At 41.2% G+C, this 130,609-nt stretch overlaps 2 long non-coding RNA genes across 5 annotated transcripts; both read left to right on the top strand.

Annotated features, from left to right (window-relative positions):
* The first annotated feature begins 39,008 nt into the window (after nucleotides 1-39,008).
* On the top strand, nucleotides 39,009-81,167 carry LOC139073450 (uncharacterized). 4 transcript variants are annotated; one of them, XR_011522198.1, is made up of 5 exons: nucleotides 39,052-39,193; nucleotides 46,944-47,102; nucleotides 55,130-55,299; nucleotides 64,989-65,188; nucleotides 77,434-81,167. It is a non-coding gene; the product is annotated as an uncharacterized lncRNA (long non-coding RNA). The 4 variants fall into 4 exon arrangements; XR_011522200.1 differs by having other exon boundaries at nucleotides 39,054-39,193; nucleotides 46,944-47,055; XR_011522199.1 differs by lacking the exon at nucleotides 55,130-55,299 and having other exon boundaries at nucleotides 39,009-39,193; nucleotides 46,944-47,055.
* A 19,000-nt stretch (nucleotides 81,168-100,167) lies between these two features.
* On the top strand, nucleotides 100,168-106,419 carry LOC139073451 (uncharacterized). The gene is made up of 2 exons (XR_011522202.1): nucleotides 100,168-102,009; nucleotides 103,987-106,419. It is a non-coding gene; the product is annotated as an uncharacterized lncRNA (long non-coding RNA).
* Nucleotides 106,420-130,609: the final 24,190 nt, after the last annotated feature.

Here is a 130,609-nt window from a genome sequence, read left to right on the forward strand (position 1 = left end):
GACTTAAGGAAACTGAGGACCCAAACAATGTTACAAAACTAATCAGTACATTAGAAATGGCAAGAAACAGACTAGACCTCAGGTAATATTAAAATAAATGACAGACCGGAACAAAGGCTTACAGGAATGACAGTGAATAAAGATTCAAAAGTCAAGCCAATTAAAGCAATTAAAGGGACGTTTACAGCCATGCAGGTCAGGTGAAGATGATCCCATATAAGGATGACTGGTGTCCCCACAGTGAAAAACCCAACAAATGGAACAAAAGTTTTCAAAGATAAAACACAAGATAATTTTCCTGAATGGTGTTGAGGGGGGAAGTCTGCATATTGAAAGGGCCTACCACAGAACAGAAAATTTGATATAAAAATCTCAGTGTGCTACTAAAGTCCCTGAACTTCAATCACGAAGACTTCTTCAGCCTCTCTCTGTCTCTCTCTGTCTTTCTGTCTCTCTCTCTTGTTCTCTCTCACTCTCTCTCGGACCCTTCGATCTGGTGGAAGCCGGCTTCCATGTTCTAAGTACACCCTGGCAGCCCATGGGGAGACTTACATGGCAAGAAACCGAAATGTCTGGCCAAGGCCAGTTGACCCAAGGTCTGCTCGCAACCATGAGAGCTTAGAAGGAGATCCTCCAGCCCCATTGTGGACCTGAGATGACCAGGACCTCAGCTGACATCTTAACTTCAGCTTTGTCAGAGATCCTGAGCCAGAGCCACTGGTTAAGCTGCTGCTGGGAACACGACCCTCAGGAACTATGCCAGATAACAAACGTTGTTTTAAGCAGATAAGACCCAGGGGTAATTTGTTACACAGCAATAAGTAACTAACACACTGGCCCAATATTATTGGGAACAGAAAAGAAAGAAAATAAAATCATATCCAGATATAACTATCACACTGAACAGTTCTTTTGTTTTCTTTCTTTAGAATTGTCTATTTTTACGATTAGGAAATAGTTAAATCAAGAAACAACACATTGATGTAGAAATAATTATATCCATGCCATAGACGTAATTTTCTTCATTATTCTAAAACTCATCTGTAGGCTTTTAATGTCTATTTCAGTCTGGCTCTCTCTTCCTTGGTTGACCTGACTTCCTTCCTTCTCAGCAGAGTCTAGGCTAGTCAGACTTCTTTCTATACCAGGAAGACAACGTGTCTTCAGCGATATCACGTTCTCACTTCATCCCACCACACAAAATCCTAACTCTCCTCCAAAACACGGTGCGGATGCCACTCTGCTCACTCTCCTGAGAGCTCCCGTCTTTGGACTGGATTACTCAGGTTTGCGTGTGTCAAACCTGGCTAGTTGATACGCCTTTTATTTAATATGTATTCATTTTTATTTCTCTTTAAGATAATGAATTCCTAAAATACAAGGATTCCAAGAGCAGCCAGCTCAGCACTGAATATATCTGATTCACATAAATTCTGGTGGATTAACAGATGCACTATGACCAACAGTAAACATGTACTGCATAGTGCTTTATGGTTTGCCAGTAACTTTTGCAAAATTATTCAATTTGCAAAATTATCTCATTTAACCCTCACAACTTACTCAGCCAGGACATGGTTATGGGCTGAATTGTGTCCGTTCCCCTAGATTTTTTTTTTTATTGAGTTAATGATAGGTTACAATCTTGTAAAATTTCAGTTGTACATTAATGTTTGTCAGTCATGTTGCAGGTGCACCACTTCACCCTTTGTGCCCACCCCCGACCCCACCTTTCCCCTGGTATCCACTAAACTGTTCTTAGTCCATAATTTTAAATTCCTCATATGAGTGGAGTCATACACAGATTATCCTTCTCTCGCTGGCTTATTTCACTTAACATAATTCCCTCAAGGTCCATCCATGTTATTGCAAATGGAATGATTTTGTTCTGTTTTACAGCTGAGTAGTATTCCATTGTATATATGTACCACATCTTCTTTATCCGTTCGTCTGTTGCTGGGCACTTAGGTTGCTTCCATGTCTTGGCTATTGTAAATAATGCTGCAATGAACATTGGGGACATAGGACTTTTGGGATTGCTGACTTCAAGCTCTTTGGATAAATACCCAGTAGTGGGATGGCTGGATCGTATGGTAGTTCTATTTCTAATTTTTTTGAGGAATCTCCATACTGTTTTCCATAGTGGCTGCACCAGTTTGCATTCCCACCAGCAGTGTATGAGGGTTCCTTTTTCTTCATAACCTCTCCAACATTTGTTACTATTAGTTTTAGATATTTTTGTCATTCTAATGGGTGTAAGGTGATATCTTAGTGTAGTTTTGATTTGCATTTCCCTGATGATCAGCGATGATGAGCATCTTTTCATGTGCCTATTGGCCATCAGTATATCTTCTTTGGAGAAATGTCTGTTCATGTCTCCTGCCCATTTTTTGATCGGGTTGTTTGATGTTTTGTGGTTGAGTTGCGAGAGTTCTTTATATATTATGGATATTAAGCCTTTGTCAGATATATGACTTGCAAATATTTTTTCCCAGTTACTGGGTTGTTTTTTTGTTTCAATCCTGTTTTCATTTGCCTTGAAGAAGCTCTTTAGTCTGATGAAGTCCCATTTGTTTATTCTTTCTATTGTTTCCCTTCTCTGAGAAGGCATGGTGTCCGAAAAGATCCTTTTAATACTGATGTCAAAGAGTGTACTGCCTACGTTTTCTTCCAGAAGCCTTATGGTTTCAGGTCTCACCTTTAGGTCTTTGATCCATTTTGAGTTTATTTTGGTGAATGGTGAAAAAGAATGGCCAATTTTCATTCTTTTACATATGGCTTTCCAGTTTTCCCAGCACCATTTGTTGAAAAGACTTTCTTTTCTCCATTGTAGGCCCTCAGCTCCTTTGTCAAAGATAAGCTGTCCATAGATGTGTGGTTTTATTTCTGGGCTTTCAATTCTGTTCCATTGATCTGTGCACCTGTTTTTGTACCAGTACCATGCTGTTTTGATTACTGTAGCTTTGTAGTATGTTTTGAAGTCAGGGATTGTGATGCCTCCCGTTTTGTTCTTTTTTCTCAGGATTGCTTTAGCAATTCGGGGTCTTTTGTTGCCCCATATGAATTTTAGGATTCTTTGTTCTAATTCTGTAAAGGATGTCATTGGGATTCTGATTGGGATGGCGTTGAATCTGTAGATTGCTTTAGGTAGAACGGACATTTTAACTATGTTTATTCTTCCAATCCATGTGCATGGAATGTCTTTCCATCTCCTTATGTCGTCATCCAATTCTCTCAGAAAGGCCTTGTAATTTTCATTATATAGGTCCTTCACTTCCTTAGTTAAATTTACCCCCAAGGTATTTTATTCTTTTTGTTGCGATTGTGAATGGTATTGTGTTCTTGAGTTCTTTTTCTGTTGGTTCATTACTGGAGTATAGAAATGCTACTGATTTATGCAAATTGATTTTATACCCTGCAACTTTGCTGTAGTTGTTGATTACTTCTAACAGTTTTCCACTGGATTCTTTGGGGTTTTCTATATATAAGATCATGGCGTCCGCAAACAGCAAGAGTTTCACTTCTTCCCTCCCTATTTGGATTCCCTTTATTCCTTTTTCTTGCCTGATTGCTCTGGCCAGGACCTCCATTACTATGTTAAATAAGAGTGGTGATAGAGGGCATCCTTGACTCGTTCCTGTTTTCAGGGGGATGGTGTTCAGCTTTTGCCCATTGAGTATGATGTTGGCTATGGGTTTGTCATATATGGCCTTTATTATGTTGAGGTAGTTTCCTTCTACGCCCATTTTGTTCAGAGTTTTTATCATAAATGGATGTTGGATCTTCTCAAATGCCTTCTCTGCATCTATTGAGATGATCATGTGGTTTTTATTCCTCAGTTTGTTGATGTGGTGTATCATGTTGATTGATTTGCGGATGTTGAACCATCCCTGTGTCCCTGGTATGAATCCCACCTGATCATGATGTATGACCCTTTTGATGAATTGCTGAATTCCGGTTGCAAAAATTTTGTTTAGAATTTTTGCATCTATGTTCATCAGTGATATTGGCCTGTAGTTGCCTTTTTTCATGGTGTCCTTGTCAGGTTTTGGTATCAGCATGATGTTGGCCTCATAGAATGTGTTAGGAAGTGTTCCATCCTCCCTAATTTTTTGGAATAGCTTGAAAAGGATAGGTATTAAATCCTCTGTGAAAGTTTGGTAGAATTCCCCAGGAAAGCCATCTGGTCCTGGGGTTTCATTCTTTGGGATGTTTTTGATTGCTGTTTCAATCTCTTTCCTTGTGATTGGTCTGTTCAAATTGTCTGCCTCTTCTTGAGTGAGCTTTGGGAGAGTGTAGGAGTCAAGATTTTATCCATTTCCTCTAGGTTATCCATTCTGTTGGCATATAGTTTTTTGTAGTATTCTCTTATAATCCATTGTATTTCTGCAGCGTCTGTTGTTATTTCTCCTCTTGCATTTCCAATTTTGTTTATTTGAGCTTTCTCCCTTTTTTTCTTTGTAAGTCTGGCTAGGGATTTGTCAATTTTATTTATCTTCTCAAAGAACCAGTTCTTTGTTTCATTGATCCTTTCTACTGCCTTTTTCGTTTCAATAGTATTTATTTCTGCTCTGATTTTTATTATTTCTCTCCTTCTGCTGACTTTGGGCTTTATTCCTTTTTCTCTAGTTCAGTTAGGCGTAGTTTAAGATTGCTTATTAAAGTTCAAGAGCTTTTAACAGCAACACTTGTTTAGATATGAGAGAAAGAAAAGATCCACAAGGTCAAAGGGATTTTTATTAAAACCATCATGGATCCTGTAAAGACCCAGGGCAGAAGGCAGACACCAGGTGAAGAATTGGTGGCTACTCTGCTCCCACCTTGGAAGGCCCTCTAGCCTCCACTCTGTTTTCCAGCAGCCAGGCAGGCAGCCACCTTCCTAGGAACAGGCACCCAGCGCTCCCCTGAGGATGCCAGTGGTTCGGAAGCTCATATGGCCCGGGGCTCTGCTTTGAGGTCCCACCACCAAAGGCGTCTGGTCCACGATCATCATTACTGCATGAAATCCAACCAGTCACTTGAGAAATAGAGTAACATCACCTCTCTATCGATGTTACCAAACATTTCTTTTCACAGATATCATTTCATTTAATGTTCACGGCACTAAGGCATTTATCAATACCTTCATTTTACAAACAAGATACTAAAGTTCAGAGACACTGAGCGTCTTACACGAGGTCACAGTGGCTCAGCTGGATAAAGTCCAGGTCTTCTTTGCCCTAAATTCAGGGGGCTCTTCACCTCTCAATATTTGACAAAAGCAGTTGACCACCTTGTCCCTAAAGTCACCACTGGCCACTATCCCTACTCCACTCCAGCCAGTTACCCTCTCATCACCCTATTATTTCCTCGCAAAATTATTTTATATGTTGTCTGTCTCCTTCTTCCTCCCTCAATACCTAACGAAATGAACACATGAACACTTCGAACATATCTTCTAGAACATCTGTTCCACCAGGATAGGGACTTTGTCTGTCTTGTTCACCACTGATCCCCAACACCTTTAGCAGTATGTGGAACACAGCAAGTATGCATTAAAAAGGAAATGAATGAATGAAAGATTTATGGGGCACAAGACATGTTCAAAGGTCTCAAAACCCATATGTGGCATTAGAAAGCAGTACATTTTTGAGACTCCTGGTTGGATCCAGAAATCAACCCAATGCTACCATCTTCCAGTAAGACTGGTGTCCCAGAAGACACGGCATCCTCAATTCTGTGCAACATCACGTCATGTCGGGCTCCGAGAAAATTCAGTTCTGTTTTTCTTATGAAAATCTTTTGTTTTGTAAGATATCCTTGATGTTTTCCGGCATATAGTTTTATTTATCTTCATTTTAACTGTCAAATTAAAAGACACACACACACGCCCTCAGTAAGACCCTGTTACTTGTAAATCCTTAGGTTTATATAGTGAGACATAAAAAGTAACCTGATTCTTTTAAAAAAGTAACTTGATAGCAGGGACTGCGGCTGAAGGAGTTCGTAAATTGGCTGGATAAAAAAAATAACGAACATCTAAGCAAGGAGAAAAAGATATAAACAGTCCAACATAAGATACCATCACAAGATAGCACAAGATTAGTTGCCAAATTAAATATGAACAAATTATTTGCTACAGAAATTCAGAAGAAGGAAAACACTTGAAGCTGGACTGGAAAGAAAAAACTTCAGGGAAGATAGAAAATAAACTGGAATTGGCCCCTGAAGAATGAGTAGGATTTATAAAAGCAGAAAGAATGAAAAAGTCATAAAAGCTCAAGTAAACTAGTTTTGCTAAAGAAGAAAGTATGGTTTAGTGAGTCATGAGAAAGACAGCTCACAACAGAATGAGGTCAGCCCAGCGAGGACCATTAATGCCAGGAGGAGAAGTCTGAAATGTATTTTATAGGCAATGAGAGCCACTTAAAAGTTTAATGTAGGGCTTCCCATGATCGATGTGGTATTTCAGGAAGATTATTGTGGCATGGTGTGAGACTGAAGGATGAGAGGAAGCTGTCATTAATCCACTCAGCCTCCTGGTAGAGAGCTGGCTTTTTTTTTTTTTTTTTTAAGCTTTGCGAACACAGTTATCCTCCAACAATAGCTTCTGGATGAACATCTCCAGGATGCTCACTGCTACACATCCTTTGTTTAACTGGAAGAGACCACAGATAACCAAACCACAGGCTGACACATTCAAGCTCTGCTTTACTCTGAGGCTGCAGAAGACAAGTCTTTACTCAGCCTATAGCCACTGGACAAGCAGGAGTTGCCCTGCACTCTGCTCCCTCCTTCCCTACATCCAGACGAAACACTAGCATCTCACTTTGTTCCAGGCAGGTCCCTTTGTGAATTTTTTATGAGATCAGTGAGTATAATGTAAAGATCCTGATGCTGTTCCTTACCCTCTTCTTGTACCTCACGCCACTGCTCATGCTGTTTAGGTCCTAAGACTTTGGGGCTTCAGCTCCTTTGGCCTTGCCTTTCTTTGGCTGTGACAGCAATGGTCATCTTTCTACAGCTGAGACAAAGACCAATTATTTCGATCTTGATCTCTACTCTTTACCTTTTAGGGCTTCATCCTCTGGGGCAGATGCTACAGAAAGAAGAATCCTGGAATGCCGTCGCTATGTGATGACAATAAGTTGTTCCTACTCTTCAAAGCATGGTAAACATGGGGGCAAGTCTACGCATTCTGCAAAACAGTACTTTGAGAAAGAAGCTTAAAACGTACCCACTCCCATTCTGTGCTCAGCATAAAACATACCCACCAGCAGAAAACTAAGGAATTGCAACTCTGAGACTTCAGTCTCAGACTTGCCTTTATTCTATTCAACAGTTTAAGAGATATGACAGTTAATGATGTATCTTCCTGCTCAAATATTATCAATATCTCCTAATATCTCCAAATAAAATCCTTTGGGAAGAAATAAACTAATATTTTGGGGAGTATCTTAGATATCAGTCCCTCTTCCACGCAGCTTTCATACATTGTCCATTTAATCTTCAAACCAAGCCTTTTAGGTGGGTCCTATCCCCATTTTACAGATGAGAAAATTAAGGTTGAAGAAGGTTACGTAACGTGGCCAAGGCAACAGAGAATGTAAGGAGTGGGCCCAGGATTCAACCTAGCGCCATCTCTATTGTACCACCGTGCCCCCCCTGCCTTCACATGGCATTCAGGCTCTGAACAGTGCTGCCCCAAACTGCCTCTCCAACCTAATACACATGTTCCCATCTTTTATTTTGTTATATATACATCAAAGTTATTTCTCCAATATAATTTCATGATTTCAAGAAAATAACATCGTAGAAAACCAACTAGCAGTAGTTGCTAATGTTGAATACACACATACTTTACAACCTAGCAATTCTACTCCTAGTTAAACACCAACAGACACACGCATACATGTTCATCAAAGACAGGTACAATACTCACAGCCACGCTACTCCTATGAGTCAAAAGCAAAAAATGGACATAAGCCAAATGCGTATCTACGACAGAAGGGATAAATATTTATGCAAGGAAAACGTAAATAGCAACGAGAACAAACTGCAGCCACACACACACATGAATCTCACAAATGTCATGCCACGTGAAAGAAGCTGGGCACGAGAAAGCATATGCTCTATGATTCCATTTACGTGAAGTTCAGAAACAGACAAAACTTATCCATCCTCCTGGAAGCCGGGACAGGGGTCATGCGCCCCCAAGTGGAGGGAACAGATATGACTGGGAGGGAGCCGAAGTCTTAGCACCAAACCATGTTCGGGTCATTGTACTCTTCACAGTCACGACCTCACGTGGGAAAAAAAGCCAGTCTTACTAAAGAATATTCTTTTTTTTTTTCACATGTAATGCAAATAACTTTATTTATTCCATCTCTTCTTCTTTTGTCTTCTTCTTATTTAGGATACATTTTTCATTTGTCTTTTGGTTGATCTCATCCACCTTGTCAATAGTGTTTTTCAATTGCTATAAAGTTCCTTTGTACCACTTTGGGATGAGAATTGTTATCTTTTTATTTTTACTTTTATGTTGTTTTATCTTAGGTAAAGTGGATTTAATTCCATTTTCCATACTGATATCCAGCTAGTGTTTCCACCAGGAGTTATTAAATATTTATTTCTTTCTAGTCAATGTATTAATTTTTTTTTTAATTTTTATTTTTTTCAGATGTACATCATATTTCAAATTCTGGATACATTACATCATGTTCACCACCCAAACACTAATTATAGTGCATCCCCTCACATGTGACCCTAATCACCCCTTTTGCCCTCCCCCCTTCCCCAATGGTAACCACCAGTCCAATCTCCAATGCTATGTGGTTTTTTTTTTTGTCGTTTTTATCTTCTACTTATGAGTGAGATCATATGGTATTTGACTTTCTCCCTCTGACTTATTTCACTCAGCATAATACCCTCAAGGTCCATCCGTGTTGTCACAAATGGCCGGATTTCGTCATTTCTCATGGCTGAGTAGTAGTGCATCGTGTATAAATACCACATCTTCTTTATCCATTCGTCCCTTGATGGGCACCTAGGTTGCTTCCAAGTCTTGGCTATTGTGTATAATGCCGCAATGAACATAGGGGTGCAAGTATCTTTATGCCTTTGTGTTTTCAAGTTCTTTGGATAAATACCCAGCAGTGGAATAGCTGGATCATATGGTAGATCTATCCTTAATTTTCTAAGGATACTCCAAACTGCTTTCCATAGTGGCTGCACCAGTTTGCACTGCCACCAGCAGTGAACAAGGGTTCCCTTCTCTCCACACCCTCTCCAACATCTTTTGTTTCCTGTCTTGTTAATTATAGCCATTCTGACCGGAGTGAGGTGATACCTCATTGCAGTTTTTTTTTTTTTAAAGATTTTATTATTTTATTTTTTTTCCTTTTTCTCCCCAAAGCCCCCCAGTACATAGCTGTATATTCTTCGTTGTGGGTCCTTCTAGTTGTGGCATGTGGGACGCTGCCTCAGCGTGGTCTGACGAGCAGTGCCATGTCCGCGCCCAGGATTCGAACCAATGAAACACTGGGCCGCCTGCAGCGGAGCGCGCAAACTTAACCACTCTGCCACGGGGCCAGCCCCTGTACCTCACTGTAGTTTTGGTTTGCATTTCCCTGATAGCTAATGATGTTGAGCATCTTTTCATATGCCTGTTGGCCAACTGTATATCCTCTTTAGAGAAATCTCTGTTCAGATCTTTTGCCCATTTTCTAATTGGATTGTTGGTTTTTTTGTTGTTGAGCTATATGAGTTCTTTGTATATTTTGGATATTAACCCCTTATCTGATATATGGTTTGCAAATATCTTCTCGCAATTGTTAGGTTGTCTTTTTGTTTTGTTGATGGTTTCCTTTGCTGTGCAGAAGCTTTTTAGTTTGATGTAGTCCCATTTGTTCATTTTTTCTTTTGTTTCCCTTGCCTGGTCAGACATGGGACTTGAAAATATGCTGCTCAGACCACTGTCATAGAGCGTACTGCCTATGTTTTCTTCTAGAAGTCTCATGGTTTTGGGTCTTACATTCAAGTCTTTAATCCATTTTGAGTTGATTTTTGTGCATGGTGTAAGGGAATGGTCTACTTTCATTCTTTTGCAAGTGGCTGTCCAGTTTTCCCAACAGCATTTATCAAAGAGACTCTCCTTTCTCCGTCGTATGCTCTTGGCTTCCTTGTCAAATATTAGCTGTCTATAAACATGTGGGTTTACTTCTGGGTTCTCAATTTTGTTCCATTGATCTGTGTGTCTGTTTTTGTGCCAGTACCAAGCTGTTTTGGTTACTATGGCTTTGTAGTATAATTTGAAATCGGGGAGTGTGATACCTCCAGCTTTGTTCTTTTTTCTCAGGAATCCTTTGGCTATTTGGGGTCTTTTGTTGTTCCATATAAATTTTAGGATTCTTTGTTCTATTTCTGTAAAAAATGTTGTTGGAACTTTGATAGGGACTGCGTTGAATCTATAGATTGCTTCAGGAAGGATGGACATTTCAACAATGTTAATTCTTCCAATCCAAGAGCACAGAATATCTTTCCATTTCTTTGTGTCTTCTTCGATTTCTTTCAACAATGTTTTATAGTTTTCGGTGTACAGATCTTTCACCTCTTTCGTTAAGTTTATTCCTAGGTATTTTATTCTTTTTGTTGCAATTGTAAATGGGATTGTACTCTTAATTTCTCTTTCTGCTACTTCATTGTTAGTGTATAGAAACACAACGGATTTTTGTACATTGATTTTGTATCCCGCAACTTGACTGTATTCCTTTATTATTTCTAAAAGTTTTTTAGTGGACTCTTTAGGGTTTTCTAGATATAAAATCATGTCATCTGCAAAGAGTGACAGTTTCACTTCTTCTTTTCCAATGTGGATCCCTTTTATTTCTTTGTCTTGCCTGATTGCTCTGGCCAGGACTTCCAATACTATGTTAAATAAGAGTGGTGACAGTGGGCATCCTTGTCTGGTTCCTGTTCTTAGAGGGATAGCTTTCAGTTTTTCTCCATTGAGAATGACATTTGCTGTGGGTTTGTCATATATGGCCTGTATTATGTTGAGGTATTTTCCTTCTATACCCAATTTATTTAGAGTTTTTATCATAAATGGATGCTGTATCTTGTCAAATGCTTTCTCTGCATCTATTGAGATGATCATGTGATTTTTATTCTTCATTTTGTTAATGTGGTGTATCACGTTGATAGATTTGCGGATGTTGAACCATCCCTGCATCCCCGGAATGAAACCCACTTGATCATGATGTATGATCTTTTTAATGTATTGTTGTATTCCATTTGCTAGTATCTTGTTGAGGATTTTTGCATCGATGTTCATCAGTGATATTGGCCTGTAATTTTCTTTTTTTGTGTTGTCCTTTTCTGGTTTTGGTATCAGGATAATGTTGGCTTCGTAGAATGAGTTAGGAAGCCTCCCCTCCTCTTCAATTTTTTGGAAGAGTTTGAGAAAGATAGGTATTAAGTCTTCTTTGAATGTTTGGTAGAATTCACCAGGGAAGCCATCTGGTCCTGGACTTTTATTTTTATTTTTATTTTTTTTAAGATTTTTTATTTTTTCCTTTTTCTCCCCAAAGCCCCCCCGGTACATAGTTGTGTATTCTTCGTTGTGGGTCCTTCTAGTTGTGGCATGTGGGACGCTGCCTCAGCGTGGTCTGACGAGCAGTGCCATGTCCGCGCCCAGGATTCGAACCAATGAAACACTGGGCCACCTGCAGCGGAGCGCGCAAACTTAACCACTCGGCCACGGGGCCAGCCCCTGGACTTTTATTTTTTGGGAGGTTTTTAATTGCTGTTTCGATCTCCTTACTGGTGATCGGTCTATTCAAATTTTCTACACCTTCTTCGTCCAGTTTTGGAAGGTTGTATGTTTCTAAGAATTTATCCATTTCTTCTAGATTATCCAATTTGTTGGCGTATAGCTTTTCATAGTATTCTCTTATTATCTTTTGTATTTCTGAGGTGTCCGTTGTAATCTCTCCTCTTTCGTTTCTGATTTTATTTATTTGAGCCTTCTCTCTTTTTTTCTTGGTGAGTCTAGCTAAGGGTTTGTCAATTTCGTTTATCTTTTCGAAGAACCAGCTCTTGGTTTCATTAATTTTTTCTATTTTTTTTTAGTCTCTATTTCGTTTATTTCTGCTCTTATTTTTATTATTTCCTTCCTTCTGCTGATTTTGGGCTTTGTTTGTTGTTCTTTTTCCAGTACCTTTAGGTGCACTTTTAGATTGCCTATTTGGGATTTTTCTTCTTTGTTGAGGTAGGCCTGAATTGCTATAAACTTCCCTCGTAGAATCACTGTTGCTGTATCCCACAGATTTTGGCATGTCGTGTTTTCATTTTCATTTGTCTCCAGGAATTTTTTTATTTCTTCTTTGATTTCTTCATTGACCCAATCATTTTTCAGTAGCATTTTGTTCAATCTCCATATTTTTGTGGCTTTTCTGGTTTTCCTTCTGTAGTTGATTTCCAGTTTCATACCTTTGTGGTCAGAAAAGATGCATGGTATTATTTCGATCTTCTTAAATTTATTGAGACTTGTTTTGTGGCCTAATATGTGATCAATCCTGGAGAATGTTCCATGGGCATTTGAAAAGAATGTGTATTCTGTGGTGTTTGGATGGAATGTTCTGTATATATCTACTAAGTCCATCTGGTCTAATGTGTCCTTTAAGGCGAGTGTTTCCTTATTGATCTTCTGTTTGGATGATCTATCCATTGGTGTAGGTGGACTGTTAAAGTCCCCTACTATTATTGTGTTACTGTCTATTTCTCTTCTTATGTCTGTTAATAATTGCTTTATATATTTAGGTGTTCCTATGTTGGGTGCGTAGATATTTACAAGTGTTATATTTTCTTGTTGGATTGTTCCCTTTATCATTACATAGTGCCCGTCTTTGTCTCTTATTAGCTTTTGATTTAAAGTCTATTTTGTCTGATATAAGTATTGCTACCCCCGCTTTCTTTTCTTTGCCATTTGCGTGGAATATCTTTTTTCATCCTTTCACTTTCAGTTTGTGAGTGTCTGTAGGTCTGAAGTGTGTCTCTTGTATGCAGCATATATGTGGATCTTGTTTTTCTATCCAGTTGGCCACCCTATGGCATTTGATTGGAGCATTTAATCCCTTGACATTTAAAGCAGCTATTGATAAATATGTATTTATTGCCATTTTGTCACTTTTTCTTTTTTTGGGTGTTTTAGTAGTTCTTCTCAGTTCCTTTCTTTTACTCTTGCTCTCTTCACTTGTGGTTTGATGGCTGTCTTTAGTAATATGTTTGATTTCTTTTGTCTTACTTTTTTTCCTGCTTGTTATAGGTTTCTGGTTTGTGGTTACCATGAGGATCCTATTTAATATACTATGCGTATAACAGTGTATATTGAGTAGATAGACTCTTTAGCTTGACCTCTTTCTAAAAGCTCTACTTTTTCACTCCTCTCCTCCCACATTATATGTTTTTCACATCATATATAGTTTTTTGTTTAGTGTGTGTATATCCATTACCCTCTTATCATTGAAGTAGGTAATTTTAGTACGTTTGTCTTTTAACCTTCATATTACCTTCACAGGTAGTTGATCTGCTGCCTTTACTATACTTTTACCTTACAAGTGATTTTATTGCCTGTTTTTTCTTGTTGTTGTTTTGGGTTTTTTTGATAATTTTTTTTCTTTTATTTCTATTTGTGGTCATTACTTTCCCACTTAAATAAGTCCCTTCAGCATTTCTTGTAGAACTGGTTTCTTAGAGATAAACTCCTTTAATTTTTGCTTGTCTGGGAAGCTCTTTATCTCTCCTTCCATTCTGAATGACAGCCTTGATGGATAGGGTATTCTTGGTTGTAGGTTTTTCCCTTTTAGCACTTCAAATATGTCGTGCCATTCTCTTCTCACCTGTAGGGTCTCGGCTGAGAAGTCTGCTGACAGTCTGATGGGCTTCCCTTTATATGTCACTTGTGGCCTTTCTCTTGCTGCTTTTAGGATTCTCTCTTTGTCTTTAATTTTAGACATTTTGATTATAATATGTCTTGGTGTGGGCCTCTTTGGGCTTCTCTTGTTTGGAGCTCTCTGTGCTTCCTGAACTTGGATGTCTGTTTCCTTCCTCAGGTGAGGAAAATTTTCCTCTATTATTTCGACAAATAAATTTTCTGCCCCTTTGACTCTCTCTTCTCCTTCTGGGACCCCTATAATCCGAATGTTAGCACGCTTGATATTGCCCCAGAGTTCCCTTACACTGTTCTCATTCTGTCTAATTCTTTTTTCTCTTTTCTGTTCTGCTTGAGTGATTTCCTCTAATCTTTCATCTAGCTCGCTGATCCTTTCTTCTGCTTCCTCTACTCTGCTATTGAGTCCCTCTAGTGAATTTCTCATTTCAAGTATTGTATTCTTCATTTCTGATTGGTTCTTTTTTATATCTTCCAATTCTTTGCTGATGTGCTCACTGTGTTCATCCATTCTTCTCCGCATATCTGTGAGCATCCTCATTATATTTTGTTTGAATTCTTTGATGAGGAAGTCGCTAGTTTCTGTTTCACTTAGTTCTTTTTGTGGTGTTTTGTAGTGTTCCCTTGCTTGGAAAGTATTCCTTTGCCTCCTCATTACGCCTCTTTCTCCGTGCTATTTTCTTTGTGCTAGGTGAGTTGGCTATGTCTCCTGATCTTGGAGAAGTGGCCTTATGTATGAGATGCCTTATGAGGCCCAGCAGTGTGCTTCCCTCTCATCACCAGACCATAGGAACCAGGAGTGACCCCTTTGTGGGCTACTTGTGTTCTTCTGCTGTGGAAGGGTTGCTCCCACTGCAGGTACCCAGTGCCTCGCCTTCCCTGGCCAGCTGTTTGTAAATCTGGTTTGGAGGGGCCTCAGTACTGTTGGCTACAAAGTCTATTAGCACACTCTTATTGCAATTGTCCTCTTAATTGGATTGGTACCCAGTGTAGCTGGTTGCTAGGCTCAGGGGAGTACAGTTGTGATAGGCCTGAGGCCAACAAGACTGTTGTCAGTTCTCTTAGGAGTGTAGCTGAGTGGGGCTAGCCCTTGGCATGGAGGCACTCAGTTGTTTCAGGCTTTGGCAGGTGGGGCTGATCCTTTTTATGGCTATTTGTGAAACACAAGTCTTCTGCCACTGATAAGCCTCACCCCGCACTGGACCACATACAGTGTCAACACAGTCCTGGTCCGTGCACACTTCTCAACCCCCTGGAGCATACCCCACCGCCACACTGCAGAAGCCCCCACCTCTGCCCCAATGCCCCCCACAGTTCACCTGGTCCTTACACAAGCCCTGCCCCACAGAGGCAGACACCCTTGCCTGCCTGTAGAGGATCAAGGCACTCAGTCAATGCAGGTTGAAAAGTAGCCTGAGGGCTTGCTGTTAGGTGGGGCCAGTCCCTAGGGTGGGTTGCCTGCCCTGGCTGAACTGGATTAAATCTGTGCTCTAGTGGGTGTGGCAGACCCCTGGGCTAACAGCCCAAGGGATGCACCTCAATGGCCCCCACCGGTGTCTGTATCAGCACTCCTGGACCAGCTCAGAACAAGGGCCCCCACCAATGTCTCAGTCTCAGGAGAGGATCCTCCTCTCACCAAGATGCCCCCAGAGCCCACCAGGCGAGTCTTATTTCACCAAAGGACAGTCAGCCTTCTCTCTGGTGATTTTAGGTTGCTGCAATGAGTGAGTTTGTGCGTGGGCCCTTTAAGACCCGGATCTTTTCTGCTTTCGCCTGATAGCTTTTCTGGGGTGTCCTCGCTGCAGTTAATAGTCAGCAAAGCCAGATAGTAAGACCCCCATCTCAGTTGGGCTGAGTCCGAAGGATGGTTATAGCAGTATTGCCCCTGCTCCGGACCTCACTCCTCCAGGGAGGGCTGCGCACCTTAGGTTGGCTCCCGCCTGGCCAGCTGAGACGCTCCGCTGCTCCCAAAGGTGGCTTTTTTCCTCTCCGGCCGGAGTTACTGCCTCTTCTGCTTTCATCAGGACTGTCCCTTGTCGTGGGGGTTATTTTCATCCAGTTTTCAGTTTTCAATCCAGGGTGATTCTTCCCAAAATTGTTGTAACCTGGTTGTGCTCGTGGGAGGAGGGGAGTTCAACGTCTGCTCATAGCGCCATCTTGACGAGAACTCCCCTAAAGAATATTCTTGATGAAGCACAGTAAATATTATTAACTTTATTAAATAGTACCCTTGAATATACTTTTTTTTTTTTTTTGAGTAAGATTAGCCCTGAGCTAACTGCTGGCAATCCTCCTCCTTTTGCTGAGGAAGACTGGTCATGAGCTAACATCCCTGCCCATCTTCCTCTACTTTATAAGTGGGATGCCTACCACAGCACGGCTTGCCGAGCAGTGCCATGTCCGCACCCGGGATCCAAGTTGGCGAACCCTGGGCTGCCGAAGCAGAACATGTGCACTTAACCGCTGTGCCACTGGGCCGGCCCCTGAATAGACATCTTTTTAATATTTTGATATAATATGTGATTTGTGATGAAACGGGAAGTATGCAGGAAGCACTTCTGTTCCTACTGAATGACAACGGCTGTGTTGAGGAACAGCACTTGTGTGACAATTTGAGCTGTAAGCTGACCTAGACACTCTTTTGATAGAATGTCATTTTTACTTAAAAGAATGATTGACGAACTGAGGTTATTCAGTCTTGGGTATTTGGCACACATTTTCTCAAAAATTACCTAAGTGAGCCTGTCACTTCAAGGAAAACAACTGACAGTGTTTGTTGGCAATGATAAAATTCAAGCTTTGGCAAAAATTATTCTGGAAAACTTACACTCGACACAAAGAGCTTAACAGGTTCCCACCACTTACAACTTTTCTGATAGGTCAGTGGTAGTATTCATCACTGTGGGATTTTTGGTTTTGTTTTGTTCTTGTATAACGAAATGTGTCAACACGTGGAAGATCTTCAGAACGCAATGAGCAGAGGCCTGGAATAGGCAAACCCTGAGAGATCGAACGGTGGTTGCTTGGCACCGGTTCAAGTGATGGAGCAAGAATGGGGGGTGACTGCTAACATGGTTGGGGTTTCATCTTGGGATGTCAAAAATGTTCTAAAATTAGATTTTAGTGATGGTTGTACAACTCTGTAAATATACTAAAATCCACTGCACCGTATACTTTAAATAGGTGAATTGTATGGTATGTGAAATATATCTCAAAAAAGCTGTAAAATAAAAATTCTACCGTTGTAATAATACTGTAACATCTGGAGTTTAGTTTAAAAAAAAAAAAACAGTTGTCAACCCACAGGCCATGGTTTGCTGACCCCTGTTTTACTCTAATAATGTACCATTATCTTTGAGTTTCTCATTCTAGAACATCTTTGGTATCCAGTATTTTAAAGCCCATCTTTAATCTACTACTTTTTTAATTCTCCCCACATGTCCCCCTTTATCTGAGCATCCAAACAATGTTCTTTAAAGTTAGAATTGCCTCTGAGCCAGCATGGATGGCCTAGTGGTTAAACCAGCATGCTCTGCTTCAGAGGCCCAGGTTTGGTTCCTGGGCGTGGAACAACATCACTTGTCTGTCAGCAGCCATGATGTGAGAGCGACTAACATAACTTACAGCTATACACAACTATGTACTGGGGTTTTGGGGGCAAAAAGGGAAGAAAATAGGAGGAAGATTGGCAACAGATTTTAGCTTAGGGTGAATCTTCCCCTGCAAAAAAAAGAGAAAAGATTGCCTCTATTAGTAAAATGAGCTTCCTTCCAGCCAACACTCAACAATCAACACACCCAACAACAATAAACAATATCAGATGGGGCTACAGTCATCTGAAGACTTGATTGGGGCTGAAGGAACTGCTTCCAAGATCAATCACGTGGCTGTTGGCATGAGGCCTCAGTTCTTCACCTGAAGGATTTCTCCATCTGTGGCCTAAGTTTCCTCGTGACATGTCAGCCAACTTCGTCCAGAGCAAGAAATCTGAGAGAGAGCAAGGAAAAGGACTCAGTGCCTTTTCTGATCCAGTTTCTGAAATGTGCAATGTCACTTCCACTTTATTCCATCTGTTAGAAGTAAGTAGCCAAGTCTTGCCCATATTCAAGGAGATTGGAATTAGGCTCCACTTTCTGAAGGGAAGAATATCAAAGACTTTGTAACATACCCTGAAACCGCCACAGCCTCCCTGCTTGTATACAAACAGGCTATCATCTCCCCTGTGGGAAGGCAGAGAACTAGGGACCAGGCCCAAGACTTACTGGTCAGAATAGCCAGCCTCCAAAGAAGGATAAATTCCCAACGAAGGCAGGTCTGCTGCAGCAAGGTCAGGCCAGTTGGGAAGTGGATGGGGTGGAGTTATCCAGGCTGATGTCCCTGAACCCTCTGATCCCACAGAAGCAGCCTACTCCTTTCATTACGAACTAACCTCCCAGCTCCAGCTTGCTTGGAGCTGATGCAGAGGCTCTCCCCCATAAGACGATATTCACCCGCCCACCCCCACCTCAGCGGCCCTGTGAATCTTCAGGATCTGCCCTTCCTGGCCACCAGGATTTTAATTCTAAAACTGTGATTTAGTGTTCAAATTAGGATTAAGTCCCAACAGAACCCAGCTGCTGACAAGTAGAGCCTGATAAGGGAAGGAGGGACCATGCCTCAAAGGAGCTGCACTACCTACCCAGCGTGGACCAGCGTGAGCGGGGAGAGTATGTGCAAGACTGGATTCTAGGGTGCTTGATCAAGAGGACTGGAACATAAGCTGAATAAGGGAGAGTTTAGCCATTTGTAAGCACTTTTCTAGGATTCAGGATTTAATATTTACTCATTAGGAAAACAAATAGGCACTACAGATTGGGGAAAATATTCTCGACACATGCATCTGACAAAAGACTTGTATCAAGAATATATAAAGAACTTCAACAACTCAATAATAAACAGGCAATCTAATTTTTTTAAAAGGACAAAAGACTTGAGCAGACACTTAACAAAGAAGAAAAGGCCAGTGAATACATGAAAAAGGTCTCAACATCGTAAGTTATCAGCTAAATGCAAATTAACCGCGAGATACCTCTCCACACCCATTAGAATGGTTAATGAAAAAGTGTTGGTGAAGATGAGAAACAATGGAACTCTCAGATTTTGCTGCTTAAAATGGTATAACCATTTTGAAAAATCGTTAGGCAGTTTCTTAACTTAAACCCAGCAATTCCACTCCTAGGTATTTATCCAAGAGAAATAAAAATGTACATCCACAAAAAGCGTTGTACAAGAATGTTTGTAGGAGTTTCATTCATAATAGTGCCAAAATTAAAACCAGCTCAGGCGTCCATTAATAGAAGAGATAAACCATGGTATGGTCATATAACAGAAAACTACTTTGTAATAAAATGGAATGGATTATTAATACACACAACAACACAGATTAATCTCAACAGTATTACACTGAGTGAGAAAAGCCAGACATGGATTAGTACATACTGCCATTAGTACATACTTTCATTCAGAAATTCTAACACAGGCAAAACTAATCTATGGTGATAGAAATCACAGTAATGGTTGCTTCTGGAGAGGGGATTGACTGGGAAGGGGCACAAAGGAACTTTCTGGGGCTGATGGAAGTGCTCTATATCTTGATAGGGCTATGGGTTATATGGGTATATGCATTTGTCAAAATTGATTGAACTGTACACTTAAGGTCTATGTGTTTCACTGTATGTAAATTATATTCTGATTAGGCTAAAGAATCAAACTCATCATTCTTCCTTCCAAACCTTTTCCCCCTATTTTTCATCTTAGTTAACACGTCACCATCTAGTTAGTATTCTTCAAGCCCACCTCATCCTGGACTTCTCTCTCCCTCTTCCTGCCACCTTCATCTACTCCATTGCCAAACCCTTTGGAATCCATCTCCTAGATAACTCTCCAATCTGTCACCTCATTTCTGTTACTGATGACCCAGGCTTAGTTCATAGCCCTGGACTAACGAAATAGGCTTATAACTGGACTTAGCCTTTCCTAACTGATTTTTAACAATGCCAATAAAGTGATCTTCCTAAAATTCCTAATTTATTATATCATTCCCTCACTAAAAAATTCTTCAATAGATTTGTACTACCTGTGAAAGACTATCTAAACTCCTGGCAGAACAACATGCCAAGAGCTTCCTGGTCTAGTCGATGAGCATGCCCAAGGGATTCCATGTCCAAAGGAATCTGGTCCCCAAGTAGAAACCTGGCAGGTTTCATTTTCTATCTGATGAACTACGTATTTATGTTTGTGGTTCAAGAGTGATAACCTGGATTTTGCAATCATCTCAGTTCAGTAACAAATTCTCATCCTCCTCCTTCACTGCCTCGGTGAAAGGAGCCTCCATCTCCAGCCACCAGGACTCAAAGCCTGGAGGCACCAGCTCTTGGTTCCCCTCCTCGGCCACACCAGGTGAGACACGAAAGTCCTACCCGTGTAGCTTCAACAGCATCCATCGTGCTCACAGTCTGCCTTTTTCTAATGTCAGGACTGTAGCTCTCCTCTTTAACATTATGGCTGTTGCCACTTAACAGGTTTTCTCCACTTTAAATGCAGCTTATGGGATTTACATCTAACAAATTAACATCCCGCATGGTTCAGATTTCAGCATCTCAGAGATTCCCGCTTTCCCTGGGTATCACCATAACGGTTGCTTTACTTGGAGTTTTGTGTTACTTCAAAAAGATGAGCTTAAAAATGAGGACTCCTAGGGGTTGGCCCCGTGGCCGAGTGGTTAACTTCGCGCGCTCCGCTGCAGGCGGCCCAGTGTTTCGTTGGTTCGAATCCTGGGCGCGGACATGGCACTGCTCATCAGACCACGCTGAGGCAGCGTCCCACATACCACAACTAGAAGAACCCACAACGAAGAATATACAACTATGTACCGGGGGGCTTTGGGGAGAAAAAGGAAATAATAATAAAAAAAAAATCTTTAAAAAAAAAAAAATGAGGACTCCTAGTGACCAAATCAATTCTCTGTTTCTGTGATTCACTTTATCTCAAAGTTAACATCAGAAGCTGGTCTAACACCGCGACAAACGCTTACTTTCACCTCACTGAAAATGTCTGAGCAAAAATTGAACTGCTTTTCTTGGGGACGCTATTTATAAAAGAAATGTCCAGAGCATGGCAGGTTAGAAGATATTACCTCTGAGATGCCTTCTAACTAAGATATTTTTCTAATATTCAATGTGACGGATTAAAGATGGTTGTCAATTGACAGTGCTCCCATTAGAGGTGGGGTCTCTGTCACCTCCTTTTACATTTGGGCAGGTTCTGTAACAGCTTTGGCCATTAGAATACTGCAAGAGTGACACCAGGCCAGCTTCCAGGTCCAGCCCTTAAGAGACAACCGGCTTCCGTTTCTTGTGTCTTGAAACAGTTGCTCTTGGAGCCTTCAGCCACCATGTAAGAATTCCAACCATCCTAAGGACCCCACTGCCCCGCTGGAGACACACTAGGGAGGTCCTGAGACAACACGAATAGAGAGAGATGCCCAGCCAGCCCCCAGCGGAGGTCTCAGACATCATGGAGCATAAAAGAATCTCCCTCACTGTACTCTGCCTGAATTCTTGTCCCACAAAACTGCAAGGAAATAAGAAAATGGTTGTTGTGTTACCTCACTAAATTGTGGGGTAGTCTGTTACCCAGAAATTGATAACTGGTACAATAAAAACGTGATAAAATTAGAAGTTTTAAACAGAATTCTCCATTCTACAGAATTATGTTGCTAATGAAAAGAATCTGATTACACTTTTCAGATATCTTTATGAAATTATAAAGCAAATCTATTAGATATGAAACAAAGATAAGAGTGGAAAGTTTGCGTGTGGTTTTAAAAAAGAGAATTAGAGGGGCTGGCCCCGTGGTCGAGTGGTTAAGTTCGCGCGCTCTGCTGCAGGCGGCCCAGTGTTTCGTTGGTTCGAATCCTGGGCGCGGACATGGCACTGCTCATCAAACCACGCTGAGGCAGCGTCCCACATGCCACAACTAGACGGACCCACAACGAAGAATATACAACTGTGTACTGGGGGCTTTGGGGAGAAAAAGGAAAAAAATAAAATCTTTAAAAAAAAAAAATAATAAAAAGAGAATTAGAGGTTAATATTGGAATACTAACCTATTTTGCTCTTCAGAACGCACATCTTGGAGAATATGTCAAATTCTGCTTCTGGATGACTCCTAAGTTCACACTTTGACACACTCTTTTTCAAAACACAGCATTTCATTCATTTATTCATCCAGTGAATATTTATTGGTTATCCACTAGGTGCCGTGTTCCATGCTGAATGCTAGAGATACAGTGATGAACAAAACTAACGGTTCCTGTCCTCTGGGAGCTTACAATGAGTGACAAAACATAAAAGGAGAAAAACCAATAAGCCACAGTTGGGCTCAAGAATAAGAAAATCGTCTCAGTGGACAAAGTAGAGATATACACAGCGGTGGCAGCAGGGCAGCCCCAGGCCTACTGGGGCCCAGGGATGGAGCCCAGCACTGGCAGCCAGGAACTCGATTCCTATGGGGGAAAGGAGTCTTACTCTCTGCAAGACTATAGTCCCAAGCCAAACTCGAAGCTGGAGGCCCTTCGTCTTCAAGAGAAGCTGCAAAAGACAGCTGCCAACTGGGGCTAGGTGCCCTGACTTCACGGGAAGCCGTGGGCCTGGGGAGGTGAAGAACAGAGGATCCAAGCTAAGCTGGATCCAAGATTCCAAAAATGATCACAGAACAGAGCAGCAAAATATCATCAGATCTGGCTCTGGGCTGGAGGCGGAGGACAACATGTGATGGCAACTATAAAACCATAAAACCACTAGACAGGTGGGAAAGAGAAAAGTCATCCATAAAGCTGCATACCTATTGCTGGCAACACACAAAACACATCCCACTGAAATTAAACATAACCAGAACCTCTCAAGTCTACCTAAAAGGCTTTGCCTACACAGAAGAAAAGCTGTAGTACTATTTTGTAAGGGAGGTTTGGGTTTTGGTTTGTCATCTAATGCGAGTTTTTATTCTCGTTCCTATAGTGTTCAACAATTGCTATAGTGGGGAAGCAAAACTCACCGGCCTGCCAAGCATCGAGAGAAGTCTGATGGTCACAGCCACTTAGGAGTCCACTCAGCCGGCTGGCAGCCTCTGTGCAGCCCTGCAGAGGGCTGTGGGGCCAGCCGGAAGTAAAGATGGGTCTCCTGTTTAAGGCGAGCTGCTATAACTCTAAGGGATGTACAAAAATTACCAGAAAACTGCAAGTATTCTCACATACAGATTTGACTACTTTAAGACAAAAATGAAATGAGCAATGTTTTGAATCATAAATAAGTTTTTCATAACTTGATCACAAGTAAAATAACAATTTTCTAATATACGTCTTTCAAGTTCAGGTATGGATGGGACACATCAGGTGACTCTGGGTAACTTTTGCCTCATCTGTTAGTGAGGCAAATTAGTTTTCCAGCATCCAGCCATTTTATTCTTTAAAAACAAAGCAATTGAGATAAACAAATGTCTAACCAGAGTTTGACAAGAAACTAGCCTGGAGGCAACACTGAACAGGCAATAAGAGCAGAGCTCTGCAGCCCGAATGCTGTTTCGTCTTGACTCTGCCACGCAATAGGTGCCAAATCTTTGGGAGACAACTTGCTTCTCTGTGCCTCAGTTTACTCATGCACTCACATACTATACTGGCATTCACATACTACATTTTAAGGGGGTCTTCACAAATGGAACTGAGTAGAGCAATACTTTGATAAGAATACATTTTATTTTGTTTTGCATCAAGAAAAGATGTGAAAACATACTTTTGTGGCAACCTAATAGATGGGACTGGGGACTTTTATTTATTTATGTATTTATTTACTTTTGGTGAGGAAGATTGTCCCTGAGCTAACATCTGTGGCCATCTTCCTCCACCTTATACGCGGGACGCCACAACATGGCTTGATGAGCGGTGTGTAGGTCCACACCTGGCATCCCAACGGTGACCCCGGGCCGCCTCAGCGGAGCGCGCAAACTTAATCACTACGCCACCGGGCGGCCCCTGTTTTGACTTTTAAATAGGTTTTCTTTCACAAACTAGGGAAGGAACAAGCGTATTTAAACGGAAAACTTCCCACCCAAGGGGTAAGCAAACCACTCAGGTGCTCCATTTGTTTTGCAGCCGTGCCCCTGAAGCCGGCGCAAGCACGCAGAGAGCGCCTCCTGGGTACCTGTCCCACTCCGGACGGGACTGGGGGCTCGGGCCTACGTGAGCAGAGGCACCCGGGGAGGATCATCCTGCTAAGCACCAGCAACGCCCCGCTCTCCCTTCCCGCAACCGAGCCGGTGCAAGCAACCCCGGGCGCCAGCGCGCGCACGGGCCACTGGACACCCTCGGAGGCCCAGACCCGGAGGCGGCAGAGGGGCGTGGGTGAGGGGGCGTGGCTTGGGGCCGGGCCCACCCCATCGAACCCCGGGGCGGGTTCCTCCCCCGCCCGCCTCACTGCGCCTGCGCCCGACGGCGAGGGGCAGGCCGGCAGGTGTGTCGCCGTGGGGGTCGGTGGTTGGATGTCCCCAGGTGCCCTGCTGGGTTGTTTCCCGCGCTGCTCCTCTGAGCCCTGCAGCCTTCACGGCGCGCCTCCGCCCGCCTGCGTCGGGTCCCAGCGGTCAGACTGGCTCTACCTGCTGGTTCGGAGAACGCCCTGACGCCTACTCTCCTGTGTACCTGGCGCCGCACTGGTTACACGCATTGTGTCATTTACTCGCCTCTGCAACTGAGGCAGCGGGACGAAGAAGTTAAGGAACTTGCTTAAAGTCACAGATCCAAAATGCGCTAGAGCTGGAAGTTGACTGCAGGCCGCCTGCCGCCCTTCCGCCTCGCGTGGCCCTCCAAAATGGAACTGCTAGCCAAGTGCCATGGGCCTTACCTGAATTCTCACTGTCTTTTAAGCTCTGCGAGGGCGGTATTCTCTCTACAGAGAATTCGAAGTGACTTGCCCAAAAACACTAGCCCGGCTTTGTCTGATGGTAAAACCTGGGCCATTTACAGCACTACATGTGGCCTCTGTGTTTCTCCACACCTTCTTTTTTAAATGGCTTTATTGAGGTGACGTACAAAAACCCGTACATAAGGTGTACAATTTTATTTTTACATAAGTATGTATACGCCCCTGAAACCATCACCACAATCAAGAGAGTGAACGTATCCATCACCCCCAAAATTTTCTGCCCATTCGCAATCCCTCCTCCCAAAGTCTACCATGACTACTCCTCAGATAACCATAGATCTGCATTTGGTCACTATAGATCAGTTTGCATTTTATAGAATTGTATTATGAATATATACTATGTGCTTTTTTGGCAGGGGAAGCGTCAAGCTTAATTATTTTGAGATTCGTCCATATTGCCCAGTGTATCAATAGTTCATTCCTTTTTATCACTGAGTAGTGGTCCTTTACGTGGATGTACCACAAGTTGTTTATCCGTTCACACATTGTTGGACTTTTAGGTTGTTTCCAGTTTCTGGTTTTTAGGAACAAAGCAATTAACATCGATGTACAAGTCTTTGCATGGACTTATGCTTTTATTTGGATCAATACCTAAGAGTGAAATGGCTGTCATACAGTAGGTGTATATTTAATTTTTAAGAAACTGCCAAATTATTTTTCAAAGTGGTTGTTGCATTCTACATTCCCTCCAGCAGTGAATGAGAGTCCTAGATCCTCCATATTCTCACCAACTCATTAGACTTTCTGAAAGATGTGCAGTGGTGTCTCATTGTAGGTTTAATTTGCATTTATCTAATGCTAACGATTTTGAGCATCATTTCTTGAGCTTATTTGTCATTCATATATCTTTTTTGGTACAGTGGTAATTCAAATCTTTCACTCATTTTTTTAAGACTAGGTTCTTCATTCTCTTACTATTCAGTTTTGAAAGTTCTTTACATTATCTGGATATATCTTTTCAGACATCTGACTCAATATTTTCTTCCAGTCTGTGGTTTGTCCTTTCATTCTCTTAAAAGCATGCTTCAAAAGTAGACTTTTTAAATTTTGATAAAGTTTATCCGTTTTTATTTATAGATTGTGCTTTTGGTGTCATATCTAAGAGATCTTTTCCTAAACGAAGGCCCCAAAGATTTTGTGTGCTTTTTCTCAAGAAGTTTTATAGCTCTAAATTTTAAACTTGTGTCTGTAAACTATGCTACATTAACTTTTATATATTGTGTGAGATATGGGTAGAAGTAACTTTTTTGCATGTAGATATCCAGTTGTTTCAACTGTTTGTTGAAAAGATTATTCTTTCTCTACTGAATTGCCTTCGCCACTTTGTTGAATATCAACTGATCATATAAATGTGTGTTTATTTATGGGATCTCTATTCTGTTCATTGACTTATTTGTCCATCTTGGCATTGATACCACATGTGCTTGATTACCATAGCTTTACACTAAGTCTTGAAATCTGGTCATTTAAATCTTCCAATTTTGTTCTTTTTTCTCAAAGTTGTCTTGGCTATCCTTATGCCCTTTGCATTTCCAAATGAATTTTGGAATCAGTTTGTCAGTTTTAACAAAAAAATTGCAGGGATTTTGATTGGGATTGCAATGAATCCATAGATCAATCTAGGGCAAATTGACCCCTTAAAACTATTGTCTTCTGACCTATGAATAAGATATATATCTGCATTTACTTAAGTACTATGTAGTTTCTCTCAGAAATTTTTTGTAGTTTTCAGCGTACAGGCCTTGCACATTTATCCCTAAGTTTTTCATACTTTTTATGCTATTGCAAATAGCATTATTTCTAAATTTTTAATAGTTTATTGCTAATATAAATACAATTGATTTTTGTATATTGATCTTATATCCTGAAAACTCACTAAACTCACTTATTAGTTTGAGTAGCTTTTTATACATTCTATAGGATTTTCTTCATAAACAATCATGTTGTCAGTGAATAAAGACCATTTTCATCTTCCTATCCAATCTGGATGCCTTTTATTTCTTTTTCTCACCTTAATTGTACTGACTGGAACCTCCAGTACAATTCAGTGGGGAATTGATGGCCTTTCCAGTAAATGAGACTGGGTCAATTGCATATTCATATGAGAAAACACAAACCTTGACCCCCTACTTCACACCGTGCACAAAAATTAATTTGAGGGGCTGGCCCCGTGGCCAAGTGGTTAAGTTCTTGCGCTCCGCTGCAGGCGGCCCAGTGTTTCCTTGGTTCGAATCCTGGGTGCCGAGATGGTGATGAGGATTTTTAGGCTGCTTAATTTTAAAACGGTTTATGACAAGGATTTTTAGGCTGGTTACTTTTAAAACTACAGATAAGAAGCAGACTCCGAGGAGTGGAATTTGCTTGTCCTTTGATCAGAGACAGTTGCATTTGTGAAGGAAATCTCCATGCCTCCCTCTCTGCGCCAGGAGGAAGGGGGAATGGCCTTATCTCTGGAAACTCTTAATGGGGAAGGCAAGAACTTAAGTTGTTTACTGTCTGGCAACCTCATGTAACTGACCCCCCACCCCAAAATCCTCCTTTGTCTTTAGTTGAAGATAATATTTGAGTGGTGACTTCTGCCATTTACTCAATCCGGTTTGATTCTTATCTAAAAGTTGTGGGACCGCCCAATGGCCAGACCCTACCGGCACTGGTACCATTTTAACGTTTTTTTCTTTGTCTTGTAAAGAGATAACTCACATACCTACGCCTTAAATTTAGCCTTACTCTCCACCCAACTTTGCAGCAGAAGCAGCAGCGGCAGCAGAAGCAGCAGCAGGAGCTCTGACTGCCCGTGGGTCCTGTCCCCACGCACCAGCTCTGCCTGCCCATGGGTCCTGTCCCCATGGCAGTGGAGGCAGCAGAAGCGGCGGCAGCAGAAGCTCTGACTGCCCATGGGTCCTGTCCCCATGCTATTCTATACTCTTCTCTAAATAAAAGAGCACTACTGCCAGATCTTAAGAGTCTAAGAAAGCTTTCTTTCGACTCCTCGGCTCACCAACCCCGCATCAATGGCACTGCTCATCAAACCACACTGGGGCGGCGTCCCACATGCCACAGCTAGAAGGACCCACAACGAAGAATATACAACTATGTACTGGGGGATTTTGGGGAGAAAAAGGAAAAAAATAAAATCTTAAAAAAAAATTAATTTGAGAAGTTTCATAGACCTAAATGTGAATGGTAAGACAATAATACTATTAAAGAAAACATAAGACAATGTTAATGGGTCAGGGCAGGCAAAGAGTTCTCAAATGGGGCACAAATAACAGTAACTATAAAAGGTTAATAAATTAATTCAATTTAATTTATAAATTAAGATTAACATATATTAATTAAATTAATAAAATTTCTATTCATCAAGATACCATTAAGAAAGTTAAAAGATAAGTGACAGGCCAGGAGAAGATACTTCAAAACATATATCTGACAAAAGATTCTATTGATAAGAAAACGTGAATCAATTTTGCAGAGGAGGAGAGGGGCAGAAGACTTGCACTGACCTTTACGGAAGAGGATACCCAGATGGCCAAGGAGTGACGGAAGGCATTCAGCATCATTAGTCATCGATTAAAACCACAACTGAGATACCACTACAAAGCAACACTCTCTGCCCCACCGTGGTATAACCACTTTGGAAAACTGGCAGTGTCTACTACAGCAATATTATATATCCTCTGACCAAGCAGTGCCATTTCTCACTCATTTCAATATAAATCAGTGCTTATGTCCACCAAAAGACACACCTGTATGACAATATCCATAGCAGTTTTATTCGTAATGACCCCAAAATGAAAACAACCCCAATGTCCGTCAGCAATAGAATGGATAACTATGTTGGGTTATACTCACAGAATACTATTGTATGGAATGGAATACTACAACAGTGAAAAAGAACTACTGCTCCATGCAGGCGCTTAGATCAATGTCACAAACGTAATATTGACCAAAATAAGCCAACCACGAAAGATTACATCTGCATGATTCTATTTATATAAAGTTTGTAAACATGCAGAACTAACCCACGGAGGGCGTGATAATGACTGAGAAAGAGCACAAGCAAACCTATTGGGTTACCAGAAACAATCTATATCTTGATCTGTGTGGTGGCTAAGGAGATGTATACATGTGAAAAACTTCACTGCTGTCCACCTAAGGTTTATGTGTTCTATGTATGGACATTGTGTCAACATAAAAGAAAACTAAAATGTTTGTTTCTGAACATGATTATTCGATTTACTGATATATATACATATTTCTGAATCAAAGTTGCACACTTGATCACTATAACTTTCTAGTAGATTTGATATCTACAAAATAAGTTTACTTCTTTTCTTCCAAAATTTTCTTGTACATATATGCTTCCAAGGTAAACTGTAGGATCAGTTTTTCATATTCATTATAAAAATGCTATTGGGTTCTTTATTGGGATTATGCCGTATCTGTAGTTTATTTGGAGAGCACTTACATCTCTAAATACTGACTGTTTCCATCCAATTGACTTGGTTCATTTATTCAGAAATTTTCAATCAAGTTTTAAAGTATTCTTTATGAAAGTCTCGAACGTGTTCTGATATATCATGTATATTAAGTCATTATAGTTTATGTTCCTATTATAGAATAAATGGCTGTCCCGTTACTTCTCTAATCAGTGCTCATGTATAAAAAGGATTTTTTTTTTTTCTGTCTGGCCACCTTGCTGATCTCCTTCATTCATTTTAGGAGTTTTTCATTTGATTCTTTTCATTTCTAGGTTGTGGGTAAAGTATTAAAATCTTTTCTCCTCTATATGAGAATCTGACTTTTGATTAGTTTTCTAACTATATTTTCCTGGAAACCGATAAAGGTGGTATGTGTCAACTATGTTACTAGGCAACTTTGTTTATAATAAAAATGACTCCTGGTTTGCAACTTTTATATGCACTGGGAGTCACCATAGCATTGGGTTCCTTTCCTAACCTGCAAGATCCTTGCGGGGACCCTGGAAACCATGTCTATGGAGTTGTTACCAAAGATTTGCTGCTGGGCAGGGCGGGGGCAGGGCATGAAGTCTAAAACTCAGGACAACTTGTGCGCCTGCCCAACGTAGATCTTGCCTTCCTGCATCTGAGCCGTCTGCCGAGCAAACTGCAACAAAGATTGCCACTGCTCAGAACATCTGAGGCTGTCTTGCTAGCAGGTGCAGTTCCTGTCCTTTGGCTTTCCAAACAGGCCAGTATCGCACGTGGCCTGCAGTAGTCTTGTGAATCTGAATTAGTTGAATGAAAGAAGACCTGCCCTACTGTGGGCCTTGCAGAGTGGCGGAGCAGTAGGCTAGACTTTCAGACCTTGATGCAATTTGACCAATGGACTATGAGATAAAGGAATGGGGAAGGAAAGCTGACAAGACACTGAATGCCTGGGTGGGAGAGTCCATCCGCCCATTCTCTGAAGTCAAAAACTCTACGGCATATGACAAGGGAGTGGGGCAGATGTGGGTCGGAGTAAAACCAAATTCATACTGAGTGGAGAAACTGCTCACCATTGATGAAAGGAACCTGGTCCAAAACTCACTGCAGCTGGGCTACTGGGGTAGAGTAAGGTCTGGCTGGGAGGGTGAGGGAGGGGGTCCTCAAAGACGAGAGAATGAACTTGAAGACCCCATGATTGTGATGGGCCTGCCGCCTGATAAAGCAGGTGGAACTACCAAGTTAACTCCAATTCCATTCACACTTTAATCTACACAGAGAAATGTTTGAGAGCACCCAACCAGACAAATGGCTGTGTGGTGGCCAGCAGGTCCAAGCAGAGCTACAATGACAACAGTTTAATATGGTTTGCAGGCATAGGGGAGGAAGACATATCCTCTACCCTCTGGGTCCTTCTGGCTGGGCTATGAATTAAATTCACATGAGACAGAATAACAGGAGAAAATCAAACAAAGCTTTATAACATGTGTACATGGGAGAGACCCAGGAAAACTGAGCAACTCACCAAAATGGCAGAGGCTCTCATCTTAAATGCCATCTTCAGCTAAAGACGAAGGAGGATGTTGGGGGCAGCAGTTTGGGACTTCAAAGGGGAGGAAGGCAATTCACATGGAAACGGAAAAGCAAATGTTTGGTAGATAGAACTTTGAGAAGAGTGGGCTTAGCAAGGACCCTCCCAGTCTACTGGCACCCAGAGTTATCTATGGTGACGGCCTGTCCTGAGGACAGGGATTTATCGTAAATTTCTTTTAGGCAGTTAGGGGGAAGGTCAAAGTTTCTTTCAGAGTCTTTTGTTCTTAAAGATAATCAAGGCAAGGCAAAGAGACACATTTTGGGGTGGCCACTTCTGACCCCCACAGAGTCACCAATAAAAAGTTAAAGAAAGCTCTCCGAGTGTGGGAGAGGGTAGCCCCAGGCCACCTAAACAGCATCCTGGAGTTTGAGAAAAGCTCAGGACTGAGCGTGCTTGAGTCAATTTAAGGCTACACTGGAGCCTGACCGGTGTCCTCTGCCGCCATCTAGTGAAAATTGATGGGAATGCAAACATTTTCTAAAGTGACAGACTAGATTTTTAAAGCAATTAATTGGTTCTTATAAAGGCTTAAGCTGTACTTTCAGACTGGATAAAACTCTTGATTTGCACTAAGTATACAGGAAAAAAAGATACTTTTTATAAAATGGTTAAATAAATTTCACTATAGTATGTTTGTTTTCTAGAAACCTTTGTGTGATATCATTTGACCTAAAATGGCTAGAATTCCCAGAATAAAAGGGGTATTGTAGGCACTATAAAGACAGATGGCCAAAGACTATTCCAGTTGCACAGGACACGGAAGGGACATCCTTACCCCACTGAATAATACAAATCCTGATCACAAAATGTGCTAACTTGTCCTTTTCTGTGTTAAAAATGTTACCCAAAGTCGTGGAGGTGGACTGTGGGCAAAGGGTTAACAAACACTTCTGCAAGAGAATCTAACCTTAGGTGGTTTGTCTCCATGAAATTATGTGTCAGCTATGTTGCTAGGTAACATTGCTTATAGTAAAAATGATTACTAGTAAATTGCATCTGGACTGACAGAGCTGTAACTACTGATGGGGAAACCACTGTTTTGGGCTTCCTGAGTGGAACTCTTGTAACTGGGCACGTCCCTTGCTGAGACCCTGGAAACTATGCCTATGGAATTGTCGTGAGATTCTCTTGTGAGGCATGGGGCTTTTAGATCAAAGCAGCTCTCACAAAGGCCCAATGTGGATCTCGCCTCCTTGCATCTACGGAATGAGCTGAAGCAAGGACACTCACTGCAAAGAACACGCGAAGCTGCCCTGCTCATGGTTCCTGCCCCGTAATCTCCTCACTACACTGAGGGTGGCCTGGGTCATCCTGTGAACCTGAAAAGCCTAAGGAGATCACGGGTGCACCTTGCATAGGTAATTACATTAGCTGCCAAAAATGACTTTCTTTCCTTTTCCTTTCCATAGTTGTACTCATGTCCTTTTCATCTGCTACTTGTTATAATTTGTTGAATTATAATGAGCACATTGGTGGCAGGAGGGGTGCAGGGAGTGAAGAGGGGAGACAGAATGCCTTGTCCCTACATTTTATTTTCCACTTTTTATTATGAAATAATTTCAAACTTACAGAAAAGTTGCAAAACGAATATAAAGAACTAGAAAAACTTCACAGAGATTCACTAATTGTTAACATTTTGCCACACTTGCTTTATTTTCATTTTCTCTCTACATATATGTATTTTTATTACTATTATTTGAGAGTAAGTCTCAGCCATCATATCCCTTTATCCTTAATATTTTATTGTGTATTTCCTAAAAACCATCTACTTACATTATCACAGTAGAATTCTCAAATTGGGAATTAACATGAATCCAGTGCTCTTACCTAATTAACAAACCTGTGCGAATTTTACCGGTTGTCCCGATATTGTTTCTTAGAGCATATTTTTTTCCTGGTCCAGGTCCAATCTTTCAGTCGTCTGATTGCTTTTACTTGTCATGTCCCTTTAGTCTTCCTTCCTCAGGAATAGCTCCTTAGCTCTTTCTCGTCTGTGCTGACGTGGGCATTTTGAAGAGTCCAGGCCTATTGTTTTAGAAGAATGTCCTTCGATTTGGATTTGCCTGGTGTTTCCTCCTGGTCGGGTTCAGGTTTGGCCCTCCACACCTTGCGGACTCCACTCTGGCCCCTCCTCTAGCTGCACCTCTCAAGTCTGGAGCCAAGGAGACAAGCCCACTGGAGCCGGCCCACTCCCCCTTCCAGACCAGAGGTTGGCAAACTTTTTCTTTAAAGGGCCAGAGAGTAAATATTTCAGGCTTTGCAGGCCATAGGATCTCAGTGCTGCCACTGTAGCAAGAAGGCTGCCATACATCATATGTAAATGAATGAGCACGGCTATATTCAAATAAAACTTTATTTATAAAAACAGGAGGAGGGCCCATATTTGGCCCGTGAGGCAGTTTGCTGACCCCTGTTCTAATCCGTGCCCCAGCTACCAGGAACTCCAGAATTCCATGCCTGCACAGCCTGAAGCCCATCCCCAGGGTAGGCCTGTGTGGGCCTCTCTTCCCCACATCCACCATCCTGAGGCATTGCATACCACCACCAGGGTGTGCATTTCTCTAGGCTTGAGTGTGATCCGAAGGTGGCTATTTTGAGGAATGCAGACAGATTTGAACGCAGAGGTGGGGCCTTCACAGTGTGGGAAAGAGCTGAGAGTGAGAAGAAAAGGGGCCGATTCTCCTCATCTCGCCACATCTGGTGTGGAACTCCAAGGAATCTGAGAATTCTACATTTGAACCTGACCTTCCTGGTCAGTTTGAAGGTATAGTTTGTCCAGAAAAAAAAATAAATAACATATTTTATTTAACCGTTTATTGCTTGAATTATAATTTTTAAGCTTTTAGTGTGTGGTCTCTCTTTGTACTTTGCCCCAGCCCCATGATGCAAAGGTCTGCCTGTGTGAAAGCACAAACACTTCTCAGAACAGTCTCAGCCAGGCTGAACTGGTCCCCACAGTTGTTCATCTGCAAGCTGGCTCCTAGCTCCACCTGGCCCCTGGGAGGATCAGGAGCAATCTGTGGCACTGCCTCCCAGCCTCCCTTGCCTACAGCCACTTAACTTGGCAAAAGGCCCCAGGCTCAGTGCTCAGCTTCTAAACGGCAGAACAGGAAAGATCCCAAATGGGCCAATTCTTCATTCTTCCCACCTTCTACCTCTAGAATGTCTTGTCTTCCAAGTTTATCTAACTAATTTCTTTGAACCTCTTAATATTTGAACAACCAGTTCCCCTGTGACAGACTTAAGACTCTTGAGGTTTTTTGTCTCCCTCTCTCATTCAACACACTACCACCACTCCACCACCATCCCCACCCTCCAGGACTACCGCCACCTCTGCCATCGCCACACTGCCATCACTGCCTCCGGTCAGCAAGGGGCTTAAGGCACATTTCCTTTACCCAGAACACTCCAAACCGGGAATATGTTGTAGGGGGTTGCCACCTTACCGACACTAATGTATACTCATGTTCAGACACTTTGGAATTCCAGCTAAGTAAATAACACACCAACGTGGTGCCCAGATCCTGTAAGTAGTAAGGTGTACCTGGAACGATCAGAAATTCTTTAAAATGTTACCCCATGAAATACCTCTAACTTTTAATATTTTTTAGAGGTAAGTGATGGGTATTAGTCTAAATTTCACTTCCAATAATGTAATACTTTTGGTAAGGCATCCAATAACATCCAAATTTAAGAATTACTGCTATGTAATTTATATAATTCCTATAATATAGTAACAAATATTTTACTATTATATGATTTATTATTCTTTTCATTATTTTGCTCAACTTTCATCCTAAAATTGTTTTCTATAAACTCTAAAAGTTCTTCCATTGTAACTTGTTTTTTATAATGCTTTGAATCTCTAGAAAAAGGCATTTTTATGAGACTGTTTTGCAATAATATATTGATTAGTTACTCTATCATTCTTATTTGCCAATAGTTAAGCCTATTACTTATTATAATTTACTTATTTATATCTTCAATAACTCAGGTCACCATCAGAACATATAATTAATCAAGATATGAAGCAGAGCAAAAACAGGAATTTTGCACCCTAAGAAGTGGAGCTGAATCAGTGATTGGGTAGATTGTTTTATCCTCCAGCTGGGGACTGTAGTAGAAAGAGCTGAGGTTTGCACTGAAAAGACTTGAATGCAAGTCTTGGCTCAGGCACAGACCACCTGCAGTCAAACCCATCACCTTCCCTGGCCCTTAGCGTTCACGCTGTAAAGAGAGGAGCGTGATAACACTGGTTCTCTGCTCTACAACGCAGGGCGTGTGAAGCTCAAATGATAAAATGCTGTGTTAACGGTACATTCATGTGCTGGTTATCACCTCACAGCATACAAAGTCTGTTCAATGATCATGATCCCTAATGCTGTAGCGACATTGCTCTCCTTTGACAGATATTATCTGGACTTCCTTGCACAGGTGGCAATGTGCTGGAGCCGTCCTCTCTCTCTTTATTGGAATTATACCTTGAGAATGAGTGCCTCCTTCAGTACTGCACCCTACGCGCCTCCCTTGCCTCACCCTAGCTCCGGCCCTGGTACCTTGGAAAGATGCTTCCAAAGCTTGCAGATGCAGGAATAAGCCGTTGTAATTTTTTCCTGGCCTATTGTGCTCCGGTTACTGAAGTTCCATCGCGGAGGGGCGGCCCTCTACCTTCCTCCGCACTGGCTGACAGCGGTCCTCGAAGTCATTGGATTTTAACTTCGGGCGCCATCTTGTGGCCTCCCACAGAGACGAAGTCTCCCCCGTCTGCAAACTTTCCATCTGCACTTACACTTCAGGAACAAAAGCACAAGAGCAGCTAGGAAGCTCTGTTAGATTCTCTTTTGACTCTTGGATCTGGGGGTTGATGAATCTCACTGAATTGGGGGACTTTTGAAACACTGGTCTTTGAAATATTTTTTCTACACCATTCTTTTTCTCCTCTTCTTTTGGGCCACCAAATACACATATATTAGACCAGTTGATATTGTCCCACAGGTCACGGAGACTGTGTTCATCTTTTTCAATCACTTTCTCCCTATACTTCATTTGAATAATTCCTACTGTTGTCTTCAAGCTGACGCTCCTGTATTTGGCGGTTCCACTCTGCGATTAAGTGTGACTCATGGATATTTCTGATTTCTGATAACCCTTAACCCTAGGCTTACTGGTAAGACATGGTCCTTTTGGGTTTCAACAGAAAGCTTCAACAACTACCTAGAGTAGTTAAATTCATAGAGACAGAAAGTAGAATCGCGGTTGCCAGGGGCTTGGGGGAGGGGACAATGGGGAGCTAGTGTTTAATGGGTACAGAGTTTCAGTTTGAATAGAAGGAAAGTTTTGGAGATGGATAGTGGTGACGGTTGCACAAAAATGTGACTGCAGTTCATGCCACTGAACTGTACACTTAAAAATGGTGAAAATGGAGCCAGCCCTGATGGCCTAGTGGTCAAAGTTCGGTGCTCACTGCTTCAGTGGCCCTGGTTCGCTTCCCGGTTACGGAACCACACCACCCATCTGTCAGTTGCCATACCGTGGTGGTGGCTCACACAGAAGAAGTAGAACGACTTACAACTAGGATATACAACCATGCACTGGGACTTTGGGGAGGAAAACAAAAAAAGAGGTGTTTTGGCAACAGAAGTTAGCTTAGGGCAAGTCTTTCCCTGCAAAAAAAAAAACAATGGTGGAAATGGTAAATTTGGGGTTATGTAGATTTCAACACACACACACAAAAGTAGAGAGTGGAGGTAACTGATGAAGCGACGCAGAACAGGCCAGTGACTGGAATGCACATGGTAGGGTGTGGGGAGGGGAATAGCAGCCAAACTGGGAGCAAACCATCCCTTGGATCCCCAAGTGGCTTGCGTCTTGTAACTGACTAGTACTGCGAAGGGGAGGAGTAAGACACGGGGCTGAAGCTTACTGCCTTCACCACCACTCTCACATAGCAGCCATGTGGTGGCCTGACTTGCAACCCCCAGAAAAATTGCAGGAGTTCTTCAAAGGAACTGAATGCCTCAAAACGTCCACAGTCTGTCCTGTAGAGGCCAGTTAAACGTCTAGAGAGCAGCTTCCCACCCGATCACCCTAAATGAAGCCCTTCAGGCAGCGAGTCCGCTACGAAGACAGAGGCCCCATCACAGAGGGTTCACATTCTCCTACTTTCATACTCCAGTGGTCACCAGACTTTGGCGAAAGGCTCCAACACAGACAGCGCACTCTAAGAGAAGCAAACAGAAACATAACCGAGAGGCAAGAAGCGTCTTCACATTACGGAGCTGTCAGCACAGCAAACACCCGTCAGAAGGGCACTCCTGAGACATAACAGGCCCACCTTACACTGTATACAGCCTGGACCTCAATGCCGCATGGAGGAAATAACTCAGGAACGGGAAAGAACTTTAAAATATCTCTACGTACTTGCCCTGTGAGATGAACCTTTATTTAGCATAGCTGGAAATTGATAAGGTCTAAAATAGATGAATCAAGAACTGCTGACGTAAGCATTCTATGGAGAACAAAGATAACGACTAGGAGAAACAGCTGAAAGAGTTAACAGTGGTTGCTTCCTTAAAACCGCAGCTGGGGAAGTGGCTGGGGAGATGGCCGTGCTTCCTGAGCCCTCCTGCGTGATTTGATGGTTAACCATGTGCATGCATTAGTGCTACTAAGACTTCTTTTTTTTTTTTTTAATTTTCAAAGAAAATGACTGGAAGGTTTTTTTCTCCTGTAGCATTTTTTCATTCCGGAATTTTCCAATTAAGCTTTTGGCTAAACACATACATATGATAATGATAATTATTCAGGAATCCGGAGGCTTCTAAAAACATTGTGTGCCATTAGAGTAATCAAGCTCAGCTCTAACACATCTTGGCTTTTCAGGATAATTACACGACACTGGAGGCCCAGATGGGGTGAATGAGAAAGCCATGGGTGTCTGCCATATAGTAACAAGAAAACATCACACAGAACTACTCAACTGGCAATTGAAATTTGGGTGTTAACTTAGCACACAACAAGAAATATATCAAAATGCTTGGATTTGGCGCAAAAGGTTTCACTTTAAAAACGAAAAATAAAACACAGGGGTAGCTGTGAAGTCCTCCAAAACTCATTTTAGGCCTTCATGTACTAAAATAGAAACCCTAACGCAGAGTAGTTCCCGCTATAACTTCACTTATTTTAAATGATCACCTCAGATTGAGAGCACGTTTGTTTAAAATTCACGAAATATTAAAAAAAACACTTCCCCATCAGTTTACCTGACACAGAAGTGCTGCATGTCTACTCTGTGCGAGGACCTGACGGTGCCGAGAAGGCAATACTGGAAAGGCACGCAGTCCCTGATCTCAGCAGACCTGAGACTAGCACAGAATAGGACCTGAGAGGAAAAGGCGGTTCGGGGTGGGGCGACTGGCAGGGACAGACGGTGCCTTTCAACACACTCCTCCAAGGCCCTGGGAGAGGCAGGGACCCCTGGGCTGTGGCACCGGGGCATGGGCCTCCTCTGCCCACGTCTTCGGGAAGGCACCGGTCCCGGGGTCGGTAGATTTGCAGTTGACCTGACCGTCCTTGGAGCGGGACTCGGAGGAGCTTCATCGCCACCCCCCACACACACACCGCATTTCCTGAGATCCCTTCCGCCCCCCAATCTGACCCGGTTCCCACCCACCGCGGTCCAGACACACATCCACAGACGCGTCCACCGACGCGGTCCAGACACGCGTCTCACCACCCGGGAAGGCTGCCACCGGGCTGGCTGTGATGGTGGCAGTTGGGGTGGAGGCTGGGGCGGCGGCGGAGGCAGCCACCCAGAGATCTGGGATCTCCAGGACCATTGGAGGGGAAGGTGGGGACGCCCTGCACGCCTGGTCCCCTCGCCCTTCCTTCCTTCCTCCTCTCCCCAGGCCCCGACCCCCACGGACCACCTCTCCCGGAGCCCAGCTTCCCAGCCTTGAAGCCGGCCAATCAACTGCGCACGCGCAGGCCGTCGGCCCCTTCTGCTCACAATGCCCACCGCGTTGCTAAGTGACGTGAGCACGAGGCTCTGAGGGAGCGGGCGCGCCCTCTGGTGGTGCCTAGGCACAGGCACAGGCTGTGGCCAGTGCTTCCTCAAGGCGGCTCTGGCCCCTGTTTTCTTGTGGGTCCTTCAGACCGTTGGACGGATGGAAGGAGCAAGGCAGGAAGGGAACAAAGACAGAAGGAAGATAGGAAGGTAAGAAGGATGGAATGTAGGAAGTTAGCTAAAAAAGAAGAAGGGAAAGATGGATAGAGAGATGAATGGGTGTTGGGGCTCGCAAGAGTAGGGGAAAGCCGGGCAGGGGCCTGGCTGACGAAGCAGCATCCCGAGCCAGGCGGTGGGATCCCTTCCTCAACTCGGCTTGGAGGCTGTGCCTGGGACTGACTGCCACACCCTCCAAGGGGTCTGCCTTGTGAACCCAAGAGGGGACTGCCTGTGTGCCTCTGGGTGGCTTTGCTGGCTCAGGGGCTTTGGTGCCTGGAGCCACAGGCCGAGCCCAGGGAGCTGCCCGTCCCCGTGGAGGGATGAAACTTGCCCGCTGGGCCTGGGCGCCCTGCCATCCCCATTCCTCCCAGTGACTTTGTGCCTGAATTGCTGTGTTTGTGTCGTTGAGAGTAATTTTTTTTTCTTTTTTCTTTTTTTTGGTCCAGGTGATATATTTTAGTACGGTTTTCCAGCGTGTTACTTAAATCTAGAACGAAGTTTAGGAAAACACAGGAATGGACATGTGACACTTTACTGGTAAAATCTGTCGCGTTTGGATTCCTATTCATCTCCTATATTTTCATTGTTCTTTAGGGAATCAAATAGAGACCTCTATGTTTCACTGCGAACTCCCGAGTTGAATATCCTTTGTCATAGTTAGAAAGCGCAATATTTAAATGTTTTGTGTACACCTTGTACCAGTTACCAGTTTGTTTCCTCACTGCCCTAACTCCATCTTTCCTTGTTCTGCTTTGCGATATGGAAGGTAACCCTGTAGGTGTTTCTTTGTTGACAGCTGGGTCAACGGGCGCTTTTCAGTAGATGGGATTGGAGAGCGAGTGCGTGGAGAAGGGGTCTTCCTCCAGTTTCTGAAATGCTTTTCCATTCTTACTCTGATGGTGGTCTGCAGCCAGTGGCCTGCTGGCTACACAGGGTCATATGGTCTCCTGTGAGTTTGACAGCACTTACAGACAGCTGGGTCTGTCAACGGACTAACCTTCCAGAGATTTCACTAGCACACTCCCAACGCTCCTTCCCCCTTTCAAGAGGCTTCCTTGCACGTTCTGTAGATCTTTTGTCTTCTTGAACATAGGAAGTTTTATTTGTAACAGCTTATTTAACAACCTTTTCTATGAATTCTATCAACTGTATAATTTCTTGGAATTCTAGCCACTTTGGCTTTCCTAAGTTCTCAACTCTTCAATTCAGGGCAGCTAGCTTACCCTTTTCTCTCCTGTGCTGTGGCCAGAAAAGTGTCTGCAGGCAGGACACCAGGGCAATCCCAGGACTCACTTCTTTTCTCCTCCTCTCATGAATCCTCCTTCTGATTGGCCTGTTTTCAACTGTTGTTTTATTTGTTTTTTCCAGTTTTTTCTTTGTTGAAGGCAGCAAAGGTAAATCTGGTCCTTGTTACTCCATCGTGGTTGGAGTGGCAGTCCACTTCTTCTTTTTTAATACTACCAATTAGATAGTATTATGATAATTAATATTTTTAAGAAGTGCTCGTTTGCCCTCACAGACATGTTTCCCATTGTTGGTCACCATTCTTTGTTGCTCATTGGGTTGTCCTTCTAGGATAATTTTCATTCTTCCTGAAGAGCATCCGTTTGAGGTTCGTTTAGTGAAGTCTTGGTGGTGAACTCTTGTTTTTATTGGTAAATATTTTATCATCATTCTGAAAGATACATTTCCTAGATGCCAAGTTCTGGGTTTTCACCTCAACCCTGTAAAGACATTACCTTGCTGCCTTCTGGCTTCCATTTGTTGCCGTTGAGCCGTCTGCTTCCCAAAGTCTAGGCTATTTTGGAGCCGAAAGGGACTCTGGGTATTGATAGGCCAGGTTCCTCATGTTAACGCCCATGCTGAAGATTAGAACCTCTAGGCTCAGAACTGCCCCCAGGTCACACAATCTGACAGTTGGGGACTGGGATCCGCGCCCCAGTGCTCTGAGTTTCAGGCCTCCGCTAGCCCAGTTTCTTAACCAAATTTGCGTGTCTTTGGCCCGGAGAGGTAGGGAGGGGTCCTGGAGCTTCTGTCTCCTCATCTGTGAAACAGGGTCAAACACAGACCCTCCCTGTATAGCTGGAGGTTACATAGATATGGCCCAAGCCACGGGATGCCACCCACTGGTAGGGATGTGAGCATGGGAGGTGGAGGGAGGGCTAGACCATTGAGAGTCCCCAGAGGCAGGGGTGAGAGGCGAAGGGCGCAGAGGCGGAGCTTCAGACGCCAGAGGAGGGAATTCAAGAATTTGGGGCGGGGCTTGAAGTTTGAAGCGTTTAGATGTGCAGCTGGCAGTTGCCTGGGCCCGGAGAAGCCGCGAACGGGATTGTGCGAGAAGCTGGCCCCACCTTGGCAGCCCTGGTTGGATGCAGCGAGTCACGGAGGCGGGGCCGGGGCTCGGGGGCGGGGCCTGGGAGGGGCGGGGCCCGAGAGGGGCGGGGCTGGGCTCTGGGCGGGGTCTGAGAGGGGCGGGGCTAGCGGCTGCCGGCGCCCCTCCCGCACTGGTGCTGAGTGCGGGGCAGGAGGTAGTGGCGGTTGGCGGTGTCCTGGGGCGGAGGGGGCTTGGAGGAGGTGGCCTCGACTCAAGTGCTGCAGCCCTGGTAGGTTTCTTAGTCGCTCTAAAATATTGCATCCCACTGTTCTCATCTGGCAGAACTTTCTCCTGATACCTGAGCCTGCTGGAATAGACAGAGACATGACTGAACATAAGCGGTTGCTTTGTACCGTCCGTTCAACTCTGAAGGCTAGTAGACACCTGTTCAATATTAATTCACTTTCTGCATCCCCTGCAAAACTAAAGAAATGAGAAAAATCTGTTTTGGACTTGATTTTGCATGTTTAAGAAGACATTTAAAGAAACCGGCGTTCACCAGCATCTCTTGTGTGCCACACGCTGCTCTGGGCTCCCAGGGACGCTGGTGAACGAGACGCATCTCTGTAAGAAAAAAAAAAAAAAGAAACTGGGATTTGTTTGTTTGGCTGGTCGTAGTTATATCATTTGGACATGAAGCCTAATAGTGACGTTGGATCTGAGAAATTGCATAAATAAGTAGAAAAAACGTGAAATAAAATGGAGAGTTGTGTTGTCTGTTAGGCCTCAAAGTGCAGTATTTTGTGGCAGGTTATGGTCATTTATACTGAGGATTGAGCAGTTTGGTATAAAAAGATTTTTTTTAGAAAGATTTTATTTTTCCTTTTCCGCCCCAAAGCCCCCGGGGTACATAGTTGTGTATTTTTAGATTTTTTAATTTTTTTCCTTTTTTTCCCCAAAGCCCCCCAGTACATAGTTGTATATTCTTAGTTGTGGGTCCTTCTAGTTGTGGCATGTGGGATGCCGCCTCAGCGAGGCTCAATGAGCGGTGCCATGTCCGCGCCCAGGATTATGAACCTACGAAACACTGGGCCGCCTGCAGCAGAGCGCACGACCTTAACCACTTGGCCACCGGGCTGGCCCCCATGGTTGTGTATTTTTAGTTGTGAGTCCTTCTAGTTGTGGTATGTGGGATGCCGCCTCAGCCTCGCCTGATGTGTGGTGCCATGCAGGCGCCCAGGATTCGAACCGGGGAAACCCTGGGCTGCCTAAACAGAGTGTGCGAACTTAACCACTCGGCTACGGGGCCGGCCCCCTAAAAAGATTTTTTTTTGACAAATCCAGAATGTACTTTGTATTTATTTTTAATTATTTGCGGAAGGAACATTGCTGCCTGATGAATTTGAGTATTAGAACATTTTCTTCACTGGGACATGCCAGTGAACTATCACTGCAGACCCAATGTTGATCTTCTGTTACTTTGCCTGCAGATTGCTGTAATCAGCGTTTATGTCTTTATATGTCTCCGTAGTTTATATGGAGTTTATGAAGAGATTCAGGGTAGGCAAATAGCCTTTTTCAAAACACTGTTGGCTTTTTGGAATTTAAATGTTTTGCTTCGTGCATCTCTGATCCACTCTAACCATCAGAGGAGTTACTTTAATGCCTATGAAATAGAGTGTTCAGATAAACGATCAGTTCTCAGTTATATACCTGGGAATGTGCAAACTTCAATTCTTAATCATTGCAAAATAGTTATTTCTTAATATCTTGATTTGTCACAACTGGTGCTTTAGAAATAGGTATTGTTAAGTGGGCCATTGAACCTTTGACTCTATTCAATATTCCTTTCTGAGAGCTTAGTTTGTATTTCCATCATGCATAATAGACGTGTTTTTAAATTATAACAGCTTTATTAGCATGTAATTCACATACCATAAAATTCACCCATTAAGTGTACAGTTCAATGATTTTTAGTATATTCACAGACTTGTGTACCATTACCACAATCAGTTTTAGAACATTTTAATCATCTCCCCCAAAGAAATCCCAAACCTATTAGTGCTCCCTATCTCCTCCCAAATCCTTCTTCCTTAGGCAACCACCAACTTACTTTCTGCCTCTAAGGATTTACTTATTTTGGCATTTTATATAAACTGAATCATACAACACGTGGTCTTTTGTGACTGGCTTTTTCATTTAGCATAATGTTCTCAGGATTCATCCGTCTTGTAGCATGTATCAGTATTTCGTTCCTGTTTATTGCCAAATACTCCGTTGTATGGCTATACCACATTTTATCCATTCCAGTTGATGAGCATTTGAGCTGTTTCTACTTTTGGCTATCACAAATAGTGCCGCTGTGAACATGCATGTACAAGTTTTTGCATGGACCTGTGTTTTTGTTTCTTTTGGGTATCTACCTAGAGTTGAATTGTTGGGTCATACAGTAACTCTGTGGTTGAGCTTTTGAAGAACTACTAAACTGTTTTCCACAGCACCCACACTTCTCTTACATTTCCACCTGTAGTGTATGGGGGTCCAATTTCTCCACCTCCTCGTCAGTACTGGTTATCGTCTGTCCTTTTGTTTGTAGCTGTCCTATTGTGTGTGAAGTGGTATCTCATTGTGGTTTTGGTTTGCCTCTTCCTGATGGCTAATGACATTCATGAGCTGGTGGACTGGTTATATATCTTTTTTTTTTTTTTTAAAGATTTTATTTTTTTTCCTTTTTCTCCCCAAAGCCCCCCCGTACATGGTTGTGTATTCTTCGTTGTGGGTCCTTCTAGTTGTGGCATGTGGGACGCTGCCTCAGCGTGGTCTGATGAGCAGTGCCATGTCCGCGCCCAGGATTCGAACCAACGAAACACTGGGCCGCCTGCAGCGGAGCGCACGAACTTAACCACTCGGCCACGGGGCCAGCCCCTGGTTATATATCTTTTTGAGGCGATATCTAGCAAGCTTCTTTGCCCATTTTTAATTGGGTTATTTGTCTTTTTGTTATTGAATAGTAATAGTTCTATGTGTATTATAGGTAAAAGTTTCTTATTGGATATATGCTTGGCAAAAATCCTTTCCCATTCAGTAGGTTGTCTTTTCCACTTTCTTCAAGGTGTCCTTTGAAGCACAAAGGTTTTTAATTTTGATGGTGTTCAGCATATGCATGATGGAGTTGTCTTGGGGCTGCTGTAACAAAATCCCATAGATCAAACATGTGTGGCTTACAAACAGCGTAAATTTATTTCTTACAGTTCTGGAGGCTGGAAGTCCAAGGTCAGGGTGCCAGCAGGGTCAGGTTCTGGGGAAGGCCCTCTTTCAGGTTGCAGACTGCCAACTTCTCGCTGTGCCCTCACATGGCAGGAGGGGTGAGGGAGCTCTCTGGGGCCTTCTTTATGACAACACTAATCCTATTCACGAGGGCTCCCAATACCACCACATTGGGGATTAGGATTTCAAAATATGGGTTATGGGGACTCACAAACATTCAGACCATAGCAAAAGTCTTACTAGTTAGAAATCAGTGAGGTCTTAAATCACATCCTCATCAATATTTTTGTTATATAAATTAAAAGCCAAACATAAAAGAGAAAGTTAGGGAAATATTTGAATTAGTTCCTTTTAAGATGTGCTATAGATCCAAAATGGGCTCATTGGGGAACATATTATTCCCCTGTTCAGATCGTTTGATGATTCCCCACCTCACTGCCCACAGAAGAAGGTTCAGACTTCTTAATACAGATCAAGACAGTCTCTGATTTTGGCCTACCTTACCTCTTACTACTCTCCTTTCTGTGTCTTCATTTCCAGTGTGTTTCGCTGAAAACCTCCCAGTCCTCAAAGCCTTCAGATCTCCCTGTGATGCTGCTGTTCCTCCAACCTCTTTCTATTTGCTGAATCCCACTTGTCGTTTGGGATCTAGGTCATGAGGCATTTCCTGCATGAACCTTCCTTTCCACACAGGCAGACATTGTCCCTGCTCTCACACAGCATACATCCATCGCTACTGTCTCCTACAAGGAACTGGACCTGGACCTGACCTCACAGTCCGATAGGCAGAAGGCAGACACCTACAAGGCAGAATATCAGAGAGAGAAACTCACATAGTAGGCAGACCATGCCGACAGTTCCCTCCCTAGTTCTTAGTGGACATTTGTTTAATGAATAATTATTTAATAAATTAACTAGAAAGATGCTGAGGTCAGTGTGTTTCTCTGATTACCGTTCACATCTTGGTTGCCTATGTTAAAATTACATGAAGTACGGGAGTAATCCCCCTCTGCCTTTCTGGCATCCAAGGCCAGGTCTTGCCAAAAAATTACTCAAGTGTGAAACTGAGTGTTTTTCCTAAAGGAGAACATCCTTGTCCAGGTTCTTTTCTGCTGATGAACAATAACAACTGACACACACACTTGTCAGTAGGGCATATGGCCAGAAAACACACAACTAGCACATTTTACCCACACAAAATGCACCCAGGGTACTCTAAAAGTAATGTGTCTGTCAGTACTGAAACTACCCGTGCGCTCCTGATAACGAGTGTGGCTTGGATTTTAGCAGCATGTGCTTTCTCACTTTTCATTCTTGGTTCATGCTCTCTTGTTTCTCTCAGAGAATCTGAGTATTCTTTAGTTATATTTTGTGTTCATGTGTTCATTTTTAATAATTTAATTAAAATATTTCATTTAGCATCTTCCTGAGAGTTAGGAGAAACCAGTCCGCCATTTGGGGGTACGTTTTCTTCTTTTGTATTCATTGAAGTGTTGGATTGTGGCAAGTTAGTACAGAAGGGAAGAAGGGAAATAAACTTCGTATTTCTTGTCATATTAGGCTGAACAAGTTTTTGATAACGCACCTTATATCGTTTCCTGCTCTAAGGTAGTTTCATATTTATAGAAGCCGGGGCCGTGGGCAGCTCAGGTCTTAGAGCTGGACTGAGCTATGTTTCATTCCACTTCTCCACTTCTTACTAGCTGTGGCTGTGGTAAGTTCCCTCTCATCCCTGAGCCTCAGTTTCCTCTTCTGTAGTATGGTGATACTAAGGGCTGCCTTGTGGGGTTATGTCAAGATAGAATGAGGGAAAGTATGCACAGTGCCTAATACAGAGTAGACACTGAAAAAATGTGTTCCTCCCTGTTCGTTCTTAAATGTCTGTTAATGAAGGGAACTGTATGGAATCAAGTGGACTAAGTTAAATATATTTTATTTCTGATGCTAAGCTATTAAGGTATGAAGTTCCATTCCAACCTCAGCATTTTAGACTTTGAATCAAAGTTGAATCACTGAAGGGGAAAAAAAGGTCTCTCTAATTCTAAGATAGTGTTAAAAATTAGGCCGATTTTTCATTTATCCAGATTTAAAAAGTAGGTTCAGACAAGCTTTCCTTACTCTTCTGTCTGTCTGTATTCTGTCTGTCTGTCTATTTTACAGAAAAGGGTTACATTCCTGACAAAGGATCTCTTCAAGGTTTGGAAGGAAACTACACTGCAGTGCCCAAGATACTCATCTGGAGATGCTGTGAATGGAAGCATCGTGATAACGTGTAATGTTCTGTGTGGGAAAAACCTCAGTAGTTTATGGGAGGTTAAAGTAAGCCTGTCATTTGAATCTTATGTTAGTACATAAATGATTCTTCTGTTTTCTTCTCATTCAGTAATAAGACATTTAATCAAAATAACTTAAAGATCAGAGTGAGAGAAGAAACTGGAATATAAATTGGAGTAGAAAGCCCTGTTTTTTTTATGACTGTGAAGACAGTTATTTCACAATACATATTTTTTCCCCTTTGGTCATTCAGTCACCTATATTTCTTGTTTAAAAATTATGCTTAATGAATCATATGTAGCACCCAGCATCTCACCACCTTTTTGTGAATATATAATTTTAGGGGCACTTGGGAGACTTATTTCTCAGGGTGGCAGGTCCTTGTTTATGAGGTCCACCACAGAGCTTTACAAATACAGTTGCCCGGGCTGGAGCTCACCGGTGACAAGGAATCACAGTCCCGGTGGGAAGCACCGAGCTGGCCTGCCCATTGCTTTATGGAGCGACTAGAGTCACAGGAACTGGAGAGACTTGCCCGAGATCAGGAACCTACCTGCACCCAGCTATCGCCTTCCGTGTGTAGTGTGAATGCATGTTTATAGTTGATAGTGTGAACTTATAGTGTGGATTTGTTTGCTACAGTGTGAGCCTGACATGGCATTCCCTTCTTTAGTCTTTGCCCCAAAGTAACATTTCTATTCCCTTCCACCAGGTCTGGCCAACTGAGCCTACTCACATCGTTTATCTCTTTGGTTCATCACTACTCTTGGTAGCTAGTACCTATATTCTTTTATATGTATTCAGGCTTTATGTGTATTAAACTATGAAACTTAGTCCAGGTTTTCAGAGAACTTAAAGTTTTTCTAGATGCATTTTTGGGAAACTTGCATAGTCTTGAAAATAGGTCTCGCATGTAATCTTTGGATAAACCTTTTGTAGATTTGATTTCCTAGTTTGGATGAAAACTTCCTTGACAGCATTTCAGAGATCCCCTTTTTACTTCCTCAATCTTATAAAGTGACCTATAAAGTGGTAGTTGTAAGGTTTTATCTCAGACGTTTGAAAGACCAACTATCATTGCAAAAGTGACCTTGGAGTGTGTCTTGCCAGAATAATTGGCACTATTAGGCCATCTATACATGAAAACTCTCAGTTTGGACAAGGACAACACAAGTCCAGGGCTAGAACTGCACAGGTTGTAATGGGCATAACTAAAGCCCGTTAGAATTAGTAGAATTTGGTCATTGCTTCACAATGTGGTCATTCTGTTGCTGAGGAACAAAGAAAGACTGGGACACTGGGCTCCCCGTTTGGTATACGAGCCTCTCTTTCCCCATCGTGGAAGTGCATGTGTGTCCCCATGTTCCAACAACTGCTGAGGCCTTCATCCTGGAGGAGCAAGTGCACGTGGGAGAGAAAGGTCAGCAGAGCGCAGCCTTTGGGTGTGTTGTCCAGTAGGGACTCTTGACAGAATTCACAAGTCCTCTCTCCTTAGGACAAACGTCCAGTCACCATTATTTAACTCCTTCACATGAAAGATTCTTAAATTGCTCCTTATATGGTCAAGCATCCTTTTCTAATTCCTTTCATACTTAGGATCTTCAAGAATGCAGACTGATTTATTAATATATAAAAAAACCCAAATACTTCCTGAGTGTTTGGGCACTGAGTCTGAGAAACACGTGGGAACTTGAGCGCTCATCTCTATTAGGCAGAGAGATTTACTAGGAGCCTAGTTACTTTAAAAGCTGGATGGTGAATCCATTTCGTGGTTAGTGGTATCTTTAGGTTAACATTGTCATGCTTGTCATTCTTGACAAGCGAGAAAGACGCTGGAGCCACAGTTCTTTGGGATGGCATTTAATAAGATGTGTTGTCTATTTTAGAAATAGAGTAACCATTCCATAAACTCTCTTACATGGGCCACTGTTACTTTATGGTGCTATCACAGGTGACAGTAATCCAGCAGTCTTCTTTCCCCCCACGATTGCAAGTTTGATCTTCTTATGCAGGAGAGAGATGTCTTAGGTACACTAGGCTGAGTTACATTATCAAGTGGAACAAAATGATGCATCTCACCTGCAAAGGATGGTTGTGAACCATGTGGTTCTAGGAAATGCAAGTGTCTGAAAGCCCAGACACAGTTTCTATTGTGGAGGGAGTATGTATATTTGATCCCCAACTCAGGACTGGATTGCATTCAAAGTTTGACTCAGTTATTTGGAACTCAGATGGCATTTTTCATATAGATTCAGCATTATTATAAGTGGTGGGTAAGTTTCTAAGTTAGCCTACAGAAATCTGTTTAAATTACAGCATAGTTTGTTAAACTAGTCATGACAATAAATCTAATTCTGGATCTTGGGAGCTTGGAGTCATGTGAAACAGAAGTAAGGAATGAGTCATCCCCACCACCCCCCCCAACCTCCCCAAGTGCCTCTCTATGCAGGCTCTGTGGGATTCAGAGACCCCTCCAGACCTGCCCTAGCCCTCCACTTCTACTCCTTCATCTCACTCTCAATTTGAAGCTTCCAATCCCCTGGTTAAGCTGATTTCCTTTAAATATTGGTAGCAAAGCAAATGGTTCAAATTAACTCCCACTAACGTATTAATGGGTAATCAAAGCTATTACTAGATTACCACTGTTATGCTAGACTCCCTCCATTATTGAGTGCTAGGACTACTCCAGGCTTTATTTATATTATCTTATTTGACTCATGTCATTAATATTTTTTAAAAGGAGACTCCTTGTTGATAAACAGATTGTCTCTTTGACATTTTCCCACTCAGTCAGTGTAACAAGGGCAAGGGAGAAGTCCGGTGAAGGCATTTGAGGTCAGGAAGGGCCCATACAAGCAAGCTCAGGAATCAGGAAGAAGCTGCCCTGCTTCTGAAAGTTTCTTCCCATTGCCTCTAAAACCATGAATCTCAGCCCAGGAAATTGGAGGGAGATTAGAGTCATCTGGGAAGTCTTTTTCAAGCTACTCATTATCCCTTTTTATATCTTTTCATTTGGGAACCACAGCTTGAAGGTTCTTAGGTTTTGCAAAGTGGCTTGGTTTCTATGACTTTTGGGAAATGGATCAGGGCAGTGCAATGATTGCAAATTGGGGCAGCTTGCACCGACCAGAGCCAGACACTGGTCTTCTCCCTGTATTTCTGGTCCTTAATAAACTCTTACCCAAAAGCCTTACCTTTCCTCAAGCAACAGGAAGCAACTGACCTCTCTTTTTTGGTTGTTGCTTCTTTTCTTCAGAAAATTAACTTTTTATAATCCCTCCTAATCCTGTCACTAATCAGATCTGACAAGTGCGTTAGGGTCTGTCTGTCCAGAATCTTTCATTATATTGCAACCACTGCTCTTGCAAGACAAATGCATGCCTCAGTGTCCGTATCTGTACAATGAAGGATTCAGACTACATGGTTTCTAAGAACTCTTCTCACTCGAATACTTTATGATGTGAATGAAGTGTAATAGGGATTAGGGACTTGATTTTCCAGGGCAGTTTTTTAAAAATCTTCTTTACAAGGCCTGTTAGGCAAATTTAATGTTTTGACTTACTTTAAAATGTGTAAAAGTTTAAAAAAAGACATTAAAAGCTCCTATATAGGCCTAAAATGTCTGATTCTTTGATGCTAAATTATACAGTGTGGACCGTGAGTTCTGCAGTTCAAAGGACAGGGCATCGGAGAATCAGTGTCTGTGGGACACTGAGGGTCAAGCTGTCCCCATGCATATACTTCCAGGGGACGTGCTCAGAACAGGTGTAATTGGGGAAGAATAGTGTAAGACGGATAGGTAGGATGGAACCACCTTGTGCAAAGTCACAATAATAGGAAATACATTTGTACAATGTATTTGAGTAGATGTGGATATAGCTTGAGTGCTAAGTTATAAAGGGAGATGAAATCTAATTACATTTTGGGTTAAATGAGTGGAAATTTTTTTGTTAGTCTATTATTTTATTTTTCCCATGTGTGCTAACATATTATGACAACTGTAGTCTTTTTTTTAATTATGGTAAAATGCACATAACATAAAATTTACCACCAGTCATTTTTAATCGTAAATTTCAGTGTTATTAAGGACATTCACATTGTTGTGTAACCATTACCACCATCCATTTCTAGAACTCTTTTCATCTCACAAAACTGAATCTCTGTACCCATTAAACAGCAACTCCTGTTCACCCTGCCCCACCCCTGGGGACACCATTCTACTTTCTGTCTCTATGAATTTGACTCTCTAAAACAAGCAGAAACTTAAAAATAAATCAAGTGTGGAATTATTTTCCAGCTTACTGGAAACTCCTGTCAGACGCATGAACTGGTACCACTGTGTTCCATGTTTCCTGAAAGCAGAGAATATCTTATATTTTTGCGCCTCCAGTTTCTAGAATGTTGCCTGGAACACAGTAGATGCCAATAAATATCAGTTGGATAACTGAATTTCAGTTTTACCTGAGAAATTTGTGATAGAGAGTGTCTTCCTGTTTTCTTAGACGACAAAAGAACAAATAAAAAGGAAGTTTCCTGTTTGGTGTAGAAGGGCGGCTAATGTAAATTTTTGCTTACTAAATTATCCTGCGATAAGCAAACCTCGTAATTTTCATTCTAAATAAATATAGCAAAGTACACGTGTTCATTAAAGCTCATTTTATTTGTAAAGAAAATTTTGGAGTTCTGGTTATTTAAAGCATGAATTCTGATGAAAAATAGGGTGATAAATGACATTACATTTTATACATTTATTGCAAATCCACTTAATGGACTTCCTGAATAGATTGAAAACATTTGTAGTATGAAGTCCTCTGGCCTTGTTTTGTAGCCCCGCTTAGCAACTTTGACTTTACTAACTCATGACGAAGTAACTTCCATAATGGGAGCATGCTTTCATCTTGAGAGTCTTTGTCAAAATAAATATGGTAAGAACCATAATTTGTATCAGGGTGAGGATTTAGAGTTAAAGTAGCCAGTTGAAAAAGCTGAGTTTCCCTTCAGAATGTGAGTTTCTTATCATTTGATAACGTTGAATAGAAAGTGTTACCACCGTGAGTTCTCCACTGGAGCGGGATGTGGAGGATTTGTCTGCAGTGGACCCTGAGGGGACCACTGGGCCCAGCACCAAAGGAATCATGAGGGCAAGACCCTAGAGCATTTGAGTGTCTCCTGGAGCCAAAAGGATTTGATGTATTTGAGTAATTTTGACTTGAGAATAGGACAAAAACTGAGTAAGTTAAAGGAGGGTAAGTTGTGCACTATTTCAACTATTTAATGGTCTCGTCATTTGCAAGTTCATTTGCATAATATTAAAATTTGAAAAACTGCAGACTTTGGGGTTTTTTTTTTTAAAGATTGGCACCTGAGCTAACATCTGTTGCCAGTCTTCTTTTTTTCTTCTTCTCCTTCTCCCCAAAGCTCCCCAGTACATAGTTGTGTATTCTAGTTGTGAGTGCCTCTGCTTGTGCTGTGTGGGATGCCACCTCAGCATGGTTTGATGAGCGGTGTCATGTCCGTGCCCAGGATCCAAAGCAGCAAAACCCTGGGCCGCCAAAGCTGGGCGCTCAAACTTAACTACTCGGCCACGGGGCAAGCCCCCTGGTTTATTATTTTTTATTAGTGACTATGCTATACCAATTGGTCACAAAAATTGTTTTGTAGTTGCATTTCTGTGGGAATGTGTTATTTCTGGCAGTTTTGAGAAACGATTACAAACCATAAATGTAGTTCTTTAACAGAGTATTACGTTAATATCATTGAACTATACATTTAAAATGGTTAAGATGGTAAGTTTTATGTTACATGTATTTTATCATGATTAAAAAATACTAGGCAAAAAAGACTATTAGAATCCTCAATTTTTCTGTTATCATTCTACTCAAGATACATTTAAATGATTCTTCTGGGCTCAAAATAGCCAAAACAATTTTGAATAAGAAGAGCAAAGTTGTTAGACTCACAATTCCCAATTTCAGAACTTGCCACAGAACTAGAGTCATCAGGACAGTGTGGCACTGGCGTTAGCGTAGACATGTAGATCAATGGAATAGAATCTAAACTAGAGAAAAAACCCCTCCCATTTATGGTCAAGTGATTTTCAACAATCCCATGGGAAAAATAGTCTTTTCAACAAATGGTACTGGGATAACTGGATATCCACATGCAAAAGAATGAATTTGGACCCTTCACACCAAATATAAAAATTAACTCAAAATGGATCAAAGACCCCCTGAAAAACTCATACATTTCAATATCTTGAGTTAGGCAGGGGTTTCATAAGTATGACAACAGGGACACAAGCAACAACAAAAAATTAGATAAATTGGGCACCATTAATATGAAAAATCTTTGTGCTTCAAAGGACACCATGAAGAAAGTGGAAAGACAGCCCATCAAATGGGAGAGAATTTTTGTAAATCATATATCTGATAAGAAACTTTTATCTATAATACCTTAAGAACTCTCACAACAATAACAAAAAAAACCCAACATTTAAAGTGGGCAAAACATTTCTTGAAAGAAGGTATACAGAAGATCAATAAGTACTTTAAAACGTGTTCAAGTTCATTAGCTAGCAGGGAAATTCTTATCAAAATCACAATGAGGAACCACTTCACACACAGTGGGATGACTATAATCAAAAAGACGGATCATAAATGTTGGTGAGGATGTGAAGAAATTGGAACCCTCATACGCTACTGGTGGAAATGTAAAATGTTGTTGCTGCTTTGGAAAACAAGCTGGGCAGTTCCTCAAAAGCTCAAACATAGAGTTACCACATGATCCAGCAGTTCTATTCCTAGCTATGTTCCCAAGAGAAGTGAAAACGTGTCCATGCAAACACTTGTACATGAATGTTCATAGCAGCATTATTTATAATAAACAAAAAGCGGAACAGCTCAAATGTCCATCAACTGATGAATGGACAAATGTATATTCATATGATGGAATATTGACAATAAAAAGGAAGGAAGTACTAACACATGCAACATCATGGATGAACCTTGAAAACATTATGCAAAGTGAAAAAGCCCATCACAAAAGGCGACGTATTGTTTGATTCCATTTATATGAAATATCCAGAATAGCCAAATCTGTAGGAACAGAAAGTAGGTTAGTGGTTGCCAAGGGTTGGGTGGATGGGGGGGTGAGGGCGATGGCTAGTGGGTATGGGATTTCTTCTGGGGTGATGTTCTAAAACTGTGGTCATGGTCGCTCAACTCTGAATATACTAAGAGCCATTGACTTGTACACTTTAAGTGGGTGAATTGAGTGATGTGTACCTTATATCTCCATAAAGCTGTCCAAAAGAGGTTCTTCCTGCTTTCCTCTGAGGCACAGAGAATTTATTTTTCAGTTACTATTATGCAGTCAAATTAATTTAACATGAAGAATTAAGGACTGTAATTTTCTTTTCAAATCTTTATATTTTTGGAAGGAAAATGGACTTGGAGTAGTAAGCTAAAGCTCATAAGACTGGTATAAGCTTCTTCAAACAAGGTATTCCCCAGAATACTTATTCCAAATGTTTCCTCTTGAAAGTTGGCTTTATTTTTCTATCCACTCCTAGAGGTTTTTTCCTTTAATGGTGAAATTGATCTATGGAGTTTTGTTTTTTAAAGAGCTGAGACCTTCAGAAGTTATTGGGTGGTAGCAAAGTAAACTAAACTAAATTTTCCTCTGTGAGTTACATTCTTACAATTTCCTGTGCTCTGTTGTAGATACTGATTCTGTTTGGTTTTGTTTTCCTTTCTTCTCTTTAGAAGAGTTGTGCTGATAAGGAAATGGTTTTACCAAAAAAGATCAGGCAGACAAAATGCTTTGTCCTAAGGTGTAATACGGTTTTAAGAGGCAAAATTTCTGTTTCTATAGAGCATCTGAAAATTCTGGAAACATTGGGAGATTTTTATTTTAAACATTGTTAGTTTCATTTTCAAATAATATATTCAATATCTTTTCCTTCAAGTTCCAGGAGCTTTTGCAGGCAAAGTACCTCAAATTTAAATCCATAGATCCAGTTATTAATCTGAAAAAATACAATAAGTAATCTAAATATTTCCCTGTGTTTTCAGTCTTTTCATGCACCCTGTCTTGTAACGTGAAGGCTCTTTGGAGCTTCTTCTGAGAGGTGATGAATCTTTTCAGCACTGAAGCGCTCAGGGAATGGCGCCACCAGATGGCTGCAGGAGCCACCACCACGCTTCACGGTTTCCTCCTCCACATCCCAACAGTTTAAATCCAGGTGATTTAATATCTTTCTTTTCCGTTTCACTGTGATTCATCTCTGGTCTGGGCAACTGCAATAACTTCTTAACTTGCTTCCCTGAGTCCTCTGGGCTGCTCCAACCGCCGCATGCATTCTCCAGCAGCAGTCAATGATCTTTTTAAAATGCAAATCTGATTATGTCACACACGCAATTAAAAATTTTCAATGGCTTCTACAACTTTGCAGATGAAAATAAAACTCTTTAATATAGCTTTCAAGGTCCTGTGTCATCCAGCCTCTGCCAACCTCCCAGCCTCTTCTCAGCCTTGCCCTCTGCGCTTGAGCTGCCCCAGGCTTCTTTCGGTAGTCAAGGTTCTGAGTGTTGCTTCCTCCCGCTGCAGGCCCTTCACACCTGTTGTTCCTCTTCCTTAGAACTCTTTTCCTCCCTTTTTGCCCAGTTAGCTTCTACTCATTCTCTCAATTTCAGCTTAAGCATCGCTTCCCTAAGTCCTCTGATTGGTTCTGTTCCCCCAATTATTGACTCCCCGAATCCTGCGTACCTCCTTCCCCTTCCCAATACTTGTCAGAGCAGCATATTTGCATTTGTGGATTATTTGATTACTCTGTGTCTCCTCAGTAGACAGCAAGCTCTGTGGGAGCAGGGGCCAGATCTGCTTGTTCACCATTGTGTCCCCAGTGCCCAGCATGGCGCCAGCTACATAGTAACAGCTCCCCAAATTGTTGTTGAATCAATTGATTGATTAATGACTAGAATTAAGGACTCACTCAACATTCACAGTTGAGTTATGTATTATATGTTTAAATCTGTGGATGCTAATGGCTAATTCAATTCTCAGTGAATGATGTGTGTTTTATTTGGAAAGGCGAGGGCTGGATCCCAGTGAAAGAAATGATTTTTATGTGCTTTAGATTGTGAAGGAATTCTAGAAATCGTTTATGTTAGTTCCCCTGTTTTATAGATGAAGGAACCAACAACCAGAGGACCAAGATGACTTAGGTGGGTAGGTGGCTGTGTCAGCATGAACTTAGGTGTCACATATCTGACTTTCTGCTATGGTTTATACAAATGTTGCATGTGGTCTCTTTTCTTTTTTAAACAGTTTCCATTAAAGTAATTAAGTTAGGCATTTTTTGCTATTGAAATGTCACATGTATGAATCTGTTAAGGAGTTAGGTGCAGTAAAAATTTGTGATTTGGTAGGTGAACTATTCGAGTATCACTGGTGGGTTTTTATTTAAGAAAACATGAAAAAGTTTAGCCATTTCATCCCCAGAAATGATGAATGTTGAATTTTGGGTATTTAGTTAGAGTACCTGCTGTGCTTGCTTTGGGTATTTACCCTCTTATGAATATATATTCTATGTAGTCTTCTTACATTTCCAACTTTAAAATAAAATTTTTGTTGGCGCTATCATTAAATAGCTGATTTTAGAACATTTGTCTCCTGGTATGCTGTCTTACTTGCCGTTTTTCTTTTAAATAATGCATCAGATTTCTTCCACATTAAAAAGTGCCTGCCATAAAAGCAGCCCCTTAAAGGGAGTCCTTTTCCTAGTGAGACGTTTTGGACCCCTCCTGCTCTGGCTGCTGGCTGAGAGAATGCTCTACGTGGCTGAGTACTTGAGCAATCAGTGCTCTGGAATAGTCTAAGCAACTGTGCCAGGCAGGATTTTGCTACTAGTAGCACTTTTCCTGTACGTGTTCCTAGCAGGATGTGTTTTCTTTCATGTGAACTGACTCAAAGTTCTCTGAAGCATAGAAGTGTATCTGCTGGAAACTTTAAACAGCTAACTTCATCATAAACAGGAAAATGGCCAAATTTCATTTGTTTTTTATGAGATTTATGGAAGTAGACAGAGAGAATACAGACAACGTAGTGACGTTTACTCAGGTGTTTTGAGTGTATTTTATTGGCACCATTACAATAAAAGCACCCTTATTTTGCCTATATATTTTTTCCTCCTAACAAGCAACACATTTCTTGTATGGCTTGTGAAATAAGTTTTCTATACATAACTTTCATGCCTTTCAGCTCTCCTCGAAGGGTTGAGAACTGTCAACTATGAGAGATGTTTTTCTGGGAAGGATTTTAGCAAACTTTTATCTTTCACTTGTAAAACCAGTCCTCAAACCTTAAGAGGTAGACCTTATTTTTATTGGCTGTTTTGGGTTAAGATGTTCACCTACCTGTAAAGAAAGTTTTAATCTTTTTCGTTTCCTTAGATGAACTGTTAAAGTATTATGGGTAACGCTAGTCAGAATTTAGATTTTCTTTATCTGAATTTGAAAAAAGAAATATATATATCTGAAGATTCAAAATTTATAATGGTAGTTGCTGGATATTAAGACCTAATCCTTAATCCTCTTTCTTGGCTTTTAGTATCATCTGGAATTAAAACAAGTACACGCAAACAAAAAAGCCTGACAATTTTCTTTTTAGTTGTCTTAGCTGTGTTAATGGTTAATAATTTTTCACTTTTCATTTCTCCTAGAGCCTTCTTTTTTGGAAAATGCCTTTTTGAATAAAAGCCAAATGAGGAGAACCAGAGCCAAATCTCACTACCTGTGCTATGGAAATGGGTCTCAACGTAAAGACTCCTATGCAGAATTAAGTAGTGTAAGGGACCTTGTGCAAAATTCAAAAGGAATTTGACTTTTGCGTCATTTTTGTTAATTAAAATTAGAGTGATTTTTAAATTTCTCTTCTGAAAATGGAGAACAGGAATTGCCTCAAAAAATACAGCAGTAGACAAAAAAGAGAAGTTAAAATTGGGGATGGTTTTGGGGAGGTCAGTGCTAATTAAAGGAGAGTTATCAGTGTGTAATGGATCATCCATGTTCTGGGCTGGTCCTCACTGTTGGAGTACCTGTGCAGCCTAAGGGGAAAGTTGGGCAAGGTGGAGACAACCGTGCATCTTTCTCAGAAGTTTCAACCAATCCCATGAGAGAGCGTTTCAGGTTGAATCTGTGCTTTCAACCTGTTCTCACAATGTTGTTGTTTTCTTTTGCAGGGAAAGGTTGGCCCAGAGCTAACATCTGTTGCCAATCTTCCTCTTTTTTTCCCTCCCCAAAGCCCCCGTGCATGGTTGTATATCCTAGTTGTAAGTCCTTCTGGTTCTTTTATGTGAGCTGCTGCCACAGCATGGCTACTGGCAGATGGGTGGTGTGGTTCCTCGAATGGGAAACAAACCTGAGCCATCGAAGCAGTGAGAGCACCAAACTTTAACCACTAAACCATCAGGGCTGGTTCTGTCATCCTTTTTTTGTCCATTTTATTGAGGTATAATTGACATATAAAATTGTATATATTTAAAGTGTACAATGTGATGATTTGATATCTGTACACAATGTGAAATATTTACCACAATCAGGTTAATTACCACATCCGTCATCTCACATTACTTTTCTTGTGTGGTGAGAATGCTTAAGATCTACTCTCCTAGCAAATTTCAAGGATACCATACGGTGTTATAAACTATAGTCACCATGCTGTACATTAGATTCTCACAACTCATTCTTCTCACAAGTTATTCTTATAACTGAAAGTTTGTACTCTTTCACCAACATCTCCCTATTTCTCCTCCCCCCCCAGCCCCTGGTAACCACCATTCTACTCTCTGCTTCTATGAGTTTCACTTTTTTTTTGTTTTTAAGATTCCACATATAAGTAGTGCCATACAGTATTTGTCATTCTCTGTCTGGTTTATTTCACTTTGTATAATGCCTTGCAGGTTCATCCATGTTATCTCAGGATGGCAGGATTTCCTTCTTTTTTATGGCTTAATAATATTTGTGTGTATATATATTTATGATATTTATATCACAAATTTATATAATTATAATATTGATAATATTATAATTTACTATATATATATGTGATGATATATAACATTTTCTTTGTCCATTCATCTGTCAATGAACACATGGGTTGTTTCCATATCTTAGCTCTTGAGAATAACAGTAGTGGAGATATCTCTCGAGATACTGATTTTGTTTCCTTCAGAGATACACTCAGAAGTGGGATTGCTAGATCATATGGTAGTTCTATTTTTAGTTTTTTGAGGAACCTCCATACTGTTGTCCATAATGGCTGTACCAATTTACATTTCACCAACAGTGTACAAGGGTTCCCTTTTCTCCACATCCTCGCCAACACTTATCTCTTTTTTTGTTGTTATTACTCATCCTAACAGGTGAAAGGTGATATCTCATTGTGGTTTTGAGTTTCATTTCTGATGATTAGTGATATTGAGTACTTTTTCATTCACCTGTTGACTATTTGTACATCTACTTTTGAGAGATGTCTATTCATATCCTTTGTCAGCTTTTAAATTGGACTATTTGGATTTTTGCTATTGACTTCTGTGAATTCCTTACATATTTTAGATATCAACCCCTTATTGGATATATGGTTTGCAAATATTTTCTCCCATTCCATAGGTTGCTTTTTCATTTTGTTGTCGGTTTCCTTTCTTCTGCGGAATCTTTTTAGTTTGATGTAGTCTTACTTGCTTATTTTTGGTTTTGTGGCCTATACTTTTGGTGTCGTGACCAAAATATCATTGCCAAGACCAATGTCAAGGAGCTTTTCCCTATTTTCTTATAGGAGCATGATGGTTTAAGGTCTTACATTTAAATCTTTGATCAATTTTGAGTTAATTTTTGTGTGTGGTGTGACATAGGATCCAGGTTCAGTCTTTTGCATGTCAATAACCAGATTTCCCAGCACCATTTATTAAAGAAACTGTCTTTTACCCATTGTTTGCCTTTGGCATCCTTGTCAAAGATCAGTTGACCATATATGGATGGGTTTATTTCCCGGCTCTCTATTCTGTTTTGTTGATCTGTGGTCTGTTTTTATGCCAGTACCATACTGTTTTGATTACTATAGCTTCGTAATGTAATTTGAAATGAGGCAGTGTGATACTTCCAGCTTTGTTGTTCTTTTTCAAGATTGCTTGGCTCTTTGGGATCTTTTGTGGGTCCATATGAATTTTAGGATTTTTTTATATTTCTGTGAAAAATGCCTTTAGAATTTTGATAGGGGTTGCATTAAATCTGTAGATTGCTTTGGATAGTATGGAAATTTTAATAATATTAACTCTTCCATCCCAGGAACATGGGTTATCTATCCATTTATTAGTGTCTTCAATTTTGTTCATCAGTGTCTTATAGTTTTCAGTATCCAGATCTTTCACCTCCTTAGTTAAATTTAGTCCTGAGTATTTTATCCTTTTTGATGCAGTTGTAAATGGAATTGCTTTCTTAATTTCTCTTTCCAATAGCTCATGATACTGTATAAAAATGCAAATGATTTTAGTATGTTGATTTAGTATCCTGCAACTTTACTCCTTTAGTTCTTTAGTTCTAAGAGTTTTTTGGTGGTGGCTTTAGAGTTTTCTATATATATGATCTTGTCATCTGCAAACAGAGACAATTTTACATCTTCCTTTCAGATTTGGATGACTTTTATGTCTTTCTCTTGCCTAATTGCTCTGGCTAGGACTTCCAAAACTTTATTGAATAAAAGTGGTTATAGTGTGCATCCTTGTCTTGTTCCTGATCATAGAGGAAAAGGTTTTAGCTTTTGACTGTGATATTAGCTGTGGGCTTCTCTTATATGGCTTTTATGTTGAGGTGCATGCCTTCTATACCTAATTTGTTGAGAGTGTCTATCATGAAAGCATGTTAAACTTTGTCAAATGCTATTTCTGCTTCTATTGAGATGATCATATGTTTTTTATTCTGTATTCTGTTAATGTGGCTTACCATATTTATTGCTTTGTATATGTTGAACCATCCTTGCATCCCAGGGATAAATCCCACTTGATCATGGTGTATGATCTTTCTAATATGCTATTGAAATCTGTTTGCTAGTATTTTGTTGAGGTTCTTTGCATCAATGCTCATGAAAGAATTGGCCGATGATTTTCTTTTCCCGTAGTATACTTATCTGGCATTGGTATCAGGGTGATACTGGCCTCAGAGAATGAGTTTGGAAGTGCTCCTTCCTCTTCAGTTTCTTGGAAGAGTTTGAGAAGGATTGGCGTTAATTCTTCTTTTAAGAATTTTGGTAGAATTCACTAGTGAAGCCATCTTGTCCTAGGCTTTTCTTTGTTGTGAGATTTTTGGTAATTGATTCAATCTCCTTACTCTCATTATAGATCTATTCAGATATTCCATTTTTTTATGATTCAGTCTTTGTGGGGTATATTTTTCTAAGAACTTACCTGTTTCTTTTCATTATCCATCCAATTTATTGGCACTTAATTGTTCATAGTAGTCTCTTATGATCCTTTATATTTTTATGGTATCAGATGTAATATCTCCTCTTTCATTTCCAATGTTATTTATTTGGTGCTTCTCTTTTTTCTTCTTAGTTAGTCTTGGTAAGTGTTTGTCAATTTTGTTTCTCTTTTTAAAAAACCAGCTCTTAGTTTTGTTGGTCTTTCCTCTGTTTTTCTGGTCTGTATTTAATCTATTTCTGCTGTGCCATTTCTTCTCTCCTTCCTTTGCTAACTTTGTGCTTAATTTGTTCTTTTCTAGTTCCTTGAAGTGAGAAGTTAGGTTATTTATTTGAGATCTTTATTTTCTCTCAATGTAGGTTTTTATTTCTATGAACGTCCCTCTTAGAACTGCTTTTGCAGTATCCCATTAATTTTGGTCTATTGTGTTTCCATTTTTGTTTGTCTCAAGATATTTTTTATTTCATCTCTGACCCATTGGTTCTTCAGGAGTGTATTGTTTAATTACTACATAATTGTGAATATTCTGATTTTCTTTCTATTATTGATTTCTATTTTCAAACCGTTGTGGTTGGAAAAGATGTTTGATATGATTTCAATCTTCTTAAGTTTGTTAAGACTTGTTCTGTGACCTAACATATGATCTCTCTTGGAGAATGTTCTCTTTGCACTTAGGAAGAATGTTTATTCTACTGACATTGGATAAAATGTTCTGTACATGTCTCTTGGGTTCATTTGGTCTAAAATGTAGTTCAAATCTATTATTTTCTTATTGCTTTTCTGTCTTAATGATCTATCCATTATTGAAAGTGGAGTATTTAAGTACCCTACTGTTATTGAATTGCTATCTCTTTGTGCCTACATATATGTTAATATTTGCTTAATATATTTAGATATTCCAATGTTGGGTGCATATGTGTTTAAAATTGTTATATACTCTTCATAAATTGACCCCTTTATCATTATTTAGTGACCTTCTTTGTCTCTAATACTTTATGTTTGACATAAAGTCTATTTTGTCGGACATAGTATAGCTACCTGCTCTCTGTTGTTTGCATGAAATATCTTTTTCCATCTCTTCAGTTTGAGCCTATATGTGTCATTAAAGCTGAAGTGAGTCTCTTGTAAGCAACATAGAGTTGGGTCTTGTTTTTTTATCCGTTCAGCCACCCTCTGTCTTTTTATTGGAGCATTTAGTCCATTTACATTTAGAGTATTGATAAGTATGTACTTATTGCCGTTTTGTTACCTTTTTTTCTGGATGTTTTTGCAATTCTCTGTTGCTTTCTTCTTCTCTTGCTCTTTTCTCTTGTGATTTTATGGCTTTCCTTAGTGTTATGTTTGAGTTCCTTTCTCTTTTTTTGTGTATGTTGTTATAGGTTTTTGTTTTTTGGTTACCATCAGGTTCATATATAATAATCTACGTAAATAGCAATCTATATTAAATTGATGATCTCTTAAGTTCGACCTCTTGCTAAAAGCCCTACACTTTTACTCTCCCCCCCCACCATGTATTATGTTTTTGAAATCATATTTTACCTCCTTTATTTTTGTATATCCATTAACCTCTTCTCAAAGATATAGGTGATTTTAGTACTTTTGTTTTTTTACCTTCATACTAGCTTTGTACATGGTTGATCCACTACTTTTACTGTGTAAATATACAGCCTTTACCAGTGATATTTTTCTTTGATAATTTTCTTGGTTCTATTTGTGGCCTTTCCTTTTCTACTTAAATAAGTCCCTTTAAGATTTCTCGTAAGGCTGATTTAGTGATGATGAACTCCTCTAGTTTGTGCTTGTCTGGAAAATTCTCTCTCTTTCCATTCTGAATGATAACCTTGCCAAGTAGAGTATTCTTGGTTGTAGGTTTTTCCCTTTAAGCTCTTTGAAAATATGCCACTCCCTTCTAGCCTGTGAGGTTTCTGGTGAAAAGTCAGCTGATAGCTTTATGGGGTTTCCTTTGTATGTAACTTGTTGCTTTTCTCTTGCAGCTTTTAGGATTCTCTCTTTATCTTTAATTCTTGAGTTTTTAATTATACTGTGTCTTGGTGTGGGCCTCTTTGGGTTCATCTTGTTTCATGCTCTCTGTGCTTCCTGTACCTGGATGTTGGTTTCCTTCCCTAGGTTAAAGAAGTTTTCAGCTTTTAGTTCTTCAAATAAGTTATCTGCCCTTTTGTCTCTCTCTTCTCCTTCTGGGACACCTATAATGTGAATGTCAGTATGCTTGATGTTGTCCCAGAGGTCTCTAAGACTGTCCTTGTTCTTTTTAATTCTTTTTTCTCTTCAGTTTGGATGATTTCCTCTACTCTTTTGTCCAGATCACTGATCTGTTCTTCTGTGTCATCTACTCTGCTGTTGATTCCCTCTAGTGAATTTTTCGTTTCCATTACTGTATTCTTCTGCTCTGATTGGTTCTTTTTTATATTTTCTAATTCTTTGTTGAAGCTCTCACTGTGCTCATCCATTCTCCCCAGTTCAGTGAGAACCCTATGACCATTAGTTTGTACTCTTTCTCAAATAGATGGTTTATCTCTGTTTCTTTAGTTCTTCTTCTGAGGATTTGTCCTGTTCTTTTATTTGAAATGTATTTCTTTGTCTCCTCATCTTGCCTACCTTTCTGTGCATATTTCTGTTTAATAGGTAGTTGAGCTACATCTCCTGATCTTGGAAATGTGGCCTTATGTCGGATATGTCTTATGGGGCCCAGTATCATGATTGCCTCTTGTCACCCATGCCAAATGCTCCAGGGGTATCCCCTGTGTGGGCTGCATGTGCTTTTCTGTTGTGGTGGGGTTGCCATTGCTGCAGGCACATGAGCAGTCTGGGTTGGCCCCTGGGCCATATGGTTGTGAGGACTAGGCTTGTGCAGTTGCTACTGGCACATTGTTAGGGGGTCAAGCCCCCAGCATAGCTGTTTGCAAGGTCTGGTAGTATACAACTACTGAAGTTTTCCTGGTGAGGGAGTCAGGCCCCCAGCATGGCTGGTTGATAGGCATAGGGGCACACAACTGCTGCAGAGCCCTGCTGTGCTTGGCTACCTCAGATGTTTTGGTGGGCGGGGAAGTCTTCTGGTGAGGCTAGCTGCATGGCACATGGCTGTTGCCAGCTTGCTTTTGGGTGGGGCAGGCCTCTGATGCCAACTGGCTACACGGCTCCATGGTGCACAGATCCCTCAAGAGCGCTGGTGGGTGGGGCATGCCCCAGGCTTGGCAGCATGCAACCATTTCAGGCGTTGGTAAGCAGGGCAGATCCCCTGTGTGGCTGTTTGTGAGACCCAGTGGCATAAGTCAGCTGCAGGCTTGCTGGTGGGCAGGGCAATTGCAATTTACCTGCTTTTTAGGACAGCAAACAGAAATCCATGCCTTTCTGCTATTCCTACTTTCAGCTTTTCATTTGTGAAAGTAAAGCTTTCAGTTCTATGGAGTTCTAGCATAATTCTTACTCTTGTTCTGCAGACATGATGAGGTGAATGGCACAACAGAGCAAGTTTCAGCATGGATTTGGGCAAGCAGTAATTAAAGACCTGTGTTATGATGACATCCACATTTCCCTTGTGACTTGGAAATGTTCCTTTTCCTCTGTCAATGCCAGCTTTGATGCCATAATTGTTGAATATAGAAGGGGAGACGCGCTCCTTGTGCTTCTTTTGCATGAGGTAAGTAATTAACCTTCCATTCTGTTAGACATCCTGCAGTAATCTCCATATTTTTTTCATAATACGTTGACTTTGCAGGTTTATCTTTCACTAAGAACTGTGTGATTGCTGAGACCATCAGACTCTCACGTAATTGAAGTTAGGTTCCATGTGCCTTGCTGGCCACACCAGTTTTTCCTCTAACACAAAATCACTAAACATAATGATGAACTCTTCTCTGGGCATGCCGTCTATGGATTAAAAAGATTATTATAATGATGCTGTGAGTTTTGGAAGTTATATGAATTTTATGATTTGGATAGTAATCATCCACTTTTCATAAAAGTCTTTCATTTGGAGTGCAGTTTTTAAAACAATCATGTTTTAAAATCAACAGAAATTGTTAAGACAATGTTCTCTTTTTCTGCCAAGTCATGGTGACTGAGATTTATTTGTTTTTTGAAAGGTAAATGGTAGAAGAGCTCAAGAATATTTTCCAAAACAATACAAATTTCAACTCTGGGCAATAATAAGTTTCAGCATAGGATTTAAACCATCAGCAGGTAATACAAATAAAGGCTCTTTACTGAGCCCAGTGACGATGTGTGGTATCGGTCCCCTCTACACAGTGCTGTCCCTGAGGAATTCTCAGGAGGACCAGCTGCATCAGCAAGACCCAACGAGTAAGCCCTGGAGCGTCAGGTGACTCCCCTTTCCTTCCCAAGATGCTGTTTCTTGGCTATTTACTAACTAGGCCAAGCATTAGAAGCTGATAGAAAATAGAGCCACCTCTCATCTGGTCAGAAAACCTACATGTCTGCGTCATAGAGCTGGCTGCCTGATTGATATTATAAGTTATAATTTTGGTATAATCACTAATATTTCAAATTTTAAATTTTTACAGATATGTTATAGTTGTGCTTATTATATTACAATTTTATAGGAGCTGGCCTGATGGCATAGTGGTGAAGTTCGCATGCTCCAGTTTGACAGCCCGGGGTTCACAAGTTCAGATCCCAGGCACGGACCTATGCACTGCTTATCAAGCTATGCTGTGGCAGGCATCCCCCATGTTAGATAGAGGAAGATGGGCACAGAGGTTAGCTCAGGGCCAATCTTCCTCAGCAAAAATAGGAGGATTGGTGGTGAATGTTAGCTCAGGGCTAATCTTCCTCACCAAAAAAATTAAAAATTGTGAATGACATCAGATGGCAAACTAGGAAGCTCCAAGCCCTTTATCCCCCATGGAAACATTAAAAGAAACAGCTAGAGAGTGGCTAAAATAACTTAATAGGAACTCTGGAAAACAGTTAAAGGTCTACAGCAACTAAGTAAGTGCCTAAAGAAGAAAAAGCCACATTTAAAATGGTAGGAGATTTTCAGTTGTTTTTCCTCACCCTTCCCAGTATAGCACATTTTGGCATGGTTGGGACAAAGAAGCAGCCCATTCCCTTCCTCAAACCAGAGTGAGGGGGTGGGGGAAAGCAGACCTTAATTGCAACATTCTAGTCTGTCTGCCTGCTGCCTGAGACACTGGTCTCTGTTTCATCTAACTTGAAGCTCAGACAGAGAAAAGTGATGTATCTTGGATTTCAGGCTGGGAAAAACTCTGGAAAGCAACAGGCGTTGCTTTGGAAAGTTGCAGGGGAGCTACAGGCCCACACATGCCTAAGGCAAGAGATTACAGGTAGAGGAACACAATAGAACATCTAAGGCCCTAAGAAGAAGCTGGTATGAGGCTCTTTGGGAAACTAAGACATTTAAAAGTAGCTTTGTATATGGGGGAATCAAAAAAAAAAGCACACACATAGTTCCAGGCAAGACATATGCCCAGAAAACCCCTGAGAAGACATTATCCCTTTACCTTGGGCTGATCCTAAGGCTCAGAAGATGCTCTGCTAATTAGTGGAGTCCCTTCCTAGCAAAAAAGCCAGTCTCCAAACACTGGGGGAGAGAGCTGTGTTTTCAAAAGCCCAATTTTCAACAAAATAAGTCACAAGGCAGACAAAGAAACAGGAAAACATGGCCCATTCAAGAGAAGAAAATGAAGTCACAGAAGCCATCTCTGAAGAAATACAGGCATCAAACATCCTAGACAAAGACTTTAAAACAACTGTCTTAAATATACTGAGAGAACGAAAAGAAAGTACAAACAGCTAAAGAAAATTATGAAAACTATATATATAAACAAAGTGAGAATATCAGTGATGAGATAGAAATTATAAAAAGGAACCAAACAGAAATGCTAGCTCTAAATATCCCATAACCGAATTGAAAAATTTGCTAGAGGGGTTCATCAACCAGCTCAAGCTGGCAGAAGAAAGAATCAGAGAACTTGAAGAGAGGTCATTTGAAATCACCAGTCTGAGGAGAAAAAAGAATTAAGAAAATTGAACAGAGCCTAAGGGGCTCATGGGACATCATCAAGTTAACCAACATAGGCATTATCAGAGTCCAAAAGAAGAAAAGGGGGCAAAGAGATTATTTAAAGAAATAATGGCCAAAAACTGAACAAATTTGAGGAAAGATATGTATCTACAAATCCAAAAATCTCACCAAACTCCAAGGAGGATAAACCCAAAGAGATCCACACCAGGACACATTGTAATCAAACTGTCGGAATACAAAGAGAATATTGAAAATGGCAGGAGAGAAGTTAAGCTTATGTAAAAAGGATCCTCAGTTAGATTATTAGTGGCGTTCTTATCAGAAACCTTGGAGGCCAGAATGTGGCAGGATTCCATATTTAAAGTGCTAAAATAAAAAACAGTCAACTGAGAATTCCACATCTGGCAAAATTGTCTTTTAAAAATGAGGGAGAAAGACGTTGCCGGTAAACAAAAGCTGAGGGAGTTTGATACCACTAGACCTGCCCTACAAGAAATGCTAAAAAAAGTCGTTCACATTGAAGTGGTAGGACACTAGAGAGTAATTTGAAGCCATATGAAAATGTAAAGTTCTCTAATACAAGTGAATACATAAACAAATATAAAAACTAGTGTTATTGTAATTTTGTTTTTTAACACCACTTTTTATTTTCTACAAAATTTAAAAGAAAATTTCATAAAATAATTATAAATCTATGTTAATGGACACACAATATATAAAAAATAATTGGTAATATAAATAAAAAAGTGAGGGGGTGGAGCTGTAAAGGAGTAGAGTTTTTGTGTGAGACTGAAGTTAAGTCGAAATCAGTTGAGATAGATTGTTGTGTTTTTGGATGTTATACGTACTGTCCGTGGTAACCACAATGAGTATACACAAAAGGAAATGAGGAGTGAATCAAAACATGTTACTGCAAAAAATCAACTAAGCACAGAGGAAGGCGGTAATGGAGGAAATGAGGAACCAAAAATATAAGACATACAGAAAAAAGCAAATAACAAAATGTCAATAATTACTTTAAATGTAAATAAATTAAATTCCCAATCAAAAGATATAGATTAGCAAAAGAGATTTTAAAAAACAGGATTCTGGTGATTATAGTTGATAGCACTGTATTGTATAGTTGAAATTTGCTAAGAGAGTAGAATTTAAATGTCCTCACCAAAAAAAAAAAAGTAAATATGTGAAGTGATGGATGTGTTAATTAACTAGATGGGGAGAATCCTTTCACATTGTATACATATGTCAAATACTACAATGTACACTTTAAATAACCTACAATTTTGTATGTCAATTATACCTCAATAAAGCTGCAATAAAAAAATAAGATCCAACTCTATGCTGTCTATAAGAGACTCACTTTAGATCTAAGGACATACATGGGTTGAAAGTGAAAGAAAGGTAAAAAATATTCCACGCAAATAGTAACAAAAAATATCAGAGGTAGCTATAGTAATAGCAAAGAAAACAGACTTTAAGTCAAAAACTGTTAGTAGGAATAAAGAAGAACATTATATGTTGATAAAGGAGTCCATTAAGCAAGAATACATCACAGTTGTAAACACATATGCACTAAATAGCAGAGCTCCAAAATAGATGAGGCAAACACTAACAGAATTGAAGGGAGAAATAGACAGCTCTATAATAATAGCGGGAGACATCAATACTCCGTTTTCAAAAATGGATAGAACAAGCAAACAGAAAATCAATAAGGAAATAGGGGATCTGAACAACGCTATAGACCAATTGGAGCTGATAGACATGTACAGAACAATCTACCTAACAATAACAGACTACACATTTTTCTCAAGTGCACATGGAACATTCTCAAAGATGCACCATATATTAGGCCACAAAACAAGTCTTAATAAATTTTTAAAAGTTTAAAATTAAACAAGGTATCATTTTGAATCACAATGGAATGAAATTAGAAATGAATAACAGAAATTATTCTGTTAAGAAGGAAATTTGGAAATTAACAAACATGGAAATTAAACAACACATTCTTAAACAACCAATGGGTCAAAGAGAAATTAGAAAATATCTTGAGGAAAATGAAAATGAAAACACAACATACCAAAACTATGAGATGCAGTAAAAATAGTGCTAAGAGAGAAATGTATAGCTGTAAATGCTTACATTAAAAAAGAAGATTTCAAATCAACAGCCTAACTTTAAACCTTAAAAAACTAGAAAAAGAACAAACTAAGTGTAAAGTTAGCAGAAGGAAGGAAATAATAAAGATTAACATAGAGAATAGAAAAGGAGTGGAGAAAAATCAACAAAACTAAGAGCTGATTCTTTGAAAAAACATCAACAAAATTAACAAACTTTTGGCTACATTGACCAAGAAAGAAAGAGAGAAGACTCAATTAACTAAAATCAGAAATGAAAGTGATGATATTACTACTGAAGATACAGAAATTAAAAGTATTGTAAGAGCATACTGTGAACAATTGTATGTCAACAAATTAGATAACCTAGATGAAATGGACAAATTCCTATAAGCGCACAACCAACCAAGACTGATAATAAAGGAATATAAAACCTGAACAGATCTATAACTAGTAAGGAGAATGAATCAGCAATCAAAAACCTCCCAACAAGAAAAGCCAAGGACCAGATGGTTTCATTGGTGAATTCTACAAGACATTGAAAGAAGAATTAGCACCAATATATCTCAAATTCTCCCAAAACATTAAAGAAGAGGGGATGCTTCCAAGCTCATTGTATGAGACCAGCATTACCCTGATAACAAAGCCATACAAAGACACTAAAGAAAGGAAAACTATAGACCAATATCTCTGATGACTATATTGATACAGTTATTCTCAAAAACAATACTAGCAAACAGAATTCAACACCCTACTAAAAGAACTGTACACCATGACCAAGTAGGATTTATTCCTGGAGTTCAAGATAGTTCAACCTATGAAAATTCATCAATGTAATACACCACTTTTAATTTTGTTAAATTAATATTTGTTAATTGAAGCACAAGATGCCAGATTGTAGCTGTGGTTCAACAAAAGACCACGAGAGAAACTGAAAGAGAAGTTTGTTATTCATGAGTCCTGGAGAAAGTACACAGCACGCCTTGAGGGGCCACACAGGGAAGTCAAGGCAGTGCGCAGGCAGAGAGAGAGATGGACTTGGGGCACATGCCTTTTTTAGGATCCATGTGTGGAGTGCTTTGGGATTCCTGGACTAAGGCTGAATTGATCAATTCAAATCAAAAAGAACAGTTTTGGTAAGCTATGCAGAGGTCTTATCTAAAAAAGAAAAACAAATTAAGCCAGAAGCTAGCAGACAGAAGGAAATAAGAAAGATTAGAGTGGAAATAAATGAGGTAGAGACTAGGAAAACAATAGAAAAGATCAACAAAACTAAAAGCTGATTTTTTAAAAGATAACAAAATTGACAAACCTTTAGCTAGACTAAGAAAAACAGAGAGAAAACTAAAATAAAATTATCAGTGAAGGAGAAGACATTAGAACTGATACCACAAGACTATGTGAAGGATCATAAGAGACTACTATGGAGCATTATATGCCAATAAATTGAATAACCTAAAAGAAATAGAAAAAATCCTAGAAACATACAACCTACAAGACTGAATCATGAAGAAATAGTATATCTGAACAGACCAATAACAAGTAAAGAGATTGAATCAGTGATCCAAATCCTCCCAAGAAAGAAAAGCCCAAGACAAAATGGCTTCACTAGTGAATTCTACCAAACATTGAAAGGAGAATGCCAGTCCTTCTCAAACTCTTCCAAAAACTTGAAAAGGAAGGAACACTTCCAAACTCATTCTGTGAGGCCAGCATTCCCCTAATACCAAAGCCTGACAAAGACTACAAGAAGGAAAACAACAAACCAATATCCCTGATGAACATAGATGCAAAAATCCTTAACAAAATACTAGCAAACCAAATTCAACAGCACATGAAAAGGATCATACACCATAATCAAGTGGGATTTATCCCTAGAATGCAAGGATGGTTCAACATATGCAAATCAGGAAATGTGATACACTACATTAACAGAATAAAGAAAAAAGTCATATGATCATCTCAATATATGCAGAAAAACCATTTGACAAAATTCAACACTCTTCCTGATAACAACTCTCAACAAGTTAGGTATGGAAGACATGCACCTCAACATAAAGACCATACATGACAAGCTCACAGGTAATATCATATTCAGTGATGAAAAGCTAAAAGCTTTTCCTGTAAGATCAGGAATAAGACATGGATGCTCACTCTTGCAACTTCTATTCAACATTGTACTGGAAGTCCTAGCCAGAGAAGTTAGGCAAAAAAGGAAATAAAAGTCATACAAATCTGAAAGGAGGAAGTAAACTTATCTTTCTTTGCAGACAACATGATATTATATATTGCAAACCCTAAAGACTCCACCAAAAAACTGTTAGAACAAATGAATAATTTCAGCAAAGTTGCAGGATATAAAATCAACATATGAAAGTCAATTGTATTTCTACACACTAACAATGAACTATCTGAAAAAGAAATTAATAAGACAATCCCATTTACAAGAGCATCAAAAAGAATGAAATACTTAGGAATAAATTTAACCAAGGAGATGAAAGATTTGAACACTGAAAACTATAAGACATTGATGAACAAAATCAAAGAAGATACAAATAAATGGAAAGATACACTGTGTTCATGGATTGGAAGAATTAATATTGTTAAAATGTCTATACTACCCAAAGCTATCTCTAGTTTCAATGCAAACCTTATTAAAATTCCAATGGTGTTTTTCACAGACATAGAAAAAGCAATCCTAAAATTCATATGGAACTACAAAAGACCCTGAATACCGAAAGCAATCCTGAGAAAGAACAAAGCTAGAGGCACCACACTTCCTGATTTCAAACTATGTTAGAAAGCTATAGTAAACAAAACAGTTTGGTACTGGCATGAAAACAGACACATTGACTAGTGGAACAGAATTGAGAGCCCAGAAGTAAATCCATGGATTTATGGTCACTTGATCTTCAACAGAGATGCCAAGGAACAAACAATGGAAAAAGGACAGTCTCTTCAATAAACAATGTTAGGAAAACTGGATATCCACATCCAGAAGAATGAAATTGGACCATTGTCTCACACCATATAGAAAAATCAACTGAAAATTGATTAAAGACTTAAGTGTAAGACCTGAAACTGTAAAACTACTAAAAGAGAACATAGAGAAAAAGCTCTTGACATTAGTCTGGGCAATGATTTTTTTGGCTATGACCCTCAAAGCACAGGCAACAAAAGCAAAAATAGACAAATTGGATTGTAACAAACTGAAAACCTTCTGTACAGTGAAGGAAACAATCTATAAAGTGAAGAGACAACCTATAGAATGGGAGAAAATATTTGCAAACCATACATCTGATAAGGGGTTTATATCCAAAATATACGGGAACTGAAACAATTCAATAGTAAGAAAACCAATAATCTAATGTAAATTGGTCAAAGGACCTGAATAGACATTTCTCAAAAGAAGACATACAGACATCCAACAAGTACATGAAAAGGTGCTCAACATCACTAATCATCAGGGAAATACAAATCAAAACCACAGTAAGATATCATCTCACACCTGTTAGAATGGCTGTTATCAAAAAGACAAACGATAACAAGTGTTGGTTCGGATGTGTAGAAAAGGGAGCCCTTGCCCTCTGTTGGTGGGAATGTAAAGTGGTACAGCCATTATGGAAAACATTATGGAGTTCCCTCAACAAATCAAAAATAGAACTTCCATGTGATCCAGCAATCTCACTTCTGCGTATATATCTGAAGGAAATGAAATCAGTATCTTGAAGAGATATCTGCACTCTCGTGTACATTGCATTATTCACAATAGCCAAGGTATGAAAACGACTTACATGCCTATCAATGGATGAATGGATAAAGAAAATGTGATACACACACACAGTGGAATATTATTGAGCCATAAATAGGAAGGAAATTCTGCCATTTGAGACAACATGGATGAACCTGGAGGGCAGTAGGAAATAAGCCAGAAAGAGAAAGACAAATACTATATGGTATCACTTATATGTGAAATCTAAAAAAAAAAGTTGAACTCATAAAAGTGGAGAATAGAATGGTGCTTGCCAGGGGCTGGAAGGTGAGGGAAATGGGGAAATATTGGTTAAAGGGCACAAAGTTTCAGTTATGCAGGATGAGTAAGTTCAAGGATCTAATGTAAGCAGCGTGACTATAATTAATAATACAGTATTATATACTTGAAATTTGCTGACAGTAGATCTTAAGCATTCTCATCACAAAAAAGCTACAATACTGTTAATTAGCTTGATTGTGGTAATCTTTTCACAGTGTATACGTATATAAAAACATCACGTTGTACACCTTGAACACACACAGTTTTTGTGTATTATATCTCACTAAAGCTGAGGAAAAAAAGAAAGAGTAACAAGAGTGATGAGCTTTAACACTATAAAAGTTTGGGTTCATATCCCAGCTCCTATCTGTTAGTGAATCGAAGCTGGGAAAGTTACTTAAATCTCGTTGTACCTTAGTTTCCCTGTTTATAAAGTCAGCATATTATTATCATATTTGTAGGATTGCCTTAAAATTAAGTTAGTAAATGTAAATGGAACACAGTCACATAGTAACTCAACAAATATTCATAAAAATAGATTCCTACACAGTCTACCTGCCTGCATTTACCTACAGGTTCACAGAGTTCAAATATGCCCACTACCAAACCCATCTTTCAAAGATACTGTGCCCCTGTTCAAAACCTTCCTATTGTTTCCTATTTCCTATATTGCCGATTTCCCAACTTAGTGGGAACTGGGTGGATGGTCGTGGCAAGGTTAGAGTTTTAGAACTTATGTGTTAAATCTTGTTATCCGTAAGTCTAATGCTGTGAGGGAAGGGGTAGCCGAGGGTGATACCGTGAGACGCCAGGAAAGGACTGTCCTTGTACCACAGGTTTAAATCATAGATTTGACTACTGGAACACCTGTCCCTCTTCTATAGTATGAGGAGTGGCTTGAGATGTCACCAGTGATGCTTGAGTCACTAACCATTGACAAATGTTTAGTGACTCAAGGCCATTCTTGTCAACTTCCTTTTATAAACCTTTAGCACTAGGTAAACTGATTTTGTTATCATCCTCTCTGTAAGAACCTTAAGATTTCCTAGGTCTGTGACTTTCCTGGAGATAGTCTACACTTGGAATGTCTTGTCCTCTTGTCCCCAATTTCAATATTATCCATTCCTTAGAAACGAGCTAAAACCCCAACTTCTGTATAAAACTGCCTAAGATCACCCCAACTTTTGAGTAATTTCTCCTTTCAAGGTGGCCACATTTATTTGGCATTATGTACTGCCTTCTCATAAGTTTGGGTCATCTACACAACCTGAATTATATCTATATTGAGTGTATAGACTTTTATTTTTATGGTATCTTTGATTATGCCTAAACAGTGACTTGTACATAGTAAACCCTCAAAAAACATTGTTTAATGAAAAGTCAGTTCAGTAGTATAAAATATCATGTTCAGGTGAGCTAATTGAGGACTAACATGTCAACTTATTCAGTCAGTCAGAAGAGGGTGGGCAGAAGTAATAACTGTCATATCTGTGAGACAATAAATTTGTTCTTTTGGAAAAAAAGAAATAATAGTTCTCAGTCTCCCAAACTCAAAATCTGATTGACTTTGTACAGCTAATGGATTGATTCTATCCTGGGTCAAATGATCATCCCTCGTCAAATCAGCTGTGGCCAGAGGGGTGGATTTATTTGGTCTGAACAGTATTACTGAAGGATTGGAAAAGGCTAAGAGGATGATGAGGCTAGAGCTTAGGGTTTGTAATTATGGGAGAGGCCCAGAGAAGGTGGCAAAGAAAAGTCTTCCTTCCGGATGATCTATGAGATGCTCCAGGATGCCCCTGCTGAGGCTGTCATGGTTCCTCTTCCATGTTTATTGCCCTCTGAACATCAGTCATTATCCTCTAAGCCTCCATTTTCTCATCTGTAAAATGGAGGAGGGGTGTTAATTCCACTTGTCTATCTAACTTCCAGTGCAGCTGGGAGAATAAGAATCAAATGACACCATGTCTATGGAGACTCTTGGTGTAAATGCCATATAAATGTATAGGATATTAATTTACGAAGGAAGACAAAACAATTTCATCAAGCTACTGAAACAGATTTTAGTCAAGGCTCTTGGGTCAGAATAGAGACCCACTCTGACTCACACAATGAATGAAAACCCACTCAAGTTGAAGAAAAGATACAGAGGGAATTCTATGGAGAAAAGGTAAAACGGTCAGCATCCTGTAGCTTTTCTGTCTGTCTCTCTGGAACTTTACGAAGGCTATTGATCCTGTCTCTTGCTGTGTGTGGCTGCTTTCTCTAAGCTGATGGGTCTCTCACTTTACTAATCTATAAGCTAGGCTGGAGATCTGTCTCAAGCTGCTCAGCCCACTCCAGTCCTGATTGCATTCCTGTTTAGACACTCACCCTCATTTAATTGTATATGGAGCTCCCTGTTCTAGTTCCTACTCCCTAGACTCAAAATCTGATTGTCTAAAAATCTGAACACCTGAGAGATCCACACAGCCATGCATCTGAAGGTGAGTGGCCTGGATCCCCAGGAAGCAGTGGAACTGGGTGAGCAGACCCTTCCCCCACCCCAGCGGCAGCATTGCAGGTTGTGGGTCTCAAAGTCTGATTGTTTGCCAAAAGATGGATTCCATCCCAGGTCACGTGATCACTTTTGTTCCAATAAGCTGCAGACAGAGGTTAAAGTTACTGGATATGAGCATGGCCAACCAGGTCTTCCTCTCCAGTATGGTAGGTGAATGGGGGTAATTAAAAGAATGAGACATAGGCTGGTGGGGGAGCACCCAAAAAAATGTCTACTCAGAACAGCTTTGGGCTGAGACTCTCAAGAAGATAATAATTAAAGATTCAAAGCCATTCTTTGGTTTATTTGTTTATTCAACAAGTATCTGCCAAGCATTTGCTCTGGGTAGGTATGATTCCAGGCCATGGGGACACAAGGAATAAGCGACAATTCCTGCCCAGTCTAATTAAACCAGAAAGACAGATGATCCAACAAAGGAACAAATGAGGGTCCCAGGTGCTCTCATAGAAATTTGCACCAGGTCTGGGGTCTGGGCACAGAGAATTATTTGGTCAGCCGTATGAGGTTCATGGGAGTCAGGTCCAAAAGATTTCCTATAGCAGTGGTTGTCAGCCTTGAGCATGCATCAGAACCATTTGGAAGGTTTGTTAAAGCATTAGATTGCCAGGCCCTGCCAACAATCTGATTCAGTAGGTCTACTTTAGGAGCTAACAGTTTTTCATTTCTAAATGTTTCCAGATGATGATGATTCTCCTGGTCTGGGACTCATACTTTGAGAACCAATGACTTGGAGTTTTGGGCGTTGAAAGATGAAAACATGGGGGAAATGATTGTTGACTCAGTGTCATGGAGCTGTGATGATTCAGCATTTGGGGAACTGAAAGTGTTTGGGCATGACTAGTGTAGGATGTGTTTTGAGAGTCGTGAGGGGAACTAGAGAGATAAGCAAGGGCTAGATTGTCAAGAACCTAGAATGCCAAGCACAGGAACTTGAACTTTATTCTGTAGGTAATGAGGAGCCATTACAGAATTTTAAGCAGGACAAGGATATGTTCATATTTATGCTTCAGAAAGATCACAATACTCTGGATAGGCAGGGGTGGGAAGGAGAAGCAGGACCATCAGGAAGACTGTCTAGATCATGGTTAGCCTGGGCATGGCTACCCCTGAGGACTTACAGGACCTTGTCAGTCTTAAGGAACATGATGGTATCACTGTTCTTGATCTGCAGGTCTCTGACTCTGCAAAAGTTCCACCAGTTCTGACCCTGGAACTTTAGGATATGATCCACCACTCAAGGCCCTCCAGCTGCATTGATCTTCTCTTACAAGACTCAGATGGAGTATCAAGTTTGATGATGTAAGCATTGGTCTTGCTACTTGATTCCTTCAAGGAGATAAGATTCCCAGCACCAGGATGCCACCTTAGAGAAGATCCAGTAATCCACCAGGGTCTGCTGGCTGCTGACCATTCACTGTTCCACTTGGCTCTTGGAAGGAAAAATGCTGCTTTCCACGGAGACTTCATGTCCCTTTGATCTCCATTTCATCTTCCAGATGGGACTGCAGGCATTTGCTGATTGTCTAGGCTTCTTCCCTGATCTGTCTCACCCCAACCTGGATGTTCCTTGCTCACTGGAAGGAAGGGATGGGCTGATGAAGATATCTGGGTGGCTATCCATAACTGTGTGTTGTCTCCAAAGCTTCCACCTTCTGGCAACTGACCACTTACTGTATCGCCCTACTGAGGTACTTTGGAAAGTAAAAAGAAGGAGTGACATCAGCAGCATGCCAGAGTGAATTGTTCCCTTTGTCTCTCCCCTCTAATTTACAACTTAAAGGACATGTGTTAACCAACAGAGGATTCTCTACACAGCACCACAGAACACCTGAGAGATCCACACAGCCACGCATCTGAAGGTGAGTGGCCTGGATCCCCAGGAAGCAGTGGAACTGGGTGAGCAGACCCTTCCCCCACCCCAGCAGCAGCATTGCAGGTTGTGGGTCCTCACACAGCAGCTGGCATGGCTGTGAGAGAAGGTGGAGGCAGCCCAGCCTGCATGCAAACACTTTCAGAGTGGTAGCCCAGACTTTGGGAGCACCCACCGTGCTGTGGCTGCCCCACTCATGGGGGCACTTCCCACCAGGTGGTGGTGGCTCAGCCCCTGTGAAAGAGCCCTGCCCACCAAGTGCAGCAGCTCAGCTGAACCCCCCATGAGTGCAGAGCTGGCCCACATGAAAGAAAGTGCCCTTCCCACCTAGCACAGAAGCTTGGCCAGTCCCCTACTGAGCACAGTGGCCCTGCCAACACAAGAGTGAACCATGGGCGGAGCACAGAGGCCCAGCCTGCATGTGCATGCCCAACCCAGTAAGCAGCTGGGGCCAGCCTGCACAAAAGCAGAACAGCCCTACCAGCACAACTTCCAGCAGATGGAGCAAGATCAGAAAACACAGCTTCTGCCCACCCCCACAGTGGTGGCAGGTGGAATCTGCGACTTGATACTACCACAAATGCACTGGCAAAGGATCAATTCATCAAACACCATGAAGAACTACAGTAACATTTCAGAGCAGAAAGAAAATGACAAGTCTCCAGAAACCAATCCTGAAGTCTCAGAAATTTACAATCTAAATGATGGAGAACTCAAAATACTTGGCATAAAGAAACCCATGGCTGGGTGGTTAAAGTTCCATGCACTCCGCTTCAGTGGCATGGGTTTACAGACTTGGATTCTGGGTGCAGAACCTACTCTACTCATCAGCCATGCTATGGAGGCATCCCACATACAAAGTAGTGGAAGATTGGCACAGATGTTAGCTCAGGGCTAATCTTCCTCAAGCTAAAAAAGAAGAGGATTGGCAACAGATGCTAGCTCAGGGAAAGTCTTCCTCACAAAACAAAACAAAACAAAAAACTCAATGAGTTACAAGAAAACTCAGAAAGACAGTTCAGTGAGCTCAGAAATAAAGTTAATGAGCAGAAGGAACACTTCACCAAAGAGGTTGAAGCCCTTAAAAAATTATACAGAAATTCTGGATGTGAAGAACACAATTAATGAGATAAAAAATAATCTAAAAGCCATAAAAAATAGAGCTGACCTTATGGAGGAGAGAATAAGTGACCTAGAAGATAGAAACCTAGAAATGCTTCAGATGGAAGAGGAGAGAGAACTAAGATTTTTAAAAAATGAAGAAATTCTTCAAGAAATATGTGACTTAATTAGGAAAAGCAACATAAGGATAATAGGTATTCGAGAGGGAGAAGAGAGAGAGAAAGGAGCAGAGAGCTTGTTCAAAGAAATTATAGCTGAGAACTTCCCAAACCTGGGGAAGGAACTGGACTTACAAATACATCAAAACAATAGAATTCCTAATTACATCAATGCAAAAAGACCTTCTCCAAGGCATATAATATTAAAACTGGCAAAAGTAAAACACAAAGGAAAAATATTAAGGGCAGGAAGGCAGAAGAAAATAACCTACAAAGGAACTCCTATCAGGCTTTCAATGGATTTCTCAGCAGAAACCTTACAAGCTAAGAGAGTGGAATGATATATTCAAAATACTGAAAAACAAAAACTTTCAGCAAAGAATACCCTATCCAGTGAAACTATCCTTCAGATACGATGGAGAAATAAAAGCATCCCTAGAAAAACAAAAGCTGAGGGAGGTCATCAGCACTAGGGCTGCCTTACCAAAAACATTGAAAGGTGCCGTCCCATCTGAAACTAAAAAGCAGAGGTTTACAAAACCTTGAACAAGGAACTAAACAGACTGATAGAATCAGAAAAGTGCAGCTCTGTATCAGAATGGGTTAGTAAAGACTTAATTATAACATTAAAGATGAAGGGAAGGAAGGCATCAAAAATAACTATAAACACTTCAATTTAGTCACAAACTCACAACACAAAAAAAAGTAATTTGTGACAATAATTCAGAATGAAAAGAGGTAAGATATGAAAGCTACTTAGGCTAATGGAGGTACGAGGCTATCAGAAAATGGACTATCTTATCTATGAGATCTTTTATACAAACCTCATGGCAACCACTAAACAAAAAAATCAGAGGAGAACCACAAATCATAAAGAAAGAGAAAACTGAGAAAACCATCACAGAAAACCACCAAACTGAAATGACAGAAATACAAGGAAAAAGAAACAATGGAAATATAGAACAACCAGAAAACAAGAGATAAAATGGCAGTATTAAGCCCTCATATATCAATACTTGCTCTAAATGTAAATGGATTGAACACTCCAGTCAAAAGACATAAAGTGGCGGGTGGATTAAAAAACAAGACTCAACAATACGCTGCCTCCAGGAAACGCGTGTCAACTCTACAGACAAACATAGGCTCAGGGTGAAGGCATGGAAGACAATACCCCAAACAAATGGCAAACAAAAGAAAGCAGGTGTTGCTGTACTTATATCAGAAAAGCAGACTTAAAGATAAAAGAAGACAATGAGAGACAAAGTGGAGCAGTATAAAATGATAAAACAGACATTCCACCAAGAGGACAAAACACTTATGAATATATATGCGCTTAACACAGGAGCACCAAAGTATATAAAGCAACTATTAACAAACCTAAAGGGAGAAATTGACAGCAACACAGTAATAGGGAACCTCAGCATCAAACTTAAATCAATGGATAGATCATCCAGATAGAAAATCAACAAGGAAACCGTAGCCTTAAATGCAATACTAGACCAGATGGACTTAAATATATATATGTAGAACGTTCCATCCAACTACAACAGAATATACATTCTTCTCACATGCACATGGAACATTCTCAAAGATAGACCATATGTTGGAAAACAACGCAAGCCTCAATAAACTTAAGAAGACTGAAATCATATCAACTATCTTTTCCTACCACAATGCTATAAAACCAGAAATCAACTACAAGAAAAAGGCTGGGAAAGTCACAAATATGTGGAGACTGAACAACCATTGGCCCAATTAAGAAATCAAAGGAGAAATCAAAAATACCTGGAGATAAATGGAAATGAAAACACAACATACCAACTCTTATGGGATGCAGCAAAAGCAGTATTAAGAGGGAAATTTATAGCCATACAGGCCTACCTCAACAAACAAGAAAAATCTGAAATAAGTAATCTTAAACTACACCTAATAGAAGTAGAAAAAGGAGAACAAAGCCTAAAATCAGCAGAAGGAGAGAAATAACAAAAATCAGAGCAGAAATAAATAAAGTAGAGACTAAAAAAAAAAACAACAGAAAGGATCAATGAAGCTAATAGCTGGTTCTTTGAGAAGATAAACAAAATTGACAAACCCTTAGCCAGACCCACTACAAAAAGAGAGAGAAGTCTCAAATAAATAAAATTAAGAATGAAAGAGGAGAAATTACAATGGGTGCCACAGAAATACAAAGAATTATAAGAGAATACTATGAAAAACTATATGCCAACAAATTGGATAACCTAGAAGAAATGGACAAATTCTTAAGAGTCATACAACCTCCCAAAACTGAATCAAGAAGAAATAGAGAATCTGAAAAGACCAATCACAAGTAAAGAGATTGAAACAGTAATCAAAAACCTCCCAAAAAACATAAGTCCAAGACCAGATGGCTTCTCTGGAGAATTCTACCAAACATTCAAGGAAGATTTAATACCTATCCTTCTCAAACTGTTCTGAAAAACTGATGAAGATGAAACACTTCCTAACTCATTCTATAAGGCCAACACTGAAACCAGATAAGGCCACACAAAGAAGGAAAATTACAAGCCAATATTGCTGATGAAGATAGATGCAAAAATCTTCAACAAAATATCAGCAAATCAAATACAGCAATACATTTTAAGGATAATACACCATGATCAAGTGGGATTTATACCAGGGACATAGGAATGGTTCAAATGTGATACACCACACTAACAAAATAAGGAATGAAAATCACATGATCATCTCAGTAGACGCAGAGAAAGCATTTAACAAGATTCAACATCTATTTGTGATTTTAAAAACTCTTAATAAAATGGTTATAGAAGGAAAGCACCTCAACATAATAAAGGCCATATATGACAAACCCACAGCCAACATCATACTCAGTGGAGAAAAACTGGAAGACATCCCTCTGAGACTAGGAGCAAGACAAGCATACCCACTCTCACCACTCCTATTCAACATAGTACTGGAGGTTTTGGCCAGAGCAATTAGGCAAGAAAAAGAAATAAAAGGAATCCAAATTGGAAAGGAAGAAGTAAAACTCTTGCTGTTTGCAGAAAACATGATTCTATATACAGAAACCCTAAAGAACCTACCACAAAACTCTTAGAAATAATCAACAACTACAGCAAAGTTGCTGGGTACAAAATCAACTTAGAAAAATCAGTTGCATTTCTATACTCTAATAATGAGCTAGCAGAAAGAGAAGTCAAGAATACAATCCCATTTACAATCACAACAAAAGAATAAAATATCTAGGAATAAATTTAACCAAGGAGGTGAAAGACCTATACACTGAAAACTATAAGACATTATTGAAAGAAATTGAAGACGACGTAAAAAAATGGAAAGATATTCCATGCTCATAGTTTGGAAGAATAAACATAGTTAAAATGTCCATGTTACCTAAAGCAGGTTACAGATTCCATGCAATCCCAATGAGAATCCCAATAACATTATTCACAGAAATAGAACAAAGAATCCTAAAATTTGTGTGAAACAACAATAGACCTCAAATAGGCAAAGCAATCTTGAGAAAAAAGAACAAAGCTGGAGGCATCTCAATCCCTGACTTCAAAATATACTACAAAGGTATACACTGCTGGTGGGAATGCAAACTAGTGCAGCCACTGTGGAAAACAGTATGGAGATTTCTCAAAAAATTAAAAATAGAAATGCCATGTGATCCAGCTATCCCTCTATTTGGTATTTATCCAAAGAACGTGAAATCAACAATACAAAGAGACTTACGCACCCCCTATGTTCACTGCAGCGTTAGTCACAATAGCCAAGACGTGGAAGCAACCCAAGTGCCCATTAACTGGTGACTGGATAAAGAAAATATGGTATATATATACAATGGAATACTACTCAGCCATAAAAAAGACAAAATCCTCCCATTCACAACAACAAGCAAAATAAGCCAGACGGAGAAAGACAAACACTGTATGATTTCACTCATATGTGGAATATAAACAAACACATGGACAAAGAGAACAGGTTAGTGGTTACCAGAGGGGAAGGGGACTGGGGCGGGGGGGGGGGGGAAGGGGTAAAGGGCACATATGTATGGTGATGGATAAAAGCTAGACTATTGGTGGTGAGCACCATGCAGTCTATACAGAAACTGATAGATAATGTACTCCTGAAATTATACAATGTTATAAAACAATATGCCCTTAGTAAGATAATTTTTAAAAGTTAAAAGTAAAAGGAGATGCTTTCAGCAATTATGTGAGACAACAGGCGTGATCCTGACTGTCCCAGGCAAAGTCATCCGAGGCTTGCAGGACCATTGAGTCATCCTCTATCCTCTGACTCACCCCAACCATAATAGCAACTTGAAACAGTTCTCCAAATAACCACTCCTCCTATTTGGAAATATTCAGAGACCTCACCTGTCATGTAGGGCTAATATTAGTGCCTATTGCATAGATACAGCATAGGGCTGTTGTGAGGTTAAATGATTTAGCATATGTCTGACACAGGGAACAGTATGCAAAGATATACATTCAAGGATATTCATTGCAATAGCAGAAGTCTGAAAGCAGCCTAAAAATCTATCAGTGGGTCACTGGTTATGTAATTGAGATACTTTTGTGCGTTGGATTATGATACAGCTGTCACAGAGATTGATTGGGTCTAGGATGACTGTGTGTTTCTGCTTGTCGAGGACAGTCCTGGTTTGTGTCCTTGTCCTGGCATAAGTGATATCACCCTCGAGAGTTTCCTCCTTTGAACTTCATGTCATGCTTGCTCCTTAGGTCTATATATGTGGCTATGAAATTGTCCCCAAGAAAATTTAATTTAAGAATTGAATAACTTGACAACTGAAATAAACTAGAACCGTGGAAAAAATAGGAAGTACAATTCGATGCACGCATCTGCTTGAGTGTGGATGGCATATCCATGGAAGGAGGGCGAGAAATGACAAATGCATGTCTGGGCACCACGCAGAACTGAGGGCTGGGTGGTCAGGATGGGAGGAAGGCCTACCCTTAATTGGACATTCTTTCAACAGCTTGATTTGTTTTCTTTTTTAAAAAAAACTATGAGCATGTGTTACCTTTTCACAAAACGTAAAAGTACTATTATTGTTTAAAGATTATGGGGAGGGGTCTTGACAGGAATTCGAAGTACTATCCTGTTCCGTGAGTTTTGCCTCCCAGCAGCCCCACGGCCACTGGACATTCCCAGTCAGTGGGAGATGGTGGGTGTCCAGTCTCTCTGATAGCTTGCTCCAATTACTGCAGGGTTGCCTTTGAGGCCACACTCAGAATTTCCATGCAGGATATGAAAAGCAGGCCTGGCAACACGCTTTCTCTGGGAGTAGCAGATTGAGGAAATTAGATCTCTCAGTGATCCGTTAAGCAGAGTGCTGGTCAATGAATCCTGGGTCCTGACATAGCATTCAGCCCCAGGACCGCTGTGATCCATGCGGGAAAAGACGTGCATTAACTATAGGCCATAATTTATTCAAGTTTTCTTTGTTTCTACCTACTGTTTTCTGTCCCATGATCCCATCCAGTGTGTCATTATATCTAGTTGTCATGTCTCCTTGGGTTCCTCTTGAGTGATAGTTTCTGACTTTCATTGAATTTGATGACCTTAAGAGTTTTGAGGAGTCCTAATTTGGTATTTTGTAGAGTGTCCTTCTGCTGGCATTTGTCTGATGTTTTTCTCATGAATTCACTGGGGTTCTGGAAGGAAGACAACAGGTAAAGTGCCATTTTCATCCCATCATATCAAGGGTACATACACAGCATCACTTTCGATGTTAACTTGATCACCAGGCTTGAGGTCGTGTGAAGTTTCTCTCGCCCCCTGCCTGCCACCTGCCTTTCTCCACCGTGGTCTTCGGAAGGCAGTCGTCCTGCGCAGCCCACACGTAAGGAGTGGGAAGTTATGCTCCACCTCGTTAAGGATGGAGTGGCTACATAAAATTATTTGGACTCCTGCTGGGAGATTGGTCTCTTCTCTTCCATTTGTTTATTCAACCATTTTATATGTATCAGTATGGACTCATGGATATTTATTGTATACTTTTGGTACAATCAAATGCAATTTATTTTATTGCTTCAATTGTTCCATTTTTGGCCATTGGGAGCTCTTTCCTTTGGCTCCTGTATCCCTTTGACATACCCCTATCATTTGAAGTTCTGGTTTGGTTTCTATCTTTTGTATTTATTTGTACTCCTTTCTTCATTTCTGGCTCCAGGTTCATTTTGCCTGTGTCCTACCCCATTCCTAGAATCTTGCATTTCTCTAGGGAGCCCTGGTTCCTTTTATTGGAGAGTGGTATTAGAAACCAAGATCTGGGCTCTAGGTGTTCCTGCTACTGGGGTCTTGTTGTTTCCAGGCCCTCTCAGCTGACGGAGCAAGGAAATATATGTGTGTATACTAACCTGTGTATGTACACATAGCTATAAATATTTCTATGTGTAACGTCTGTATTTTTATTAAGCTAAACATGAATTCATTCTGATGTCCCCAAATCCAACACATTGTCACATAGATCATTCTATCTTCCTCACCTTGCTTATTTATAAACTCTTACTCCAACAGTGAGAAATCTGATTCATACCATTTGCCATTCATTCAGTTAATTGTTTAATTACAGTGTCCATTCACAGTAGCATCAGTATTGTGAATCTGTCCCCGTGGGAAACAGCTTTATCAACTAGAGTACAGTGCTTATGTGCAGATTCTTTCGCCTTTCGTTTTACAGACTCCACTCATTTCTGAGTTTACATTGGTCAACAACTTTCCCCCCAGCTCTCTCATTGAGATGTTTCATATATTTGTAATACAATTACTGTATATTGTTATGTCACATTCTGCATTCCATCTTGGGAGTCCCCTGACCTCCTAAATGATTTTTTTGTTGATTAGCATGCATTAAGATTCACTCTTTATGCTGTGAAGTTCATTGGGTTTGACAAATGCATAGTATCTCGTATCCATAATTGCAGCACCATACAGAGCAGTTTTACCACCATAAGTGTTGGCTGTGCTTCATCTACTCAACCCTTTCTCTCTCTCCAAACCTTTGGCAACCACTAATCTTTTTACTTTGTTTTTTTCAATTTTGCCTTTTTCAAAATGTCATATAATTGGAGTCATACAGTATGTAGCCTTTTCAGACTGGTTGCTTTTATTTAAAAATATGCATTTAAGCTTTATCTGTGTCTTTGTGGCTTAATAGCTCCTTTTAATTACTGAATAATGTTCCATTAGATGGATACACTACAGATTGTTTATCCATTCACCTGTTGAAGGACATGATTGCTTCCAGTTTTTAGAGATTCTAAATGAAGCTGCTATAAACATTTGTGTACAAGTTTTTGTGTGGACATAAATTTTCAAATCACTTGGGTATACACCTAGGAGAATGATTGCTAGATCACATGGTAAGACTATGATTAGATTTGTAAGAAATGCCAAACTGACTTCCAAAATGTCTGCACCGTTTTATATTCTCACCAGCAATGAATGACAGTTCCTGTTGCTCTGTGTCCCCAGCAGTAATTAAAATTTTCAGTTTGGGGATTTTTGCCTTTTTTTGCTGGGAAAGATTCACCCTTGCTAACATCTGTTGCCAATCTTCCTCCTACTTTTCTTTTTTTTCCTCCCCAAAGCCCCAGTACTTGATACAAAGCCCCAGTACAACAATCCTAGTTGTAAATCATTCTAGCTTCTTCTGTTAACCACCGCCACAGGATAGCAACTAACAGACGGGTGGTGTGGTTCCGCGACCGGGAAGCAAACCCGGGCCTCCGAAGCATTGAGCGCTGAACTTTAACCACTAGGCCATCAGGGCTGGCTTGATTTTTACTGTATTAATAGATGTATAATAGTAGCTCACTGTTTTCATTTGCAGTTACCTAAAGACAAATCATTTTGAGCGTGTCTTCATATGTTTATTTGCCATCCGTGGATCTTCTTTGCTGAGGTGGCTGCTCAGATCTTCTTCCCTTTTTCAGATTGAGAAGCTGTCTTACTGTTGAGTTTTAAGTATTCCTGGTATGTTTGGCATAGAAGTTCTTTAACAGATAGGTGTTTCGCAAATATTTTCTCCCATTCTGTGGCTTGTCTTTTTATTCTCTTACTTGTGTCTTTTTCAGAGCAGAAGTTTTAAATTTTAATGTGAAATCCAACGCATCAATGTTTTCTTTCATGGTCGTACTTTTGGTGGTGTGTCTAAAACCTCATCACCAAACCGGAAGTCCCCTAGATTTTCTCCTCTGTGTTCTTCTAGAATGTTTATAGTCTTCTGTTTTACCTTTAGGTCTGTGATTCACTTTGAGTTGATTTTTGTGCAAGGTGTAAGATCTGTGTCTGGACTCCTTTTTTTTGCATATGGATGTCAGATTATTCCAGCACGTTTGCTGAAAAGCTTATCCTTCTACATTTAATTGTCTTTGTTCCTTCGTCAAAGCACGGTTGACTCTGTGCTCTCTATTATGTTCCATTGATCTATGTGTCTATATTTTCATCAACACCTAGCTGTATGGATAGCTTTGTAGCTTTGTAATATAAATCTTTGTAGCTTCATAATAAGTCTTGACATTGGGAAGTGTGAGTCCTCCAACTTTTTCTTCAGTGTTGTGTTGGCTGTTCCAGGTGTTCTGCCTTTCCACGTAAACTTCAGAGTCGTTATGTCGAGATCTACAATATAGCTTGCTGAGTATTCGGGAGTGTGCTGAATCTACAGATCAAATTGGAAACAATTAACATCTTAACAATCTTGTGACTTTCAATCTATTAACATAGAATATCTCTCCGTTTATTTAGATCTTCTTTGATTTATTTCATCAGAGGTTTGTAGTTTTCTTCATATGTATTTTCTACATATTTTGTTACATTAACCTGTATTTCATTTCTTTGGTACTATTGTAAGTGATACTGTGCTTTTCATTCCAAATTCCAATCGTTCTTTGCTGGCAGAGAGGAAAACAATTAACTTTTGTACCTTGTATTTGCTATTGTCACTCTCTCATTTTAGTTGTCCTAATAGGTTTGTAGTGATATCTTATTGTGGCATTAATTTGCATTTCTCTGATGGCTAATAATATGGAATATCTTCTCAAGTGTTTATTTTCTATCTATATATCCTTTTCAGTGAAATATCTGTTCATATCTTTTGCCTATTTTCTAATTAGATTGTTTGTTTTATTACTGTTGAGTTTTGATGTCTTCGTGTATATAGTAGATAAGAGTTCTGTATATCTGTGGTTTGCACATGTGTTCTCCCAGTCTTTCACTTTTCTTTCCATCCTTTTAGTGGTCTTTCACAGATGAAAAGTTTTTAATTTTGATGGAGTTCAATTTATTGATGTTTTTCTGTTAGGAATCTCATTCTATGCATTATCATTGATATGCTTCCATAGTTTCAAAAATCAAATATGTTTAGATGATAACAAAATCCCTGTAGCCCTGTCTGACAACTCCGTTGACTCCTCTTCCTCTCTCACACCCCACATTCAATCCAGCATAAACTGTCAAAGACACACCCACGCACACATATGTACACGTACACAAATATATACAAAACCAAACCATCTTTCACGCCCACCGCCCTGTCCAAGCCGCTGTGGACTCCCACCTGGACCTGCTGCCCTGCTCACTCTTGCGTTCTCTTCCCGTCCCGCAGCCAGGATGGTCCTGTTAAAACCCAAGTCAGATTAGGTCTCACTTTACTCTTTGCTCAGACTCCCCCAGTCCATGTTTAGCTCACTCACAGCAAAATTCGAAGCTCTTACCATGGCCTACGAGGCCTTCCACAACCTGTGCCCTCCTCTCCACTCTCTCCTCGTCTCCGGTGCTCCCCTTGCTGACTCCATTCCAGGGGCATTAGCTTAAGAGCTGTTCTCTGAAGACTCTGGACATCCTGCATCGCATGTAGCCGTTCCTTCTGTCCAGATGCTCTTCCCTCGGCTATCTGCATCGCTCTCTCCATCACCTCTTTCAGGCTTTTGCTCATACGCCACCTTCAGATGAGGCCCACCCTTCCCACCCAGGTAAATCGAACTCATGCTGCTTTCAAGCCCCATATCCTGCTTTTGTCTCCATAGCATTGTTACCTTCTAACATACTAGAAAATTTACTTATTATGTTTGTTGCTTATTTTCTTCCCCCACAAAAGAACATAGGTTCTGTATAGGTCTGAATTTTGCCTGATGTTTTCTCTTGGTTCTGGCACATAGAACAGTGCCTTAACAAGGCCTCAGTAAATACGGTCAGTGAAAAACTGACTGAATCAACTGCCTGTGACACAGGCGTCTCATAGTATTCGGAGTTGAACTTAATGTTTTTCCAAGATTTTTAAGAATTCATATCTTTAAGTCAGAAAGTTAGGATGGGCCTCATCGTGCTGCAGTTACGTCCTCGCCACCCCACGTTTAACTCCACTAGAGCAGAGCTCAGTGGGCAGTGTTTGCATGATCCTGCTGAGGCTCCTCCGTCTCTGGCTGGACCCCGTTCAGTTCTTTCTTTACACAACAGCCACGGAGACTAGAAATATCTCTATAGCTACATATCACTGTCACTTTTTTGCTTCGAATCTTCTCATGGCTCTCCGTTATTTTCAAGCTAATGTCTAAATGCCGCACGGTGTGTAGGTTGACATTCCTTGTTTACACTCCATCCACACCTTGGATGTCACTGTTCCACTGACTCACACCCTCTCCCTTGCCTGCCTGTCGCGTGCTATTTCTTTGGCCTAAAATAGTCCTTTGCCACCTGGTGCTTCTCCTCCTTCTTCAGGTCTCAGCTGCAGTCTCGTATCCCCAGCTGTAGCTAGATGCCCCTCTTACCTTCTCTGCAACCTTAACACTTACTCCTTAGGATGTAATTGTTCCGTCTTCATCTGTCTTTCCTACTGTATTGTAAACTCCTCCAGAAAGAATGTCTTTCACCTCCACATGCCCACGGCCTAGTGCGGGGTCCAGCGTGGAGTCGTCATTCACTAATGTTTTAGTAAAATATTATGTGAAGAGCAGAGGTCAGTGCCTACTGCCGGCCTCTTTCCTCCATCTGTAAGATGAGTCTCCTGGCTAGTGAAATGCTTTAAGAGGATTACATTTTCAGCGACTTGGGGGTGGGAGAGACACAGCATGGACTTTGGGGTCAGCTCAGCTTGAATGGAATTGGAACTCTTGTGGTTTGGTATCTGCAGTGGTGTAGACTAGAGCCATCTGTCTCTGGTATCTGGCATTGGTCACTAATTTGGTGACTTCAGGCAAATTAGTTGCGATCTTTGTGCCTATTTCCCATCTGTAAATGTGAATATAATAAATATACATGCATCCTAGAGCAGTTGTCAGATTTTTAGTTTTCTTTATAGTTAACTAATTTTAGCTTTTTTCTCCCAAATAGTACCCCTCCATCCTTATTCTGGAAAAGGAAGACATGTACTCAGGGGTCCTTGTGCTTTTTTAAAACAGAATGACAAGAATTGCTCAGTCATATGTCACATCCTAGGTCTGTAATTGTCCTTGGTGTATGTGCAGATGTGTGCCCTCTTCCCTCACTTGCCCCGGCTCAGGAACCTGGATGCTGCTGGCTCCATACTCTCCAGTGAGTGTGAGTGTGAGTAAGTAATTTGCCTAGGTCTAAATTAAAAGAAAAAAGTCAAAGAAGAACTTGCCACATTAAAAAAGACTCAGCGTGTAGAGTCTGGATTCCTAGTGTGCACCAGGGATGAGCCAGCAACTCCGAGGTCAGAGAGGCGGGTGAGAAGCGGCAGCTCCACCAGGCAGGGCCGCGTCACCTGCCCTCCCTCCCCCCACCAGCCAACTGCATCCTGGGCCACCGTTCCCTACACTCAGGATGCAGTTTGAATGGTCGCTTGTGGCCATCAAGTTGAGCTACTTTCCAGACCCCATTAGGTGGCACACAGTTAATTCTCTCTTCGCATGTTACCGTTCATACAAGTCAATATTTTCTCCACACATGATTTACAGAACAAAGACACATGAGAATTATGTAAAGAAACAATGACAAGGCTTTACTCCTGAGGCCGTGGAAGACAGACAAGGGTTTCAGGAGGAAACTGGGGAAGGGGAAGGGGCAAATGCAGGCAGCAGTGGGCATCGCAGCTGCTGTGACTGGTGGGAAATGGGCCGAGGGCCTCCTCCTCCTGGGCTGAGGCCTCTCTGACTGCGAGTCTGCCGGGCTAACAGCCTCCAGCCACCCAAGCGTGGGGGCAGGTCTTCTGGGAAGGGGATGGGAATAGAATGCTGTCCCTCTGGAGAGAGAGCTGACTGACTTGGTGGGGGGAGTGGGTCCCTGAGTGTATCCTCCCTCAGGGGCAGTTCCCCAGGGAAGGCTGGTTGCGCGATCTCCCACAGTCCTCCTCAAAGGTACCAGTGAGGAACACGCGCCAAAACCTGAGGGCCCCAGGAATGCAACCTCCTCTTACAACCAGACTGGGCAAGACAAAGGATTAGGGAGGCTGATCCCCCAGCCCCTTGCAAAGATGCCAGGGGGAGAATGATGTCTTACCTGCCCTCCAGCAGGTCACCTCCAGGGAAAGGCACGAGGCAAGTTCTACCTGGGCTTGCACTGGAAACAGGCCAGCTCAGGGTAGGCAGGTTGGCGATGTGTGCATGCCTCTCTCCAGGCCCCACAGTGGAACTCTTTCACGGCCGCGAGCGGACTTTCATCTGGTCTCATTCTGCCTTTTTGCCCCAATGCTTAGAGGTCTTGGAGCTCCAGCTTGCTAGGGGAATGCAGAGATCTGGGGCAGATTCGCATGACCAATCAGGTGGGCCTGGTGGACAAGTGTACGTGGCTGTTTCTAGAGGCAGCTGTTCTCTCAGACCAGCGTTCATTTCCTAGAGCCTGGGAACTTGGATCCTGATCCAGAGGAGAGTGAACTGGTTGATGGCCCAACAGTTCTGCCCCAACAAAGCCCTGATGAGGTGATGAGGGAACCCCAGAGGCAAGACGGCTGCTTGCTTTGCCTGCGCCAGAGCCAGGGTTCTGGGCGTAAAGGCTGCCATGGATGCGCATCTAAGCACAGCCTCGCTCTCCGTGGTGCAGGGCCTTCCACTGGCAGCAAGAGGCTCCGCTGGATGGGCCCTGGGCTCTGACTGAAGGTAGGGACGTTAGTGCTTTCAGACACAGGATTCTCCTTGGGGGGCTGGGCTTCCTGATCAACATAGAGGGAGTCTGGCTTGGGCGCCCCAGGTGTTCAGGCCCAGACTTCCCCCATGATTGTGGCACTGGAGGCCTCTATCGTTTCCGCTCCAAAGCTGAGTGCTCCAGTGGTGGAGCTCAGACGTGGGGCAGCCTCTCTGCTCCCCAAGCCCATCGGTGCTGCTGAATCTCCCAGCCTGAGGGGTGGAGCTGTGCTGCCAGATGCTGAGCAGTGCTGCCAAATGTTAGGCCTAACATTGCTCACACCACCAGGTGTGTAGGTGGCAGCTGTAAAGCCAGCGGCACTGTCCATCATGTCAGAGGGGAAAACAGTTTGAGGGCCACTAAAGGCTAGCTGTCTGCTGGCATGGGTGCCCTAGGTGGAAGTTGCGGCTGATGAACCCTCAAAAGCTGACTGTGTGGTGCTGGCCAAACTGGCTGGCCTGGAGTAGAGGTGGAGGCTGGGACTAGAGCTGGAGCTGCGAGGTCTCCAAACTGGGAGGAGCTGTCCAAGGTGGTAGCTTGGTGCTACTGCCCATCAGGGGCTCCAACTGTGGGCTGAGTGGGGTGCTGCTCCAGAGCCCAGGGAAAGCTGAAATGTTGGGATGGGGCCTGAGACGCTCCATGCAGGGTGGTGGTTTCTGTGGCTGAGGCAGCATGGCCACTAGAGGGTGTCTGTCAGGCCTGGTCAGATGGAAAGAAGCTCGCACTGGAGCCAGCGGGAAGCCCCAAGAGGAGAGTGTGGGAAGGTGGATGGATGGCCCTAGGTGTGGCCTGAAGGTCACAAGCAGGCTGGGAGCCGAGCCTGCAGATTTGCTCGCTGAGGGGCTGGAACTAACTTCAGAAACAGCAGCTAGCAGGCCGGTGGGGAGAGGAACACTAGGATCAGTAGCTGGAGAGGGAGGGGTCTGTGAGAAGGAGACAGGAGAATCCACGCACGTGCTTATAGAGGACTCTGCTCTGTGTAACAAGATTCACAGGAGGATTGAGGTGCCGGGGACAGGGGGAAGGTGGAACTGGAATCGGCTGCAGCTGTGCCTGAGGCGTTGGGGTACAAAGGGCCTCCTTCCTTCCCCTTCAGAGGGCACCCCCAGATGGGCTTGGACAGAAAGCGAGGAAGATACTCAGCAGCAGCTGTAGGAGTGGGCGACTCAGGAATTGAGCTGCTCATTTCACAGTTCATCAGTGGGATGGAGGAGGAATCAGGGACGGGAGGGTCTGGGGCCTAGCAGGCAGGCCAGCGAGATCGTGTCTGAATAATGCAGGAGGAGCAGGGGTCAGCAAGGGGAAAAGAGCTGAGGGCCTAAGTGTGAGGAGATGCCTGGAAGGGGCTCTGACAGTGAGGAGAAGACGGGGTCTGGTGAGCTCCAGTCTGAGACAGACGACCCATAGAGGTGGCTGCTCCAGCAGGTTCCAGGATGGCCACTGAGCCTCAGGAGTCCTGCTGCTGCTTGCGTCTCTTTAGCTGAGGGCTAGAGGGGAAGCTGACGGAGGAGCGGTCCTCCATCAACAGACAGGGAAAGAAAAAGCTGCGAGACACTGCAGTCCAGACGGCCTCAGTCTCGTCCCCAGGCCATTGCTGATGCGCTGGCACGCAGCTTCCTTCTCCATGTCCAGGTCCACCTAGCTGGGGCGGACGGGGAGGGGTCAGATTAGGAGGTTCCCCTCACCTTGGTGGCAGCAGAGGAATTTTGCATTTATTGGATATAGAACTGTCGGGTCTACAGCTCCTGGTGTTTGTTTCTGCCCTGAGGTGGCATCTGAAACCTTTACACTCTGGATCTCCTCTGTGATCCCACTGAATCTGAGGAGCTGGACCCATGGCCCTCCTTCCTGTGTGGACCCCTCAGGCAGCAGGGGGTGTGAGGTGGCTGGACCCTTCTCCTCTGCAGTGGCGGGAAACCGCCAGTGGAGCTGTATGAGTTCGTAATAGCCTTTCATTTGATGCATGAGGTCCTAAGAAAGATATGGGATTTCTTAATGGAAGTGTCTGCTGAGCTCCTGGAATAGAGGTGTCTCTTCAATGGCCTAGGCCTGGGCTCAAAGCCAGAGAGGCCTGCACTGACCACGGGGGGCCTAAATACGGACTGTAGACTCCCAGCGCTGTGGGGGGGCCCCTTCTCGGATTGTCCCGCTTCTCCCTGTCTGCGGGGTATTCCTCCTGTTTCACTATTCCTCTCCCACTCTCTCTGAGGTCCCTCAATATCGTCTCCTCTGCGCAAGGGTCTAGGGGATGACTGGATGTTCCAGGGGGCATCGAGGGGACTACCTCCTCCTATTCCAAACAGAGAGTCAGTTTGCCCCCTAGGTAACTGAGCTGCAGGACGTTGTGGAGTTTTGAGCAGACAGCACCCACTTCCTTTGATTTCTGTGTCAGGACACTGAAGCAAAGACCCCAGAAAGGAACACGGGGTCTGCAGCATCCAACGGGATGTAGTTACTGGATGCTGGCAGCACCGTCTGACAGTGTTCTGGGGCAGAGGCAGACAGATGAACTCAGTGGACAGGGGCAGAGCCCAGGCCCCTGTGTGGGACCTGTGTGTCCCAGGGGGTGGAGCGGTGGCAAGGACAGAAGCTTGCCCAGGTAAGGTCTCATGAGGAGCAGTTCTATAATGTCACAGGGCAGGAGAGTTCTTCCTGAGCTTCCCACTGGGCCAGAGGCAAAGCTTGCTCTGCTTGGCGTGTTGCTAAAGATGCATATTTGGAACGTGCGAGCAAAGACAGTAAGGGTGATCAAAGTGCATGAGGGGAAGGGTGCACATGCGCAGAATGCTCAGGGAAATACCCCCCAAAGCGGGGCTCAGCTTCCCTGTGCCCTCTGACTCTTCTGTGGCTCCTGCTGCTGAAGGGAGATGGGCTTATTGGGAGGGCCAGTGGCTCCTCCTCCACTCGGTCCCAGTGCCCCAGGGGGATTGTGCAGGACAGGGATTCTTGAGGCTGCAGAGCGGGGACCACTGGGGAGTCGGGCTCAGGATCTTTAGTGCTGGCCAGAGGTGGCAGCTCTGAGGTCAGCAATTGTGTGTCTATCTGTCCTTTCCCCTGGGGATACTGGAGGAGAGAGCTGCTCAGAACAGGAGTAAGGATGCCACTCATGCGTGGGGGCCATGGGGGCAGGCTGTGAAAGACATACTTAACACTGTGACCCAACAATCCTACTAGGTATTTACTCAGGAGAAATGAAAATCTGTGCTTGTACAAAATCTGCCTGTGAAAGATTTTAGCTGCTTTATTCATGTTTCTTAGATAAAAGACTATTCAGGTTATACATATTTTATTGAGTGAGTATATATGCGTGAGAGTATGTTTATTAGTGGTACCCCAAGGATAACAAATTGTTTATCAAACTTTTCAAAGTCCAATTAGAGTTAGTATTTTACCATTTCAGGTAAAACGTAGAAACCTTAAAACCATATAGATTGTTTACCCTTCCCTCTTTATATTATGGTTGTCTTATGTTTTACATCTATATGCATTGAACCCTCCCCCACACACAGTGGTATAATTTTTGCTTTCAAAGTCATATTAACATTCAAAGAATTTAAGAGGACAAAAATACGCTAACATATTTATGCAAATATTTACATTTCCATTGCTCTTCCTTTATTCTTGAAGTTTCAAGCTTTCTTCTCGCATCATTTGCCTTCAGTCTGAAAAAGTTCCTTTCTCATCTTTTTAGAGGTTGGCTGATAATGAATTCTCTTAGTTTTCCTTTATGTGCATCTGCGTTTATTTTTCTTTCATTCATTAAGGATATTTTTGCTGGATATAGAACTCTAAGGTTGATAATTCTTCTGTTTCAGGATTTTAATGATGTTGCCCCATTGCTGGCCTCTGTGGATTCTGACGAGTAATCCTAAATTGTTCAAATTGGCTGTCTGTGTATGTATGTATTTTTTTTCTCTGACTGCCTTCAAGAATTTTTCTTCATCTTTTTTTTCAGCAGTTTGAATATGATGTGTTAGAGTGAGGTTTTCTAAGCTTCTTGAATCTTTCACCAAATTTGGGAGGTTTTCAAATATTTTTCTCTACACTGAACATTTCCCCCTCTTTCTGGAACTCCAATGAGATGAATCCTAAAGCTTCTGATAACGTCCCACAGGTCTTGGACACTTTATTAAGTATGTGTATGTGAATAAACACTTTATTTTGGAACAGTTTTAGATCTAAAGAACTATTGTAAAGATTGTACAGAGAGTTCCCATATACCCCCAGCCTAGCTTCACCTGTTATAAATGTCTTACATTGGTGTGATACGTTTGTCACAATTAATGAATCAATATTGACATATTGTTATTAACTAAAGCCAAGACTTTATTCAGATTTCTTCATTTTTCCCCTGACGTCCTTTTTGTGTTCCAGACTCCCACCCACAATGCCACATTACATTTAAGAGTCTTGTGTCCTTACGCTCCTCTTGGTATGACACTTGTCTCGTTTGTAGTGACCTAGAAACTTGTGAGGATTACTGTCAGACATTTTGTGGAATGTCTCTATTGGAATTTCTCTGAGGCCTTTCTCATAAGACTTGAATAATATGTTTTTGGGAGGAAGATCACAGAGGTAAAATGCCATTATCATCACACTGTGTCAGGAGTACACTATTAACATGACATCACTGTTGACATTGACCTTAATCGCCTCGCTCGAGGTAGATTTTATAAATATCCTCCACTGGAAAGTTACACCTTTTTTGACTATTTCCTTACTGTACTCTTTAAAAGAATGTCTTTATGCACAATTAAAGAGTGGGGAAATATGCTCCACCTCTCTAAGGGCATGGTATTTACATTCATCTGCATGGTAGGTTTGTCTTTTTTCCTCATTTATTTGTTCAATCATTCATGTCAGTATGGGCTCATGGATATTTATTTTATACTTTGGGTTATAGTCCAATAATACTTTATTAATTTTGTTACTAAAATTGTTGCACCTTTGGCAACTGGGAGGTCTTTTAGTTTGCTCTGTATCTCTTTGATATATCCCCATCATTGAAAGTTGTTTGTTTTGAGTCCTTCTCAGACCTAAAAGTTGCTCCAGCCTCCTCTTGTGTATTTCCTGCCCCATTCCTGGAATCAGCCACTTATCCAAGGAGCCCTGGTTCCTTTCATTGGAAAGCACTATTAGGAACCAAAGTCTGGTTGCTGGGGTGCTCACTGTGCCGTGTTGCTTCCAGACCCACTCAGTGGACAGAGCAAGGAGATATATATGTGTATACTAACACATGTATATACACATAACTATACATATTTTTATATCTAACCATCTCTATCTATATTAAGATAAACGTGAGTTCACAATTATGTGGCTCTGTTCACTTTTGTTGAATATATTTTTCTATCTGTTCTTCAAATTGTATCATTTATATTGATCTATCTTCAAGTTCAGTGACTTCTCCCTTCTCCATCCTGTTATTGAGCTCATCAGTGAATATTTCAAGTATTGTATTTTTATTTATAAAGTTTCCATTTGCTTCTTTTTCACAATTTCTATTTCTCTGCTGAGAACCTCCATCTTTCCATTCATTTCAAGAATATTTACCTTTACTGCATTGAGCATGGTCTTAATAGCTGCTTTGCTTGATAATTCCGTATCTGGGTCATTTTGAACTTGGATCTGTTGATTGTCTTGTCCTTTGAGAATTGATTAGACTTCCCTAGTTCCTGGTATGTTATTTTGAGTAGTTTGGGGTGGTATCCTAGACATTTTGCGTGTAATGTTGTGAAACTGTGCAGAATGATATTTTATTTGATTGTTTTAGGAAGCAGTCGACGCCGTTATGCTTAGACTGTGTGTTTTGCTTGCCTTCTGTTGGCGGTTGCTCCAGTCTCGGTGCAGTTTTCAAGACTTGGCTCTGCTGTTTGTGTCCACATCTTGCGCACATCACTCAGGGGTTAATCTGGGGCTCGAGTGGAGGTTTATGTTGTGGTTCACTTCTCAGAGACTTGGCTCTGCTTGTGTGGATCTCTTCTGTGCATGTGCTGCTCCCCGTGAGCCTGGGACTCTGGTTAGTTCATACGCAGGTGTAAGTGATGCCCTTTTCCAGTTCTCGCCTCTTCAGGATTTATCTCCATTCTCAAACTTGCAAGGGCCTCTTTCACATGTTCCTCTCAGTATTTAACCCTTTGTGCTGTCATGCGGTTGTGACCAGGTCAGCCTTTGAGGTGACAGAGCTAGCCAGAGCAGAGAGGCAAAATCACTGGGGATTTCCCCCACACTCTTCAGACAGCGAGAGGCCCTTCACCTCTTCCTTGGCCAGAGACCCACGTAATCACTCAGGTGCCTGTGCCCCTGCTGAAACTGCAGTCCCCGTCATAACCGGCATGGTCTTTGGGGTGGGCCAAGAGAGTAAAACAAAACGAAATGAAACAGGGGTAGGCCCCACTCCCCAACACACAGAGGCACCCCCTCCCTGCCGTCTGGCTAGAAATGGGGGGGTTCTCCCAGTGGTTTGCTTCCAGTGCCTGCTGTGCAGTCGCAGGATTCCACCTGCCCTCGGGTGACAGCAAGGAGATGAAGGCGGAAAAGCAGCCACTGTAATCGCCCCTTACAGGTAGTTATTCACATTTTTACTTCGGTCCCCATTTGTCTAGTATTATTTGCTTTTTCACTTCTCTGCAGTGTTTTATTTGTAATCTGCAAGAGAAATCATTCGTAAGGATCTTGCTCTACTTTGGCTGGAAACAGATGTTTGTAATCGCTTCAAAAATAAAATTTTTTATAAATACACATGTAAGAAATGTTCTACAGTTATATGTAAATATTTTAAATGCTACCATTGTACACCAAAATGTTATTAGTGCTTGCCTATAAATAAGTCATTCATTTTGTAATTTTCTGTATTTTTCTGTATTTTTGTGATTATCTGTTTTAATTGTATCATTAAAAAAAAACCTCAAAGCAATTTTGACTTCAGATCTCCAACAATTCCTATGTAACCACAATTTAAGTGTTTTGACCTGAGCAAATAGAATACTTGAAAAAGGGAAAATGTGGATTTCAGATGGTGGCAGGGATTAAGTCCAGCAAGAGATGTCCTTGCAAAAGTTAGCAGTAGCTCAAGACTCTCCAGGGCATTCATGGCAGGAAATCAAAGAGAATCAGCACATTCAACTCTAGAAAAATACAGCAGGCTCACCCCAATATGGATAGTTGAAACCAGGACAACTAGATATACTTAAGAGAAAATAGTGCTTTACAAGGTTGAGAAAGGCAGAAATGTAAAAAAATATTGAATTATGTGCAGTATGCACAATGCACCCTCCTACTCTTAATACAGGAAGAAATAGAATGAAGATGTGTCCTCAAGGCTAGTGCTTGTGTGCCAATATTTATCAAAATAAGGTCTTTAACTCCACACGTAGTTCATTTTAGGCATTTTCCATTCTTCTCAAAATAGTTGGAGATAGTTATTCTAAGGGTGTTTCAACTTCTAGAAATAGAGATCATTGAAAAAGTGAAAAGAAAGATAAAATAATTTTTTCCTGTCTTGACAAATAGTCTCCAATATAAGATATACCCATAAAGATAGGACTGGGAACTTCAAGATATGGGTACTAACACGACCATAAACGGAACATCTTGTGTTGAAACACAGCACGTTGGATGAATAGGAGCACTTTATTTAGAATATAGGTTATGTGAGCACCTACAAACCCCGTCTGTAGTAGGAATTTCCTTCGTTGCTTTTGGATTCAGAAAGCGAAGGTGCTGATGTACCCTCCACAGGAGGAGATAAGTTGCCAGTGCTCTAAAGGAAACACTGTGAAGTTCAGAGACGTGGGCGTGTCGGGGCCTGGAGGGCAAAGGTCTATCTCTCTAGACACCTGCAGGGGCTTGACTTTCTCAACTTGTGTTTCCTAGCTCATTCTTTGTTGATAGCACCTTCCTAATCTTTGATTTCTGCTTTTAAGGATCTTTTAAAGCTGTATGTCCTTCCTTTTCAGCTTCACATTTGGCAGCCATTTTTACCTCCAGGTAAAGCTTGATTTACTTAAGTTAATGTTATATTATTCTCATTCTAGCAGAATGAAAAAATCTAGAGTTATTGTTAAGACACTTTTCATTTAGCATGACATCTTGAAAGTTGAATTACAAGTTGTATTTTCCCAGGAGAAACCATGGTATAAATAGGTGTTGAATTCCAATGTCAATCCTTAAAACCCATTTAGCCCATAAACTCCCCTCTGCTTTTACATAATCGCCAGGTAGTTTTAAACATAACCAGTAAATGCCATTTTAGAAGAAAAATGTAGGAGAATATCTTTATCACTTTGGAGGTAAAGAACTACTTATTAAACCAGATACAAAAAGCACAATTAGTACAAAGACCTGCTATTCATGTTCCACCAGACTTCTTGGGACTCAGAGAGCCAGATCCCAAATGATGACAATGACTATTTATCCCCCAATAGCAAGTTTTAAAGAGGAGTCTGGGGCTTAGAGAGTTGAAGCACCGCTTTGCCAAAGTTTCACATCCGCAAAGGGACATCCCCAGAGGATGCCCTGGGTCCCCGAGTGCTCACCTGCAGCACCTTCAGCACCCTAACTTCTTGGTCCAAAACCTGCTCATCACGGAAGCGCTGACCCTCCATGAGCTGGGGAATGCTCTGCCCGGCGTCCTCACTTCCCCCTTCCAGTCCCCCTGGGGCTGAAGGCTCTGCTCCAGGAGGGTGTCCAGCCTCTATGCAGGGGTCTCATCCAGGTCCTGGGAAGCTCCATCTCTGCAGGACCAAGCTGCCCTTAGAATAAACCTTCTTTTTTTTGAAGAGGGCACCTTCTAACCTTTCTCCAGAAAACTAACAGTCTAGAGAGGGGGAAGGAGAGGGAGAGAGGGATTTATCGTCCTCCCCACGGGATGAAGGGCTGGGGCGTCTTCCCTGCAGCACGTAGCTCCCTTGCCTGGGCTGCCTGCACTCAGTAGCCAGCCTCCTTACTGGTGCTCCCTGCTCTCTTGACATTTGGAGATTGAAATTGAATTTGTAGAGTTGGAATTTTCTCTTTCTATTCAAGGCTGCCAAGAAAAAAGCCCAGGAGTTGGAGGCCTCCCGCGGGCTTCCCCACAGGCTCTCAGCCCGGGGATTTTCAAGTGTCCTGGAGCTGGCCTCTCCCCTCTCCCCATTTCCTACTGCGTGAGGAGGAGACTTTGACCCCTAAGGCAGCTCTGGCAGCTGGAGAGCATCTGCTCCTGGGGTGGGAGCCGCTGGCTGCCTGGAGTGAGGGATGCGGAGGCTCCACCTGAGCCTGGGGCCTGGGGCCTGAGACTGAATGATTTCTTTATATTTGAAAACAAGGCATCTACAACTATTATTGCTTGTTTTGTTCCTTATTATATGAGTAATCCATGTTCATGGTGGAAAAATTAGAAAGTGCACATGTACAGAATGGAGAAAATAAGAACCATCGGTATAATGCCTTCACCAAGGACCCTGACCATTTACATTTGGGCATGTTCTTCCATTCTTATTTCTAGGTGAGTCCTTCCCCTCCCCCCCAGCACTATCCCACAGTAAAGAGGGGGGAGCCTTACATGTGATCCTTAAAGGGTCTCTCATGGGGGGGCGGGGAGGGTGCAGTTATCTGAAGGAGTTCATTTTGAAGAACAAAGGACAGTTTGGAGAAGATTTGCTTGCTTTAAAGGGTCTCCATTAATTTAGCTTTGGAGGCCTAACGAGATCACCCTATGAAATCAGTCAAACAAATGGCAGAAAAGCTTAACTCAGATTTAGCAGTTATTCCCTGGAAGACGGCTACGCACTTGCGTGGAGTGGATGGTATTGCAAAAAAGTATTTTAACAGTTACTTAAAAGAGAAATCCTATATCGGTATTGTGGTAGTAAAAATTGTATACAAGACTGAATTTAGAAATACAGTAATGTCACATGAATTCATCATTGTAGTTTGTCAACAACATCCAGATTCCATGCCTCACTCTACTTAGAAGATGACAGGCCCTGGGAAACTGGCTTAGAAGCCTCAAAAATTGCTTTGGGGAGAATTTGTGTAAAAAAGTTTTTTCAAAACATGAAATTGGAAAAGATCAAAACATATATTAATCATATAACTTAAATATATCTGGGGCCAGCCCCGTGGCCGAGGGGTTAAGTTCGGGCGCTCAGCTTCGGTGGCCCAGGGTTTTGCCAGTTCGGATCCTGGGAGCAGACATGGCACCACTCATCAGGCCACACTGAGTCAGCGTCCCACATGCCACAACTAGAAGGACCCACAACTAAAAATACACAACTATGTAACGGGGCACTTTGGGGAGAAAAAGGAAAAGTAAAACCTTTTAAAAAAATTAAATATACAATTGCATCTAAACTAATAAATATTATAAGTACACATTTCATTTCCCTGAAAGTTCATATCAGGACAACCCAACAAAACTTTACTGGCTTCCTGTGAAATATTTTTTATTGTTGCATGGAAAAACTGCCTTAGATTTGGAGTCGGCTGGTATTTGGGCATTTGTGATGCACATATTCATACCTTTAAATTGTAATATCTTGTACATAACCTTCAGAAACCTACTTTTTAAAAATAAATATACTGTAGACATATTGCCACATCAATGTATATGCCCACCTGAGGCATCCTTTTTAAGACTTGCATAGTATAGTATTGTTTGTACTAAAAATTAGTGAACACTTGCCTTTTTCTTTTCCCTTTTTTTTTTTTGCTCTTATAAACCACACACCTTGGGAAGCATTGACAGAGCCTACCAGACTAGAGTTTCAGCCGTTCCTCAGCTCTGCAGCGTCATCTCTCAAACCCACCCTTTTGTGTTAGGAGCCTTTCTACGTGGGTAGCCCCCACCTCCTCACTGGCTGATGCCTGTCCTGCTCTGTGTGACTGTCTCTTCTGCAGGGACACTCTCTGGCCCTCCAGACAGCTGTACCTGCACATCCCCTTTTCTGACTCTCCTGCTGTCTCTGCTTCCCCTGCAGGCTAGGGGATCCGAGGGGCAGGGAGCACGTCTGTCTTGTTCGTCACATTAGAAAGTGCACATGTACAGATGGAGAATTCCCAGCAACTGCAGCAGGGCCTGGCACCCAGTAGGTGCTCATTAAGTGTTCGTTGAGTGAATGTGTGTCAATGATGAGGCCTGAGAAAGAAAATCCCCTAACATTTGGAAACAGGTCTGATGTTCACTGCTGGGCCGTGTTCTCCTGTTGGACATAAACAATCTCACAAAACATCACATCAGCCGAGGTTACTCTGAGACCGCGGTAACGTAAAATAAAACAAGGGCCTTGTGCAGCCCACTGAACACCAAATATCCCTCTCTCTCAGGTGACAAATGGACTTATTTTTGTTTGTACTTTAGTAAAAACAGAGAAATAAAATTCACATTTGACACCAATACTGTAATGTTTTATGTCTTTAGAATTGACCATAAATAATAAGTATAACAATAGGATTTCTATAAATATACGATTTCTTTTTGCAGGAAAAGTGGGCTTTTTGCTTTTCCCGTTGACAATGATGGTATAATGCTTCCATTTCTTGGGCACTTACTGTGTGCCCGTTCCTGTGCTTCACGCTCTCCACGACTTCTCTCAGTCACCCCTCACAACTCCGTGACGTGGATCCTACTGGAATCTCCACTGCAGACAAGGACATGGGAGAAGACGGGTTTATTCTGAATTATTTTGGCAGAAGAGTGCTTTTGCTCAGGGGCGTGAGGAAAGGCAGAGGAGTGTGGAGAAGAGCAGAGGGAGGGCATGCTGTGTGTCCCTGCTGAGCCACATGCTCGGGAACTAGCCTCAGAGCAGAGGGTCAGACCTAGAAGTGCAAGGACTTGACGTCACAGAGACATGTGGGCCAAGCCCCTGCTGTGCGGCTCAGAGCTGGGGAGAGCGCCTTGTCTGTACCTGGCACCGAGCCCTCTACTGCCCTGGCATCCTGAGCACGGGTGGCTTGAGGGCAATGGGGGGCAGTGCTCTTAGCTGGACACAGAGACAGAAGGAGCAGAACATGGGAGATGTGCCTCCAAGTCCACAGGACCCAAAGATCACTAAGCACCTAGGGAGGCCTGGGGAGACGGAGGTGGTCATCCTCCATTAGCTGATAGGGATGTGGGCTCTTGGGTTTCTGGGTTCTTGTTAAGGGGACTTCAGCTGACCTCACCTGCTGGGAAGACCTAGCACATGTGCGTCATGTTCCTGGCCTCTCTCCCAACCTTTCTACAGCTTTTTAATACTGTCTTTTCCAAACTTCTCTGTGCTATTTTGTCAATTTACCCCTCTCTCTGCTAAGGGTTATTCTACATCCACCGGAAAAAAAAAAAAAAAAAAAAAAGGAGAAGGAAGAAAAAACCCATTTCTAATTCCTCGAATTGTAGTATGGAAGAGATGCAGAGATGATCTGGTCAATCGTCCCCATTTCGCAGAAGGTGGAAACAGGAGGGTTTAGCGGGGTTACTTAGCATGTTGATAATAATCTGAATTCCAGTAGCTGTAACTTGTTGAGCACTCAACATGTGCCAGGCTCTTTTCATGGATTAGCTTCTTTAATCCTCGCAAGACCCAATGATGTAAATGTAAGTTCTCATCCTACATATGAGGAATGAGTCTCAGAGAGATGATGTGACCTACTCAGACTCACACAACACATAAGTGGCCTCACCGCTATTGACCCAGGATTTTTTTATTCCAAACGTCAGAGACCTAACCACTACACTGTCCCACTGCCCATAGTTGTTGCTGTTTCTTGAGTTCCTACTACATGCTAGTCACTGGGAAAAGCCCACAGAGACGAATAAGACAGACTCATTGGTGGAATTTATTTGTTCAATTAATAGATTCTTAATGAATTCCTACTGTGTGCCGTGAACTCTGCTAAGAGCTGAAGATACGAGAGAGAACAATTGCCGGCATCAGGAGACATTTCCAGGGGGCTCTGGGGCAGCAGAGTCTGCTCAGCTGCCACCCAGCTGTCAGACCACACTTGCTGCCTAGGCTCAGGTGGTTCACACCTCCCCAGTGAGCCTGCATTTTTTTCTCCCTCTGAACCTTTCTCTTTAAAGCCCTATGTAGGTTTTTCCAAGGGAAAGGTGGATAATCCTGAGTAGTTTTGACATGTAGCCACACTCTTTAGCACTTATGTTTCCCAGGAGTATCCCAAGGATGTGCAAAATAACAATGAAATCCCACTTCACACCCAGTAGGATGGCTGTCATTAAAAAAATAACAAATGTTGGGGAGGCTGTGAAGAAATGAGAGCCTTCGTGCACTAATGGTGCGGATGGAAAGTGGGGCAGCTGCTGTGGAGGAGTTTGGTGGTTCCCCAAAAAGTTAAACATAGAATTACCACATGATAAAATAATCTCACTCCTAGGTATGTACCCAAAAGAACCGAAAACAAGGACTCAAACAGATACTCATACCCCAATGTTCATAGCAGCATTATTCACAAGAGCCAAAAGGTGAAAACAACCCAAGTGTCCATCAAGAGACAAATGGATGAACAAAATGCAGTACATACATACAATGGCATGCTATTTGGCTGTAAAAGAGAATGAAATTCTGATCCATGCTACAATATGAATGAACCTTGAAAACATTATGCTAAGTGAAATAAGACAGACACAAAACAACAGATATTGTATGATTCCACTTATCCGAATGATCTAGGGAAATTTTGCAGAGATAGAAAGTAGAATAGCAATTACCAGGGGCTGCAGGGAGGAGGAAAAGGAAAGTTAATGTTTACTGGGTCAGAGTTTCTGTTTGGGATGATGAAAAAGTCCTGGAAATGGATAGTGGTGATGGTTGCACAACATTGTGAATGTACTTAATGCCTCTGAACTGTACACTAAAAATGGCTAAAATGGTAAATTCTATGTATGTTTTACCACAATTAAAAAATAATTTAAGAAAAATAAGATTTTTCCATTTATTGGCACATATGTGTTGGGCACTGGAAATATGGGATGAACGAAGTTGTGTATCTGGAAACAGGAATGGATGAGGTGTGGTGAGAGGGCAGGATAAGATTATAGCTGGTTGCAAAGGTGAATACATGTTTTGTGTGGTCTAAAGCTAGTACAATTAAGGAAAAGAATATAAGATTGTGAAAATAAATTTTAATGCAAAAGTAAATATTTATTTACAATGAGAAAAAAACACAACAAACTACTAACTTAAGAAAGCTGCAAAATATCAATGACATCACCAAATCCAGAAATTAACATGATTTTATTAACTACATGACACCATTCTGTAATATTTTCTTTTTGTTTTGTGGGAGGAGGGCAGGGGGCTGCTGCATACTCATGGATCAGAGCTACGTATGACAGCAATTTTATAATATCACTTTCTATAGAAAGAGTAAAAAACATAGCAATCCTTACTCCAACACGAAGGATAAACATTTTTTCTTCACTAATGATAGCATCATATATCATTATGGGTAACGCCATGTAAATATTTGGGATTGTTGTCAAATTTAGGAAAGTATCAAGTTTTCTTTCATCTTAGAGGTTGTCAAATTTCTGGACATTTTGAGTTTTCTTTGTGCAGTACTAAACTTAAATACTGACTAATGACATTCATTAATTTTGTTATCTTCATTTTGTGTCAAATCAGTAAAAACTTCAAACATTATTCTATATGTTCACCTGATTTACTCCTCTCCATTAATTTTATTATCAAACAATCCAAGAGTCCATTCTTTGAGCCTATTTGAAATTTATCTCTTCCTCTTAAGCAATTACTGCTTTTGGTATGAAATGACAAATTTTGGTTATCATTTTTATTGTTTGATGCATTTGTAATTACATATGCTGCATTATCAAGCATATTCAGTGAAGAGAGCTTCCATTTTGATGCAACATCAGTGAGATTGAAACCTGTGTCTTATGATTTTATATATCATATGATGGGAACAAAAACAGACGCTCTGCCACTGTATGTTTCAAACTTCATTTCTCCTCCACTTTCTACTTACTTCTGGTACTGGGAACCACAGGATATGTTCATGTCGTGACACAGCCTCTGGCCCTGTACCTTCATGTCACAATATCATGAATCAGCTCAAGGAGTGGAAGCAGTATTCCTGGAAGCCATTCCTGCGTCAGGATAATGAGCAATAATTTAACTGTACATAGAAGTGAGTATTAACCACATTAACATAGCCCATCAAACCCTAGTGAACCGTAATCTTAATTCAGCTTCCTCTTAGTCACGTAACATGGAGGGGCATATCCCAGGGGAAAGTCAGAGTGGAAGAAAAGAAAGCTGAATCCAGTTAAAATATGTTACATTTTTTAAAATGTTTTTAAATCATTTGGCCATGCTTTTCATTAAATGCTACTAGATCAAGTATCCATTTTGGAAAAAGATCTTTAATCCAACCTCACACTCCTATATAAAATTCAGTTCCAGGGGCCAGTCTGGTAGCATAGTGGTTAAGTTTGTGTGTTCCACTTCAGCAGCCCAGGGCTCACAGGTTCAGATCCTGGGCACAGACCTATGTACCACTCATCAAGCCATGCTGTGGTGGCATCCCACATACAAAACAGAGGAAGATTGGCACAGATGTTAACTCAGCAACAATCTTCCTCAAGCAAAAAGAGGAAGATTTGCCACAGATGTTAGTTCAGAGCCAATCTTCCTCACACACACACACACACAAAAAAACTCAATTCCAGATAGTTGTGAACCTAAATATGCAAAGTAAAGCAACAAAGCTTTTAGAAGAAAAACAACATTTTCATCACCTTGGGGATAGGCAAAACACTAATTTAAATTGAAGAACTTCTGTTTACCAAAAGACACTCTTGAGAGAGGGAAAAAATAAGCCATAGAATGGAAAGTCTTTCTATAATACATATATACAACCAAGAACTTATACCTAGAATATATAGCAAGAAAACTCAATAGAAATATAGGGAAAAGATATGAATAAGCAATACAAAAAAGTGTGTATCCAAGACAACTAAGCAAAAATCAGGAAAATGATATATGAACAAAATGAGACTATCAACAAAGAGATAGAAGTTATATATATATATATATATATATATATATATATATATAAAACAAATTCTGGAGCTGAAAAACACAATAAATGAATTGAAAAATTCATTAGAGGTGTTCAACAACAGACTTGAACAGGGAGAAGAAAGAATCAGTGAACTTGGTGATAGGTCATTTGAAATTATTGTGTCTCAGGAAAACAAAAGTGAATGAAGAAAAGTACACACAGGTGAAGGGATTTATGGGACACCATCATGCTGATCAATATATGCATTGTGGAGATACCAGAAGAAGAGAGAGAGAGAAAGGCAGAGAGATTATTTGAATAAATAATGGATGAAACTTCCCAAATTTGAGGAAAGATATGGATCTACAAATCCAAGACCCCAAGTAGGATAAACTCAAAGAGAGCCACACTGAGACACGTTTGACTCAAACTATCAAAGCCAAAGATAAAGAGAGAATCTTGAGAAAGGCAAAAGTGACTCATCACACACAAGGGATCCTCAATAAGGTTATCAGAGGATTTCTCAGCATAAATCTTAGAGGCTAGTAGGCATTGGGACAATATGTTTAAAGTGCTGAAAGATAAAAATAAAAAAAATTTTTTTTAAATACCCTCAACCAAAAATATTTTATCTGGTAAAATTGTCCTTCAGAAATGAGGGAGAAATTAAGACATTCTCAGGTAAATAAAAGCTGTGGGATTTCATTACTGCTAGACCTGCCCTACAAGCACTGCTAAAGGGAGTCCTTCAAGTTGAAATGAAAGGACACTAGACAGTAACTTGGGCCATACAAAAAAATAAAGTTCTCCAGTAAAGGTAAATATACAGATGAATATAAAAAACAAATATTATTGTAATTTTGGTTTATAACTCCCATTTTTTATTCTTTAATAGGATTTAAAAGACAAAAGCATAGAGATAGTTATAAATTTATGTTGACAGGTGAATAATATGTAAAAATTTAATTTGTGACATGAATAACATAAAGCTCTGGGAAACAGAGCTGTAAAGAAGTAGATTTTGAATGTGGTTTAAGTTCACTTGTTATCAATTTAAAATAGATTGTCATAACTGTAGGGTGTTTTGTGTAATCCCCATGGTACCTATAAAGAAAATATCTATAAAATATACACAAAAGGAAATTAGGATGGGAATCAAAACATGTCAGTAAAAAATTCAACTAAACTCAAAGGAAGGAAGGAACGGAGGCAATGTGAGATTAAAAAAAAAATTAAAGACATATAGAAAACAAATAACAAAGTGGCAAAACAAGTCCTGCCCTGTCAATAATTACTTTAAATATAAATGGTTTAAACTCCCAATCAAAATACATAGATCGACAGAATGGATTAAAAAAATCAAAATTCAACTATATGCTATCTAAAAGAAACTCACTTAAGATCTAAAGACATCCATAGATTGAAAGTAAAAGTATGGAAAAAGATATTCCATTCAAATGGTAGCCAAAAGAGAGCAGGAGTGGCTATACTAATATGACAAGAAATAGACTTTAAGGCAAAAACTGTTACAAGAGACAAAGAAGGATGTTATACAATGATTAAAAAAGGGTCAATTAGGGGCTGGCCCCGTGGCTGAGTGGTTAAGTGCACATATTCTGCTTCGGTGGCCCAGGGTTTCACTGGTTTGGATCCTGGGCGTGGACATGGCACCACTCATCAGGCCACATTGAGGAGGCGTCCCACATACCACAAGTAGAAGGACCCACAACTAAAATATACAGCTACGTACTGGGGGGATTTGGGCAGAAAAATCAGGAAGAAAAAAAAAAGAAGATTGGCAACAGTTGTTAGCTCAGCTGCCAATCTTTTAAAAAAAGGGTCAATTAAGCAAGAATACATACAGTTATGAACATATATGTAACAAACATCAGAGGTCCTAAATAAAGCAAACGTTGATAGAACTGAAGAAATCGACACCTATACAATGATAGTAGGAGACTTCAACACCTCACTTCCAATAATGATAGAATAACCAGACATAAGATCAAGAAGAAAATAGAGGACTTGAACACTATAGACCAATTGTACCTAAGAGACATATACAGAACACTCCACCCGACAACAGAATACACATTCTTCTCAAGTGCACAAGAAGCATTCTCAAAGATAGACCGTATTTTAGATCACAAAACAAATAATAAATTTAAGAAGATTGAAATCATACAAGCCATCTTTTCCAATTACAGTGTAATGAAACTACTATAGAAATAAATGGCAAGAGGAAAATCAGAAAATCCACAAATATGTAGAAATTAGACAACATACTCTTAAATAATCAATAGGTCAAAAAGAAATCACAGGGGAAATTAGAAAATATCCTGAGGCAAATGAAAATGAAAACACAAGAGATCAAAACTTGTGGCATGCAGTGAAAGCAGGGCTAAGAGGGACGTTTAAAGCTGTGAAAATCCTTACATTAAGAAAGAGGAGGGCCAGCCCCAGTGGCCTACTAGCTAGGTTCAGTGTACTCCACTTCAGCCAGCTGAGTTCGCTTCCCAGGCACAGACCTACACCACTTGTCCATCAGTGGCCATGCTATGACAGCAGCTCGCATACAAAAAAGAGGAAGATTGGCAGTGGATGTCAGGTCAGGGCAAATCTTTCCCCAGCAAGACTAAAAAAATAATAAAAATCTCAAATTGACAACAGAACTTTGCATTTTAAGGTACTAGAAAAAGAACAAACTAAACCCAAGGCTAACAGAAGGAAGGAAATAATAAAGATTAGAGCAGAGATAAACAAGATAACAGAAAAACAACAGAGAAAATCAACAAAGCCAAGAGTTGGTTCTTCAAAAAGATCAACAATAATGGTAAACCTATTAAGAAAAAAAGAGAAGAGACTCAACTAAGATCAGAAATGAAAATGGGGACATTACTACTGATTTTGTAGAAATAAAAACGATTGTAAGAAAATACTTTGAACAATTGTAAACCAACTAATTAAATAACTTAGATTAAATGGATACATTCTTAGAGAAACACATGACTTACCAAGACTGAAACACACAGATATAGAAAATCTGAACAGATCTATAACTACTAAGGAGGTTGAATAAGTAATCAGAACCCTCCCAACAATAAAAAGCCCAGGACCATATGGCTTTACTGGTGATTTCTACAAAATATTTAAAGAAAAACAAGAAGCAATCCTCCTCAAACTCTTCCAAAAAATTGAAGAGGAGGGAACACTTGCAAACTCACTCTATGGGCCAGCATTACCCTGATACTAAGGCCAGACGAACACACTACAGGAAAAGAAAACTATAGACCAACATCCCTGATGAACACTTATGCTAAAATCCTCAACAAAATACTAGCAAACACAATTCAAGAGCACATTAAAAGGATTATATACCATGACCTAGTGAGATTCTTTCTGAAATGTAAGGATGTTTCAACATACCAAAAACAGCAATGCAATACACCACATTAACAGAATGAAGGTAAAAAACAGACACGATCATCTCAATTGATGCAAAAAAAAAAAAAAGGGCACTTGATAAAATTCAATACCCTTTCATGGCAAAAAAAAAAAAAAAAAAAAAAAAAAAAAACCTCAATAATTAGGAATAGAAGGAAACTACCTCAACATAATAAAGGCTATATATGAAAAGTCCACAGCTAACATCATGCTCAATGGTGAAAGTTTGAAAGCTTTTCCTCTAAGATCAGGAACAAGACAAGGACACCCGTTACCAAACCTGAAGTGAGTTCGCTCACCCGTTGCACAGCAAGCCAATCTCTGACACCGGGTATGGTGGAAGAAAGTAGGAATTTTATTTTTGCACAGCGCTGAGCAAGGAGAGAGGGCAGCTAACGCTCAAATCCCAAACTCCCTGAAAAGCTAAAAGGAAGGGTTTTTATTTGGGGCTTTAGGTAGGGGAGGGGGAGCATATGGCCTTGCTGGCTGGAGCTTTCTCACCAGCCTGTCTTTGGCCTTGAGACTACTTGCAGACAGGAGGGAGCCCATGACCTTGCTGGTCAGCAGCTTTCCCACCAGCCTGTATCTCTTTGCGGGAGGATATAGTCCAGGTGCTTGTCCTTCACGGTGTCTGTCTCCATGGAGGATAGTGATTCTGGAGCCAGGAAGCCAGAGACTAAGCAGGGAATGAGTGTTTTGGTTTTAACCCCATATATGCTGGGTTTAATGTGGGGAATCTGATATCAGGGTCGATATCACACCTGCTTTTGCTGCTTCTATTCACCATAGTACTAGAAGACCTAGCCAGAGCTATTAGCAAGAAAAAGAAATAAAAAACATTTATGTTGGAAAGGAAGAAGCAAAATTATTTCTGTTCACAGATGGAAGAAGCAAAATTATTTCTGTTCACAGATGATACGATCTTATATGTAGAAAATGTTAAAGATTCCACAAAAAACCTGATAGAATTAATAAACAAATTCAGCAAAGTTGCAGGATACAAAAATTGACAGAGAAAAATCAGTTGCATTTCTATAGGCTCACAAAGAACAATTCAAAAAGGAATTTAAGAAAACAATTTCATTTACAATATCATCAAAAAAGAATAAAGTACTTAGGAATAAACTTAACCTAGGAGGAGACAGACTTGTACACTGAAAACTGCAAAACATTGCTGGAGGAAGTTAAAAAGGCACACATAAAGGGAATGACATTCTGTATACACGGATTTGAAGATTTAATATTGCTAAGGTATCAATACCACCAAAAGCCATCTACAGATTCAATGCAATCACTATCAAAATCCCAATGACATTTTTTTGTAGAAATAGCAAACTCTATCCTAAAATCCATATGGAATCTCAAGGAACACTGAATGGTCAAGACAAACTTGAAAAAGAAAAGCAAAGCTGGAGGTCTCACACTTCCTGCTTTCAAAACTCACTGCAAAGCTACAGTAATCAAAACAGTGTGGTACTGGCATAAGACAGACATATAGACCAATGAGACAGAATAGAAAGCACGGAAATTAACCCCCATCTACATGGTTAATTGATTTTTGCCAAGCCCATTCCATGGGGAAAGGACAATCTTTTCAACAAACGATATTGGGAAAATTAAATATCCACACATAAAAGAATGAAGTTAGAGTCTTACCTTATACATCTAAGAGCTAAAACTACAAAATTCTTAGAAGACAACATAGGGGGAAAGTTCATAACATTGAATTTGGCAATAATTTCTTGGATATGACACCAAAAGCACAGATGAGAAAAGAAGAAATATATTAGACTATATTAAAATTAAAAACTTTTGTGCACTAAAGAATACAATCAGAGTGAAAAGGCAGCCCACAAAAAGGGAAAAAATATTTGCAAATCATATACCTGATAAGAGGTTAATATCCAGAATATAAAAAGAACTACCACTCAACAACAAAAAACTCCAACAATCCAATTTAAAAATAAGTAAAGGACTTGAATAGACATTTCTCTAAAGAAGATATACAAATGGCCAATAAGCACATGAAAAGACGTTCAACATCACTGATCATTAGGGAAATGCAAATCAAAATAACAATGAAATACTACCTTACACCTATTAGGATGGCTACTATCAAAAAGAGAAAAGGAAAAGAAAAACAGAAAAGAAGAGGGCCAGTCTTCCTTAGCAAAAAAAATAAGGAGGAAGATTGGAGGCGGATGTTAGCTCAGGGCCAATATTCCTCAAAAAAATAAATAAATAAAAATTTTAAAAAAGAATAATTTAAAAAAAAACAGAAAAGAACAATTGTTGGTGAGGATGTGGATTGGGAGCCCTTGTGCACTGTTGGGAATGTAAAGTGGTACAGCTACTATGGAAAACAGTATGGTGGTTCCTCAAAAAATCAAAAATAGAATTACCATATGACCCAGCAATTCCACATCTGGGTATATATTCAAAATAATTGAAGACAGGGTCTCAAAGAAATTTTTGAACACCCATTTTCATAGCAGCATTATTAACAATAGCCAAAAGTGGAAGCAGCCCAAGTGTCCATCACAGGGTGAATGGATAAACACAATGTGGTATATACTTGCAATGGAATATTATTCACCCTTAAAAAGGGAGAACATTCTAACACATGCTACAACATGGAGGAAACTTAAGTACCTTATGCTATGTGAAATAAGACAGTCAAAAAAAAGACAAATATTGTATGATTCCACTTACATGAGGTACCTATAGGGTCAGATTTATAGAGACAGAAAGTAGAATGATGGTTGCCAGAGCCTAGAGGGAGGGAAGCATGAGAAGCTGCTGGTTAACGGGTACAGAATTTCAGTTTTGCAAGATAAAAGGAGTTCTGCAGATTGGTTGCACAACATGAATGTATTTAATACTATTGAACCACACATAAAAAATGGTTAAGATGGGGCCAGCCCCATGACCTAATGGTTAAGTTTGGCACGCTCCACTTAGACAGCCTGGGTTCAGTTCCCAGACACAGACCCACACCACTCATCAGTGGTCGTCATGCTGTGGCAGCGACTCACAAAGTGGAGGAAGATTGGCACAGATGTTAGCTCAGGGCAAATCTTCCTCAAGCAAAAAGGGAAGGATTGGCAACAGATGTTAGCTCAAGGCAAATCTTCCTCAGGAAAAAAAAAAGGTTAAGATGGTAAATTTTATGTTATGTGTATTTTACCATAATTTAAGATATATATAGCAACAGAATTTTTGGTAAGAAAAAAAGGTGAAATAAAAAACATGTTCAGACTTTTTTAAAAGTAGGTATTCAAGTCACTAATAAACAAATGAAAACGTACTCATTAGTCGTAAGCAAAATTCAATCTCACAGCATAATTTGATACCACTGCACACCCACCAGCGTGGCTAAAATAAAAAAAATATGTAGTGTTACTGAGGATGCCAGTCAGACTCCATTCATTGCCTAAGGTAGCACAAGTCAGTACAACCTCTCTAGAACACTAGGTGTTAATATCTACTAAAGCTGAACATTCATACCCTGTGACCCAGCCGTTCCCCCAGGAATATTCCCAACAGGAATGTGTAAATATGTTCACCAAAACGCATCTACTGGAATGTTCATAGCGGTGCTATTCAGAACAGCTGTAGATTGGAAAACACCTAAACGCCCCATTAATAGAATGGATGCATGCAGTGTGGTATATTCACACAGTGGAGTACTACACAGCAGTGACAATGAGCAAACCACAACTGCATGCAGTAATGTGCACAACTCTCACAAGCAGCGAGGGAAGTCAGACTCAAGAGCATTGACTGTGTGCCAGATACCGTGCAAAGCAAGTTACACACGTTATCTCATTCAGTTCAACAACACCCTGAGGTACTGTAATTATCCCCATCTGACTGATGAAGAAACTAAGGAACAGAGAGGTTAAGCCCCTTGTCTGTATTCACAGCTAGTATGTAGTAGACACACTCAGTTGCATGTCCCTGAGACCCAGATGCAACTAATTCCCACCAAAAGGGAGAAGTGGTGCCCAGCGCCTTCCCACTGAGGTCCTCAGCCCAGGGCTGGGAGACATCAGCAGCCTGTTGGCTCCACATTTCCTCCTGTCTAAAGCAGAGGGACTCCACTCTCCCAGGGACCAGAACAGAAACGGGATTATCTGTGGGAAAGGGCACATTTGTTTTTGACAAAAGAACAGCATACTTCCCACCAAGCTGGAGAGAAAATTCTGTCAGTTAGTCTGCTTTCTCCTTGACTTCTAGCACTCTAAGAAACTCGGACTTGGACGTGGTGTGGTGTGATGTCTGATGACAGGGATCTCGTTCGGAACGGGCGGGTGCAGCTGCAGTCCACACTTGCAGTTTTCCATCAGTGCATTGTTGATACTGAAGGCTCGCAGGTTCCGGAGGAGAGTTCAAAGAGTCACAGTCTATCTCCCTCTCTTACTTGTCTCTTCTCGTGCTTTGGCCCCCATCTCCCCATCTTCATCGTCTCTTCTTGTCCTTTGGCCTCCAAACCCCTACTACAGCATCGTCCAATGGAAAAACGTGAGCAATTGCAAAGTACAAATCATATGTAATTTAAAATTTTCTAATAGCCATATTTTAAAAACCAGGTGAAATTAATTTTAATAATATATCTTATTTTATTTTACATATTCGAAATACTAAGTGTATATTCAATATAAAATTAAAAAGGAAATTTTTTTTCTTACTGAATCTTCCAAGCGTATTTTACACTTACGGTGCCTCTCATTTCAGACTTGCCACATTTCAAGTGCTCATTAACCACATGCGGCTGGTGGTTCCTGGACAGTGCAGCTCGAGTATAATCGATTCCATGCAATTGGCTCTTTAAGATGCCTAAACCCATAACTAAAGCTGTTTATTGGGTACTTACTGTATGCCACATGAAGTACCCAGCACTTGGCATGCTTTCTCTCACCACAACCTTAAGAGTAAATGTTGTTATCTCTAGGTTATATACAAGGAAACTGAGGCACAGAGAAGGCAAGAAATAAGCCAGAGGACACAGAGCTTATAGACATAGGGCCAGAATTTGAACTCAGATTGTATGGCATTCCAGCTCAAGCATGTGACCACAGGCTTTGCCTAGTATGATTTCTTTCCATATAAGTGCTTTTTTACATTAAAATTTAAGATTCCATATATAAGCATGACGTAAATATTAATCAGAATAACATTCCAATTCCTCAGTTTAGAGAAAAGCCAATTGGTAATATAAATTAACTTGATTATAAAACTTCTTAGCCCAGACACTACACTGTGAATGTAGTTTAATCACTACTACAGGGCATGGTAAAGGCTACATCTCAAGTTAAGCTCGTTAAGGTTGCCTGGTACATTTTAATAAAATGATAAACAGAGCAAAATGCAGGTGTGCCCTGATTTACACATCAGACACGGTGGTGAAATTACGGTGACTACCTCAGTTTGCCACCAAGGGAGGAGTCTCTTGGAACATGAGACTTTCAAGTGCTATAATTAAGAATTTTCCAGACCGACTAGGACATCGGGTCGGCTCCTCTACCTGAAATATTGTGGTGGGTCAGGTCTTTGAAAACTGCACCGTCTCGCTCACCTGCCTACCTGAGTCCTGCACAGTAAGAGCTGATTCTTTCCCATTCTGGATGATCTTCCTCCGGCCAGGGCCCTAATTCATTTGCCTTCTCTTCCACCGTTGGTCCTAGTCCATGTGACTCTCAGGTGGGTACCATCCAATGGACTCCCAATGCGTCTCCCCTCTGGCCTCTTCTCCATACTGCAGCCAAGGGGATCTTCAAAAATGCAAATCTGATCAAATGACTCTCTTCTCCAGTGCCTGGGGTTTACAACCCTTCAATGACTCCCCAGAGATCTTGGAATGAAAAGTAAAACCCTTCACAAGCCCCACAAGGCAAGGCTTGGCCCCGTCTGCTTCTTACACTCATGTGAACGCCATGTCCCCTCCACTCACCTCTCCTCCAGCCCCACCGGCTTTCTCTCTGCCCTCAGACTCATCGATCTCCTTGATGCGAAAGGGCCTTTGCCCATGCTCTTTCCTCCACCTGGAATGTTCTTCCTGCCCCTGTCCCACCAAGCTGACACTATTTTATCCTTTAGATCTTACCTCATGAGTGATGAAACCGGTAAACAGTTAGCCATTTATGGATTAGGTAGCTAGTCACAAATAAAAATGGCAAGCAATAGGATATATCAGAGTATATGAGGAAGCTGTTTGGCGTAAACCTACTTTGGCCTGACTTTATTTTTCCAAAAGGGCCTGACGTGGCCATTGAACTTGCATTGTATATCTGTTTAAGCATATGCTATGTCCCAAAGACAAGAACAAATGGCCTTAAGATAAAGGTGCAACTTCTCCTACATTGGAATTTCCTTAAGGATAAGCCTCTCTCCCTAGGCCAGGAACTGATTGCTGTGACCACCCAGCTTGAGACAACAGACCTGCCACCATGCTGTGTCCACTGAGACAGCAGACCTGCTACCTGCTGTGTCCATCAATCGCTGTGCCAACACAGCAATCTCGTGACTATTGTAAAAGGGACATTTCAATCATATGTGAAACATGCCCTTTGAGGGGATATAACCACTCTGTACCCCCTACTTCTTTGGTGCCCTTCTTTCCTTGGGGAGGGAAGGCCCCAGGCTATACGGTCCTCACATTTGGCTCAGAATAAGCTCATCCCATTTTCAGTTACAGATTGGTTATGGATTATTTGCATCGACACTAATAACTAAAGTTTTTTTTCTTTTTCACAATTACTGATTATAGTTTTTAGTTGTTCATCCGTCCATTGTTAACTGTGCTGTTTAGGCAATATGCTATCAGACTCCCACTAGGTTCCTATAGGTAACATCTCCCTAGAGCCTGGGTCACCATGGTAATGCGTGTTCAAGCTGTTTGTCAGAAATTAGGACCCTCTTGTCCAATTCAGGCCGGTTGAGACCACCAACCCATCAACTGGGCCCAGGCAGATGCCCAATAAGTGACTTTTGACATCAAGAGGCTGAAAACTCCATCCTCAGATTATGCTAATGCCGCCATTTTGTAAACATGGGTCCTATGAAGAGGCATGGAGCTTGGCTACGCTTGCGCAGACCATCAATGACCTCACCTCTCCTCACCTCCCATCATCTATCTCCGCACTTCAGACCACATTGCCCTCTGTGCCATAAATAACTCTGAGCCCTCCCTTTTTTTTTAAGATTGGCACCTGAGCTAAGGTCAGTTGCCAATCTTCTTTTTTTCTTCTTCTTCTCCCCAAAGCTCCCCAGTACATAGTTGTATATTCTAGTTGCAGGTCCTTCTAGTTGTGCTGTGTGGGACGCCACCTCAGCATGGCCTGATGAGCGGCGCCCAGGATCCGAACTGGTGAAACCCCGGGCTGCTGAAGCGGAGCGCACAAACTGAACCACTCGGCCACAGGGCCAGCCCCCTCTGAGCCCCCATTTTGGAGGAGGCAGATTTGAGACTCATTCTCCCCCTTTCTCGCTTGGCTGCCTTTTGATAAAAACCCTCTGTCTGCTGCAATCTTGTCATCTCGGTGATTGGCTTTCTAGGTGATGGGCAAAAACCAATCAGGCTCAATAACGACGACTTCTTGGAGAAGCCTTCCCTGAAGCCCCAGTGCAGATCACAGCCCCTGAAGCCGTCCCTGCGTCTCCTCCAGAGCTCACAACTCCACATTTGCATGTGTGTGTCTGTGACTCATTCCTGGCTCCCCCAGTATACAGTTTGAGGGGGCAACTCTGTTTTGCTTTGATGCTTTATTCCCAGCACCCAGCACTGTTCCTGGCATAAAGCAGATGCTGAATAAATATTTATTATTGGAATGAATGAATGAATGAGTGAATGAATGAGTATAAAATGTTCGATAAAATTTGGGATTTTTTTTAAATGGGCAAACCTTTGTAGTCAAGATTACCAGCACAATTTTTGTTGGCTCAGTAGGAATGTGAATTCCTCCTAACATTGCTTGGTAATTAGGAGAAGAGGTCCCAGATTTTGAATTTCATGGATCAGAAAATTGGGGGGGAAAAGGAAAAGGGGCAATTAATATAGGATAGCACTTTTAAATTTTTGCTAATTGAGGGCAAAGAAAAAAATACACCTTCTATGTGCTGGCTTCATCATTTCATAAAAGAAAGTCCGCTTTAACACCTAAAGAGTAGGAAAGACCTAACTTCAGAATTCACTATGTCCCTTCGCAGGCAGGGAGAATTCACCCCTGTCCATCATGGGAGATATGCCTTGAAACAAAAAAAGAGAAAACAAAAACTCAACTAGATTTGTAGAAAGCATGAAAACAGGAGGCAATAGCTTGTGGTGGTCACATACCCAGGCATTGAAGCCAGAGCGACCTGGCTTTGATTCAGGCTCTGACACGTGCGAGATGGATGTCCCTGCACCAGTCACAGCCCAAATTTCTTCACCTGCTCCATGGGGGTAATAACTACATCCACTTCAGAGAGTCAGGGGGGAGATGAAAGAAGACAATGTTTATAAAACACTTAGCATAGTGCCCAGCACGTGAAAATGTTAACGGCATTGGATCCTTGCTGTCCCCCAGGATGGAAATCAAGAGAGACAACAAACGGGAGTAGAAAGCAAAAGTTTATTAGCTTGTGCACTGCAGAGGCACAAAGGAGCCAGTGTAGAAAGGAAAGGGGCAGGTGACCAGCTCATTAGACAGTGGGATTGTGGGGCTTTTATTAGGCAGAGGCTGGAAGAGGGCCTTGTCGTGGCATGTAGAGGTGGGGTTTTCCTGGCACTTGCGCTGTTGTTCATCATGCCACCACATGCGATGCATGTATCAACAGCATGCTAGCTCTCCACCCTGAGTGTGATTTTTACCATGGTGATGGGGTTAGGGTCGCCTTCAGACAATTCCTGGGTGCTTGGGTGCATGCATAAGCCCAGGGAAGTCCCGAAGCTGCAGAACTGGATCTTGTTGGTCTCTCTCTGATTCTCTTAGCTTGCTAATTGGTTAGGGACCTTATCTTGTTAGGCCAGGGGCCTGCTGGATGACCCTGTCTCCTTAGGCTGGTTCCTGTCTCAAAAAGGCATTCAGTGATGAGTGGCTTTGTTATCGGTTCCATTACCCAAATTTTTATCATCAGGATCTCTACAAATGAGCAACTCAAAGACAGGGAATACCTGACCAAGGGGAGGAAATCAGGAAGTGCTTCAGAGAAGAGGTGATGTTTGAATGGAGTCTTTAAAAACATCACACCAGTAATATAATCCTTTCCACAAAAATCACAGAATAGAGAGCAGCATCAAGGAGAAAATAGCAATCTCTTAAGTATCAGCGAGAGCCCATTCAGGAGACAGCAAAGGCAGGACGTTTTAAGCAGGGGACATTTACTGCAAAGAATTACTAAGCTATGACACGGCCTAGGACTCAGAATGCCCAAGAGAGAAAACACCTGAAGGAGCCTCCCCCCAACACTTTGCTCTTTTCTCTCCTCAGGCCACACCCTCCGAAGCCCTCATCTCCTTCCTGCCGGAGGCCCCGGGGGCCCAGCTGAGGTTGCAGACTTGCCCCTGCACTTACCCAGGCTGCACCCTGTCTGAGGCCCCAGGGAGTCTGCTCACCGGTTTCTCCTGTGTTCCCGAGTTCTCGGCCTGTCCTCTCCCAGAGTCTAGAGTTTGGTGGCATCGCCCTTCTTTCCTCCTTGCCCACTTTCTCTGCCCTGGGCTGGATGGCATCATAACATTAGTAATAACTGCTGACGACTTTGTGCCACACTGGACAAGGTGGGCATTTTTCTCACCATTTTTCAGATAAAGAGACAGAGAGAAGGCAAATGCCTTGCCCAGGTGCCCAGACAGAAGGAAGACAGAATTCCAGAGCCACTCCTTCCAGGAAGCCTTCCTTGACATCTTCTCCAAACCCCAAATCTAGAATTGATGGCTATTTACTCTGAGCACCTCATGGGCAGGCCCATGACTTTCAGCTTCCTAAGGGCGGGGCCAGGTCAGGTTTGTTGTGGGACATCCTGAGCCTGATGTAGCAGGTACTCAATAAGTATTTGTTGAGTGAATAAAAGAATGAATGATGGAGCTGATCTCCTTCCCCGTCTTGGGCCACAAAAGTTTTGAGGGAGGCAGGCAGATCTGTCTGAATGTTTCTTTGCCCACTTACCGGCTCTGTGACCTTGGGCCAGTTACCTAAAATTTCTGAGACCCAGTTTCCCTCATATAAAGTAGAGGTGTGGTCTGTGGGGAGGATGAGAGATGACCTACAACGTCTGGCACACAGTTGGCGCTCCATGAACAGCACTACGGAGACAGGTGAGCCTCCAGAGCCAGGCTTCCTGGGTGAAATCTCAGTCCCCCTGACTAGCTATATAACCCTGGGAACTCACTTTGCTCTCTGGAGCTCATTTTACAGACACGTCATGTGGGACCAGTTACTTGGTTGTGGTAAGGCCTAAATCAACTCGGAGAGGGCCCGTTCAATGAAGGCTGGGAAGGAGGGAGAGAGAGCTGAGAAAGAGTAATGGAAATTCCTTTAAAGTTGGCCCAGTGCCCCTAGGGGACCAAACTCCTCAGACAGGAGAGCCCAACTGCTGGGTTTCATGACTACTTCTAGCTGTGTGACTGTGGACATGTCACTCTGCCTCTCTGAGCCTTGCTTTCTGTACAAGGGGGACGTTGGTAACACGAGTGGCTTCCTGGGGTTGTTGGGAAGCAGGTAAAGCATGGAGCATACAGTAAGCGCTCCATAAATGTACTGTCATTGCTGGCCATCAGAGTTTTTGCAGTTACAGCATCTGACTTCCGCAGATGGGTAACTGATGCAGAGAGGAGCAGTAACCTGTTCAAGGTCATGGAGCCTGTATCTTGATAGTTCCTGCAGTAGCTTTAGCCATTCCCTCTGCTGAACCCCAAAGCAACCTGCAGGCTGGGCTTCTGGGTAGACCAGGCAGGTAGTCCCCCTGGGCAGGTGGGGTGAGGGCATCAACAGTAACAACCCCTTTGCAGAGGGCCTACTGTGTGCTAACCACTTGCTTTTTCATTAAATCCTAAAAACACTGCAAAAGTGGCATTATTATTATCCCTGTTTTTTTTTTAAATTGGCACCTGAGTTAACAACTGTTGCTAATCTTTTTTTTTATTCTTCTCCCCAAAGCCCCCCAGTACATAGTTGTACTGAACCTCAGCCCCAGCTCTGTTTATTAAATGAAAAAGGAAACAGTGCTCAGTCCAGACATATCCAGTGAGTTTGGGGTAGGGTGTGGGGCTCAGTCTACCTCCCTCCACCCTGGAACGTGGGCCCTGGCTTGAGGCTCTTTAGAAGCTTCTAAAGCATGGGAGAGAGGACAGCTCTGTCCCCTCAATGCATCCCATGCCATCCTCTGGGTTTCAGAAGCCTCACTGGTTCCCTCTCAGACCCTAGGGCAGCAGATGGGTCTCCAGAGGGCAGAAGGCCCAGGGGGCAGGGTGGGTCAGGCCAAATGTGGAGGCAGGGTGTGGGGGACTGGAATTGGCCACCCCAAGACATCTCTCTTTGGCATGAGGATTATTTTGGGCTGGTTACTTAAAAAAAACTGCAGACAGGAAAGCAACTCTGAAAAGCAGAGTTTACTTACCCTTTGTCAAGAAACATTTACATTGTAAAGGAAATCTCCATCTGTAAAGGTGTCTCCCTCTCTGTACCAGGAAGGAGGGGGATGACCTTATCTCTAGAAACTTTTATCAATGCAGAAGGCAAGGACTTAAATCTGCATAATAATCTTACTCTTGTTTACTGTACTTGTCTGGTAACCTCCTGTGACTGACTCCCCCACCCCCAACATCCTCCTTTGAGTTTAGCTGAAGATGATATTTAAGGTGGTAGCTTTGGCCATTTTGGCGAGTTGCTCAGGTTGCCTGAGCCTCTGCCATGTACACATGTTATAAAGCTTTGTTTAATTTTCTCCTGTTATTCTGTCTCATGTGAATTTAATTCATTCTCTGGCCAGAAGAACCCAGAGAGGGTAGAGGAAATGTCTTCCTCCCCTACAAGGGCATGGCCTCCCTCAGCTGCTCCCCAGGGCACCTGCCTGCCTTCCCTTCATGCTTTTACTTGCTCTGTTTTCTATCTTTTCTCTTTCATACCTTATTGTGGAGTTCATGTCCTAGGTTCCAGTTGGATAACTTTTTCTTCAGCTGTGTCTATCTGTTCTTCAACCAATCCGTTGATTCTTTCTCTCAGTTATTTTAAAGTGATGAAAATACAGTAACCTTGTGCCCTCCAGGACCAGTTCAACTGACCTCATCTCTTATCAACAGAGTGATTAAGAATTGCCTTTCAGAAAATTTGCAAAGTCACATAGCCAGAGCCTGCGCAGAAGAGGAAATCTTGACCTGAAAGGACCTCAGAACCAAAGATTCTCCTCCACATGGAACCAAAGGACTGCAAAACAGCCAGAACTTAAAAGCTGGACTCTTATCAGAAGTGAAGGGTCCCTCATTCAGGAAGATCTGGTATTAAAATTCCTTCCCCACCTCCTCGTAAATGTTTAGAGCTCCATCATAGAAGTTTAGAACCTCACTGTAAATGTCTAGAACCCTGTCATAAATGTTTAGAAGCCCACCAATCCAAACCTGCCCCCCAGTGTTTCCACATGCCAGCCTTTTCTCCCTAACCTCTTAAATTTTGCCCCAAATCCTGAATCTGGGAGACAGATCTGAGGGTGCATGCCTCCTGTCTCCCTGCAGATCAATCTTGCAGAATAAAGCTGATTTCCCCGCCAAAAGCTGCAGCTGTAATTAATTGGGGTTTTTTTATGTGCATTCGGCAAGAGAACCTCAATTTTGTGTGGTAACAATTTGGCAACCACAAAAGGACAAGGTCCTGTGACCTCCCGCCTGAGGTTCTGGAACCCCTGGCAGGGTGTGGGGTCTTTTCATTGACCCTAAGTGGCCACCTAGACAGTTTTGTCTAGAGACTCAACTGATCAGATTCCTGTTTCCCCACTTCAGTGCTCCAGGCCCCAAGGCATGTTTTTCTTTGGGGAGAAGAAAAGCTTCTGGATCAAGACATCTCTGGGCTCTGGGTAACTTTAAGAAATCGACTATCCCTTACCTCATCTCTCTAGTTTGATTTCCTGGAAATTTAAGTTTGGCTTGTATCCTGGGGAATCCTGGTGGGCTGAGTCCTGAACCTTGGGCCTGAACCACCCAAGGTAAATAGAGGCAGGATAAAAGTTTCAGTCGTGTACTTGCTTCTGGATCTGGGCAACTCCTGGCGCCGGTTTCAAGTTGCCCCTGGCAATCTGGTTTTGGGTAGCTCCTAGCACTCATTCTGAGCTACTCCTGGAAAACTAGCTGGTATTCTGGTCTGTGTTATATGTCATATTGTATTGTGTGTTAATATTTGTGTGAATTGAATTGGCTGTTTTGGAGACTGAGTTTCTCAGTAACTGTAATAAACTCTTTTTAGAAATTACCCTGTTTGTTTCAGCCACCTTGGGAAAATCCTCCTAAAGTGGGGATAACTGTAAACAGCTGGCTAGATAAGCAGGATAATTTAAAATTACAGTGGCCATTTTGGGCTCTTTTTGAGCCTCCAAACCAAGGAACAAGTGATCAACATTTTGACCTAAAGTTTCCAGAAGCTATAAATATTTACAAAGAACTGCAGAATCCTACCAAGCTTGTTTTATGTCCTGAGGGCTGGACTTGATGATTGTCAGGTTGTGTGGGGGGGGGGGTCCCAAAAAACAGTTAGACAAATATGTGGTTGCACCTCATTTTTCGGTCAGAGATGGGTAGACAGAAATGTGGGTTGCACTCTCTTTTGAGTTAAGGATCCTACCAAGCTGCCACTCACCTCAGGGGAATTACTTTGGTCATTTGAAGGAATGTTCTGATTACATAAGATCATTTAAAAGTGCGCTTAAAAGTAAAGACTTCAAAATTGCAAAATAACCTTATTGAAAGTTTTGTTGCAAAAAGCTAATAGAAAATTAAGTTATGAAAGGTATGTAAAAGAAAAGCCTATTGGGTCATGGCTTTACAGACACCCCATAATCTACCTTCAAAGGAGGACCCAAAATGAGCCCCTCCCAGGGTTAACGAGACTCAGAGATTTTCTGGGAAACTGCTGTTCAATACAGTCAGGTATAGTTACTGCTCATCCCAACTGAAACCTGACGAGATATTTGAAAGGAGTTAGCAACTAAAGATCAGAAATTTGGCCACGCTGGAAGCTGATACTCAGAGCCTGATAGGAATTTTCTTTCCAAGCCTTCTTTGCTAAGTTAAAATAAAACTAAGCACCCAGAGGGAAAGAAGCAAATTAGAGATGATGTAATTGGACAAGTAGATCAACCTATGATGTCATTTAAGTTACAACCCAATTTCTGAGGTATTAAGAGAAATTCTCCTCAGAAAAAAATCCTTGCAAGACTGGAAATGCAGCTCTAGAGGGAGTTCAAATTCCACCCATTTCCCTTATCTGAAAAAGCTTGCAAAACTCACCAGGAACTATCTAGCACATCACCAGTTCCTAAAAATAAAGAAAAAAAGGAAAAAAAGGAAAGAAAAACAGCCATAAGAGCACCCTTACCCAAATCTAGCATCTTAAGTGTCTTGTCCAAAAATATTAGTAGAAAAAGTTTTTTAAAAAATTTGGATTCATAACTAGGGAACCTTTCATTACTATACCTGATTCATGGCAGTAATTTTAAAACAATAGCTGTGGAGTCTGTGTGTGTGTGTGTGTGTGTGTGTGAAATCTTACCTCTGAATGGTATAATTTCTTCAGAGCTCTATTCAATTTGCTTAAAGCAAGCAATTATATAAATTATTTCTAAATGTAATAGTAACTAACCCAAATACCTTTCAAGTTAACATGATATAAATTAATCTTTGGTAAATGAAAGCTTATTTAAGATTGTTGGTTTGACTAAAATGGACATGTCCTTAAAGTTATCAGCATTGGATATGATGCAGATATGTGGCCTTTATTCTACATTATTGGTCAAATGAGCTTGTGTTATCTCTCTTACAAAACTGGTTAGCAAAAATAACTTAAACTGATGGCTAATTTTGCCTAATGTTTATGAAGTTTTGTAGGCAATTATTGGGAATGAGTAAACTAAATAGATGTGAAAAAGATAAAAATTTGGTGGTAAACTTTTTAACAATAATTGTGTGCTACAAAGTATGTACTGTAAATAACTTCAAAACTTTTGGTAACCTAAAACCTTAGAGTTTTTCTAAATTTAGTTAAATGATTAAAAATTCATTGAATATCTGGGTTGTTTTCAAATAAGATAAAACACTGAAGCATTATCACTAACCCTAAGTTTATCTACTTTTGGCTTCCTATTACAGAGAAAACAAAAGATATTTGAGTCTATTAGTAAAGATGTTTTGTATTTTATTAAAAATTGTACTATGGAGGCTGGCCCTGTGGCATAATGATTAAAGTCCAGTGTGCTCTGCTTCAGTGGCCCAGGTTCACAGGTTTGGATCCCGAGTGCAGACCTACATCATTCATCAGCCATGCTGTGGCAGTGACCCACATATAAAGTGGAGGATTTTTGGCCCAGATGTTAGCTCAGGGCTAATCTGCCTCGAGCAAAATAAGAGGAAGATTGGCAACAGATGTTAGCTCAGAGTGAATCTTCCTCATCAAAAAAAATTGTACTATGAAGTAGCATGTTTCTAGAAATTATGAAAAGTATTTATAAATTTGTGAAGTCACAGAATAGCAATGTAAAAGACAGTTCATAATTGCTTACTTCTTAGTTTTCACTAAAAATAAAGGTCTGTAAGCATTAATAATTCTAATTAATATATGTGATTGAAGCTACTGAAAATTAATAAGGAAAGTATCTTTGTATTCAAGGAAAGTCAGACACATGTCTTCAGTAAAGGAGGTATAAGGTATGAAATATTTTTGTTTGTTTTGTTAAGAAGGCTAAGTTTGTCCTAAAGGACTAGAAGGGAAGAAAGAAGGCATGGGACAAATTCTGAATGTAAAAAGAAAGTGATAGAAGGTTTGTGGAAGAGGAACCCTGAAGAAAGAATTTTGTGCATGGTCAAGTTGGTTAAGATTAAAATGAATTCAGTTAAACAAATGAATTTTAATATAAAATGTAAGCTGTTGCAAAAGTTAAATGTTGGTTTTCTCTCTTAAAAGGATAATTTTCTTAAACTTTTAGTCTGCTCTTGACAAAGAGATTACGAAAGGTTTTTTTCTTTGTGTAGCCTACCAGAAGGGTGGGGATTTAATGTTTTATCAAAATTAATTCCTTTTATTGTTTTTACCAGGTCTTTAATCACAGGTACTAAGGTTTTTCTTACAGCTATTTAATTTTATGCATTTACCTGAAAATCTTTAATTGTCACCATGTTTAAATGGATAACTAAGCATTGTTTCATAGGGACCTACGACATTGTGTGGGTCAATGTCATTAATATAAGTGTTTTAAAAATCATATAACATTCCTAAAATTCTGATCTGTGCTGGTTGTCAGCCATAATTCTAGTTATTATCTTGAAGTGTTATATGTCACAGAAGTAGCCAAGTTTCTTTGTCAATTGCCCCTTTTGAGTCTTTTGTCATTTGCAGACAGTTGTTGTTTTACTCTGATGTTTTTACAGATGTATTTCATCTTCAGAGAGATTCATGGAAAGGACTCTGACACTTGCTCTAGAATGCAGCTTTCTAGTAAAATTTCAGATTATAAAATTGAGCTGGGTAAGAAATTACACAGCTCTAATGGAGAAACTGATGACCTCATCAAACTGCTAACAGAAGATTAAGATCAAGAATCAGTGGCTGGCTCTGTGATGTAGTGGTTAAAATTTGGTGTGCTCCACTTCAGCAGTCCAGGTTCATGGGTCTGGATCCTGGGTGTGGACCTACACCACTCATCAGCTATGCTGTGGCAGCAACCCACATATAAAGTGGAGGAAGACTGGCACAGATGTTAGCTCAGGGCTAATCTTCCTCACACACACACTCAAAAAGATCAAGAATCAGTTACATAGGACTGAATGAACTGATGAGGATGATCATAATTTTTATGACTTTTCATTTGAGATATTGCTGATTTTTAATGTTTTGTTTTTTCCAGATTTAAGGAGACCTTTTTCTCTGTTCTCCTGAGCTAAATATAACTTATAGCAATTTGGTAAATTGCACCTTTGTAAGTAGAATTGAAACATTTATCTTTTTTCTCCCTACCTGATCCTTCCAGAATTTGGAAACTCTTAGTGAGTGGCATTGTTTTCACGGCAATACAGTTATTTGCATAAGTTCAATAAGAATCTGTTCTCCTCATAACAGGACACAAGGGAAAACATTAGTTATATTGCTAGAGCTTTGACTGGAATGTCATACTTGAGAGAAACCAGCAGACTCAGATATAACAAGACAGCTAAGGGACAAAGATTGACTTCATGGAATAAAGTCACTTGGAAATATTGGCCTTGTACCTGGCTTACAGGTTCCCCTAAGTCTTACCAGGTGAGTAAAGAAGGTCACTTCATTGATAGGTGCACAGAATCTCAGGATATTTTGGAGAACCTCAAGAGAAGAAAGGAATTCACCCAAATCTATAGGTATTGCAGGCAGAGTCTGATAACAAGTCCTTGGCTTGGTTTTTCCTGGTCTCAAGAGGCCTTTAAAGTTCAATCTGAGATTCCTTGTGAAAAGTTCTAGCAAAGCAGATTTAAAAGAGCCTATATGATCAACTGCTATTTTTGCTGTACTTATGTGAATAATTGGGCCAAGTTTATTGAAACTAGACTTATTTTGGCAACCAATTAGTTCTAATTTGGCTATGTTTGGTAAAAATGATTTTGGAGAGAAAAATTATGTTTCAACAGAAACTATAGTACACATTCATGGATATTAAGTTCTAGTTCTGGTAATTGTCTTTGAGGTTTTTGTTTTCTATCTATAAACTGGACTGGATCCTGAATTCTAGTCTCTTGAAATATCTGGCTACAAATCTCCAAACTGATGTTTTCAAATTTTTCCATCACTTTCATTTGGAATCATTGAGAACTGAAACTACCCTTTTTCCTGAAGCCCTGAAAACTGAATCTGGACAACTTGACATAAACTTAAGAGCAATTCATGCCTGTTGCTGTGTAAGCCACTCAGAAAGATACCTGAACACTTGGTGACATCATCAAAGACATTTCAAACTGCAAAAGATGCTATGACCTTGACATTTGGAAACCTTTTGATTGGCTGGTCCCTGGGCTCAGAAACTGGTTTATAATTTGCTCCCACCATTAACTTTGTTTTCCTTTTTGTTTCTCTAGAAATACTCCTCATTAAATACCTGATTACTTTTTTACATGATATACGCCTAACTTTGGAAGCCCACCTGCATCACCATCTTACTAAGAGACTGGTTCAATGAGATGGAACAACCTATGCTCCTTGTTAGGAGAAAGAAGCTAGAGCAATCATCACCCTATATCCCTCAAGATTGAGAAATGAACACTAAAATGGGGGGACTTGTAACCACGGGCCCTCCAGGACCAGTTCAACAGGCCCCATCTCTTATCAACAGAGTGATTAAGAACTGCTTTTCAGAAAATTTGCAAAGTCATGTAGCCAGAGCATGCACAGAAGAAGAAATCTTGACCTGAAATAGCCTCGGAACCAAAGATTCTCCTCCAC

This window comes from Equus przewalskii, chromosome 9, assembly GCF_037783145.1.
Source record: "Equus przewalskii isolate Varuska chromosome 9, EquPr2, whole genome shotgun sequence".
Taxonomy (NCBI): Eukaryota; Metazoa; Chordata; class Mammalia; order Perissodactyla; family Equidae; genus Equus; species Equus przewalskii.